Raw genomic sequence first — 120,135 nt, 5'->3', positions numbered from 1 at the left:
TGCACAAGTTGTCATGTAAACGGAGGATTTCCTTTTTGGACCTTGGATTTCCTTCTCTTGTGAAAGCCGCATTTCAACCAAAATGACTCCAAACGTCTCCTTAAAACCAAAATGCAACCTTTCTGTATCTTTTAGCTTGTAGCTCTCCCAGACTTTTTTGCGGGTTTCCACATGATAGACATGCGTACCAAATTTCATGTAGCTCAGTGAAACATCATTTTTTTTTCCCGAGGATGCAGACTTCAGTATACTTTGGTGAGTTTTTAAGTCTGCAAAAGCCCTCAAAATGTCCATTGACTATTCTTGGCTAACGAAGCAATTTTTAGAGGGCCTTCGCAACCCTTAATAAGAATGCTACCATATCTGCAAACCACAGCACTTATTCTCCACTCTCCAATGTGTATCTGTGTGTGTGTGTGTGCGTGTGTGTGTGCTGGCTAAATGCTGGTGAGGTACTTTCACGAAGTTTCAGGGACGCACGGATCGATGTTGGCTTAAATAGGGACTCAAATACCCGCAGAGAGCATTAATCTCAGTAGGTTGCATGCTGTCTAAGAGGAGGACATTTTGCTGATCTGGACAAGTGTGTGTGTGTGTTTGTGTGTATGAGTGTTTTTTTTTGTTTTGAGTTTGTTTGTTTTGTTTTGTTTTTGAGTTTTTCAAAAGCCAAAGTTTTTGTTTGTTTGGGAAAATGAATCAAGGTTTTTGTTCTCAAACTAAAAACAGGCACACAAAACATGCACAGTGAAATACACACTCACGCAATATCACACACACACATACACGTACATGACGCTTACGAACACACGCGTGTAACAGACTAATACACGCATACAGAAACAAACACCTGCAACACGTACAAAGTACACGATACACATACAAAACCAAACACACAGCACACAAAATTAACTTCCTGCACTTGTAAGACAATCATAACAATAAGACAATAAATAAGGTTAAATGCACACTTAATTGAAACTGATGAACTAAATCAATTAATCATTTGTGTGTGTGTGTGTGTTCTTGTACTCACGATATTGTGAGGACCGGCACGAGTTTTTAACCAACAGTGTGTGTGAGAGGGGATTTGCAGCGGCCATGTTTGCAGTTGGACAGCTTGCCGGTTGGATTGGTGATGTGACGTCAGAATGGCGCTACCTGCAGAGTACTTCTGCTGCAGGCCGGGATTAGCGGCAGAGGGACAGCGTCCGATAATCTCGCTTAGTCGTGGAGGTTGTGGAGTGTAGTATTGGTGGGGTGGGGGGGGGGAGACCAGCAGAACCATACCAATGCATCCCCCCACCCCACCCACAATATTCACCCCTCCCTTTAACTCCTCACTCCAGGACTCTGAAGAAGAATGGCATGATGGGAGCATGGAGGTAAGCGTTTCGTGTGCGTGTGTGTGTGTGAAAGCGAGCGAGCATGTGGCGGGAGATTAGTGGCGCTTGTTGACCATGTTGCCGTCAATGCAAAAACAACGAAGCACATTGTTGTGGAAATAGTTTTCGTCCCAGTTTTTAAACGCAGGGCAGCACGGGGGACAGTTGGTTAGCACTGCTGCCTCACACTGTTGTGGTTCACCATTCAAATCTTGCTGTGCATGTTCTCCATATGCTAACATGCAATTGAAAACTAACAATTTGCATCTAGGACCTCGAGGACCTCGAACGTCTCGGTTCTCGACCAATTCGGTTTTCGACCAAAAATTTCGAGTTTTTTTATGCCTCGGATGACGAACACATTTTGGTTCTCGAACAAACTGCGCGCACTTGAATGCACCACTTGACTCCTCTCGCCTTCCTTACAGGAGGAAGTGACGCTTACTCGGGTAGACGAGGAAGAGATGCTTCCTCGTGTCGCTTTCCATTGTGAGCAGACGTGTTCAATAAACTTTTTTTTTTAAAGAGCGTGGTTTCGGTTTTCGAACAATTTCGGTTTTCGAACAGCCTTCTGGAATCGATTATGGACGAAAACCGCGGTTTGACTGCATCTGTGTTATACTGCCCCCAGGTGGCCAAGGTGGATAATGAGCAGCACATCTGAAGGAGAAAGTCTAACAAAAACATTAAATTACTTTTAATTGTACTGAAATACTGTATGTCATTACTGTATTTTTCAAAGTATAATATTGTAGAGTGCTGTTTTCCACGATTTGTTTGGTCTCGGCCGATGAAACGTTATGCTTTTGTGACAAGCCTCATTGTCGCCTCAGACGGAATCAGCAGTCATCCTTGCTCAGTTAGAGAAACCCCAGTTAGAAAGGTTCGGAAATAACCTTCATGAAGCGCCTCAGTACTGTATACTACCGCTTTCTTTTATAATCTTTCAATATGCACTTGCAGCAAAATTAGCTAACCTGTTTTTTTACACACTGCTGGTGTATGGTGGCTATCTTGAGCAAGGCAAAACATTTTCAACAATATGTGCGACCCCACACTGATGTATTGACGAACAAGTGCCACAAGATGGCGGCCAGCCTGACGTATGATCTTCTTTCGATGGCCCGCAGTAAAATATTTCCTTTGGCTTGATTTTGTGTAAAACGCGAAAGTTATCACTCTTAAGCGTCTATCTATCTATCTATCTATCTATCTATCTATCTATCTATCTATCTATCTATCTATCTATCTATCTATCTATCTATCTATCTATCTATCTATCTATCTATCTATCTATCTATCTATCTATCTATCTATCTATCTATCTATCTATCTATCTATCTATCTATCTATCTATCTATCTATCTAACTACATAGCTAGCTAGCTAGATAGCACAAGCTAGCTGATAAAGAGATATAGGTAGAGCGGTAAATAACGCGTATGTGGGGATATGTGAAGGAGAGACGACGGGAGAAGAGAGAAAGTCAGAATCAGAAAGATTTTCAAGATGAGAAATATTTAAAAGACAACACGGCAGAGAGATAGAGAAAGCGACAATGAACTTCCTGGAGAGAGAAAAATCGAAAGAGAGGTTTACATTTAGAGAGGGAGCGCGACAGAATGGTGTGAGTATACAGTACAGAGACCTTCGTGGCGAGAGAGAGAGAGAGAAAGAGAGAGAGAGAGAGAGAGAGAGAGAGAGAGAGAGAGAGAGAGAGAGAGAGAGAGAGAGAGAGAGACACACACATTGAACTTTATGGGGAAATGTGTTCGCGTGTGTGTGTGTGTGTTTGTGTGTGTGAGAGAGCGAGAGAGAGAGAGAGAGAGAGAGAGAGAGAGAGAGAGAGAGAGAGACACACACATTGAACTTTATGGGGAAATGTGTTCGCGTGTGTGTGTGTGTGTGTGTTTGTGTGTGTGAGAGAGCGAGAGAGAGAGAGAGAGAGAGAGAGAGAGAGAGAGAGAGAGAGAGAGAGACATAGAACTTTATGGGGATGGGTGCGTGTGTGAGTGAGTGTGAGAGAGAGAAGCACTTTCGAGCGAGTGAGCCACTGAACTTCAAAGGAGACAGAAATCGAGATAGATGTTTTTTTTACATTCAAAGAGAGAGAGAGAGAGAGAACACGAAAATGACCGTGAGAGATAGAGAGACGTTCATGTCGACATTGAGAGAGAGGGTGAGGAGAAATGAAGCAAGGTAGACGCACACATACACTGTCAGACTCACTCGTAGAGAGGTGACAGTACTACCGTCGTGAAAGCGGTCTACACGATACATCGACAATCTCGTACGGTAGCGTGTTAGTGTACTTTAGTAGTTGTACAGCGTAGGTACGTGTGCGCGCGTGGGTGTCTACGCGCGTATGCGTCCGGGCGGATGTTTGGAGCAGGAACCCGGCTGCGTTTTCTTCACGGACCTTCTTCTTCTTCTTCTTCTTCTTGCGGGACTTCCAGCTCGGTGGTGCGGGGTGACAGCCTCTCGGCGTCGGCACGGCGGCGGAGCGCGATGGGGGGCTCACGGACGAGCGAGGACAACAGCACTTTAGCGGCGTCCTAAGCGCCGCTCACCGGGGGACCGGTGAACGGGGCAAGCGGGGCGACCGCCCGAGGCGAAACGGGGGAGCCAGGTCGGGGCAAAGGCGTTGGAGGAGCCGCTCCTGTCCCGTCCCGTCCTGTCCTGTCCTGTCCTGTCCTGTCCTGTCCCGCCTCTACTCCACTTGCGCTTGTTTGCCGGGAGGGCTTCGTTCGGATGGAGCCAGTCCCGCTTGCGGTGGTCGCCAAGATGCGCTGCTTGACGCTGCTGCTGGCCGGCTTGAGCGTGTGGGCCAAGGTGGGCTTTTGCGTGGACTACGACGACCGCGATTACGAGTACTACGACGACGACAGGCCGGACGCCATCGACTACAAGGACCCCTGCAAAGCTGGTCAGTCGCAATACATTGCAGTATTACTACTCAGTTACTTTATCGTGCACGTGTGTATTTATGCGTGTGTGTGTGTGTGTGTGTGTGTGCGTATGCGCGTTTGACAGCAGCGTGCAAATCAATAGTTTTACATCATTTAGTAACCATTATATGATATCCAAATGGATTACAGCCATCCTTGAGTATCGCCAAATGTAGGTATTTTTTTGTTATTATTTTTAACTAATGATCTATACATTTTTTCCCTTCCTGGTATGTAAAAATTGGTTTGCATTTTTTTTTAAAGAAACCACCGTACCTGACGCATAACAGCCTATCAGGGACAAAAAGTGTCACTTACTTCACCGCTATTTAAACTGTTCCTAATGTTGAGGTGTCTTACAATATATATCTTGATCTTGAGAAATGCAGATATTTTTATGAACACCTTCCCTCTGACCGTTTTTATGTTCAAGTACTACTTTTGAATGCAACTATATTGGTATGAAAAAGGTCCAGGATGCTGCAAAAGTCCATGAAAGTACTTAAAATGTCAAGGCACTGTGTGTGTGTGTGAAATCGTGAATGAGCCATCACAGCAGATGAGGAACATCTGGCGAGCGGACGCGGTGATGCGCTCGCACACATTTAATGACAGACAGAGGCTGAACCGAGAAAACGTCACGTGTGCATGTGTGCACAACCTATAACGAGGGACAAAATTCAGGATTACCTCGCAGATACAACCGAAATGCTCACGTGAGCTCTAATGAACGTGTTTCTATATATTTTAGTGTGTTTCATGGGTAAAAGGATTTCACTTGTGCATGTGAATGAAAAAAAATTGCGGTATGAGCGAGTCTTGATATTTTATTTGTGTTTTTATCATTTTAAAAAACTCAAATGCAAAATGTATATACTGTATACAGAATATATTCATTCATTTTCCGAACCCGCTTAATCCTCACTAGGGTCGCGCGGGGTGCTGGAGCCTTTCCCAGCTGTCTTCGGGCAGTAGGCGGGGGACACCCCGAATTGGTTGCCAGCCTATCGCAGGGCACACAAACACCCACGTCCCCACTCACACCTTGGGACAATTTAGAGTGTTCAATCAGCCTAACATGCATATCTTTAGAATGTGGGAGGAAACCGGAGTACCCGGAGAAAACCCACCTAGGCCCGGGGAGAACATGCAAACTCCACACAGGGAGGCCGGAGCTGGAATCGAACCCGGTACCTCTACACTGTGACGTCGACATGCTAACCACTGGACGACCGGGCCGCCCTGTACAGATTATATATATTTACAATAATATTGTCCTGTATTGGGGATTTTCATGCCACAAAAACGGACCCCCACCCCCTCCCCCATTATTCAAAAACAATGACGATGATTTTAATTAATGCAGTTGGCTCGTCAACAAAACTGTTCCCATCATCATGTTGTACAATCTCCCTGGTGGAGGTGACGTGTACACGGCGCAGATATTAGGGGCGGTGACGGGCTAAATAACAGATGGCTAATAAAGGCTAACCTCAGAGGCGCCATGAGCAAAGTGTGACTTTACAACGCTAACAGCGCAGCCAAAATGTGACGAAGGGCATCCTGTGGGACAGCAAAAATCGGGAGTGGGGCGAAGTGACCGCTAGCTCAGGAACAAGAACCACCAAAAGTGTTAGCTTGGACGCTAACTTAGCGCAGTAGCACGCAAAAGGGCCGGGGGGAGGGGGGTATTCAGTATAAGATTAAAAAAAATCTTCCTTCCACAACCACACCGTCAACAAAAAAATTCAGGGGACATCATATCTTCACGTGCTCGCTTCCGCCGTTCACTATTTTTCGCACGCCACTGACTGCAGTTTATCAATAGCTTGTGTGAAGGTGCCAGATGGGCGCAAAGTGTTTGAAGTTTTTACGTTCTCATTTCTTAATATATTGCTCTTTTTTTAAAATAAAGTATAGTATGATGGAGTAAACACCAATTTGGGGGATTGGGGCTACACAAAAAAAGTTACGAGTGGAATGGAGCTCAATGTAATGGAGTAAAGTACCGGTCGTGTTTTTCCTTAACAAAAAGACTCATGTAAAAGTTCAACCTAAGTTTTATTTGAAGTACTCAGACAAAATGCAATGTATCTCCTCAAGTAATAATAATGGAGTCGATGCATTTTGTTTCTACACACCTCTGTCCACCAGCTGACACACACACACACACACACATTCCTCACATGACAAATACATAAAGCTGACACCCCTTTGACTGTGTGCACCTTACTTTCATGCGTGTGCTTGTATGACTATTCTTGTGAGGACCACTGTGATTATAAGACCAACGTAGTGAGGACATTTTTGACAAGTGAGGACATTTTGTGCGTGTGTGTGTGTGTGTGTGTGTGTGTGTGTTGTACAAGGAGACAGTAAGTCTACATATGTCGGAAGGAACTGAGCTCGTCTTGTAGGTTAAAAAAAGCAAAGGCACGTTGGTATTTTTACACTGTATAAATGTACATAAAATCCTCATTGGCTGAAGGATGTTGACTGCAAATGCGTTTGTGTGCGTATGCGCTTTTTCAAAAGATGTTTTAAAGAACATTTGGGCTTTTCTCCACAATGTCGTTCACGCATTCATGATCAAAAAGGATCCACGATATCATTTGACCGTGCAGGAAATATAACCTTGGAATGCTTGCACATTCCAATGCCTTGATTGTGCTGAGTCATCATTCTTCAATGTCACGCAGCAGCAGATGTACTGACACACAAAGCACACATGCGGGATACATGTGGCTTGTAACCGCATGTACACCGTCAATATGATAACAGATATTGACCGTATATGTATTTTTTTGCTCTCAATCCCCTTTTAAAACAAAATAAAATTTAGTTAAACAATTAACTATTGAATGGCGGCCCGGTAGTCCAGTGGTTAGCACGTCGGCTTCACAGTGCAGAGGTACCGGGTTCGATTCCAGCTCCGGCCTCTCTGTGTGGAGTTTGCATGTTCTCCCCGGGCCTGCGTGGGTTTTCTCCGGGTGCTCCGGTTTCCTCCCACATTCCAAAAACATGCATGGCAGGCTGATTGGACGCTCTAAATTATCCCTAGGTGTGAATGTGAGCGTGGATGGTTGTTCGTCTCTGTGTGCCCTGCGATTGGCTGGCAACCGATCCAGGGTGTCCCCCGCCTACTGCCCGAAGACGGCTGGGATAGGCTCCAGCACCCCCCGCAACCCTAGTGAGGATGAAGCGGTTCGGAAAATGGATGAATGGATGGATTAACTACTGACCTCTGATTCCAAAAGTAGTTACCCATGAATTTGTTGTGTATATATGATGATATAAGGTGATCGTACATTGATGGGTTCACAGTCATACCCTCCTGACTACCGGGGGAAAAAAAATGTTGTCCAATCACAATTATTTTGAAATTCCCCAATCTATGTGAAGTAATTGGACTACTCCAAAAGAAATTTCTGAAATCCCACTACAGGCTCAAATACACTTAAAACAACCTAAACAACACCTTAACGTGTTCATAAGAGTCTTAAAATTAAAATGCCAACAACATTTCAAGACAAAATGTGTTTGATAAAAAGTATTACATTTCCTCTTCCCATAAAAAGTGCTTGCACTGAGGGAAGCCATTTTCTTACTTTTTCGAACCCCTACAAATTTGATATCATCGGAAAGCACTGAATGTCCTCTTTAGAGTCACAAAAGGAGTTAATGAGATTGGATGCACTGGGTGGGAGCTATTTAGGTTCACAAATGTCCTCTACAGAGGACAAATTTGAACTACTGGTAGTCAGGAGGATAAGACGACAAAAAAAAAAAGTTTGACACCCCTGACCTAACACGTGTACTCATGCGCCCATTGTTTGTATTAATAGATGCAGCAGATGTACCGACAGATGCAATACATGATCCAGTATATCCACAGTTCAAGTAGCGAATGTATACTCATACATAAATGCGTGTAGTAGTGATTGCGTGCTGTATAAGTACTAAAAGGTGCAGTATATGTATCAGTATGGGCAGTAGACGTAATAATCCATAAATCATACCACCGATTCATACATTAAAGGCCATGACATGCATGCAGACAATGTCTTGTGCCTTGAGATACAAAGATAGAAAAAAAAAACTGGTTCCCACATCCTGATTTCATGCTTGGCCTCGACTTACTTGTGCTGCTGCGACTGGTGTACCTGTGTTGGCCACAGGGGGCAGTATAACACTGTCATACTGACGATTTAATCGACCAATATTAGTTCTTTTAATTAAACTGACAGATTTTAGTCATTTTTAGTCATTAACACCCGCCCCTATTTGCCCATAAAAAAATGTTATTTCCTGATTTTTCTCTGCTCTAGTTAAACAACTCCGAAAAGATAAAGTAATGTAAACAGGGCAAATGTTCTGCCTGTAATTTTTATCTGAATTTTTTCTACTGCCTTACGTGACCAAAAACACTTCACTCTATAAATTTTAAAATGAATTGACAGTTTGATTGCTTTTCGGAATCGTACGATGCCAAATATTGGAATGGACATGGACCTAAAAAAAAAAATCCTTGCAGGGTCAGGTCCTATGAAGAAAACAGATGAGGTACTTTGTGCTCAGCGCGTTCCCAACATCGCCGCTCATTTGATTGGCCGATGAAGTGGACGGGGGGGGCAACCAACGGGGCCTGCAAGTGAACATTTTCAAAGCGCTTGAGCGCGCTCACAAGACGCGTTTGCGTCCGCTGACCCCTGCGCCGTTGTCGTTAGCGCGTCGCTATTCCGCCTCCTGTTTTCACTGGGAAAACACGAACTTGGTACTAAGCACTCTTTGCCTGTCTGCTTATCTCCTGCGAGGCCCGCAGTGCGAGACAACACGCACACAGATGTGCTCTTCCAACTCTTTGCGATTTCCTTAATGTGGCCACACACACTCACAAGCTGCGCTCCCTCCATTCACCCGCGCTTATCTCTTCCTGGTTGTCTGCATCCTGCTGCTCAGCTGGAGATCACACACACACACACACATACGCGGAGGGCTTCCAAGTCATTCATGCTTCCTTCCATAATCACAGCTCTCAGAAAGAGCTCACTCTCACATACACACACTCACACACTCACACACACACAAAGTCTGACTGGAGCTGCAGGGGTTTCTTCACTTTCTATGCCAGGAACCCAAAAGACAAAGCTTCCTTGTTGTCCTTGTGACACAGGCAAGCATGGCGAATCGTTAATGCATTATTTAGAACAGTAAAATGAAATAAAAAGTATTTATAAATAATTCAGTGCGTGTCACACAAAGGCATCAGAGACCACGTTTGAGCACCTGTAGCTCCAATATGTGATTTTGTTTTTGTCAAAGGTGGAAAGTTGTGTTTGCTGCACATAGCGTAGTTGTATACATGAGATCACAGGTGTCAAAGTCAAGGCCCGTGGGCCAGATCTGGCCCGCTACATCATTTTATGTGACCCGCGATAGCAAATCAAACATGTCCACTTCCATAATGCTTGCTAAAATCTCTACCAACATTTAAAATTCTCGTTTAATAAATTAGAGACATGTTGTAAGCATTTTCTTGTGATCAAATTACAAAAAATTAAACAAGAGTTGAATAAATCGTTATTTTTTTGGTTTCAGTCAAAATGGCCCTCCAAGGGAAACGGTAACTCAAATGTGGCCTGCGACAAAAAATGAGTTTGACGCCCCTGCATTAGATCATAAAAGATACAGCATTATGTTTATTCATTCATTCATTCATTCATTCATTCATCTTCCTAACCGCTTGATCCTCACTAGGGTCGCGGGGGGTGCTGGAGCCTATCCCAGCTGTCTTCGGGCAGTAGGCGGGGGACACCCTGAATCGGTTGCCAGCCAATCGCAGGGCACACAGAGACGAACGACCATTCGCACTCACACTCACACCTAGGGACAATTTAGAGCGTCCAATCAGCCTGCCACGCATGTTTTTGGAATGTGGGAGGAAACCGGAGCACCCGGAGAAAAGCCACGCAGGCCCGGGGAGAACATGCAAACTCCACACAGGGAGGTCGGAGCTGGAATCAAACTCGGTACCTCTGCACTGTGAAGCCGACGTGCTAACCACTGGACTACCGGGCCGCCACCGCATTATGTTTAGTGTTTATGAAAACATACGCCAATTTGGTCGAAGATCGGTTTGTTTTTGTGGTTTGGAAAAAAAATCACAGTAGTATCCAATTATAAATGGTCACTTAGTGTCTTTGATGTTTACAAATATGTATGCTGTTTGGCACCCTTAACAATCAAAGACACATATATTGTCTTTGATGTTTACGAAATCACCAATGCTAGTTTTGTTGACAACCAGTTTGTCTTTGATATTTATGAAAATGTATATATTAGCGGACTCAAAATCGCCTTTGATGTTTTTGAAAATCTGTCCGACAGATTTTGCAAAAGCTTGAAATGTTCGTTGATGTTTATGAAAATCTGTATGTTTGCTCTCGATATCGTCTTACCAAAACAAGTTTGCGAAAGACTAAATTGACGTTGAGGAAAATGTGTACATTATGTTCAGTGACGACGACACTGTCTTTGATGTTTGTGAACGCACGTATATTCCGGACTCGGTGATCTGAAGCAGGTTTCGGTGCTTGAAAGAAGGTCAAGTCAACAGTATTTCAAACAGCCATCGCTGCATACAAAGTGCTGTACATGGAGCGATTTAACATACACAAAAAACAGTAAGACAAATCGGTAATAAAGGCGGTAGAAAGCACCAAGCAGTAAAATCAAGAACGTTGGTAGGGCAGCGAGTCGGCGGCGACCGATTTTTCTCTGTGTGTGTGTGTCAGGAAGGAAACGTCGCTGGTGCTCATGCGGTTTTAAACAGGATTTTCCCTAGCAGAGCGGCGCTGCCACCGAGCTTCCGAAGTCCTCCTTAGGATTCCCGCCTCAGCACAAACACGTTTGCTGTTTTCTTTTGCTCATTGTTTTCCGCGGCGCGGGGTGGGCGAGAGCGGTTGCTCGATTGGGATTAGTGATGAGTCGGCGATTCCGTCGTGCCGCTCACCTGCCATGCGTCCGCTCGATCGTGATCGATCTTCAATGTGTGCTTCTGTGTGCTTTATTTGGAAGGCAAAGTCACCTTCAGTCATGTGGGGGGTGGGGGGGGGTTTGTTGTTTTTTTTTTGTGGATCAACAAGCAGCTTGTACAATGATTCCGTTCAGGGCAAAAATCCTCAAACGGGGCAAAGAGATAATCTCTTTTTAATATTATGCTACGTTCACGGCCAAATACGCTCTAATAATATTATGATGCTGCACATGGAGCCGCACATGCACACATTTTCAGCCAACCTGCGGCGTGACCTCATATTTGAACTCAAATGCTCCACTGCAGTGTGCTCAATATTAAAAATCACCAGATTCATATATTTTTAGAAAGAATGACATTAATAAAATACATTAAATAATTACATTAATTATAAATATTATTTTATAATATAATATGAATATTGGCGGCCCGGTAGTCCAGTGGTTAGCACGTCGGCTTCACAGTGCAGCGGTACCGGGTTCGATTCCAGCTCCGGCCTCCCTGTGTGGAGTTTGCATGTTCTCCCCGGGCCTGCGTGGGTTTTCTCCGGGTGCTCCGGTTTCCTCCCACATTCCAAAAAAAACATGCATGGTAGGCTGATTGGATGCTCTAAATTGTCCCTAGATGTAAGTCCGAGTGCGGATGTTTGTTCGTTTCTGTGTGCCCTGCGATTGGCTGGCAACCGGTTCAGGGTGTCCCCCGCCTACTGCCCAAAGACAGCTGGGATAGGCTCCAGCACCCCCCACGACCCTAGTGAGGATCAAGCGGCTCGGAAGATGAATAATATTAATTATAAATAAATAAATAAAAATAAACGGAAAGATTTTGGGCACTGACTAATACATGGAACATTCCCCAGTTGATCCTATTTGTTAGTTGATATGTCCATACATAGAAGCCAGGAGACTGACTAACAATTGGAAACCATCCCATGTGACCTTGATGATGAAGGTGTTTGATCACTCCAGCAACAAGACACCTCCTTAGCAACAAGTACGGGGAGTGACTACTCGTTGGGAACCATGTTTGTAATAAAGTTGGTTTATATACTCCAGCAAGTAGACTGATACTTTGTCATAAAATCACTTAAAGCAGGTCACCAAACTGAGATGCTTGAAAAGATAACAGGAACTTCCAAATGGAACAACCAATCGAAGTACCATGATTTACTGAACGTCATACGTGTACAGGGTGAAAAAAAAGAAATGAAATCCCAAGCGCTCCAACCGGACTTTGCATTTTACAGTAGAAGCCTTGCGACAGAAGATGGAGGACGCCCGGTGTGTTGAATATTTCAGTGTGTAAAAGTGTAAGCGTGAGCCAGTGTGCGAGTCACAAGAGTTGATACGCGTGGAACATCACGTCAGTTCAGGTCAGGCATCCGATTGGGGATTTTTCACAAGCGGCTTTTGCCTTTTCTTTGGTTTCTTGTGATTCCACCATAAAAGGGTCCGAGATTAGTTTTTCTCAGTTTTGTTCTTGATTTTACCGTTTGGTGCTTTCTACCGCCTTTTATTACCGATTTGTCTTACTGTTTATTGTGCATGTTAAATTGCTCCATGTACAGCACTTTGTATGCAGCGATGGCTCCATCCATCCATCCATCCATCCATCCATCCATCCATTTTCCGAGCCTATCCCAGCCGTCTTCGGGCACCCTGAACCGGTTGCCAGCCAATCGCAGGGCAACCATTCAGTCAGCATGGTCCAAACCCTGAAGTATCTGATTCCATATTTTTTTTGCTGCAGTGCGGCCAAAAAGTCACGCTCATCCATTGCTGCGTGACCGGTGGGTTCAGCGCGTCTTGGTTTTCTTAGCTTCCCTCAATGGTACAGACCGGCCCAATCCAAGAAGAGCGGAGCTGCAGGGGGCGGGCGGGCGGAGACAAGGGGACATCAGGGGCAAAAGGATTAACACATGGCATGATAGCACACGATGGGAAGACCACGGGAGACTGGCTGAGGGGGGAGCGGGACCGCCATGGCGGGCGAGTCTGTCATTGCTTATGCAGGCGGAAGCCAAGTGCAGACTCGCAGAGGAACGGGAAAAGGTTCTCGTCCGCACCGGGATCGGACGGCGTTTTCTGGCATTGCTTTCGCAATCGTTGTACAGTATCATGTAGCAATCATTATAGCGGAACCGCTGACGGCGCTTCTGCCCCCCATCATGTAATAAATAATGCCCGAAATAAAACTGCTTAGTTCCATTTTGTTTGTTTTTCACAATTTGCCATTTTTAATTTTATCGAACGACAGGAAATAGCGAACTAACTTGTTAAATGACTGATTGATCCATCTATCGATCTCGCTGGCTAGTTAACCGACTACTGAACAACCAACAACTGACCGAGCAGTCCTTCATCAACTAATTAATCAACTAACTTACCAACCAACTGACCGATCGAGTCATTGACGCGACTGAGAAGGACGCTGTTGGCGCAAGTTCAATGTGTGGGGTTGAGAGGGAAGAAATTTCATCTGTGCTGTGCGGTATGTTTCACATACATTTGACAATAAAGTTGAATCCAATCCAATCCAAATGATTTGTGGTTCTCGCAGCTGCATTCTGGGGTGACATCGCCTTAGATGAGGAAGACCTTGGCATGTTCCAGATCGACAGGACCGTAGACCTGATGCCCACCCTGCCGGGACACACGTCGGGTGAGTGAGGCGGGGCTTCGAGGAGTCGTGTCCATGCTAAGATTTTGCTCACTCAGAATTCTCCTGCTTGTGTGTGTGTGTGTGTGTCAGGGGGCGTGGAGGAGCACCGAGTAGCGAAAAAGAGAGCCTCGTTGTACCTACTCCTGGAGAGGATACGAAATTTCGGCTTGGGTAAGCTCTCCCCCATGAAGAAAGACACTCAGTGGAGCTCAGGCCGAAGCCAAGGGTAAACAATCTGAGCAATACAATTGTGAAATGGTGTAATTTCACTCCAGTCCGGTAGGTGGCAGTAATCCTCAATTTGAAACTACCCACAAATATAAGCTGTTTTCACCACAGCTCCAAGTGGAATGTAACAAGACGATTTGCACATCAAGCAAAGGTTAGGGTTTCAAATTAGGGTTTCCAGTTGGTGTTTCCAATTAGGGAGCGTTTCAACGACAACAATGATCTCCGCTGATGATGTCTTAATGAGTTGTTTTCCACCTGAAACCTAAACGTGAATGTCGTTTTGTAGACTTTCTCCCGACAAACTCCAGTCACAAGATGCAAAGCGTCAAAAGCCTCAAAAGAGGATACGCCAGCAAGAACCGCTTTCCTCGAGCAGCCACCTCGCGAGCCGAGAGGATCTGGCCCGGGGGGGTCATTCCCTACGTCATTGGCGGGAACTTCACCGGTAAGATTTTGTGTGTGTGTGTCTTATAGTTAACTAAAACGAATGCAACTCCTCACACGCCTGCTCGTTTAATAGTCGTACTCAATAAATCAGCACAAAATTGTTCAAATGTGCCAGCGCCAAAGGGGCAAATACAAAGGCTGGCGAAACTGTTATTTTACTCCGAGGCTTTTATTTTGAAGGCGTGATTTTTGACAGGATATTGAGTCAATATTCCCCCAATTTATCCAAATATTGCCAAACAGACCGGAAGGCTTTTAATTGCCTTGATTTGGATCGAAACACTCCCAATTCACGAAATACCGATCATATTTTGGGGTGTCTGGAACCGATTATTTGGCTTCCCATTATTTCCCTTGGGAAAGGTTGCTTTGGATTTCATACAATTTGGCTGAAGACTTCTTAGAACGGATTCAATCTTGCTATCCGAGCTGATGCTGATTTTGATTTGCAATGCTGCACATATACAGCAATGTCCGATTTATGTCATACATCACAATCATTTCAAAGCTTTTGATTGGCCCAAAGGTGAATACATTGACTTTGCTTGTTTGTTCTATCGGGATGTTGGTCCCATCTTGCGGTAAACGCTCTTTAAAAAAAAACACAAGAGAGCCTAATAATTCTTTGGTAGCTATTTTTCAAAACCCAAAGTTACAGGTCACGGACCCCAGTTTGAAAATCACTGCAAGTGTGTATGTGTGTGTCACAGGGAATCAGAGGGCCATGTTCAAGCAGGCCATGCGTCACTGGGAGAAACAAACCTGTGTGACTTTCATTGAGAAGACCGATGAGGAAAGCTACATCGTGTTCACCTACAGACCATGTGGGTGAGTATGTGGAAGTACACATTGAAAAAAACTCATAATAAGAAGACTGGTAAATGTATTGATTCAGCTCCTTTTACATCAATCATTGATTTACATCAATAATCATGCCCAAAGATCAACATAGCTGGCACTTTCCATAGGCGTACAAAGCAGTAAAACAACTGTTGACGTTCAATAATTTTCAACCAAAACGAGACTGGGCTAAAACACTGACTATTCCGGTCTTCTTCCTTAATATTTACACAAAGTAAGTAAGTGCGTCACCGCCGAGTGGTCAACAATGGAATTGCACCCAATCAAAACAGCAGGACTGAATCTGCAACTTGTGGTGGAGAGAAGTTTACTAATATCAAACTTGACACAGTTCTACTCCTACTAATATCATTATTCATCCGTCTAAATTCATGCTTATTATTTATTGACTTTCCATCGAAAATTAAAGAAAACTTTCCGTAAAATGTTCACACTTTTACAACCTTAGTCGGGAGTCAAAATAAAAAGTCATCAGAAAAATCAATACTGAAGGAAGGATACATAAGATAAAATGCTTACAGTGATAAAGTCTCTTTATAGTTTGTTTTTTTTTTACTTCCCACCATTAGTGTGTTTTTTTTTGTGTGTGTACATCGTTGCATGTGTGTCCCCAATAGTGACCTTGTCACAGCGTGAGACGATACGCTCACTCAACAATGGCTCCGCTTCCCTTCCTGTCCCGCTCCTGTTTCCACATCCCGCCAATCACACTGCGGGCTTCTAAGTGTTTATACGGTCGCCTTGTGTGTGTGTGTGTGCGTGTGTGTTCACGGTGTTGCGGAGCGCATTGTTTGGTGGAACAGCGGGACGTCGGCATCTTAAAGTGCTTGCAACCTTCATTTGTCACCAAGCCAAGAGACCTAAAAGGAGGCCTCTAATGCTTGTTGATGTATTCCAACATATAACACATTAACAGTTTTTTTGGGGGGGTGGGGGGGGTTACACATTACATGCATTGTTGCAAGAACATTCGTGGGATTCCAAGTTATTTCTGCAACCTCGGAGCAATCTGGTCTGACGTTTCTTGAGAAAGTAACGTGAAGACGTCATTTTTGCTGGTCATAATCCGAAACCAGGGACGTGCGCCGCCATTTTGGGGGGCAGGTCATCAAGCCTCCAAAAATCGGGCAGCATTGCCAAAATTACCCCTACAACAGTTGCATGTGTTTAAAGCAAGTCTTTATTTCTGCAAAAAAAAATGACAATTAGGTGAAGGGAAGCTATTTTGTATGAAAAAAAAGGTCGACGCACCCTTGTTCAAATGGCAATTTTTTTTTTTGTGATGGACAAAATTGAGAACAGGCTAAATAATTCAATTGTATTTATTTTTCCTCCACTGTGAGTTAACCTAAAAATATAAAAAAATATTTTAGAGACGTTATTTATTGTGAAAATTATGGATAAATGTGTTGGAGAAATAAAGGGCAAAAGGGCAGGTGCTTGAGCACCACCTAGCGGCTACGCGTGCTCATGCCTGATCTCAACTGACAGCAAGAACCAAAAATTTCAGGATCACAGTAATCCAAGTCAAAGCACACGTCGTGAACAAACAACACATTTTAAATGTGATTTGGTTTAAAATAGAAACAACGATGCTATAGCTCCCCGTTAAAATTGTTTCCTAAAAAAATGCCTGCTTTGAATTTTTGGGGTTTTTTTTTTCAAAAATACATTTTCGTTTTGTTTCGGGATTTTTGTCACTTTTGTCGACAAATTTCTTTGAAATTGATTGTTCAGATTCCACGTTGTTCTTTCGAGATGGCAGCAATGTGACTGGACGCTTTTTTTGGTCTTTTTTACATCAACATCAGCAGTTCCTCGATTATTAATCCTCGCATGGGGATGAAATTCATTCATTTAAAATATATTGGTTTTTTTGTTGTTGTTGTTTTTTTTAAGGGATTAAAAAAACAGCTAATCCCTGCACACATTCAGGCGAGTTAAAGACGTGAATGTGAACCGACGATGATGATCCCGCGTCAGAGATTAGACACTTTTAATCGGCTGGACAAATCCACGTGTGCCATTGGGGGTGCACCGACAGACGGACAAAAAAAAAAAAAAAACGCGTGGCGGGAAAAAAAAGTGAACGGCACGGATCACGCCACCGCACAGATGAATAAATTCAAGAAACAAAGTGCCAGATCCCGATCCGAGCTCGGCACGGATATCTCGGCGAGCCAGAAAAGGAGAACTTTTGTGCAACGTCTTTCACTTATGAACGGTGGCGTGAGCCGAGCGTTGTATGGAAATAAATAAATCCTGCAGCTTTTCCTCAGCTGGATGGAGTACTCGGCAGGAAATCCTGCGAGAGTGTGTGCGCGCGTGTCCGTCGAAATGCGTAACACGTCCCCGCCAACCCGTCACACTTGACCCGTTTTGACATTTCGCAGCAATAAAAATAGCCCGACTCTCATTAATTCGCCGTAAAATTTGAGGACTTTTCTAAACGTGACACAAATATTGCATTAAAATCAAGGTGGAAATGGTGAAAGTGTACGTGCAATAATTAATAGCTCGGATTAAAAAAAAATGGCTCCAGAACCAAGGTAAATAGAGTCACGGAAATCTAGCAAAATAATTCAAACAAAAATGGCGCGAAAAAAAGTTTTTGTGAACAAAATAAAAGAATGCTTTAAAAAAAAAAAGATAAATCTTAAAAAAATTTTAAAAATTTAAAAATAAATAAATTAATAAAAAATTTTCTTTAAAAAAACTAAATCTAAAGCAAAATCTCAACCTGTAGAACATAGTGAACGTGCGTGTTAAATGAAGAGTATGTAAGGGATAATCGCCTGCCAAAAATTGTGCTTAGGTGTTGCTCTTACGTGGGTCGCCGCGGCAACGGGCCCCAGGCCATCTCCATCGGAAAGAACTGCGACAAGTTTGGCATCGTGGTGCACGAGTTGGGCCACGTCATCGGATTCTGGCACGAGCACACTCGCCCCGACCGTGACAACCACGTCACCATCATACGTGACAACATCCAACCAGGTGAGGACCGACCGCGCCACCCAAAAATGGTCCTGGCGAGATCCGAACTAGATCCCCGTTTCAAGGAATCTAGTTCGCTAGGCTAGTAAGCCTGACTCATATGGTCACCTGCTAATTTAACGAAACATTTTTCGACTTTGTGCGTGCGTGTGTGTGTTTGTATGTGTGTGTTTGTGTGTGGGCGGTTCACCCAGGTCAGGAGTACAACTTCCTGAAAATGGAGCCGGGTGAGGTGAACTCTCTGGGCGAGCCGTACGACTTTGACAGCATCATGCACTACGCCAGGAACACCTTTTCACGGTAAACCGCACGATATGATTATTCGGATCGCATACGATGGAGTCATACCTTGTCAGAAGCCCTTTGACCAGGACCTTTTACAGACATGTGATTATTTTCTCAATATAATGCTACTGTCAAAAATATTTTTTGTTTTTTTTAAATTTTTTGTCAAGCTCCATGTGTTTTTTTTTTTGGTCAAGATTTCGTCCGTGTCAAACCAGGACATTCATCACTTGGCAACAAACCACATCGAGTCATACCTCATTTTAAAGCTTTTGATGGCAACAATTGAGATCTGTCATAATTTTGTCAATTTTGCCCCCACCTGCGGACACAGCGACCCAAAACATGTCCGCGTGAAAATCTATGATCATTTCGCTTGCATTCCATTGTCCGGGTCTTCCCGATGTTTCGGCCTTTGCATGACTCGGGCCTTTAATGTTGCCGTTTTGGATTGGAATCCTTTTACAACTGTGCTTGTTTTGTGTGCGTGTGTGTTAAAGGGGGATGTTCCTTGACACCATTCTTCCATCCAGGGATGAAAATGGCATCCGGCCTGCAATTGGCCAGCGGACTCGACTCAGTAAAGGAGACATTGCGCAGGCAAGGAAGCTCTATCGATGTCCAGGTACTTACCGTATTTACGTATGACACTGCTTCATTGTGTGATGTGTGTGTGTGGGTGTGTTTGTGTGTGTAAGATGAGCTCATCAGTGGAACTGACTCCTTTGGGCGATGGCGTGTCTGTTTGCGCGCGTCACACTTTGTGTTCCGGCGGCTTCCTGCGCACGTTCAGGCATCCCTTCGGTCCCCGACTAGGAACGCTGACGTCAATTTCGGTTGTTTTTGTCACTCGGCTTTACGATCTCATCTGTTGAACATACGCACATACACACACACACACACACACACACACAAGTCCCGGCAGATTTTGTCTCATGACCTGAGAGACTGAACTGTGCACATGTCGGCCAAATCATTAAGTACACCTTCACAATTGAATGACATCCAGCACGAGAGCACAAAAACACAAAAAAAATAAATAAAAAATCATCATATTTAAGCGGCGGCCCGGTAGTCCAGTGGTTAGCACGTCGGCTTCACAGTGCAGAGGTACCGGGTTCGATCCCAGCTCCGGCCTCCCTGTGTGGAGTTTGCATGTTCTCCCCGGGCCTGCGTGGGTTTTCTCCGGGTACTCCGGTTTCCTCCCACATTCCAAAAACATGCGTGGCAGGCTGATTGAACACTCTAAATTTGTCCCTAGGTGTGAGTGTGGGCGTGGATGGTTGTTCGTCTCTGTGTGCCCTGCGATTGGCTGGCAACCGATTCAGGGTGTCCCCCGCCTACTGCCCGGAGACAGCTGGGATAGGCTCCAGCACCCCCCGCGACCCTAGTGAGGATCAAGCGGCTCGGAAGATGAATGAATGAATGAATCATATTTAAGATAAGATAAGATAAAATATCCTTTATTTGTCCCACACTGATGTCTTGTCTTGATGAAGACTTTCTTTATTTGTAACTATTGTATCACGATGCTGACAGCTGATGATATCCCCCATCCCTGCTCGCCCCCCCCACCCGCAAAAAAATCCTTAAAATTCCAACATCAATGAGATCAAAAAGAAATTTGCCACAAAAAAAAAACACATCAAGTCAAGCCTCAAATGAACCATTTTGATGATGCATTTGTCGTACTTTGTCAAGGTACATGACATGAAAAAAAAATTATAATAATTTTGGATTAAAAAAGTCACTCATTGCAGCCTCTTCCTTCGTTACCAAATCAAGGACGCAAACGTAAATAAGAATAAGAATAAGATTTTCTGTTCTCTTCCTATTCTTTTCTGTCTGAAAGCGTGCGGAGGGACACTGCAAGACTCCACAGGCAACTTTTCATCTCCCGGTTACCCCAACGGATACCCATCATACACTCACTGCGTGTGGAGAATATCGGTTACACCTGGAGAAAAGGTAGCCACACTTCTGTGACCCGCATTTCCGAAATAAGGTTTTGGCAACGCAAAGAGAAAAGAAAAAAAATTCTCCTCTTCCATTTCACTTGAGCGCAGATCGTGCTCAACTTCACCACCATGGACCTGTACAAGAGCAGCCTGTGTTGGTACGACTACATGGAGGTGCGCGACGGCTACTGGAGGAAAGCTCCTCTGCTGGGTTAGAGCCTTGCAACACACACACACACACTCACACACACGCGCATGAAAAAGAAATAGGATGTGTGTGTGCGTGTGCATGCGCTACAGGCAGGTTCTGCGGAGACAAACTTCCTGACGTCCTGACCTCCTCCGACAGTAGAATATGGATAGAATTCCGGAGCAGCAGCAACTGGGTGGGGAAAGGCTTTGCTGCCATTTATGAAGGTAACAAAATACAAAAACTAGGTTTGTAATTTTCCACTTTTTCAACATAACGGAGGTGCAACAGATCCTCCAAAAAAAAAGTCATGGATTTGAGTTACAGGTTGCATCGTTTTTCACACACCAAAAAAAACACCCAAAGTAAATAAAACTTTGGTTCCGTTTATTTTGCCTCAAACTCAAAATGTTAAATATGTTTAGATTTTATGAACGCAACCTAAAAATATCACAATCGTCACAGGCATATATTTGTATCCCCGAATGGCTAATTTGACATTCATAACATCTGTGAACGCACGAGTATCTTCACTACAGTATTGCGCTGCCACCCAGTGGTCACTGTAGGTAAGGCAGAAGGAGCAGCACAATGAATTCGATTGCAACATGGACTCATGATGCACAATTAATTCCGACCATTCTATTTAATTCGATGATGACTCAATATTTTATCAATTATATTCTTATAGCGCGAACATTTTTTTTGTTTCCAAAACAAATTATTAAGATAAGATAAGATAAGATAAGAAAACCTTTATTAGTCTCGCAATGGCGAAATTGTGAGAAATTGGCATTTCCCTTGATTTCAATGGCCAAAGATGCAAATGTTTTGAGTTGCGAGTGTGGTCTCGGAACTACTTGTATCTCAAGGCACCACTGTAATTCTAGTTTGGAATCGAATTAATTCACATTCCGGATTACACTGTAGACGCGCTCCATGGAATATAATAATCACGTGACTCCGATGCACGACGTGCCGTGCGCTTGTGCAGCTATCTGCGGCGGCGACATCAACAAAGACTCGGGACAGATCCAGTCCCCCAACTACCCCGACGATTACCGGCCATCCAAGGAGTGCGTGTGGAGGATCACCGTGTCGGAGGGATACAACGTGGGCCTCAGCTTCCAAGCCTTCGAGGTGACTTGGCTGCGTCTTGTCTGAGGGTGTCCTCCTCAAACGATGCCGATTGCCCCCAGTAGTCAATACGGATTAAAAAAAAAAAATTTAAAATCCAGGAAAATCTCACGAGTGTGCATGGGAATGTCTCAGGAGCCCCGATGCAGCTATTAAATCACTTCCACCCCCCAGCCCCTCCAAAAAAGACAGCTGATTGACTCTATCTATGTACAGTTTGTTTTCATTCATTCTATACAATCGCATTAATTAAATCATTGACTTTTGTTCTTGACAAATCCAATATTTTAGATTATTATCATACAGTATATCGTTTCTTATATTTTTACAAGTGGTGACATTATTTTTTTTTTCTATTTTGGCTAGATCGAGCGACACGACAGCTGCGCGTACGACTACCTGGAGGTGCGTGACGGCCCCCTGGAAACAAGCCCTCTGATTGGTCGATTCTGCGGCTACGAAAAACCCGAGGACGTGCGCTCCTCCGCGCACACGCTCTGGATGAAGTTTGTATCGGACGGCACGGTCAACAAGGCGGGCTTCGCCGCCAACTTCTTCAAGGGTGCGCTTGTTTTCCTCCGTTTTCCATCACGCGTATAGCACTTCTTTGTATTCATGCTTTGCGTGTTCCAGAGGAGGACGAGTGTTCCAAACCGGACAACGGCGGCTGTGAGCAGAGATGTGTCAATACCCTGGGCAGCTTCAAGTGCGTCTGCGATCCGGGCTACGAACTAGCGCCCGACAAAAAGAGCTGCGAAGGTAACACGCTTGATCGTGGAGCATTGACTTTGACACGGTGGGGTGTCAAGAGAGAGGCTGGCTGAAGGTCAAAAATGCAGATGCTCACCCTCAACTTTGATGATGATGATGATGTTGTAGTGTGTAGGGGAGTGGAGAAGGTATATGCCTGAAGGTGAAGACAAGATGATTCCTAAATGTAATTTGAGTGTAAAAATCAGTTAAGTAATATCAGTCAACTAATAACATTATGAAAATGTAATGATGAACTGTGTGTGTGTGTAGTGTGTAGGGGAGTGGAGATGGTGCATTCCGGAAGGCGAAGACATTTTGTAATATCGTTAGCGGGTTGGAGAAGTGCAAAAGTAGACAAAGTGCTGTATAATTATACTTAAATACATAGCATGGGGCGGCCCGGTAGTCCAGTGGTTAGCACGTCGGCTTCACAGTGCAGAGGTACCGGGTTCGATTCCAGCTCCGGCCTCCCCGTGTGGAGTTTGCATGTTCTCCCCGGGCCTGCGTGGGTTTTCTCCGGGTGCTCCGGTTTCCTCCCACATTCCAAAAACATGCGTGGCAGGCTGATTGAACACTCTAAAAATTGTCCCTAGGTGTGAGTGTGAGTGCGAATGGTTGTTCGTTTCTGTGTGCCCTGCGATTGGCTGGCAACTGATCCAGGGTGTCCCCTGCCTACTGCCCGGAGACAGCTGGGATAGGCTCCAGCACCCCCCGCGACCCTAGTGAGGATTAAGCGGTCCAGAAAATGGATGGATGGATACATAGCATGCTCACTGATTCCAACCTTTGATGACAATGTAGTGCCTACGGGCTTGGAGGATGGATGTAGCGTGTCGGGAGGAAATCTGGCTAAAGGGGTAAAATGTACCCTTACATCCACACAGCGGCGTGCGGGGGTCTGCTGTCCAAGCTGAACGGCACCATAAGCACGCCGGGCTGGCCCAAAGAGTACCCACCCAACAAGAACTGCATATGGCACGTGGTGGCCCCTACGCAGTATCGCATCTCCATGCAGTTTGAGGCTTTTGAGCTGGAGGGTAACGAGGTGAGTGCGGCCACCGCCTTTTCGTGTCGCGGCGCCACTTTGTGGAGGTGTGACGTCAACCGTGTGTTGATCAGGTGTGTAAGTACGACTACGTCGAGGTGCGCAGCGGCCTTTCGCCCGACTCCAAGCTACACGGGAAATACTGCGGCACCGAGGTCCCTGAAGTCATCACGTCGCAGTATAACAACATGAGGATCGAGTTCAAGTCGGATAACACCGTGTCCAAGAAAGGTTTCAAGGCCCATTTCTTCTCAGGTAAGGACACCAAATCGTTTGTGCCTTCCCGCGTGTTGCGTAATATAAAATAGTGAAGCATAACATAGCATGACAAAAGTAGCGCAACATAATGTAACGTAGCGTAATGACACCATGGTATGATGTAATGTAGCATGATGTAATGTAGCTTAGCATAACATGACGTAAAATAACACGCAAAATCGTAACTTATCATGCAGAAAGCATCAACCCCGTGCATTACAAAAATAACACGACATATTAACGCAGCATAAGGTTACATAGCTAAATGTAGCTCGTAATGTGGGATAATGTAACGTAGCGCAACCTAGCATAGCATAATGTGCAATAAATAGTGTAAAGTAACATTTTGTGTGTTATTATCATAGCATGGCAAGCAAGTGACATAGCGTGACACAGCATATAATGTAGAATGTAACGTGGCACAACATAACAACGACATAACGCAATGTAGCATAGCGCAACGGAGCATCACTTGGCATACATTAATGTGGAGGAGCATAACATAGCGTTGCATGCCTATCGTATGTGCAATGATGCAACAAAACGTCACCGTGCGTGGGCGTGTGTGAGAAAAGCTTCAGTGAGGTCCCTTTGCGCCTCTCCAACACACACACGTTTACACGTGTGTGTGTGTGTGTGTGTGTGTGTGTGTGTGTGTACGCGGTGACCTAAGGATTGCTACGATGAATGTGCAGTCTGGCATCAGCGGCAAAGCTCCTTACACCGTGATACAGTGAGACTGGGCCCACAATAGCAACATGTGGGACGAATAAAGGATATCTTATCTTATCTTATCTTATCTCGAGTATACACACACACACGCTCACACACACAAACACACAGGGAAAAAAGGAAGGGACACAATGGGGTGGGGAGACATTAAGAGGAAAATGAATGACATTAATGGACAGCGCGGGACAAAATGGGACATAAAAGTCGACATTCTGTGATAAAATTGGACACCAAAGTGGACGTTATTGTCAACTATGGGGCAAAAAAAAATTTGATATAGTGGGCCACATTTGAGACGCACTGGAGTACATGAGAACATAACGGAACATGATTGACATAAAAGGGAATATAGGGACACAGTGGGACATAAGAGGGGGACAATAACAGACACGGGGAGACAAAATGGGACATATGAGAGGACCCAATGGGACATGAAAAGGGGCGGGGGGGCTAAGTAGGGGGGCACTGTGAAAAAAAATGGGACACAAGCATATCCAAGAGGACATTGTGGGACAAAGTTGGACAAATGGGATAAAAATCGGGATAGCATCAGACACGAGTGAACACAAACGAGGTCAGGGCAGGACAAATAGGACATAAAAATTCACACCTTTGGACAAAATAGAACATGCGGGGACGTGGGGAATAACGGGACATACAGGTGAAACACTGCGTGAAAAAAGTTGGACTTCACAAAGGGGACATCATGGCAAAACTAGGGACTATCTCCTCCAAGGATGCTGATTGGTCCATCCGGCTGCCATTCTGCGACGTTCATTAAGTAAACCGGTTGCTTGTTTTGTTGACCTTCTTTCTCTATTGACTCAACTTTGCCTGCTATTCGGAAAAAAAAAAAAAAAAAACTGGTCGCCCATAAATTTGCAACCTTTGTTTGACTTTGCGGGCGGCCCGGTAGTCCAGTGGTTAGCACGTCGGCTTCACAGTGCAGAGGTACCGGGTTCGATTCCAACTGCGGCCTCCCTGTGTGGAGTTTGCATGTTCTCCCCGGGCCTGCGTGGCTTTTCTCCGGGTGCTCCGGTTTCCTCCCACATTCGAAAAATATGCGTGGCAGGCTGATTGAACACTCTAAATTGTCCCTAGGTGTGAGTGTGAGCGTGGTTGGTTGTTCGTCTCTGTGTGCCCTGCGATTGGCTGGCAACCGATTCAGGGTGTCCCCCGCCTACTGCCCGAAGACGGCTGGGATAGGCTCCAGCACCCCCCGCGACCCTTGTGAGGATCAAGCGGTTCGGAAGATGAATGAATGAATGAATGTTTGACTTTGCGCTCGTTTGTGTCAGACAAGGACGAGTGCAGCAAGGACAACGGCGGCTGCCAGCACGAGTGCGTCAACACGGTGGGCTCGTACGTGTGCCAGTGTCGCCACGGCTTCGTGCTGCACGAGAACAAGCACGACTGCAAGGAAGGTGGGTCGGTCTAAGTTTTGGCGCAGGTCGTCCGACGGGCCGAGTATCTTCCAAGAGTGTACGCTCAAAAAAAGTAGCACGGCACGCTTGCGTTCGCCTTGCTACGCTCCAGTGGTGCCGCTGCCTTAATGGTTTCACACTCAGCTTGTCAGCGTGCCCCCCCCCCCCGACCCCCCAGCCCCAACGCTTGCTGCTTCCCGTTCCCTTTCCATTTCCTCTGACCTCTTCCTGCGCAGCCTTGATTTCAACTTCCTCTCCGTGTGTGCGCAGCCGAGTGCGAGCACAAGATCCACAGCCCCAGCGGCAGCCTGAGCAGCCCCAACTGGCCCGACAAGTACCCCAGCCGCAAGGAGTGCACCTGGGACATCACGGCCACGCCGGGACACCGCGTCAGGATCGTAAGTCGATCCCCCCCACCCCACCCCGCCAATTAGGTAGTTTGGTTTTGTTAACAAAGAGCAGCCAAGAGCAGCATCACCTGGTTTGTCATTTAACTCGGCACTTCACTCGTTTGCAAGGCGCAATTAACTCGAGGGTTAATTAGTTTGCATCATCTTTTTTTTCCATAAACTACAAGGGTACCTTTTTTACAAACAGCGTCCGAGTTCACATCCGTCTTCCCCTCATAAATTAGCAGGTGCAATTGTTTACAAAGAGCACACGACTCCAATGTTGTCTTTTTCCGAAGACGCAAACGATCATTTGTTTACAAAGAGGATCCAAATGCGACTTCATTTTTTTTTCCTCGAAAACTCGAAACTCGTTAATAACAAAGGCTGCCTGTATGACATCATCTTTTTCCATAAAATAGCAGTGCGACATTGTTTTGTTCCATAAATTCAATTCCAAGTTCATCCCATGTTGTTTTTCTAAAAACTAGAAGAGGTTCACTTGTTTACAAAGAGCATTGTCATGTTTTTCCGTGAAGTGGACAAAGCAAAAAAAAAAAAACAAACAAACAAAAAAGTGAGACATGTGATGATACAAACATCGTTTGGTTTAGCAACAGTCTGCTTGCTTTCGGTCTCGGGTTTTCCATGCTCCACTTTAGAATTCAATCAAAGCTGCACATTTGTGTAACGGGGCTAAAACACGTGGAGTGTCTTCATGCGAATGAAAAGGGCCTCGGGTTACTTTCCCCCATCTGTTTCCCTCACACACACACACACACAAATACCGCATCGTGTGCGTGTGTGAGTGTGTGTGTGTGTGCATTAAACCTGCATGTGTGCACACATGCATACATTCATTCATGTAATGAATCATCTTCAAAAGCCTCCTCAAAACTCACTTGTATTCTTTGGCATTCGACTCAGCATGACTTAGATTTGTTCTTGATTTTACTGCTTGGTGCTTTCTACCGCCTTTATTACCGATTCGTCTTACTGTTTATTGTGTATGTTAAATTGCTCCATGATGGCTGTTTGAAAGTGCTCGAGAAATACAGTTGAGTTGAGTACAATTAGCCCATTTCCTTCATGGCTAACAAGTTGTGTGCCTGTGATAATAATAACAATAATAAATATGGATATCTATTTTTCATACTATACGCTAACGTACTTCAGTACTATATCGGTGGGAATGGTAACGGTGAATTTGGCACACATGTTCATGGACACTAAAGATCACTGCACTGAGATGACTCAAAAAGGTGACAGAAGAAACTTTTTTTAAGAAATGAGGATGTAATGGTGGATGGATCAGATTTGTGACAGGCCTTTTCATGAAAGGTCACAAAAATACACATTAGAGCCAGTTTTAACCTCGCTTGCCCTCCACCATTGACGCGTAGCCATTCATATTTAATTCCATAATCTCCTAAAATCGGGACATTATGCCCCAGAGAGAAACTCACACACACTTGTCAGTAACACCCCGCCCCCCAAAAAAATCTAGTAGTAACAATCGACCATCCTCAATGAAAAGTGGTGCCTTGAGATACGTAACATTATTTTAACGTGTAGTTAAATATATGTATATGTAAAATATGTATATTTTTAAAACTTAACTATATTTTTTTCTGCCCTCGGCACGAAGACGTTCAGCGAGTTCGAGATCGAGCAGCACCAAGAGTGCGCCTACGATCACCTGGAGGCCTTCGACGGCGACGACGACGCTGCCGCCATCTTGGGGCGGTTATGCGGCAGTAAGGTTCCCGAGCCGCTGGTGTCCACCGCCAACCGGATGTACCTCAGATTCATCTCCGACGCCTCCGTGCAGCGGAAGGGCTTCCAGGCCAGTCACGCCACCGGTATACCAAACCACAGTTTTTTTTTCTTTTTCGGTTATTCTTAAAAGTACTAACGCAAACTAGAAGACATTTTCCATGCTAAGTCACTCCCATCAACCCACCTGAGTTGGAAAACTTCGGCTGGAGCGATGTCTCCATCTAGTGGCAAACACGAAAAAGCACACCGGGCGTGAAGAGCAGTGGTGGCGATTAATTCTTTTTCGCTCGTAAAATCCATTTCAAGGTAAAAAAAAAAAGTCCACCGAAGAACAACAGTGTTTTAAAGCTGCTAAATTCAGTAAACTTAACCCCAAAGCAACTTCAGTGTCAACATCCTCTTTCCCTATGTCAACTCGATAAATACAGTTGACTTGACTTTCCCTCGTATTGGGCCCCCAGTCGTGAGCAGTGTGCTGCCCAGTACACCTCTTGAACATTCTGCGTTGACATCATCATGAGAATACTAATACTGTAATGTAACACTGCATTTCCTCATTAACTAAATTTCATTACAACAGCATTTAATACTGCTTTAGTACACCACTAAAACAACCCCCCCCCCTCCAAACGTAATGCTGTCCAAACTATTTACATGGAGCACATAAACAACCTCCGCTGTAACAGAATACTGTACAGAAAAGACCCCAGTTAAAATAATAATAGTAATTAAATCTTTTTTTTAACGATAACAAATACATGCAGCGTATATGCGCAAAATATTGTCCATCCCAAATCCTAATCGGGAGCAAAAAGAGTTTTTTAGGGGTGTCCCGATTCAACTGTTTCACCTCCGACACTGCGCAGAGTGCGGCGGTCGTCTGAAGGCGGATGCCCGGCAGAAGAATTTGTACTCGCACGCCCAGTTCGGGGACAACAACTACCCGGGCCACAGCGACTGCGAGTGGCTGCTGACGGCCGAGCAGGGCTACGGCATCGAGCTCAGTTTCATCACCTTCGAGGTGGAGGAGGAGGCCGACTGCGGGTACGACTTCATCGAACTATACAACGGCTACGACGCAGACTCGCACAGGCTCGGACGGTTCTGCGGCTCGGGGGTAAGAAAACACAGAGAAAAGAATGATCCTGATCATTCATAATTTGTATTGTATTTTTATCATGTAAATAATAGCCGCTATTTAGAAACAGTATTCTTCAAGCATGCATTTCAAACACTGGCATTAATGTGGACAATGTCCCATCAGCCCAGGGAAGGAATCTACTCGCCCAGCGACGCCTTGCTGATCCGTTTCCATAGCGATGACACCATCAGCAAGAAGGGCTTCCACCTCCGTTACTCCAGCACTAAGTTCCAGGAGAGCCTTCACGCCAGGAAATAACCTCCCGAAAACCTCCTCGTCCCGTGGACGTGGACAGCGATACCTCTACCAGGAAGAACGCCACGGTGGAATTACCCGGAGAATTCCAAACGTTTGTCGCGGACATCAAAGCTGCTCGTTGGATGCAGGATAACAAACTGCAGATGAACTAAAGAACCTAAAAAAAATCGAAAATGCATTGAGCATTTAAGCATCCTCCATTCTTGAACTGTACAGATTATTGCAAGACTATTGATTTTATTGTTATATTTTTCCCCATTTACCACCTCCAAGATGGCTTCAGATGCCTTGCTCCAGACTCCTGTGTGTGTCTGTGTGTGTCTGTGTGTGTGTGTGTGTACCCATACAGAAAAAAGATACATGAAAAAAAGCAATCGGACCTGAAATCCAGTGCAACTGCCTGACTGGCTTTGCAGTTCCACAACAGTCCTGTAGGTGGTGGTAATGCGCTTAACAAACTGGGTGCTAAGAGTTTTTTTTCACCACAGCTGCATCTAGTAGGTCACTCAGATATTTAGCTTCATTGAAAACAGACTGGTATCTGGTTTGTCATTGGCCCTCCAATGTTAGCAAAAAAAAAAAGAGGGGGGGGGGGTGCCGGAACCCACCACCACCACCAATCAAACCCCCTGCTTCCCTTTGGCTCGACAGTGATGCATGTATATAAGAAGAAGAGTCCAATGGCCAAAATTGTGGAAAAATACATCGAGTGGATATACAAAATCTACTTCCCCCTATTCAAATGCCAGTTTTTTTGTGGTACGCTGGCAAGGTGTGACTTTGAAAATGTCAGGAAAGCCTTCTAGAAACAGCTGGCTTTTGGGGGAGGCAAATCAGAGGCACTTTCAATAGTGGCAGCTGTGTGCCGACTCCCACTTAAAATGAGTTTAAATGTGATTGGTTCATTCAGAACAGCTACATCCCAATTTAGAAGTGGGGTGTGCACACTTGTGCAACCACATAATGTTAGCTATGAATTTTTACTTCCCCTCTGTTACTTTTTGCTTCAAATTTTAAATTGAGTTGCACAGGTCATAGCTCAATTTCAACAAGGGTGTGTATGTAGACTTTTTATATCCACTGGACTGTCCCAATTGGCCCCAATGTAAGCAGACTGTCACGACCCCCCCCCCCAAAAAAAAAAACATACATTTTGGTGGGTTACTGTTTTCACTTGGCCCCAATACAGGCAGTGTAATCCCATGCAGTTCCACTCCAGTCCTGCAGGTGGTAGCACTGTGTATTACCCCCATTTTCTGGATCTGTCAGGTCACTGTTCCACTTGGCAACCATACAAGTACTGTAGTCTCAAAAAACAATTCAACCACACAATAAAATGTAACAGTTTCTGGGTTAGCGTATGTATTTGTACGTAATCGTGTTAACTAACAGACAAAGTGCAATGAAAATGTAGCATGATTCAGATTTTAGAGGTGACAAATGGACAAAAGGAACCGTTTCATTCACTGCCCCCCCTCGTCATTTTTTTTTTGTGGTGGATATAAGGAAGGGAATATCTGTGGGCATGACGGGCAAGGAAACGTTCCCATTGGTGCTACAGGGACTGACAGAATGGACAGCACTAGTCCTGTGGAACTACTTTATTGCCTTAGATGCTGGGACGCTTTGGTGTGTCATGTTTTCATGTTTTAATGCTTTTGAGTATTCCCCCCCCCCAAAAAAAATATGAGAAGTGTAGTATCTAAGGAGTATTGGGGCAACATTGTACAAAAATATGACACGACAAGAATGAAGTCTTGGTGTTTGTTGTTGTTGTTTTTTTAAAGAATAAAGACATTTTTTCCTTCCAAAATTCTAACAATTTAATACATTGGACTTTATTTGTGTAACTTTAATTTATTTCTACGACTCTAAAAAAGTGTTTGAATAGAAAAGACTTGACTTCACATTATATCTGAAAATACAACTTTATTTCCGTTAAAAAAAAAACCACTCTCATATGATAATTTTTTTTTCCCGAAAAGAAATCTCTTCTGATTCTATTTCAGCCTATTTATTGTCATATTGCGACTTTTTTTCTTGAAAAAAACAACTTTTTTTAACAAGGAAGACGTTTTTTCAATATACATAACTTTAATTGTATTACATTTCAACTTTTATTGCAAAAAAATATATACATTTGAAAATTCTCTCATAATAAAGTTCTCTGATCCAACATTTTGATTCGCTGTTCTCGTATTACAATGTTTTTTTCTGAAAATGAAATTACCTTTATTTAAAAAAAATAATTCATACTTGTAAGATTATGAATATGCTCAAATAATTACAGAAAAAAAGAAACTCCAGTGCCACCGGCGTCCAAAATCTGGATAAAATTACAATTTGGTAGTTGTCATTGACTTACCTTTTATTTCCATGAGGTGGTCTTAAATTTCTCGAAAAATACAATTTCACAATTGTCAGATGTGGGCGTTTTTCTTGAAACGTGACTGAATTCACTTTGACATTTTCTTTCAAACAAATACAACTTAATTTCGCATTTTTACATTGTTTTAGTAGTATTTTATATTGTGTGGCCCTAATACTCCTTTGGTGTGTCACTTTGTCGCGGTTCCATTTACCATCCCAAACGCAAATTATTTGCATTTTGTTTTGAAGTGGAATGACGACAAATCGCCACGACCTGCCAAGCTCGAGAGGATACCCTGCTAACGTGGTTTGTTGTTCTAAATATTATTATGCTCATTAAGAGACACTGACATGTCCTACAAGTCCTCGTTGTCCTCCAGTACGTTGAAAATAAAAATGCAAATGTACTACTTACCTTTTTGGGCCCAACGAACCACGTAGAGCCAAAATGGACGTCCAATGACTTGCGGTTTCTCACAGCCGAAAAACCCGGAAGAGGGCCTGAAAACCCTGAAAATATCAATAAAATATGATAAAAGCGCATTAAATTGCTGTCTCAACTATTGCAAGTATACTATACGAAAAGTGGATATAAAAAAATAATCTTCGCTCCACTTTTTAAATGCCAGTTTGTTGTGATATAAAAAAATGAGACCAAGATCTACACAGGCAGTTAAAATGGTGACGGGCTCCCCTTTTACCTAAGTTTGAATTTTATTTCTCTCCGTTCCCCAGCTCTAAGTGGGTGTGCACATTTATGCAATTACCTCAGTTGTTGATTTTCACTTCTGAAAAATAAAATATATTTTTTAAATGCAAATTACCGGTGGAAACAGTTTGAAATGAATTATCTTGGTCTCATTTAAGTAAATAACAAAAACCTGCCATTTGAACTAGGGTGTGTAGAATCTTATATCCATTATACGTAAGCGTATACAATGTGCACATGGAAATACGTTTTACTATATCAACTACTTTTACTATTATATAAATTCCTGAGGACTTCACTAATCACACACATGCACAGTCACACACACGCACACACGCACTCATATATAGAAATTCGATTGTTGTCAGTAGTTGTAGTTTCTAATAATAATAGTAATAGTAATAATAGTAATAATAATAATAGTAGTATCTAATAAACCCCGATCTTTTTTTAGTCAATCATATAGCTATAAAAAGATCATTCAGATCAATGTCGCAGTGGTCATTTCCACAAGTGTATCTATCAAAAATGCAATACGGTCGATTACTAGGTCGAAATATTAAAATGTTAGCCTTTTCTAAGGGATATGTCTTTGGCTCTTTACCGCTACTTGTTGGCCATCTGCAGTACTGCAGAGTCCCCCCCCCCCCCGCCTCCCATTCAAGCACAAAACAAGAGATTATCTAAAAGACAGTAACATACTTTATGCATACATTATTCCTAAGTACAAAAATATTTGATGAAACCATTTTTTTTTTTAATATAAGCCGGCGAGTTCGCCTGACATCACCCGAGACCTCGAGCATTCATTTTCTATACAAGTTAAACTCATTCGGGTCGCAGCGAACTCGATTGTGTCCCAGTTGCGAGTATTTTTTTTTTTTTTTTGCAAAAGGAGCCGGGCTACTTCAAAACAGTTCTTCTGCTAACGAACAAAATATCAAGTGTAAGGATGGAGGCCATTTTGTCCAAACCTGCTTTTTTTTTTTTTTTTTTTTTGGTCACATAGCATCTTTAATACCACCATTATAATAATTAGAATATCAAAAGTATGGAGTATACATTACATCGTTTGCATTGCGCCACACAATTGCGAGCGGACTTAATCTCGTTATAATTTTTCCATTTTCCCTCCTTTTCGTAATTCTTCTTGTGGCGATCTCCTCATTGTGCTGATCCGGCGAGCCTTCGTTCGGGAAGAAGAACACTGAATTGGACATGAGGTGATAGAAAAAGCTTCCGAACGGTACTTGTATTCCTATACTCTACTACTTTCCAATACCGGTAAATCTCCGTTATAAGTCACCCCCCCCAAAAAAGTCTTCGGTGAAGTTTTCTGGCCTTTCCATATTATTATGATTTGACTTTTTGCAGTCAGGTTCCCGTTGAAGCTGGAGGAACAGTCTCTCGAAGCCATGCCTGTTTTGTTTTTGTTTGTAACAGTCCCAGTGAGACTCCCGGGAGTCCCAAGGTGTGTGAATGTGTGTGACAGCAGAAGCGAACGAAAGAAAAGCAAAACTAAAGTGGTCAAAGAAGGGGGGGGGGGGCACTGGCTGACTTGAGGCGGCGTCTACACGCTGGTGATGGAGGCCAGGCAGTTGGCGGGCTTCTGGAGTTTGTCGGGTGGCGGCGCGGCGGGCGGCTCGGGGATGGCGCGGAAGCTGAAGGGCAGCCCCGCGCCCCCCGGCCCAACGTGGTGCCCGGGGCTCAGCGCCGGATTCTGCCGCCTGTTGCTCTCCACGATGCTGGACGTGTTGGACGCCAGGCTCTCGCGCGTCCTGGACCGGGCAGACGAGACGGTTAGTAAACGGGAACGGCCAAACGACAACCGGACGTTTAATAAAACTCAGAGAAAACTAAATCCAAAACAAAGTGCTAACAACCAAAATGAATCCAAAGTATCAAACAAAACCATGACTGAAGCTCAAAAAACGAGAACAGAAACTTGACCGGAACGACAGGAAACGTGACAGTAGCAAAGAGCAACCATGACGCGACGATGAGTCCTCGGGCCGGGAGTCCTTTTAAAGCCCGAATTAAATAATGACCAACAGGTGTGCAGCTGCAGGGACAGCCTTACAGTGCCACAAATGTCTTAAGCCTGCCGTGCATGTTTTTGGAACATGGGAGGAAACCGGAATACCCGGAGAAAACCCACGCGGGTCCGGGAAGAACATGCAAACTCCACACAGGGAGGCCGGAGCCGGGATCGAACCCGGTACCTCTGCACTGTGAGGTCGACGCGCGAACCACTGCGCCGCCGGTGCCGCCTAAACTATTTCATGCAAGCCTAAAAGATCGAGTACGCGGCCGCGGATGCTATTCGGACCCATGCAGGAGAATGGCTGCCCCCTCCAAAATGATCCCCGTTAAGATACCCTCTCAGCCGCTCCCACACACCGTTTTTCCCAGCCCGGGGTCTGAACGAGACTTAACTAGTATGCGTGCCAAAGCATGCCGTAGATAAGGAAAGACACCTCCACAACCCCCACCCCCGCCTCGCCGTACCTCGGTGAGTTGAAGCCACTGTCCACCGTGACACTGCTACTGTCCATGCTGTCCAAGCGAGCCGAGTGAGCTGACTTCTGGCTGCCGGCGTTCTCCGTCTCCTTAGGGCTGAGCAAGGTGAGATTGGTCTCCAGTTTGCGCTGCAGATCGTGCTCCTTCTCCCGCCGCAGTAACCACTTGATGGTTCCCTCCCCGCCGCCGCCGCCCACGACGGCGCCTCCGCCGTCGGTGCCCCCGCCGTTGCCACCAGCCTCTCGACGGTCCTCGCCGTCCTCCGCTGCGACCAAGTCCTTGCGCGAGTCCCCCTCCGCCTCCTCGTCATCCTCGTCGTCTGAGACGTTGTAGTAGTCGAAGGAGGCGGATGGGACGATGGCGGGCTCTAAGCAGCCCTGGAGCAGCGCGGGCGAAGCCGAGGCCGAATTGGAAGGCTGCTGGGACTCGGGATTGTCGAGGGCCTCTGTGGATTTGCCGTTCGAGGCTTTCCGCAGCGTGCCGGACTTGGCGTAGCTGTCGGCGTAGCTTGCGGACAAGGCGTTGTGTGGGGGTTTGAACAAGGTGTCCTTGCTGAAGATCTCCTTCCTCTTGATGGACACGCTTCCGCCGCCACCGCCGCCCCCTCCGGGATCCACGTTGTGCTGGTGCGGCGTCAGGCGGGCACTCTGCGCCGGCTCCGGGGTCTGGCTGGGCGTCAGTCGCACCGAGCCGCCGCCGCCGCCGGCGTTTTGTCCCTTTGCCGCCGCCGAGTCCTCCTTGTACTCCATCTTGTGCGGAGAGGTGAGGCGAGGCGTTTGGCGGTCGGCCGGAGAGCCCTTTCGGCGTCCTCCCGATGAGGTTAACGTGTCATATTCTGATTTTGCCTGAGGCGAGGGGGCAGTTAGGATGGTTTCGTTTGACGTATTACACTGGAAGTACTCGTCCGTGGAGGGCTTGGGCGAAAGTCCCATGAGCTCGTTGTACGTCGGCGGGCCGTCCCCGCTCTGGTTCCTTTCCGCCGTCCCGCGGAGCCGCAACTCGTCCGCGCTACCCTTCCCCAAATCGGGCACGTTGAAATCGGAGTGGAACTTGGCGGCAGAGAAAGCGACCCTGGAGTAGCGGCCCGACTTGTGGGTGGCGCGCAGGGTGCCGTCGTCGGTATAGTAGTGGGCGCGCTCGTCCGGTCCGGCCTCAAAGTCTTCCGGCGGGCAGAGCGAGGGGCCTTTGAGGGAGTTGTCCATGGAGCGCGATCGTTCCTTCGCCCGCTCCGAGCGGTCGTGGCGCGACTTGCGGTCCTGATTGTGACTGTGACTCCTCTGCACCCTGGACTGGCAGGTGCCCCGCGAGGGCTCGGGAAAGGGCATCTCCGTCCGCCTCTTGGCCAGCTCGCCGGACACGTCCCACTCGGGCGTGACGGGGCAGTACGACTCGGCGATGTTGGGGTTGCTGTGGACGAGGTACGTGGCGCCGCCGCTCCGCCGGCGCTCCAGGGTGTACGCGGCCTCCCGAGGGGAGCGCACCAGCGAGTGGCTGAAGAAACGGTAATCCCTTTCCGTGAAAAGAAGATCCCAGTTCGAACCCTCTGACGGTTCCCCCCGGGAGGTCCGCGGCTTGCTGTGCGAGCGAGACTTACCGTGCGGGGCCCGCCGGTGGCCGCGGCCCCGTCGGCCGCGGGCGCCGTGCTGCGCCGACGAGCCCGTCTTGCGTCTCTGCGCGCGTTCCTCCTCCAGCCGCTTCATGGCGGCGGCGTGGCGGGCCACGTTCTCCACCGTCAGGTCGGGATTGATCCGCCGGATGATCTCCATCTCGATCTCGCGGGGCATGGGCGCGGCGGGCGCGTCCTCATCGCGCAGCGGCCACTCCTCCGGCGGGAACTGCGCCGAGAAGGTGGCCAGCTGCCTCATCTTGTCCTTCTTGAAGCTCAGCCGGAAGAGGCGCAGACCGAAGCGCTTGGATTGTTTCTCGCCGCTGGCTCCGCCCTCTTTCTTTTTGGTCAGGGTGTCCGTTTTGTAAGGGAACGATGGGAGGCTTTTGCTCTTGTCTGCCGGATCTTGGGACGCTCGCTGGACAGGGGGGGATGTGAGAGGAGGCGGGTGGGGGTAGGACGGCGGTTCTCCGCGGTGCTCCTTGCTCGCCGGGGGTTCGCCGCCGCCGCAGCGGTCCCTCGGGGTCTTACTCGTTTGGGCTTCGGACTTCCGCTGCTCCTTTGGTGTCTTACTCTGAAGCCTATACGCGTCGTTGTGATTCTTGCGGGGGGGCCACTCCGACAGGCAACCGGGCGTGGACGGCGTGACGTTACCCGATTTGGGCGAGGTACACCGCTGAGGCGGCGGTTGCGGCGGGTGCGCTTGCCGCTCCTGCAGCCGGTCGTCCAGGTGGTACCACTTGTTGTTGCTTCGGATGAGGGACGGCGTGATGAAGTAGGTCTGGGGCGTGACGATGAAGTAGCCCTCTGGAGTCGGGTAGATCTTCCTTTCTCGCACCAGCATGTTCAGGGTGTGTCGCAGAACCTCCAAGCTGGGTGTCGGCACGCCTTCGATGAAAACACATTGTACTTAAAAACTAGACCTTCAAGCCCCAACAAAAAACAAAAACCCTAACAAACAAATTGCATCTCTCAAAGCACCATTCATTCGAGTCATGGGCGTGACTGGAATGGGGTACACCCTGGACCGGTTTCCAGTCCACCGCATTTAAAGCTACTCCAATAGGATAAAATCCATCCTTTTGCGACACAGTCAAGAGGTCTTGAGTTCATATCTCAGTTCCGGCTGGGATCGACTCCAGAGCGCCGTGGCCCAAAAGGGGACGAACGCCGCGGAAAAACCGGCAACCGGTCTCGGGTCTCCGACACGTCCTTTGTTTCGTTCCGCTGTCATTTCACAATTTCCGGGGTTGGATGAATTCATTCCAACCCCAAAAACCAGAACGACGGATCGCGCCTGACCGGCGAGGGTCCGTCGTCGCGGCTCACCTGGGAAGCTGGCGGCGAGGTGCTCCGCCAGAGCCTCCTGGCTGACGGGCTTGTGCGCGGCGTTCATGGCCGAGATGGCCAGACACAGGATCTCGCCCAGCGGGATGAACTGGGACTGGCTGATGGGCGACATGCTGATGGGCGACACGTCACCTGCGAGAAAGCGAGCGAGTGAGAAAAGAAAAGCATGTCTGGGTGAGTAAGAGAAGCTATGACGTAATGGTCAAACGGTTCTGGCTCCACCTCGTCCTCGCTCGTCTTCCCGTTTTTTGTGCGTCGGCTGCTGCTGCGGCAACCTTCCACAATGAGAACTTGACACACACGCGCGCCACGTGCCGTCGCCTTTGTCCAACAGAGCAGGCTCGGCCGTGACATCGCGAGTCGTGACGTCATCCCGCGCGCCGTCACCGTTACCCCCCCCCCCCCCCCCACACTTTAATTAAGACCCGCTGCAGTTATCCCCGCCTCCCACGACACACCGCACCGGACTGTCAGTGGAACGGGCGCCATGACGTCATCTCCTCGTTTCACCCGACATAAATCACGTGCACACTTTGGAGTAAACATTGTAACGGTTGGGATGGGGGGGTTGGGGGGGGGGGAGTTGACACAACGCTCTATTGTTTGGCTCTTTTTTTGTGTGTTTAAGAGAGATAAGAAAATGTTTGTTTTGTCCTGTCAAAGTATTTCTTCTTACTCGGCAAAAAAATAAAAAAATAAAAATCAACCCAAAAAACGTCGGTCATGGTATGCTAGCTGAAATACAGTCGCGTGCTTCCTCGCCAATTGTTTGGTTTACGTTTTTGAAGCAGGGATGATGTCATGTCTTCTATTTCATTCCTGGAAAAAAAAGAAAAAAAAAAGAAGAACGTCTAAGGTGCTTTCTGGGGTGGCTTGATGGGGGCTTTTGAGGCTAGCAAGGGTTGTCAAAACAACATTTCCACGTCTACTGAGAGGATGGCTTTGACTATCGATGATTATTTCAATAATCCATTCGGGTTTTTGGGGGGGGGGGTCGTTGATGCGTTGGAAATCAAAACTCAAAAATGGACAGAAAATGGTTTGGTCTGTAACATGGGAAAATTGGGCAAAAAATGTTGACCGTTGTTTTTCAAAGTAAAAGGAGATGTTTGCAAATGTCTTTTTGTGGGTGGGGGCTGCTTTCATGGAAAACTACAAAAAAATTTCGACTGACACCCAGTTGGTGATCAAAATAATTGTTAATTCATTTGATACATTTTTAGATTTTACTACCCCCCCCCCCCCCCCCACATTTTTCATTCAATGACAAGTTCTTGTTTCTGCGAGCGTGAGGCGAATGTAAACCGATGGGTCCTTTTCAGGGTTTTTCGAGGTGACGCACCACTCACCTGACGCCCGAAAACTCGGCGGGGACGGCGAGAAATGGGGGGGAGGAGGAGGAGGAAGGTGCTGCTTCTGCACACGGACGTCTTTCTCCGAGCCGGCCCAGGCCCGCCGCACGTTGCGGTTCTTCTTCATCGTGACCCCCTTTTTTTTGTGTTTTTTGTTGTTGTTTGGGTGGGCAGTGGGAGGGAGGAGGGGGGTTTGGGTGTAGAAGTGGGGCCAGGGGGGAGGTGGACCAACCTCAGGGGCTCAGCGCCTCCCCCGCATGGGGTACCGAGCGTCCCGCTAGAGCGATGCCACAGCGGCCATGGCAGGAAGAAGCGGCGTGCGTCTCATTGACGAACGGCAGCGCGGTGGCGGTGGTGGCGGCGGCGGCGGCGGCTCGCGGCGGGCTCCCTCCCGGGAGGCATCACCCGGCCACTATTTGCATGCGTGGGGAGGCACATTACGCTCCGATGCAGGGGGTGTTGGTGGGGGGGGGGGGGGTGATGCAGAGGGAAGGTGGGAGGTAAAATAGGGTAAAGATAATAAAAAGAGAAAAGGGTGGAGGTGGGCTGAGGGTGTCGTTTTTTCAGGACCGTTCCTTTCCCATCCAGGCCCGACAATAGCTCAGCATCATCCGGAAAAGCGCACCCCCCTCCGAAAAAATCCCCCCAAAGCGCATCCGAATCAAAGCTCCTGCATTCAGCCCAACGGTAGTACGCCGAGCGGCGGGGACGCCACGTTCACCTCCATCTTTATCCCCGTCGAGCGCCCGCCACACACGCGCGCAGACACCCCCGTCGCCCTTCTTTTTTTTTTCTCCTCTCCACCCCTGACAAACGCCAACAAAGGGCGGGGAGGGAAATAACAAAAACAGGCCAAAATGGGAGAGCATAGGAAGAAGAAAGCAATCAAGTCAGGAATAGAAATCCAGCCTCGACGGCGGCGGCGGCGGCGGTCCGTTAGCCGTAGCATCCATTCATTAACACAGGGGTGGGTGGAGGGTTGGCGGTAAGGGGGGGGGGGGGGCGTGTGTGTGTGTGAGAGAGAGAGAGAGTTGGGGAGGGCGGGTGGTGGTGGTGGGGGGGGGGGGCAAACTCCAGTCAACGGCTCCTCATCCCACCGCTAATGCTGCAGCTGCTCCCAGCACCTCCAGGAAGGGTGTGTGTGTGTGCGGGGGGGGCACCTAAAAATAAATAAATAAATAAAATCCCCCCTCAGATGGAGTCAGCTGACTGCATCCTCACCTTGGTGACTTTTTGTTAAGGTGTGGGGGGTTGGGGGGGGGGGGTACAGAAAATGGCACGTGCGGGGTGGGGTGGGGGGGGGGAGATCTTGTGGTGTCACAACCAATCAGCTCCAGTTCAGTGATACTAAAAGAAGAGAAAAGATGAGGAGGAAAAGAGAAAGGGGGGGGGGGGTGGACTAGGATGCCAGCCATTTTATTCCTCAGTGCTGCAACAGCCTTTGTTGCCATGACGACGCAAGCCGATGAGCTCATTGCTGTTACCTCGGTTGAGACCCCCCCCCCTCCCCCAACCCCCCCAAACACACACACACACACAAACGCACGCCGTCCCTCCTTAAAGTGGCAGTTGCTCACAATTGGAGATGGGGAAGACGTCATACGTCATGTGACCGTTTTATTGATTTGGCTTCATTGGTATGAAGCACAGTGACCAAGTGGTTGGCTGTTTTGCAGCGGCGGTTCTGGGTTCAAATCCGTGTGGTTCGGGAGTGGTGGTGGTGTTGTGATGTTTCCCCCCCAAAAAACAAACAAACAAACAAACAAACAAAAACCTCAACAACAACATCTGTGTGAGGTAACTCGATTACAAAAAGCATGTCGTTTAAATCCGCTCATTTCGCTCCCGTCGGCTGTCATTGAAGCTTTTTCAAAAATACGTACAATAGGCTCAACATTCCTTTGAAGAGTCAAAACTGTCTTTGATGACTACACTTAGTAGTCAAAATTGTTTTTATTTTTTAATTAGTGTTTCCTAATGTGGCTCGATTGCAACCATCAACGTGCATGCTAGCTTTGTTGAGGAGTCAAAAATCGCCAAGGTTGCTGCCGGGCTCATAGGATTGAGATCATCGTGGCGAGTTTTTGTTGTTTTTTTTCCAAAAATATGTACACAAAAAGAATGCCAGGTACGTTTTTTGTTGATGGGTCAAAAATCGTTTCTCAAGTTGAAGTTTTGTTCCTTAGTCTTGAGGTTTTTATCGGGTGTCATATTGAACAAAAACGGGTCGATTGGCCCATTAAAAGAATGTTAATTTTGTCTACGTACATGTTTTTAACAAACCTTTTGCTTTCAATCCGTTGTTTAGGGCGAAATCACCACAACACGGATGCTATTTTAGCATTAGCGTTCAGCTAGCAGGGACTTTCTTTGGCCACTTGTTTGGCTGTTTCTTTTTTACTATGACTTTTAACTTGAAATGGGAAGTGGATAAAACAGGTGGAAACCTTGTTTTGAATTCATTGTTCACTGTTGGGCAATCTGCTCTTATCACAAAGCGCATTGAGTTGAGTTTACTGCCACCACCCCAAAAAAACAAACAAAAAAATCAGTCGAATGACAGCTCGTATTTTGAAAATCTCAACTCAGGTCACTCGTATGTCAACTTGAACTTTTCTGCCCTCTAGCGGAACTTTTACGAAGCCTCGTGTCAACTTCATTTGTGGGAAACAAATTCCTGGCTTGACAAATGTTTCCCGTCATTCTGTGCCCAAACGCTCCTTTTCCTTCCAGGCGGCTAACGCTGGGAATTCACCGGCACTTTTCAGGAAAAAAAAAATACTTTTCCTTCCTGCTGCCCCGATTGTGTATCCAACGGAAACCAAGACCCTCAACTAACAGGATTTCACGGTCACTGCTAAAAACCTTTTTCACAGAAAACACACAACCTTTGTCCGTCGGTTTAAAGAAAGGGTGGGAAACGCATCACATTGTATCACAATAGTGAGCCGATTGTTTTATATGAATCCGACTCGCTTTTCAAAATAAAATTAGCAAGAGTGAGACACAAAAAAAAAAGACTTGTGAGAAAATTGATAAAACGGAACAAACTAAAACTCCAGCTAGCTTTTTCCAAAAGGATTCATCGTCCAAAAAACGATAAACTGCTTGTGAGATCGCCTAAGAAGAATCGCGTTGCAACGTCGATACACGTCGATATCATCTTCCAAGACCGTATCAATGCGATATCACAACTGATAATAATATCATACTTCGGGCGCATCGATTGATTCGAACAAACTAGCGGCTAGCTTTTCAAGCGGAATTCTTTATGCGCGGAAAACGTGTCGTATCGTGACTTGATGAAAAATAAAGACGCCGCTCGTATCGAAACTGATAATGGCGCCAAACTTAATTAACTGTCTCAATATTTTCGTAAGAATCCACGGAAGAAAAAACAAAGGGGTACTGAAAAAAAAATTGATTTAAGCACCCTCATTTTTAACAAATGAAAAACATAAACATCTCCCGTACTTTACTTACTTTCAATCATATTGCACAATTGATACTACACTGTCGTATCAATTTTTGTGCACTTTCAGAGTGATTTATTTATTTTCTGTGTACTGACCGTGTAGTTTGCACGGCTAGTGAGCTATTAGCTCGAAGACAAACATTCCTGTGCTTATCAGTGTTTTGCTTCAGTGTGCTGTCCCTACACGGACAACTATTCAAGCGCAGACTCCCACTTTTTGGACCACACAATTTACTCCAACTACGACAACTACTACAAAAGTACTACTCGAGTAGTCATGCCGCACATTCAACCAACCTACAATGAAGAACACGTCGGTATAAAAATGCTAAATTGTCATTGTCTTTGGGGAGTAGACGGGGTGCACCCTGAACTGGTCGCAAGCCAATCAGAGGGCACGCATAAACAATCAACCATCGCGCTCACAATCACACCTAAGAACAATTTGGAGTGCCCAATCAACCTGCCAATCATGTTTTTGGAATGTTGGAGGAAACTGGAATACCCAGAGAAAACCCACGCACATGGGAAAACATGCAAACTCCACACATGGAGGCTGGAGCCGATTCGAACCCTGCACCACTGCACCGTGAGGTCAACATGGTCATCAATAGTCCACCGTGCCGCCCTCATGTATACATTTTTCCTTTTAAAATGTCATATTTTGTATCATACAATTGTAAATAAAATCACCAATATTATTTCCTTGATACTGCATTGTTTTACAATACAAAATAAATATTAAATTAATAATTTAAAGTGCAAACAATTTTTAATTACAGCACAATAAAACCTGTAACACAATGATTCAATGATGTTTTGATGAATACATATTTAATAATTTTGTTATTTTGAATCATTATCACAATTACGTTATTAAAATTATTCAACTAAAACAACTCATGAACACAATATTAGTTGAAATGACCATTGGGGGGGAAAAAACCTTGACGACGATACAGAAAATCGGAATGATTATGATTTGTGAGTCATAATGAAAATCATGTAAGATTAATGTTTATTGATAACTCGTATTAATGTATATAATCATTAATCAATCACAAAATGGAGGACTGGACCCACCGATGGAGGTGATGTGGAAGCCCGGCGGTGCCTTCAGGGTCCTTCTTGTCCACCCGTTCCTGAGCACTTGCAGGTGGTCTTCGCGGCCCCGGATGAGCAGCACATGCTCGTCGAGCCAGCCCAGGAAGAAGACCTCAGCCAGGGCTCGGGTGAGCGCCTGGTTCCAGAAATGCCCCATGTTGGTGGCCTTGAAGTCCGCAAACACCTGGTACCCCGCCGGCACCGCCGATGGTGCTGGCACCGGGGTGTCGTCTTCACGGTGGCCGCTCAGCCTCGACAGCACCACTGCCAGCGAGTGCGGGGCGATCCCGAGCACTTTCTCCTCCATCAGCGAAGTTCACAGTCACGATCCTGATTCAGAAACAGCTCCATTCTGTCAAAACATGTGTGTAAGTTTCTTCAAAACGAGTTCAAAGTGTTTGGGGAGAATATTTAGGGTGAATATAAAGAAAAAAGGCCAACCGAGGAGAAGTGTATACCGTCGTTTTGTTCATTCTGGGACAACTTTAGAGCAGGCAAGTGCGGTGATTGTGTTGCGTTCAATAATACTCGAAAATCTGTCAACTATAGTGCGAAAAGGCGTCAAAACCATCAATAAAATCGCAATATTTTAGGGTTAAACAATATAAATTCGTCAGTTTTTAGGTTATCACCAAATGTCTAAACAGGGTTGAGAACCGTGTTGAATTAATAGCCTATACTGAGAGATAAGTTAAGGTCACCTTTCAGTTAATGGCTCATTGGTCGAGTTTCAACTTTTAAAGTAAAAATCCGACGGTGACTCAAGCAATGTTCTCAAGAGAATCTATCAATTAATACTTTTAAGCCAATTTTACAGAATCAGCCTCAACATTGTCCAGTGCTTGCCGGTTAGAATGGAGGGTAAGACAAGTTTTTGTTGAGGTCAATTTTATTTTGAAAGACACACGTCACATGACGTCACGATAGAAAAAAGACATCCCGAATTGTATCAGGCTGCAAATCGAGTCCAATGTCACGAAATACCTTTGCCGTTCGAAAAAAATAAGCAGTTGTAATATTTAAATCGAAAGATTCCATGACCTTTTGTGAAAATATTTAAATTTAGGATTTACTTTGACAAACTCACAACAAAGCTGTGCATGAGAACCAACACTAATGACATTTCATTGCCACATCATCAGTCATTTCTTTTTTAAGACACCTTACATCAGGGGTGCCCATTACGTCGATAGTGATCTACCGGTAGATCTAAGACAGGTCCCAAGTAGATCCGAAGTGTGTCGAGGAGAAAAAACAAACAAACTACCAAACATGTTAGTAACATATTTTTTCGTGTTCATGTACGCTGCACCCTAATCAACTTATCAGTCTTATTTTCACCCAAAAATATAAAAAAAAATACAATAAAGCAGGTAAATATTGAATTTACGGTGGCTTGTGATTACGTCACCGGAAGTTGTTAGCGTTCAGCAGTCTGCAATTGCAGCTTGTGATTAGCACCGACTTACAATGGACTAACACTGTCACTTACTCGCCGTGCCAAAAAGTAAAGCCACCAGCGGTCATTTTAAGTTGCCACTAGCTAAGAGGACGCCTACACCCTTTAAAAAAAAAAAAATATGCGGCGTTTTCGAAATATTTTGTTTCTACTGCGAAAATGATACACGTTCTCTCACAAGATACATCTCTGAGTGCTATTCGATTAGTCTGCATCATATTGTCGCAACCATCAAAAATGAATTGAAAGCAAAGCAGGAAAAATGAATAAACAAATCAATGCAAAATATAAACTTACAATAAACCAAAAACAAAACATCTTGTCAGCAACAGTGGCAATATAAGATGGTTGCCGTTCGGCTTCAGTCGCAAGGGGCCAATTATTAGTCCAATCACACTTAAGTCTGTGGCCATCAACAAAGGAGTGGGCGGTCTTTTCCAATCGGTGACCATTTTAGGTCGTCCATCAAGGACCATTAAAAAAAAAAAAAAGACATTCCCAGCATTCTGTGTTTTAACTATATTTGGAACTTTTAAGTTTTGCTTTCAGATGTTCTGCTGGTCCACACATGCACAATGGGGCAAAAGTAGGTTGACACTACTATAAATGTAAACTTACGAAATGGAGAAAGGAAAGCAGTGGGAGAAGGCGAAGGGTTTCTGTTCCTCTTTGGAAACGCAAATTTAATTTTACGAGATTAAACATTCAGAAATGTAATTTGAGTAAGTGTACATTTTTTTGTGTGCGTGTGTATTCCTACTTTTGTCCAAGCTAGCATATACAAGGCATACACTAGTGGCTTCATACCTCCCTGAATTGTATGAACAGCAAACATACATCAAAATTCCCAATGAAGTGGGCATTCATCATGAATTATTTAACACACACAAAAAAAACAACTAAATAATGCCTACAAACTCCATCGAAATGCACATAAACGGAAAAAATCCGAAAAAGAGCTGGTGTGGGTCAGGGTACAAAGTACATCTCCTTGGTCAGCATGGACACGATGCACGGGATCTGCTTCTTGGCATCGAAGCCCGGCGTGGTGGAGACCGACTCAAACTCCAGCGCCACCTTGTGGTTGACGCGGGTGAGGATGTGCTGCAGCTCCAGCGCGTGGCCGTGTGCGCTCAGCATCTCGCAGAGCGACTGGACAAACCACGAGCCCGTCATGGTGTTCCTCCACGAGTAATAGCCTGCACGGATGATTAACGTACAAAAATAGGCAAGGACTTCAAACTTAAACGAACATTTACATTTTTTTCCCCCTTGGGTCATTAAAAGATTGTCTAAATTATGAACATCATGAATGCTGAAAAAAAAAGGCAATGTCTTTCCAACCATCTATTTTTTAAAAAATCATCCTGATTTAGGTCAAAGGTCATGTAGCGTATACAGTATAAGATGAAGCGACCTGGCGCAGTGGAATAGGCGTAGAGGAAGTCTGCTTCGACGGGGATCCTGGCTGCGCCGTCGTCGGCGCTGTCCGTTTCGATGCCGGCATCCAGCTCGGTGCCTCTGCATGCCTTCGCCGTGGAAAAGGAGAGACAAAACAATGTTCTCATAACTAATGATGTTTTGTAACATTAAAAAAAAATCCTATGATGTTAACATATCACAACTATTTTTCTCAATTTGTTTGCTTGGGAAATTATGACTTGTTCTCACAACTTTTCTTCTTTGTCATAATCCCCCAAAAAATGATTAAAAAGACATTTAAAGGAAAAGTGAGGAAATGTTCTCGCAATACTTAAAATGCGCCACAAGGTGGCAGTGTCACTCTGCAAATCCGCACGTCCCGTTTCATGTTCCATTTAGCTTGGCTCAGACGTCGACAAAAGGGGGGACTATTTTGAAATGAGTGCCAGTACCTGTATGAAGAATAGTTTGGGCTTGCCCACCAGCGTCTTGCAGCGATCCCCGCGGAAAAGCGAGGTGAGGTGTTTGAGCTCGATGGAACCGTCGGTGCCGAAGAAAACGCCTTCGTCGCCGTGACTAAGCAACACGCACACCAGCGACGCACAGCCGCCGTGATCCTCCTTGGACACTGGGGAAAAGACAGAGGAAAGACACCGATTTTTTTTTTTTTTTTTTTAAGGCTGACGCCGATCCCATGATGCTGGAACTATGGAATGCTACAGAATGACCAAATTGGTGAAATTATGATCGTCGGAGTAGCTTGATGCCCTCACCTGTAGTTAAAACATGTTTCATTTGCGTCACTGTCTGGTCATTGTAAATTTTGCACCGGTAACCCAACTTGCCGAACACTTTCATGGCGTTGGCCGCATCCACGTCGGTACCGCTGCGTGGATTCATGCCTGCGACAACATAAACAACATTTAAATGGGGGGGGGGGGGTCGGCTACTAACAGAAACGAATGATTTGATTTCATTCAAGGTCCAAAAGTGGAAGAGGAACTGAAAGAGAAACGTGGTTCCTTGTGATCTGACGCACGTCAAACTAACACTTGTGGTTACGTTCGCTTCCTGCCGGACATCTGACAAGATAATTTCCAAAAGGGAACAGCAGACACTGTGAACATAGAAATACTACACACAGGCCCTTAGCTAGGGTTTGAACGGTATGGATTACTTGACAGCTGATGCCGATTTCGATCTTCTCCTTTTGGTTTGTCCCTTTTCATGAATTTCCATCTTTCCCTGTTTTCTGCATCCTCTACTCTTGCTCCAACTACCTGCATGTCTTCCCCTCACGGCATCCATGAATCTCCTCTTTGGCCTTTCCTATCTGGTAGCTCCGTCTCTAACATTCTCCTACCAATGTATCGACTCACTCGATTGTGAACAGGATGGGAGAGGCTCACGAAATGTTCTGAACTCCTGTTGATGATGTTGTAGTATTACAGAACAGATAGATGGATTCAAACCTGTCCCCCTGTCGAAATTCTTGTTGTTGATGATGATACATTGTCCGATGGATGGAAACTGCAGGCTGTATCTGTAACTGTGTGCCGCAGCCTTGCGGGCATCCACGTCCATGGAGCTCTCGGACCTGGCGCCGAGCACACACACACACACACCTTTTAAAATTAATCAATACAAATACTTTCACAACAAACTACACGACTACGGCACAAAGTGTTTCGATTCTTTGTCAATGGCAACCACGAGTGGCTGCTCGCTGACACAAAAAATAATTCAACTCACGCTTGTCCGTCGCCTTTTCTCGCGTCCGTGCAGTCAACTCCAGCGGGCCCGTTAGCCGACATCCTTACCAAACGTTTAATATTAACACCTACTCCGCTTCTAGTGATTACACAATCGCACGTAATTAATTATTTGTAGGTTCACACCCGGTAATGAGCGGTAGACCGGGAGGGAGCTAGTGAGCTGTTGCTGTACTTCACTCGGAAGCAACGTCTAGATCATAAACAAAAGCCAGTGACGTCACGCTTTTTTTGGTACGTTCGTTTTATAACCACGAGCTTGCCGTACGGGCGGTGTCTGAAACAGGAAATGTATGTGGTGGTTGTGGTGGTGGCGGTGGTGGGGGGGATCATAAATATGTAAAATATGCAAAAATATGTAATACCTGTCCATAACAAAATGATGTTTAGAATAGTTACCAAATACAACTGCAAAAACATCTAAAATTTTAAGTTATGAATGAAAACGAAAACTCGATCAAAATAACGATTGAAAAGTCACCATTATAATTGGTAAAGAATACACTGTCAAAATACACTAAAAATTCTCATAAGGTTGATTCAAGTGATTTTTATCCTGTAAATGCTTCTAAATTTCCCATTATGCGAAATTAGAATTACAATTCTATCACAAAACTGCAACGGTTCTTATATTTTTTTTGTTTTAAAACTGTCTTTTTTAAATTGTTTTTTCCCCTTCACATTAACAAAAAATCTAGAACATTTTTTTCTGATTTTAACTTCATTCTTGAAACATGTACGTTTTTCGCCCGTTTCAATCTTCTCTAATACAATTATGACGACATTGGATTTTTTTCATTGTAATGCACAACAAAATTCATTCATTCATTCATCTTCCGTACCGCTTGATCCTCACTAGGGTCGCGGGGGGTGCTGGAGCCCACCCCAGCTGTCTCCGGGCAGTAGGCGGGGGACACCCTGAATCGGTTGCCAGCCAATCGCAGGGCACAACAAAATTATTTTTACTATTTCAAAATATGCAACATTTCTCTCAAACTCAATGTTATTTCATTTAAATGGCTAAAAAATGACTCTATTCTTATTTATATACTTTCATAGAATTGTAGACATTTGACAATCACTAATTTATTGAAACCAGGAACAGTATATTATCAAACATATTAAACTCGTATAGGCACCACCGTTTCCCGGGGGAAGGGAGGAGGATACACGGAGAGATATACTACAGCATGTAAAAATGTCAAATAATATTTGACAACAGAAAGTAAGTACACTTAAATAAGTGGAAAAAAAATAAGGAATCTCGTTCACTGCATAGTCCGAAAGGACCCTTACATTGTACAAAGCTGGACAAAAAAATACAGTTTGCACTCCTAAGTATTTTTCTTTATTTTAATTTTATTAAATACAGTATTTGACTCTTTAGATGAAAATCTTGCCTCTATAGTTTTTTAAGATGGTGACCCTGGAAGTGAAGAAAAATACTTATGGCAACAATTGCATAGTCCAACTTTTTTTTCTTGTAACATTACAACTTTGTGTAAATTAAAATTTGGGTTTTTTGTGGTTCTGGTAAAAAAAAAAATCTTACGAAATTTGCACAAAATTATTCCACAAATTTTGTCTCTTGTTACTTTTATTTAGGATAAAAAATGAGGTGGAGGTGTGGATTTTAACTGAGTAAATGATACCTGTTTTTCTTGTAAAATTACAATTTACATATTACATTTTCCTTTAGGTTTAACATGACTTTTAACTTGATTTTTGCACAATCACATTTTTCTTGTAACATACCATTACTTTATTCTCATCACGTTCTCAAAATATTAAATATTTCTTACAAATTGTAACTCTTATCCCATATTACAACCCTTTCTTGCAGTAATATTTCTCCTCATAAAATTCTAACTTATTTCGCATATTACAACTTTTTTTTGGAAGGTTACCTATTTTATTTACAAAATTGTAACTTTATTCTATTTTAAAAAATGCCTCAAAAGATTTGTTTTCTGAAAACTCTTCTCCTTTTCTCAAATTGATTTTCTCCCCCGTTGTAACATACATATTTTTGAAATTCATCAAACATGACATTTTCATAAAAAGAGGACTACAGTACAGCATTTTTCAATAACATTTTTGTTCATTGTTGTGAAGCAACTTTTTTTTTCCGTGTGTGATATCCTTTCCACCGTTGGCTTTCATTTGATAGCTTGTGGTCAGAATATGTCAGGGCAAACATCCCAACCGCCACCGCTGTCCTTGGTCTCCCAGTAGCCTCCCTTGTAGACATGCATGCTCTCTCCCAACGTGGGTTCGTCAATCTTCTCAAACCACAGCGCCTGGTAGCTGTCTGGATGGACAGCTGGAAGACATAAAAAGAAAAACGCAATCAACACTCAACACCCAAACGCTACACCGCCATGTAAAATAGTCATTTTTAACTTACGATCGCAAAATCAATTGCAATAGAAACATAATTGCAATTTTTTTAATTTTGGCATATATTGTCAATCAACCAGGTCATTTTGCATAGTTTGAATCGAGGCGAGTGGACTGGTTTTGCAATACCCGTCTGCCCTTTTGAATTGTGTGTTAGCATTACGCTAGTGGGCTTTTCTATCAGGCAAAGTGGTTGTTTCAAATACCCGATATGTAATTCTATTTTTCTATCTATCTATTTATCTGTCTGTCTAATTACTTGCTTTTGCCTATAGCTCCGCATAAACTTTCATTGTCTCGGGCTTAAAAGAGCGTAAAAACATGAGGAGTGCTAACGTGTAAGGAGTAGAAGAACGATGGGAGGCTACTTGCATGTGACAGGAGGCGGAAAAGAAGGAGCAGCAGCAGCGTGAAGGTTAAGAGAGTCCTCTGTGTCAGCTGAATGTCAGTGCACAAAAACACCCTTTGTCACATCATTAGCAGTCACTCAACTCTACTACACTACGTGCTACACAATGCTAATATACCCTTCAAACGTGCCGTGCAGCATTTTGCGACACAGGTGGGGGAAATTAGTGTTGTGTTTTGCAGACTTCAAACCCTAGCTTGGAAACCCACACTCTCCCTTGGAATCCCAACTCGAAACCCCTTATCCTGGATTCATAGCCCATCAACTGTCTTAAAAACCCAAGTTTGAATCGCCAACCGAGGCTTGAAACTGTAGTCCACATTTGGCAACCTAACTTGGAACTCCATCCTGGCTTGAAACCTGGAATTTAAATGTTCACTCCTAACCCTTGTTTGTGTGGTAAACATCCCGCTTAAGATTGTTCAGAAGTCAGACCACAAAACATCACAAGTGGGAGATCTACATAGGATGGTGTGCTAAAATGTTAAACAACACAGCCCTAACAATACGAATGAATGACTGTACACTACGAGGCTACGTGGTGATACTTGCTTTCATCTGAAATCTCACTCGCGTCCGTTCCAATCTCATCCGCGTTGGCTAAAAAACACACACACAAACATATTTTTTGCTAAACCAGTGGTTGTCAATTTGTTTTAAACAAAGTACCTCATTCAAAAATACGTAACTCTCAAAGTTCCACCATAATGGCCAACAGAACACGTAGAGCACAATGGCTAGAAAGCTACATAATATATCAAGCTATCACTAGCAAGCTATAACGTTATATTATACGAAAGACACGCAGCTATCTCAATTTATTATTCGCTCAGACTATCTTAATTAGCCAGTAAAACAGTGACTCGGAAAGATATATTAATTAACTAAAAGTTATCTAGCCTTATTGTTAAGCTATTTACATATTTAGCCAGCGTGGTGATACTTGCTTTCGCCTGAAACCAAATTAGCGTGCTCTTTTTATTGTATTTGAGAAATACAATAAAGAGTGCGCACTACTTGGCATTATTATAAGCTAGCAAGCTCATTTGCCAACAAAGTGGGTCATCACAAAGCTATCTTGTATCAACATTAACTATTTAGTTAGCTAAGCATATGGCTATTTAGAAAGGCAGCCAACTCGCTAGCGATATTATTAGCTTACTGGATATTTAAGCTATCGCTATCGTTACTTAAAAAGAGTGCAAATTGGCATTATTGCTAGCTCCCTTGACAGTTGAGCTACCTGGAAAGCTACTTCCTCGCATCAATATTAGACATTTAAGCTAGTTAGCCCGCATTTAAGATTAGACAGGATAGATTGCTACATACAGAGGCATTAGCAATATCTGGAAAGTCAAATGACACACTGGAGGGAGCCCTCGTACCACACTAAGAGAATCTCTGGCCAAAAAGAAGTACAGTACTTGCTTTTCAAAGGCGAGTCACTGTTTGGATCCTGGGCGCATGCTTAGTGTTGGGACACAGAAGAGAGGTAGACAATAGTATACACAGACACATCACACACACGCATGCATGTCGCTACATCGTCCTCCTTTCTCGCTGACGTATCAGACCCTCGGTGTAGAATCGAAGATGGCTTGCTTCGCGATGGCGCCTCTTTCTTACCATCCTCGGGCGTGACGGCCGCCTTGACGATCTCCCACTCCCTTTCCCGGCGAGCCATCCGCTGCTTTTCCTCCAACCTCTGCTTCTCTGCATTGGCCTCGTCCCAGTAACCCTTCTCCATGAGGCGCTGGTCAGGCCGCCGCCGGCTGTCCGTGGGCGCCACGCCTTCCTCGGGTTCGTTGAGCGTCAATGCCAGTGAGGAGAAGTAGTACATGTTTTCCGCTCCCTCTCTATGGAAAGAGAAGACCTCATTCGGATTCACGTCATCGGTAATTATTTGCGGGGGGTTGCGGCAGAACGTACGGCAAGGGGTTCTTCCGCCATATTTCCTTAGCTTTGAGAGTCTGGTAGACAGTCCTCTGTTTGCCCTCAGCGCCGTTTTCGCTTTTGCTGCTTTGCATGATCCTGGAGAACTCCATCTTCTCATCCCACGTGCCGGACAGCACGTAATGCGCCTTTCCATCTTTGTCCGTCACCACGCCTGTCACCTTTCGGAAGGGAAACGCAGCGTGGTTGAAAACAAGAGTGGGCCTGAAACATTGCTCTGGGAATTCATGAAAACATTTTAAATTGAATCTGAATCAAATTAGAAAAGCTTCTGTCGCTGCAAATAAATCGCAAATTTTCCATTTTAGCAGCTGAATAATTTATTTAAATCATCGGTTTCTCTTATTACAAATCATGGGGATGTTTCAATTTAATCAGATTTTCTAGATCTATAGTTGAAATTAAGTAAATAAAATTTACATTTATTAAACAATCTAATGTAATTCTTTAAAATTTAATTTGTATTAAATGTAATCTTGCGGCCCGGTAGTCCAGTGGTTAGCACGTCGGCTTCACAGTGCAGAAGCACCGGGTTCGATTCCAGCTCCGGCCTCTCTGTGTGGAGTTTGCATGTTCTCCCCGGGCCTGCGTGGGTTTTCTCCGGGTGCTCCGGTTTCCTCCCACATTCCAAAAAAAAAAACATGCATGGTAGGCTGATTGGATGCTCTAAATTGTCCCTAGGTGTGAGTGTGAGTGCGAATGGTTGTTCGTCTCTGTGTGCCCTGCGATTGGCTGGCAACCGATTCAGGGTGTCCCCCGCCTGCTGCCCGAAGACAGCTGGGATAGGCTCCGGCACCCCCCGCGACCCTAGTGATGATCGAGCGGCTCGGAAGATGAATGAATGAATGAATGAATGAATGAATGAATGTAATCTTGACATTGAATTTAAACCAATTGAATTACACTGTGACATCATATAATTTAAGATGATTTTCAATTAAGATTTTAATTTCTTTGAATAACATTTTAAATGTAATTTTATAGATAATGTTTCATGAAATTCAAATTTCAAACGAAAATCAATTCAACTTCACTTTGTAATTTAGATTCCCTAAATTTTCATTTGAAAAACTTCCCGATTCATTGCATTTTCCACTACATCCGATCAGTTAATCAGATTTTTCAAAATTGAAATTACAATCAAATTTCATCACATTCTTTTTTTTTTTTTAGTTTCATTGTTTACAAGCGCTTCCACGGGCCTAGGAGAAAAAGTCACCTTTCTCGGCACGTCTCTGGAGAAGTAACTGTAAGGAGTGAACTTGAGGTGGCAGCGATCGCCCGTCTTGTGGTTGACCACATCGATCTCCCCAGACTGGAACAAAAAAAAAAAAAAAACGTTGCTGTTCAAAAAAAAAAGTCACGACGGGCATGATGACATTACCGCGGAGTCACGTCGTCACCCTACCTGATCGATCCATAACTTGCCCACGATAATGTTGTGCACAGTGGTGGTCACTTTCTTCCAAGTGTAATGGTTGGCGCTCTTATCAAATATGCAATGGATGGAACCTGAGGAAGACAAACGGGCTGCATGATATGGATCAGGAATGTCAATGGCAGACTTGCGTCCACCTCAAGGCGCACTCACCGAAAGGGAGGATGGACAAATATTTTCCTCGGAACTTGCTGGCTAAGGTGATTTCCTGTCTGAGCGTCCAGCCTTTTTCGGAGATGGCGTGGTGGGCTGCTGCAGGTGGGTGGTGGCTCACCTGAGACAACAGGCGGCCGGGGAAGAAACATTTGGAGATATTTCATGGGAATCTTGTAAAAAAAGGGAATGAAGTAAGAATTATAAAGGCAGACGTCTGGGAATAAGCAGGAGGTTGGCATCTATTATAGTTTTTTTTTTTGGTTTGGGTTTTTGGGGGTCTGCACGCAACTGAAGGCCATTCAAATGGATTCCCACTTTCCACCAAATTCGATCATTCAAGATAAACACGTCTGGGGGTGGGGCGATCACTATTATTCATCAAATATGAATAAAATATGCGTGTTATCGAAATGTGTTCAATCAGTATTAGGTCCAGATCGAGATCCTTTTGGTTCTACAAATAAGCAAATACGTTTTCCTGCATTTTTGGTGAACAACAACAAAATAAATCGATGGAAATATGAATCTGCACATGTTTTATATGTCACATCGCATTCCTTTTTTGATAATTTCGTATTTTATTCGCGCTCTGTACTTTTTATATTTATTCTATTCTATTTTTATTGTATATTCAATACGTGGAACATTGTTAATCTATTTTCCATTCTGACATTCAACCTAAAGATTTTAACTTGTGTATAATTAACTGTGAATGTAATCTATGTTTCATGTCACAATTTACTTTATACTATACAGTAGATCATTTTATTGTATATTCGTTGTTTGCTTATTCATTCATTCATCTTCCGAGCCGCTCGATCCTCACTAGAGTCGCGGGGGGTGCTGGAGTAGGCTCCAACTGTCTTCGGGCAGTAGGCGGGGGACACCCTGAATCGGTTGCCAGCCAATCGCAGGGCACACAGAAACAAACAACCATTCGCACTCACACTCACACCGAGGGACAATTTAGAGCGTCCAATCAGCCTGCCATGCATGTTTTTGGAATGTGGGAGGAAACCGGAGCACCCGGAGAAAACCCACGCAGGCCCGGCGAGAACATGCAAACTCCACACAGGGAGGCCGGAGCTGGAATCGAACCCGGTACCTCTGCACTGTGAAGCCGACGTGCTAACCACTAGACTACCGGGCCACCATACATGTACGTTAAAAAGTGCTGGGCTCGTTGTAGCTACCTGTTCGCAAAGAGAGCGGTAGCCGCACTCTCGCAGGCGATCCAGCTCGAAGGTTTCCCCCAACAGAGGGTTGAAGGGCTTGCTGGTGCGGTGGACGGTCGTGGAGTAGGACGAGACGGTGAAGGCGGCCACGTAGCACATCTGCTCCAGGGAGCTCGGACACTTGGACGCCTTGTCCAGCAGCTCGTAGTACTCCAGGTCCTCCGACAGCCGTTGCAGCATGGAGAGAGGCTCGTTAAAGTTCACCTGGATGTGAGGGAGACGAGGGGGGCGTGGCCGTTACTGCCTTCGGGGTGGCTCGTGGAACCTTTTTGCGCGGCAGCGGTCTCACGGGCATCGGTATCTTGGAAAGCTCCTTGCCGATGCAGTTCTTCATGATGCTCCACAGGTTGAGGTAGTAGTTGGGCTTTTCTGGGATGCGCGTCCGTCGTCGCCTGACGGGCTGCGGCTCATGGTGCTGCGGGGACTCCGGGCCGGACGCCAGCGACAGCTCGTCGAACTGAACCGGGAGCAGGAGGAGTGGGAGGATGAGGAGGAAAACTTGGGAGAGGAGGTTTACAGAATTTGCTTCTCAAGCGACTCGTGCGCTAGCTTGGAGATGAATTCTCGCTTGAGCGAGTGAAAACCTTCCTCTTCCCACAAGGAGCCGCTTGCCTAGTCGCAACACCCTACCTCTGATCCCAGCATCGTGATAACAAGAGCGTGACATGGATATTATCCGCTGTCAAAAAAAAATTGTGTATATCGATGTAAGAATGTCACAAACCTTTTTTTTTTAATGTTAACCTCGTAGTCCAATTATGTCTTTGAATCAAAGGCATTCGGAAAAACACGAGAGAGCTGAAACGTATGGGGGGGTTCTAAAATGGCCTACATTTCATGACATCACCGACTGATAATTCTCAGGCATTGCAGCAATAATAAAAAAGGTTTTGATTGCGTAATCTTCACAATTGACATATTTTGCATCATAGAGACCCATTATAATTCATATTTTTGAATGCATCGTAAACCTAATGTGTAAACATGCATTTCACGCGATTTTTACGTCAATCGCTTTGTTTTCGCTTGGACAGACGTAAGCATGCCACATTTTTGGGTTGAGGTCATTCCAATTGTGCAACTTTTAGGTGGCGTCAGAGGATCGCAAATGAGTTTGCCTTTTTGCAGGAGGCTTCAAACCAATGCATTTTACACGAACACGTCCGGTCGGGATTGTTCGTAGGGCTTGGTTGGGACCTCCAGACACAAATTTTTTTTTCCTTTTGCAAAAAATAAAGAATAAAAAATCCCAAAGAACTAATAAAAACTATATATGTATGGATAGCACAGATGCCTCTGAACATTTTGAGTGTTTGAAAAAAAAATATACATCATTACAAAAATTGTAAAATGCGTAACTTAGGGGTTTTTTTTCCATTTGAAGGACCCAAGGGTTAAACCTGACAACTGTCTCAAATTGTGACAAAAACGCACACAGTGTCTCCTTTTAACACAAAGTAAATGAACACGCATTTACCGACAGATCGTCCATGCCGGTCTCATTGCTCTGCCTGCTTACGTTGCTGCTAGATCTCCTGTAGGCCAAAAAAAAGAAAAAAAAAAGGGGGGGTTCATCCATATTGTTCACTAACAAAATAACCAGCGCTGAAGTCTTGGCAGCGATTTGTGCCCGTGTACGAGCGACCTGTGATATTTCGGGTCGGCGGGAATCGTGATGAACTCCGCCGGCTCCTCCATGGCGTCAAAGAACTCGTTGTCATCATCCTCGTCGCTGGCATCCCCCTTTCCCGAGATTGCGCCTGCAACAAAATCTGGAGGATTACACGTCGCAACGGCCTTTTATTTGTACAAATAGTAGTACGGTGAACATTTTATGGCCAAAGCCTTACTTGCAAAGGATATCATCATGTAAAATCGTGAAATGCACACGGCAAGGATGGGGAAGCGCACCTTTGCTAGCCAAGTCCATGTTGCTGCGCGACGGCAGGAGGACGGTGGCCCCCCTGAAAGCTCTCTCCAGGTGGTTGTGCTGCTTGGCCAGCTGCTCCAGCGTCTCCTCCAAGCGGATCCTCTGCGCCCGCTCCAGCTGCAAGGCCTTCTGCCAGCGCTTGCTGTGGTGCTGAGCTACGGACAGGAAGTCTCGGCACGCCTGGGCGCGGCAAAAGCCATCAGCCGGTTTCGACGACGTCGCAGACTCTCCCGGCGCTGGGGGGGGGGGGGGGGGGGCGGGAGACTTACGTTGATCATTGCGTTGGAGGTGATTCGGAAGAGCGTGGCCCTCTCGGTGACTTGTCGGATCTTCTCGCTCATGTCCGCCGCCTCGTGAATGCCCTCGAGTTCTGACAAAGATCTGTTTGGGGAGTAAAGTCAACTCAATCGTCACAAGTTGAAGAATGGTCCAACTTGATTGTAATTATGCTTACACCGACGCTTCCACAGCACGGGTTAACTACTACTGTAAAACACCAAAAGAGTTGGTCAAAAATGACCTATGACCTATGACCTATGACCTATGTATAAAGGCCCGTTGGGGACTTGGGGTCCCCGTACCTTTGCAGGGCTGATCCGTGCTTGACGATCAGATCATTGCACGTGCCGAGGTCTTCCACTTTGCTGCCGAGCGTGCGCAGCGTAGACTGGATTTCCACATTGCGGCCTCCGCCCCCCTGTCCCGAGGCGTTGGGCGCTTCGGACGCTTCGTCCGACGACTCATCTGCGGACGACGGCGATTGAAGATGACGGAGGAAGTGCAAAACATGAAAAAGGGGGAACTTTTTCCCCACTCACCCGACAGATCCTGCATGTGGAAGGCCTTTGCCTTGGCCAGTTCCAAGGCGGTGATCCAGCGCTGGCGCTCCACCTCGCAGCTGGCCTTCAGGTGGTACGTCTGCGCGCCGCCGTTGGAGATGACGAAGTTGCACGAGTCCTCCACGACGATGTTGGCCGTGGCCAGGTTGATTGTGCCGCGGCACGTGTGGCCCATCTCGGCCTGGGTCCTGTGGACAAGATTATTGTCCGGTAAAAAAACGTTGTTTTTTTTCCTTCACAATGCTACAACATTCTTTGTGGCTTGCTTTTTTTTTTTCCTTCTTCTTTACACTTTGTCACAACTCCCAGAGCGCCGCTTCCGATCATTATGTTCACAAAAGTCATTATGTGGGGCGGCCCGGTAGCCCAGTGGTTAGCACGTCGGCTTCGCAGTGCAGAGGTACCGGGTTCGATTCCAGCTCCGGCCTCCCTGTGTGGAGTTTGCATGTTCTCCCCGGGCCTGCGTGGGTTTTCTCCGGGTGCTCCGGTTTCCTCCCACATTCCAAAAACATGTGTGGCAGGCTGATTGAACACTCCGAAGTGTCCCTAGGTGTGAGTGTGAGCGTGAATGGTTGTTTGTCTCTGTGTGCCCTGTGATTGGGTGGCAACCAATTCAGGGTGTCCCCCGCCTGCTGCCCGAAGACAGCTGGGATGGGCTCCAGCACCCCCCGCGAACCTAGTGACGATCAAGCGGCTCGGAAGATGAATGAATGAATGAAAGTCATTATGTTAACATTAAGTGCTTGCCGATTAATTATTTTAATGATCAAATCATCTTTTGGTCACATTGATTTTTTTTTCTTCAATGTTGATTTTAAACCCCAAAAAGATTAAACAACGATCCAAGACAATCACAAATATATGGACTTTAAAAAAAAAAAAGGCACAAAATTTCAAGTCTCTTCTTGTACTCTTGCATTTCCCCGTAACTGCAACGGTTTCTTATAACCGTTGGCGCAACACTACAATTTAGAAGAAAAAAAAAACTATCGTATTGTATTGTATTATGATTATCCTTGTCACGTTTTTTTTTTATTCTTATTACGATGCAACTCCTGTCTTCCTGTTTTTCCTCTTTTCACTTCACAAATGTATTCTTGTAACACATGTTTTCTCAGAAGATCAGGACCTTACTCTTGCAAAAAACGATTTAACTAATGCACACCAGAAGGTAAGAAGAGCGCTTCAGTTTTGCTGACAGTAAGCAACAATTCGGTTTCCTGTTAAAAAGTCACATGACTTTAATCTCAAGGGAAGGGCAAAGGCCACGTTGATTCTTACCGGTAATACGAAAGCAGCCCATTACTGAGGACAAACCAGCGTCTCTGGTAACCTTTGATGTAGTTGGTCCACTTGAAGAGCCAGCCCTTGTATGTGTCTGCTGGGGTGGGCGTGGGAGGCTTGGACTCTGATGACATCACAGCAGACTGGTGGGGCGTCATGGCACATTTTATTGACACGGAATATACACGGTGGGCCAAAAGTAGGTCAGCCAAAAAGTACCGGTAGGTAAATTCGATGCCACTTTTTTTTTTTCAGGCCGATACCCGTATGGGAAATTCATTCTTTGAGTATGCATGTTATATGGCAACAAACGCTGGTGAAGAGGAGTTTTTTTTTTTTTGCCTTACATAGCAATGGCTGGTATCAGCAGGCTCCACGAGTATAACGATACCTTATAAATAAGGCAGGAATCCCTCATTTAAAGTTCATTGAATTTAAAATTACAAAAACAAAGAAAGGGGAAAAGAAAGAACGGATATTTCAAGGAAATATTAATAGGTTTAGGGAAGTAAGGATACAAGAATTATATGAAAGGAAGGTGGGAAGGAAATACGGTAACACCAGATTAAAGGAAAAGAAACATGAGGTATAGAGGGAAACAAAGGGGTCGCAAAGATGGTGGGCTACATATATGGACGTACATGAAGGAAAGATGGAAGGCAAAATGGAAGGTAGGAAAGAAGAATGGGAGGAACAACAGATTAAAAAACGTTTGTAAAAGGTTGAAATGAACCAAGGATGTAGGAAAGGAAGGGAAGAGAGATGACAGTGAGTAGCGAGGAATGACAGGAAGAATTGATATGAGTAGAGGGGTGTAATGAAGGAAAGAAGGAAGTGAGGAATGAGGAAAGAGTAGAAGGATGTAGCAAATGTATGAAGGAAGGACAAAGGGGAGCGTGGAGGGATGAAAGGAAGGAAAGATTGGATGAAAGCAAAGGAAAGGAGGGGGAGTAGAAGGAAGATAGAAGACAATCAAGGAAGGGGCTCACCATCACGTTTAGGGTCTCCATCAAATCAACATACTGGTTAAAAAAAAGAAGAAGTCCAAACTTTAAACCCTGCTTGGAACTCCTCATTTGAAACCTTAACCCCTGGCTCGAAACCCAAATCTAAATTGATGGGATTTCATTATATAAGAAATGATTTTTTGGTGACTATTTTACATACGTGACTTATGAATTCGACACACAAAAGGAGTACCTTTGCCTTGGCCCGATGCGCGTCATCATTATGACATGCCCGGATAAAATGGCTGGACAATCTGTCATTTAAAGCCAAATTAATCAGATTATTTTTTTCACGCTTATGGAAAAAAAAATCAAGTACTTAAATCATAACACGCAGCTTCGTGTATGTGCGTGTATCGGGTGCCTAGTGATGACAGCGACTTGCCGGTGGTGGGCTAACGTCTTCTTCCCGGAAACTTTTCTTTATTACATTTAAATTAATAAAAATACCTTGAGTGGCAGCACAATCATAGAATGTCACCCAAGCGGTTATATGCTATCATAGTGCTGTCGAGCAAATAATTGAAACGATTTACCTGGAAAGAGCAGGAAACCAATTCAAGACATGGAAAATCTCCTTAAACTCTGGCCGCCACTAAGCTTGCTAGCCAGACCGGAAGTTGTCATCCATTTTGGTCGGACGCGTCACACTTGCTGTCGACAAATTAATAACAATCCACCTTATATACAACTTCTAGTTTTGTGACGTCGCCACCCAAAAATCCCCGAATGTTACGACGCTTTGACATTTTTCTCACTGAAAGTTCTCGTTGACCGTCAACCTTGATTGCCACTTGAGGACAGCACTTTGAAAGCCACCTTTAACCACCCCCCCGGGCCCCCAAGCAACTTCATTATATTTTAAATAAGTTAAGTGTAATTTAAATGTACTGTTATCATGCCAACTATTTTGTGTCAACATTTTTAATGATGGTGTTTTGGCGTCATCAAGCAAATCATTTGCTGCAAATGTCAGATGTCCAATTTTTGGTCCGCCACGCGAAAAAAAAAGGGGGGCGGGGTTAACAACAGATGAGCCTGCACGTCACGTAGCACGTAGAATATCCGGACGTAGATTATTTCATTTTTGAAATAATGAAGCGTTAATTTGTGAGTTAATTCGGCTGTATAATTATTAAAATCTAATCTAATAGCATGCATCTAGACGTCATCATCCTGGTGAAACGAATCTTTGGTCCAGCAGAGAAGGTACATTAAGTATAAATATCAGGTTTTACATGTGTCACGAGTTATTTTAAAGGCCTATTAAGATGCATCTGCAAACTCAGGCTTCATTGCGTTCGTTTCAAATATTCACCGTGCTTTTTGGTCACCCAAATATTTTTTCGGGACCCACCCTAACCCCATTTTTAAAATTGGAAACCAGATGCAGAATGTTTATCAGCATTAAAAAAAAGGGGGGGTCCCTAAGGGTGAAAAAACACCCCCAATGCATCTCAACTGGGGGGGGGGGGGGGTTATTTCAGTAAACAATGTCAATTTTGACTCTTTTAATTACGTTACTTAGGGTGACAATTCTAACAACCACGAGTGCTCTACTATTTCAAATACCATAACATCCATTTTCTTTCACCATCATCCAAGTCAACATGAAAATGATCACTAAAGCTGCAAATAATTATTTTAGTAATAGATTTTAATCCGTTGACTAGATGACATTTACGTAGCATGGCATCACCGCGCTTAAATCCTCAAAATAAGCAAAGGAAAAACAAATCTTTGTCTGCATTTTATTGTGTCATTTGTAACGACTACACCTACAAGCATTTTGGATTTGTAGCAATCACTCTAAAACACAAATGCGGTATATATGCGTGTTTGGAGGGGGGGGGGGGGGACTCTTGTCACTAAGTATTTATTTGGTGATGGTGTTGGCGTTCATGCTCTTGCCGCTTCCGCTGAGCACGATGTAGGGCGTTTTCTGCGACTTCTGCTTCTCCTGAAGAAGCGCCACCGTCCCCAGCGGCGTGTCGCTGCTGCTCATCTTCTTCAGCAGCGCCTCCTCCTCCAGCTTCTTCATCCGGCGCTCCGTCTTCATCTTGCCCGAGCCCTTGCCGTGGAATCTGTGCGACAGCTGCCGGAAGGCCTCCTTGGGGGTCAGCTTGCGCCCCGACTCGTCCACGTACTCGATCTTGACGTCGGGTTTGTAGCCGTCCTTGTCCTTGAAGTCCTGCGTGAAGCCGCGGTACTCCTCGCGGCGGCTGTACTTGTCGTCGAAGCCCATCTTGTCCTCGATGCAGTAGTTGTCATTGGGCAGGGCGCCTTTGGTGGCTTTGACTCGCGCCACTTTCTGCACCTCCGTCTCCAGCAGTCCTTTGTTCTTGCACAGGTGCAAGGCGGCGGCCAGGCCCGAGTTGACGATGGGCTCCTCGTCCAGAATGGTGGCGGAGGCCGTGGCGAAGTCGGGGTGCTTCTGCTCCTCGTCCAGGTTGACGCTGCTCCAGCCCACTTTGTCCTCGCCGTCCGAGTTGGAGTCGTCGGCGCCTTCCCTCTCCTCCTCCTGCTCAAAGTCCATCATGTCCTCCTGGTCCTCGCGGTTGCCCGACAGGCCGTAGGTGGGAATGTCGCCCAGCGTCCGGCAAAACTCGGAGGTGGCGTTGAAGACGATGTTGTTGCGCTTCTCCGCGTCGTTGTCGGCGTCGTCTTTGGAGAGTCGCTTCACCCGCTCGGCGATCTTCTCACCGGAGTCTTTGAGGAGCCGCTTCTGCCGCAGCTTTCTCTGCTTCTCCAGTTGCTTCTGCAGCTCCTGCTCGGCCTCGTCCTCCTCGATGACGCTGGGCTCGGGCGGCGTGAAGTCCTCGTCGTCGCTGATGTCCATATCCGCCGTCCGGATGTCGTCTGACATTTGCGGCTCCGCTGTTGTCGGCGCCACTTCGTGTGGCCACTTGGTGTCGTTCTCGTCGTCGGCCTCGTCGACGTATTCCCCCTTTCGTCCCCGCCCGCGCGTCCTGGAGCCAAAGTCTGTCTTGCGCGAGTCGTCCAGGAGCAACAAGTCCGCCACTGTCGTCTTCTCCTTCTTGCGGATTTTCTTCACGCGCCGTTTGGTCTTTTTGAAGCCCACCATCTCCTGAGGTGAGTAGTACTCGGACGCAATCGCGAGCGAGGGCATCTCCAAGGATTGCGCCTGGCTGCGGAGTGTCTCCCGCATGACCTGCAGCTCCCGCTCCCGCTCGCCGTCGACCACGCCGCCCGTCTTCAAGCGGAAGCTTTTCTTCTTTTCGCCGTCGATCTCCTCATCATACTTGGACAGCACCGAGCGCGACTTGAACGTCACCATGTCGTCCACGCTTTCCTCCTCCTCGTACGGCTTGTAGTCGGGCTTCTTCTTCTTCAGCTCCACATTCTTGTCCGCCTTCTCCTTGTCCACCAGCCCCACGTTCTCCAGCACATCCTCCTCCTCCTCCAGCACGCCTTTGTCCTGCAGCGTGAGGATGACCGTCTGGCCCTCGCCGAAGGAGTCCACTTTGTGCTGCACTTTAAGACCCTTCAGGTCCCGCGCCGTGTACGCGCTGTTTTTCCGCCTTTGCCCGAATTCCTCCTCCACCAGGGTGCTCACGCCAAACTCCTGGTCCATCTCCTCCAGGAGTTTGGCTCTCTTTTCCGCCATCTCTTTCTCCTTTGCCGCCGTCCGGCTCTTCTCCACCCAAGCGGCGGTGTCCTCCAGCCAGTCCTCCTCAGCCAGCGTCTTGACTTTGCCAAGCTTCTGGTTCAGCAGGCGCTTCTCCTTCATGGCAGCCAGCTTCTCCTTGATGTCTTTCTGCTTCTGCATGAGAGCAGGGTTGATGGTCTCTGCCACCAGCGGCTCTTCCTTAGTGCCAAGTTCCTTCTTGTTGTCATTTAAGTCCAGCGGTTTTAGACCCAGCTTGGCTCGGAGCTTGTTGGTCTCCTCGATGCTGAGTGATGCATCTCCACTCGCTGACTGAGCTTGCGCCTCACCGTTTCCCTCCTCGTAAGCCTTATCAAGTTTCTCCTTCTTGATGCGTGGCTCCCCTCCGGAACTCCTCTCGCCTTTGTTGCGACTATCGCGCCCACTCCTGTCCCTGGACGGGGACCGCTTTCGTCTCTCCTTCTCCCGAGTACCATCTCGGTCCGATGCGTCTCTGTCGCGCTCCTTGCGACGGTGTTTCTTGTGCTCGCGACGGCGGTCCTCGGCTTCTCTATCGCGAGCCTTTTCCTTATGTTTCTTGGACGAACCCATTGTTGTTTCCTCCGCGCTGGCAAGTTAGGAGCAAATATTCGCCCGCCAAGCAATGAGCGAGTGATAGCAAAATGTGGTAGCTTTGAATTGCTAACGCGCTAGCATAGATGATTCGCTCCAATGAAAGACTTTAACTCATCCAGCAAGCGGTCAAAAACAAATCGCCGTCTCTTTGGTCGACACTTTGCAAAGCCGCGTCAAGATAAATGAGCTAATGAATCATTAATCGTCAATTTTGAGTTTTCGTCCAAGCTCCTACCACTCCGGCGATGAAATGCAGACGACACAACACAACTACGTTGGATAAGTCATTTCCGGTTGTTTAAAATTGAGTGACTGCCATCTACAGGTCAGGTTGATTGTTGCATCAAGAAAGCGTTGCCACCGATTCCAAAATACTGTACTCAAAAACAAAAAGACGCGGCCTTTTTGTTGCGAGTCATTTATCAGTCTGATCTGGGAAACGTTATAATTGTTAAATTGTGTAAATGTAGATTTGTGATTGCCATGCTTACATCTTTTTTTTTAACCGGTGCTGGACTGTAACTTTAAAGCTTGTCGTGCGGTCCTTGTCGCGGCTTAGTGACGACACATTGATTTCCGGACACCTGCTGGTCAAGTTTGGCTCAGCGACACTAGTGGATTTTACCTAAATACTGTATTGCCTTTCTTTTCACAAAATAAACGCTAAAGAGGAAGAAGCGGCGTAATTGACTGTACAAGAATTTCTCACATGGATTCCACGCGGCAGACGAATTAAATATTGTCCACCACAAAGCCTAAAGCTACGGTGATTATTCCATTTCACTTTGAAGTTTTTAACTTGCTGTGAATCAAGTTGGTTAGCTACCGGTTTACCTCGAAGCTAAGTACTTGAAAGCAAGGCTAACTCGTTTGCTAACCTGGGTTTGTAGAGTACACTGTGTGGTGGGTTTTAGCTTGACTATTTGCGTGCTCGCTAATGTGTTTGTGTGTGTGTGTGTGCGGGGGGTGATAGTTAGCATCAGATGCGATACCAGACGTTAACAGGTAACATTAGCCAGTTTAACCCCCGCCCCACCCCTTCCACACACACACATGTACGCACGCACCATAATATTGTGTATTGCGTTTGTTTAAAACTTTTTAGGCGGTGAGGACAATGCTCACTGCTGAGAAGCAACATAACACCACACACTGGAGGGTGGTGGGGACGTTCGGAGGTTGCCATGGTGATTCCCGGGGCTCGGAGCCACTCATGTCCGCATTTGCACTAGTAGTTGTGCGGGCTTTCAACGTTCGTAGCCGCTCGCTTTGACGAGCCTTTGTGTTTAAGGTGCGCTCTCCTCGCGTATCTGTCTGTGACGCACAAGTGACGGTTATCAGAGCGTTTTTTAAATGCACGGGGTCAACTTTGAGGAGAAAGCTAGCCATGTAGCTCGGCCCGTGTGGAATCGGCGCCGAGGGCTCGTAGTTGAGACACAGAAAATAGTTATATGTAGTCCAGAGCGGGTTAAGAAACAAAACGTACCCGGATGCCCCCTCCCCCCATTTCAATGTCCATCCTGAACATTTTTGTTGTTTTGGGCTTTCAGCTTAGCGGGCAGTAACATGGCAACCGGAGGTGCACCTTTAGACGACAGCGCGGACGAGCTGCACAACTGGAGCGTCACCAACGCCAGCCTGGAGGACAGACTTAACAACATGGTAAACGACGCTAAATAGACACCCAAGTACTTAATTTTCCTGAGACAATAAAAAAGCTTATGACAGACTTTCTACTCAACCTCTGAATAGAAAGACAACAGAGGTTGAAAGTTGTAGGTGTATAATAATGATATACAAATTAGCTTAACATAAAAGCCATTAAAATGGTCACAGACCAAACTGTAGAGTCATGTAGCTTGGTGTGTGGCTGGCGCGTTTAAGGCAATTGCAAAAAAATGTAGATTTGTATTCATCTATCCTGTGAGGGAAATTGGATTGAAGTGAGGCCTATATCTTATGCCTCCTTGAATAGAGTCTGTAAAATTGGCGCATGGGAGTGAAGATGCAGCATTTACTCGCTTTTGCCTTTTACGCAGAACACAAGGAAGGTGAGATGTAGCCACAACTTAAATTGGCACATGAGCATCACAGAAGTACAGACATGTGTGCCTTTCAGCCAAGAACTCACCCAAGCGGGATATTGTGGTGTCCAAAGTGCATTTTCACCAGATAAACGTTAATATTTACAGATGTGTAATGAGCGAAAGAGTCTTGATTCCCTCTTAAACAATTTTTTTATTTGTACAAATCTATAAAATATATATTTGAAGGTGCTCTATAAATACTGTTGACTTAACTGTCACTGGCCCATGCCCCCCCCATTCACAATTTTTTTCGAACACAATACTGAAGAACAAAGTGTAACTTGGCTGAAATCTGAGTGTCACAAGTACAACTCCCCAACCCGCAATTTTTTATCAGACAAAGTAAATATTGGTAATCACTCATAACTTCTGTGATGGTTCAGGACTGGAGTGGCGCCCAGCAGAAAAAGGCAAACCGCTCGTCGGACAAAAACAAAAAAAAGCTGTCGGCTGCTTTGGTGGCGGAAGGCCGCCTGACCAACGACATTTCGCCCAGTTCTACCCCCTGGAGCGGCCGACGTAGGCCAGCGCACATGAAATACACCAGTCAGCTCTCGGTTCCGGACCAGGCGGAGCTGGACAAGATCCAGCAAAGGATCCACTTCTCCGATTTGGATGAGGTGAACATGAACTCTTTTGTTTCACATTTGTCTCGTAACGATGCACGTGACGTGAATGGAATTTCTCCAGAATTGCGAACGACATAGTTTCCGAAAACCTGCCGATTGAGAACAATAATCAAACATGAACTAATATTTGAGTCCAGTTTAGAGGGACCTTTAACTTCTTTTTATCCTCTCTCACAGAGCATCGGTAGTGATTCCCAGGGCCGCGTGACGGCCGCCAACAACCAGCGGCAGATCGCGGTGGAGAACAAGAAACCTTTCAACTTTGTCCCGCTGCACATCAACACCAACAAGAACAAGGAGCTGCTGCTGCTCCCGCCCGCCACCTCTACCCCTGCCACGCCCGTCGCCGTCAAGGAAACCAAGAAGCAGAGCGCGGCAGCGAGAGACGCCTTCACTCCCGGAGCTCCCACCAAGGAAGCGGCCGCGAGGCCAATACGTGGCAGCGCCGAAAGAGGGGCGGGTGCGGCGGCAAACACAGACTACGAGGAAGGACAAGACAGCGTTGTCAGCAGCCTGGTAAGACGTTGTTCTTGAATTCCAGGCAAATTTGCCCAAATATTAGCGACGCACTGGTACTGTGACGCCATACCCCAAAAATATGTATCGATACTTCACACCGATACCACTTTAGCAGCGTGACTGCTAACTTGCGGGCAATTGGTGTCGGGAGCCATGGCAGTTAGGCGACGGAGTGGCTCGCAAGCAAAACCCAATTGTTACGAGTGTTAAAAATTTGCACCATTTATTGTTTGAATGTTCAATTTAATCGGCCGTGTGTCTTGAATATTTTGGTCCAATTGTAAGTTGCACAACTGTTTTGGACATTGATGGTCTCACTGCATTAATGCAGTCGATGGCTGCGAACAGCTATAGGCGTAATGATTAATAGAGTCAATCAACAAGTTATTGATTAGTCTGGTTAAACGTTTATTTTATTTTATTTTTGTAAGCACAATGTTTTTAATCAGCGCTGCAATTCAACTTTGTAGATGAATCTTTTGCGTTGATTCCAAATCGGCCCTCGTTTGTTCTCTAGGATGTCAGGTTTTCATCATAATAAACGCAAAATAACAATATTGGAAGATGAAATGTAGTGTTATCAAATTAATCAGTAATAGTTTTGATCATCGATTCATACGTTTCGGGACCTTGTTTGATTTCAAATTTCCCAAGTCTTCCCAGTTTTCAACCTCACTTGAAAAGATTCTCACATTCCACAAAGGCGGACGTCTTTTGCCTGTTTTTGAATATGTTACAGACCAAACCGGTGACTGAATCCTAATTTTTGTTTGCACCCCCCCCACTTACTTGTAACTTAAAGTTAGATCCTGTTTTTTGTGTGAAAGAATGGCAATGAAAGCATGTTTAAAATGCGATTCATAAATAAAATAGTCAACGGCCTTAAATGCACCCCTAGTGATGGCGTCTATTTGATAAGATAAGATAAGATAAGATAAGATATCCTTTATTCGTCCCACACTGGGGAAATTTACAGCCTCCAGCAGCAAGAATGTATGTAGAAAGAGAAAAAAAACAACAAACATATTACTATATAGTACTATTTACAATTTTCCTTCACATCATTTAATTATTATTATTATTATTATTATGATATTTTTTATTCATCATTTGAGAATATAGCCAATTACCACTTTGTTCTTGACTACTGAGAAAGAGAAGTAGGGTGAAAGTGAGGCAGTCTGTATTTAGGGCAACTTATAAATACGCCGCTCTGGGTGCCCGCTGCAGTTTTGTGCCTCTCCTTGTGACTGCTGCCATTCCCTGCCCCCCCCTCTGGCTCTTTCATCCCGTTGCACTTTTTAACAGCACCGACTCCATTGGTTTTGCAGTTGGTCAGCAAGCTGGTGCAGATCCGCGAGTACATCGGCAAGGCCAGCTCCATGCGCGACGACCTGGTGGAGAAGAACGATGTGCCGGCCAACGTGGAGCGCCTCTCTCATCTCATCGAGCACCTCAAAGAGCAGGAGAAGTCCTACCTGCGGTTCCTGCAGAAAATGCTGGTGGGTCTTTTTTTTTTGGTGTCTGCTGTCTCTCTGCTTCTTTGTCTTAAATCCTACCCTCAAGGCAAGTCTCTGCGTTTATTAATTTGTCACCCGTGCTGATGGGACAGGCTCGGAAGAACGAGGAGGACGACGGCAGGACGCAAGATTCCGCCGTGGGTTCCGGCTCCTTGGTCGAGAGCACCTCGCTGAACGTCGACGCGAGACCTCCGGACGCATCGAACGCGCCGGTATGCCTCGCTTGAATGTCACCATCAAGTACTCCCGACGATCAAAGTGTTTGAGTTGTTGGGTAAACGCAACGCCATGTGCTTGCAGGGCGACTGGCCAAACGCATCCATGCGAGAGCAGAATGAGGAACTGGAGAACTTCCGGAAGCAGCACCTGCTGCTGAAGAAAATGCTGGAGCAGCAGGATCAGCTTCGGGCCCTGCAGGGCCGCCAAGAGGCCCTGCTGGCCATGCAGCAAAGCGCCGAGCAAGCGCTCGCAGTCATAGAGGACGCGGCGGGTGAGAGACCAACGAAACGCAAGACCCTCGGTGGCTCAGTCCCTGAAACTGAGTAATTGGCCGCTGCGCCCCCCAAAAAGGTTTCTAATTGCACAACATTTGGATTTTTGTCGTGTATTCCAGTTGTCACAGAAACCACGGGCAGCGTCTCCGGGCTGAGCATCACATCGGAGCTCAACGACGAGCTCAATGATTTGATCCAGCGCTTCCACAACCAACTGCGGGACTCTCGGGTATGTCAGATCTTAAGGGCACGCCAAAAAAAAAAAAAAAATGCTCCTCCTCCTTCAAATATGCTGTGCACAAACAGCAAAATCATAGAACTGAACAGATCTTCGAGCCCTGATTTGCGTCCCCACTCGTCTAAACTTGGAATTCTGATTAATATTTCTTGCCGCCTTTGATTGCTTGACATTGACGTCAAACTTTACCCTCTGGCTCACATTGTGAATGTCGAGACCAAACGTAGTAAACAGGCGAGCTATGTCATTTCACTTCAAAATTTTGGAGTCAACATCTCGGCCCATTGCAGTGTCGAATTGACACGTGGATTAACTTTAGCGATTAAGTCGGGCATCTACGTTGTGAGGAAAGGGGGGGAAAAAAACACTCTGAGCGCATCACAGCAGAATTTTTCTGCTCAGCGTTGGGCCGATGCCGACTTTTGACAGCAGGGGGAGAATTTCGTCGGCTTATAACTATTGACCACATTCATCAAACTCCAAATCGTCCCACCGTAGAGCAAGTCCGTGCCGGACAACCGTCGTCAAGCAGAGAGCCTCTCCCTCTCCAGAGAAGTGAGCTGGTCCCGTGCTCCCGGGGCGCTCGGCCCGCCTCAGCACAGGCCCGTACTGCACTCGGCCTCCGGGCCCCACGGCGGCCTCGATGGCGGGGGGGCGACGGCCGCAAGCGCCAAGCTCACCAAGCTCCAGGAGCTCCAAGACAAGAAAGAGACCATGGACAAAATCTTAGACGAACTGCACTCGCTCCGAGACCAGACGCTCAACAACAACTACTGTGAGCATTGAGGAAAAAAACAAAAAAAAACAACAACAAGAAAATAAATTTCGGATTAAGCTGCGTCACCGACGTGCCTTCTCTTTCAGGCGGCGCGTTGTCAACGCAGCGCAGCTTGAGCACGGGCGACTCTTCGGATTGTCCGTCTGCCAGCTGCTCAACCGGAGCCGCGGCTGCCGCGTCCTTTCATCCATTGCTCCCGCAACACGCGGACGCCGACAACTCCAACGACAAACTCAGGTCAACATACACCAAATAATCTGGACCTTTGTCTTTACGCTTTCTGTTAGGTCGCAGGGCAAAAACAAACAAAAAAAAAAGTATATGTTGTATAATTGGATAATATGAATGACTTTATTTTAAATGCGTTCATGCCGTACAGACTATTCTGAAAAAGTTGTATCGAAATAATTTTGTTGAATCTATTTTGTATTTTTGGTGAGGAGAGTTCTTTTCCAAAAGGACCCAAAAGCCCAATTTAAAACTTGGCGTCACCTGCTATGTCATTCGTTGTGCAACCCGTATAAATTTTGCCCAATATATTCAGACGGAACCAAAAAATTGTTTTCACTAGTTAACTGACGTGAGGGTGGGGCATTGTTTTTGATTTATTTTATTTGGTTGATTTTTATTTATTTTTTTTTGTCCGTTATGCACCATACAATGAAATGCAAAGTGTGAAATTTTATTTCTAAATAAATCAAATGAAATATTTGTCATCAAATGTACTTTAAATGTAGATGATATTTTTAAGTGATTTATAATTTTTGAATATCTTACTTTATTTCACTGGCCATTTGTTTAATTTAGACACAAAGGTCATGTAAAAAAAAAAAAACAGCATCCTTTCTACATAAAATCTGTCATGAAGCGTTAATATTCCAAACAAAAAAAATATTTGGACAATAGCAGACATTTTAATTATAACGGTACTTGTCACGAAACATGTATTTCCATTTGATGTGGCCCCCCCCCCCCCAATTAATTTTTTTATTTTTATTTTGCCCACTATCAGAAAGCTGAAGGAGGTTCACAAGCGCCTGAACGAGCTTCGGGAATTAGTGCAGTACTTTCAGCAGACGTCAGACATGATGGTGGACGCGGTTAATGAAAATGTGAAGGAGGACGAGGAGGAGGAGGATGACGAGGAGGAGGAGGCGGCGACGGAGGACAGCTCCATGCTGGAGGCCATGTTTGATTATGAGCAAGAGCGGCAGTCACCCACGAACATCAGGTGTGTGCCTAATTGCAGATCATCTAATTAAGTACACGGGTTCCATACTTTCTTTGTGTGTCACAAGACATTTTGTACTCGTCGGACTTGAATGTCACACGAGAGAACGGTGTGAAATTACACGGCTCTCCGTCCTTCGGTTTGCGTGCGCAGGAACCCGCAGCGCAGTGCAAACTGGGGCGACTCGAGCAGCCTCGCGAACCGCTGCAGCGTCTCAAGTAGCGCCACAACCAACGCCAACAATCGCGACAGTCGACTCAACAGTGAGATCAACAACCAGTCAGCGGTCAACCTCCGCAGCTTTCATATGCCCTCAGCCATTGGTACGCTCGCTCGCTCGCTCACTCGCACGCACGTAGCAACCTCCGTCTAACCTCGACGCCGCACTCGATCCCTTTCTGGCTCCTCCACCCCCTGCAGAGTGCCAGTACAACAGGGACACGGCCTACAATTGGGCGAAGGATGAGGACGGGCTCAATAATGACGGCGGAGGCGCCGGTGCCCAACCCGGTTGCCCGGGCGACGGGGCGTCGGGCTCCGGGTCGGGCAGCAGCCTGGCCAGTGAAGCTGGCTTCTCCCAGGAGCTTCGCCAGCAGAAATCCGAGCAGAAGCTACGCCGGCTGCAGGAGCTGGTTGCCATGGTCCAGGTGGGGGAATATTACAAACTTCCACTGTCTTCCTCCTTCCCAGCTGACATCCATCGCGTGGAGCATAAAAAGCAAAAAAAAAATAAGTCTGTTCCAAAACAGTGATGAGGATTTGTGCATGCGGTGCATGCAGCAGACACATTGCCAAAACCCAAATATCCCGCAATCCGAGCATCAGCTATTTATTAGTCAAATTTATTAGTTAAATTTGTTTTAAGGGAATTGTGTTTTACAAAAATGTGTCCAGAGCGACGACACGGACACAACAGCCAACGAGGACGAAACTTTGCACCAACAACAGCAGAATAACACTCGAGTTACTATGGGGGGCCCACCGCCAGCCGCCAGACCCCAACAGGATCCCCGGGGACCAGACGCCGCTCTGTACAGCAAGGCCAGGTATGCGTTTTGAAGGATTTGAAATCCCAGCGCCACCTGGGCTTTGATCGAACTCCTTTCTCTTTGATGCGACTTGACGACAGGGAAAAGATCTACAAAGAGAAGCTTCGTCAGCAGAAGCAGGCACTCAAGCAGCTCCACGAGGAGCGTCAGATGCTCGGTGAGATCCAGGGCAAGATCCAGGACCTCCAGTTGACGTGTCCTGACCTGCAGGTACACTGGACAAAAAGGGACACATTTTTTGTGGTACATCTAGATCAGGGGTGTCCAAACTTTTTCCTAGGGGGCCAGATTTTATGTGGTAAAATGTCGGGGGGGGCCGACCTTGGCTGACATTCTTTACATTGAACAACAATATTGTTCAACAAATTTTAGTAAGCCAGTCTGTTTCACATTTCCATTTTTATTTTAATTTCAACAATCTTAAGAATTTCTTTTGGTTCATTTGAAACAGGTATATCACATGCAACTGCTTATTCACTTGACTTTTTCTTAAACGGAAGTCTCCTGAGTGCAAATTGATTGATTTGAAACATAAAATGTATCACCATGACTTTTCAATAGTCACAAAACCTTTGACTCGAACAACAGGGAAATGAACAAGCAATACACATATCCACAACTGCAAGGATCAATTGAAATATGACATATCAGTCAATATAAACACGCGAGTGATGCCCTCTAGTGTCTAAATGCTATTACTCATTTAGCCACTAGAGGGAAGCAGTACTCTATGAAACATCACTCACCAGTCTACGAGACCTCAGTCAATGCAACACGTGTTCCATTGCGCCCAACCTGCGGGCCAGACGGCACTGATTTTATGACAGGGGCCAAGGGCCGGATGAAATTCGACCGCGGGCCGAATTTGGCCCCCGGGCCGGACTTTGGACATGCCTGATCTAGATAAAGCATTTATTGCAGAACCTCCAGCTCTATCATGGAATTAATTTTTTTTTCCTTTTAATAATAATAATACATTTTATTTATAAGCGCCTTTCAAGACACCCAAGGACTTTTAGTCACTGTCCACCTCTCTATCTGGTTTTAGAGCCAGGAAATAACCAGCCAATCGTGAGTTCTCATAAGCTAATTTAGTGTCGCTCAACAGCCTCAAGGGCCTGCCTCTTATCAAGGCATTCACAAGTCTGAGATAATCCATGGAAGGACCCCCGAATAATTCCCGTACTTCACACCCATATAGCGTATTGCTTGTTGATGATCAAATATGAACGAAAGTCATATATGGAAATGATTCCATACATACGTGGTTGCTACTGTACTTTGGGCATATCTGGAGCATCCACCTCCGTGATAAGCGAGTGATTACTATGAGCAGAGCGCTGATGAAATGGACTTGACACCGCTGCCTTACAGAAATCATCTTTTCCCACCGAAACTCTTTTCCGAATGCTACATTTTAAATTTTTTTTTACTCCTCCAGTCCTCACTGTCCAGCCAAGCGAGCGAGCAGGGTTTAATCTGGAATCTTCCGGCAGCGGCGTCGACTCCAGCTGTCGCGCAGCCTTCCTCCTCCTCGTCGGCGGCAAAAGGCAGCCCGACCGTGCTCAATCCCACCGCTCCCGAAGCCGCCGCGACTTCGGTCCCCGACAACGAGGTGGCCACACATAAACACACAAACCCAGAAGCCCGCCCCGGGTGAAAAGATGCGCGTTTTCCAACCGGAGTTTGCTCTTTGTCGTCGCGTCGCCAGCAGCTGTGGTCGGAGATGCGTCGCCACCAGGTGGCGCGGGAGGAGCTGCGGCAGCGGCGGAAGCACTTGGAGTCCCTGATGGCCGAACATCAGAGGCGCCGCGGCCTCGTCGGCTCACTCTGTGGCGCTGACGAGCAAGCGGCTCCCTCGCAGCTCGCCGCTAGTCGGGACGAAAGGTATCAAGCCGTTCTCGGGCCGGGGGGGATTTCGTCCGTAAATGTAACGACATTAATAGAGAGGTACAAGTGTTGCCTTCTTAGGAATCCTGTCATGATCTTTCGAGACATTTCATGCTGTTGCATTGTTGTTTGCATACATGTTTTCACTCCATCCATCCATCCATCCATCCATCCATCCATCATCTACCGCTTATCCGGGGCCGGGTCGCGGGGGCAACAGCTTTAGCAGGGAAGCCCGGACTTCCCTCTCCCTAGCTACTTCTTCCAGCTCTCCCCGGGGGATCCCGAGTCGTTCTCAGGCAAGCTGGGTGACGTAGTCTCTCCAGCGTGTCCTGGGTCTTCCTCGGGGTCTCCTCCCGGTGGGACATGACCGGAACACCTCACCAGGGAGGCGCTCAGGAGGCATCCGAATCAGATGCCCAAGCCACCTCATCTGGCTCCTCTCGAGGCAGAAAAAAAAAAACGGGAATGTTTGTGATTTTTATTGCCATTTCCCAGCCTTAAGCCACCTATTATTTGCCTTTTGCTGATGTAATCAGGACAATGGCCACCTGGGGCTCCACCCCCTGCAACCTGGACGAGGAGGAAGATGGCGACTATCGCTCTGAGCGCAGCGTGGAGGAAGAGGACCGCTCGGAGAGCAGCTCTGCGGACGACGGCAGCATCTTCCCCACCGGCATGACTCAGCCCCTCTACAAGAAGAAGAACCAAGAATGGTCAGTCTGAAGACCATCGTGTATTACATTTTTTTGGGGGGGGGGGGCGAGTAGGGAGAAGGCTAAAACGACATTTATTTCCCGTTACGTTTTATCTCAAAAGACTTGGACTTTGACAACATTTGCTCTTTCTCACGTCTACGTCGTCAGTAGCCCCAAGCCTCCACCAGCCGTTTCCTCCGTGCACGAGTCCCCTTATGTCAAACCGAAGACCAAGCAGCCACAGCCGCAGCCGCCACCCCCCAGAAGTTGGAACCCGTCCGCGAGTCAGCCCGCGAACGGCAGACGTCAGGAGAACCTCTGCTGGGCCTCCGAGGTCTCGGTGGCCGAGGGCTCCACCCACTGGCAGGAGCAGATCGGCCAGCTGCAGAGGCAGCTGGACTTCAGCACCAACATGTGTCAGACTCTGCTGCAGGATCAACAGGTGGCCGATTTGGATTACGCTTGTCGGCGAACGCCGCGCCTGGGAAAATAAATGACGACTCGGTCTGCCCTTTCCCCACCCCACCCCCAAGATGCTTTCATACATGCTGCAAAGCGTGATGGCGGGCTCGTACGGCGCCTTGCCCAGCAACCTGACGTCCCCGCAGGTCCACCTGGTCATGCACCAGCTCAACCAGTGTTACACGCAGCTGGCTTGGCAGCAAACCAACGTGCAAAGGTGAAAAGCATTCAGCTTTAGATCCGGTCAGGATGGAGCGTCTTTTTTTACACTGTTGCGCTGGTTCTAGACTGAAGCAGGTCCTGAATGAGCTCCTGCAGCAGCAGCATCAGGAGGCACAACAGCAAAAACAGCAACACCCCCACCAGCCGTCGCCTTCAGCTGCAGGTTAGCACACGGCTTAGCAAGTGCCTTTTCCTCCATCTTGACAATACGGTAGTAGCCAAGGCCGCTTCTCCTTCGCTTACTGGCCGGTTGGAAAATGCTTCTAGATGAACACAATCATGATAAATGTATTTGTTTCTGCAATCTTTAAAAAAAGAGACATTAAATCGGTGTTTCACATCCAAAGACACAAAAATCTGTCAATGTTCTCACTGAAAATGAGGTGTTGAGTTGAAGTGAGACTTTTGATAAATAATTAGTCCCGGATTTACAGTGGTTCCTCGACTTGCGAACGTGTCTTCATATGACATTTTCAAGTTACGAAACGCCTCAACAGGAAAATATTGCCATTTCGAGACATTGAGACATTTCGAAATATTAAAAAAGGTAAAAAAAAAATACAGCATGGGCTGCTACTCGCAGCTCCCGAGTTTCCTGAACGCAACATACTTCTAGCTGCGTTGCCATTGGCTACTACCGAGCATCTTCCTGGCATCCCATTGGCTAAGAGGGACCATCTATGTGTGTAGATAATGTGTGTCCAAAACGCAAGTCATAAATCACTTCTGAAACAGAACGTGGACTCTGTTTGACTCTTTTATTTACATTATGCACAACTTTCATTTATTGTGCGATAATCTTAACTCTAAACGCATATTTTTTTATGCATTTTTATGCTTCATAGAACATTTGTGTCTGAATTTTGGGGGGGCTTGGAATGGATTAGGGCATTTACATTGGAAAACACGTCTACTTGGAAAATTTTCTAGTTAAGAAATTTCTTCCAGTGGTTGATTGGGGATTAGAGCAGATGCCACGACGGCATTTCTTAGTTGGTGATGGCACCGTCAAATGCTGTTTGGAGCTTTGAGATGGCGCACGGTCAAGTAGCTTGCCACGACACACGAGAACCCGTATTGTTTTGTGTTTTGTGTTATTGTAAAGTGTCCTTGGGTGTCTTGAAAGGCGCTTATAAATAAAATGTATTATTATTATTATAAGAAGGCACGCTCAGTCGGCTAGTTGATAGCCGTCCTATTTACAAACGTGCGCAATAGCCGCCGAAGGAACGGAACTTTTTTTTTCATCGACAGATGTGAGGAAAATCGGCACTTGGTTTCCGAAAACTCCTCACCAAAGTGATTTTTTTGTCTTTCCCCTCTGACGACTTGGCAGGATTTAGCCTGTTTCCTCTCTTCCCTGCCGCCATGAGCCACTTCCCTCAGGGCGCGGCGAGTGCTCATCACGCGAGTCCGGAGCAGCAGAAGCGGCCCTCGGACCCCAACGCCTCCATCAAAACGGAGTCCATGACTTCACCTCCTCCGCTCCAGCGCTCACCTCTTAACGTCATGGCTGACAGACGGTGGGTCTCCCCCTTTTTTTCGGCGTGGCCACGTTGCAGGGCGTTGTTCATTGTTTTGCGTTGACTTCCTTTTCAGACCCGCGGGCCGCTCCAACAATTCCTTCCCAAACAACAGCGTCCCGCACCATCCGCCTCCGACGGGGGAGCGCCGCCCGTCCTTCTCCCCTCCCTCGTTCACCCCGCCGCAGCGGCGCCGCAGCCCTCGGAACGAGTGCGAGCGGGCGTCGGAGGCCAGTTTTAGCAGCTTGCCCGACCGCGCCGATCCCACCACCGTCACCAAGACCTTCAAAACGGGGCGCAAGGCCTCCGCCCAGGCCAACCTGGCCTCCCGCAGCAAAAGCCGACGCAGGCGGGGCAAAGGGCACAACAAGAACAACGAAGGTACACAAGATGTTCCTTTTTTTTTTCTTTGCATATCGCCAGAGGTGGCAAAAGTCCCTTCAAAGTCAACATGAAATGTAAAAAATCATGATTGACTCGGAAATGTTCTGAATTAATATTAAAAAAAAATGCTAGTCATTAAAAGTGTCACACTCAAAATGTTGCCCTTTTAAAAAAAAAATTCCATCGTTATTTTTCTGTGGATAAGAAAAAAAATATGTTGCGTCCTTTAATTTTTTTTTTTTTTAATTAATCATGAGGTGGCTGTCATTGGCTTTTCTGATATTAACATGTGTACTCATAGGCTTGCGCAATCTGAGTAAGAGAAAATATTCGGTGAATGATCCAATTCCGGGAATTGCTTTTTTTTTCAGATTGGATCAATTCAAAAATTTTCCGCGCCACAAGCGTTATGAAGTGCAGTCCGTGGACCGGTGGTTGCAAACCGCTGCTATTTGTCCTTTTGTTAAAAAAAAATAAAAAACTACAAATTCAAAAATAACTGAACAGCCGTAAGAAAATGGAAAGCAGATAAGCAGAAAAATCTCCCCAGGCGCAGTCATACTTGGCCATACTTAGTTGCCGCCCCTCCTCAGGTCTGGAGAGCGACAGCCTGAGCAGCACGGCGGACTTTGACCAAGAGAGGCCCGAGTCTTCTCGCCACCACGACCAGCACCTGCTGGACAAACTCACGCAGGAGAAACTGGACAGCAAAAGCAAACCGGGCAACAGACGGGACGACATCTCCTCCGGTACGCCCTCAAACCACCCACTTCTGCACCCGCCAACTCTGCTTTTTGCTTGCTAGTCGAGTGCTTTCATCATAACGGCTTTTAACGGCTTCCGTTTTCCTTTTTTTTTTTTTGTCACCGCCGCCTTTTTGATTTTTGAGTTGACTGTTAATCTATCCTACTGTGACAGCCTATGCTTGGAGAACACCCTTCCTCTCTAACAGAATTGCATGCACAGAAGCAGCAGGTAAACTCACCACGCAAGCCCCCCCACCCCCACCCCACCCTGATTTTACTTTCTCCATCCTCACCGCACCCACCAACACCTTCACGGATGCGCACATGCCGCACGCGGTGTCTGCACTGTTTGATGTTCTCGGTCGAAATACGCAGACAAATGTGTCAAATGTCTCCCCCGGGGGGGGGGGGAAATAAATAAATAAACCCCCGCAGACGCGAGCAGCGACTTCTCGTTGTTCGAGGCGCTCAGGGAGACCATCTACTCGGAGGTGGCCACGCTGATCTCCCAGAATGAGTCGCGGCCTCACTTTCTCATCGAGCTCTTCCACGAGCTGCAGCTGCTCAACACGGACTACCTGAGGCAGAGGGCGCTCTATTCCCTGCAGGTTGGTATCCGATGCACAATGATTTCTCTCCCAACGGGGGGCGGGGGGGGTCTCTCTCAAGCAAAGTACCCGCTCGGTCAACTTTGGCCCCCCGTGTCGTCCGTCGTGCCTCCCCCGCAGGACTTGGTGAGCAGACACCTGGCGGAGAAGAGCGCCTCCCAGGAGATGCCTCCGCTGGGCGCCGCCGCGTCCTGGGCCGCCGGGGGCTCGCAATCTGAGCTGACGCCCAGCGAGAGCTCCACCGCCAGCGATGTGGTAAAAAGACACGCCCTTTCGCCCTTTTCCGTCCGCCTAAGGCAGGGGCTCGGCAACCCAAAATGTTGAAGGAGCCATATTGGACAGAAAAAAAACAAACAAAAGCCTTGTCATGAAGGCAACGCGCGCCAGATGTATTTATATTCACCTACGATCAAAATACAATACAATACATGCTGATTTATAATCAATAATTTATCTCATCTCATCTTCCGTACCGCTTGATCCTCACTAGGGTCGCGGGGGGTGCTGGAGCCTATCCCAGCCGTCTCCGGGCAGTAGGCGGGGGGGACACCCTGAATCGGTTGCCAGCCAATCGCAGGGCACACAGAAACGAACAACCATTCGCACTCACACTCACACCTAGGGACAATTTAGAGCGTCCAATCAGCCTGCATGTTTTTGGAATGTGGGAGGAAACCGGAGCACCCGGAGAAAACCCACGCAGGCCCGGGGAGAACATGCAAACTCCACACAGGGAGGCCGGAGCTGGAATCGAACCCGGTACCTCTGCACTGTGAAGCCAACGTGCTAACCACTGGACTACCGGGCCGCTTCAATAATTTCTATTAAATAATTTATATTAATGACCAAGTTGGCTACAAATAGGATATTTTTCCCTGCACTGCGTCCCGCCGAGCAACATTTTTTTGACCAAAGAAATACTTTTCTACACATTTTTTACAGCATTTGAAAAAAAATTAAGAATGTTGGTGTCATGCTTTTCCTCCCACGTAAACCAGATGAAAACGACAAATATATTTCCCTCTCCCATCTTTTCCCATTTTCAAATATTTTTGAAAATGCTTCGGAGAGCCACTAGGGTGGCGCTATGGAGCCGCGGGTTGCCGACTTTCGTTTGTTGTTCTGTTGGTGTTCTGCTAATTGGGAGCCAGGCCGATGGTGTACAAATAATTCCTAGGTTTCGGAAAATGATAGATGAAGCGCCTCGGTTTCTATTTGAAGAACAGTCGGCGCTTGGAATGCTGAATGTATTTGGTATTTTTTTTTAGGAATTGGTGGGGAAGAAGAGAGATGACATTGAGTCCGTGGGGAATGACAGCACCTTGTCGTCGACCACCCTGGATCCGTTTTCCAAGGACGATCTGGGTATGTCGAGAGCAAACGGTCCAGATCATACACACAAAGAACAAAAATTGACCCCCCCCCAACCACGTACTTGAAAAACATTCATATATGGGGGGATAAAAATAATCTTGTGACACATTGCGCATGTATTTAAACACGGAAATGTGTGCAAATACAAACTTTACCGTTGCTATCTTGATATCCAAGTTTGATTCGTCCCATGAACTTATTTTGGTCGCCGAACGATGGCTCGGGTTTCTCAAACGCAACAACGGTCGCCTCTCAAGGCACCGCTGTACAAAAAAATCAACCGTCGGTGCAAACGCTTTGAAACGGCTGTCCATAAAATGACATGAGGAAGTGTGAGAAATGGAGAAATTCCCCCCCCCCAAAAAAAGATACATTCAAAATTGAAAGATGACACGCGATGTAATCGTAAATAAAAGGAACAAAAAAAGTGAAATACAGCTGAACTGAATTTTGGCACCACTTTGTCATCACCACTTTGAGAATCACGGTTTTCAATTATTTACATCATCAGGAGCTGTTTAAAAAAAAAAAAGATAATAATTATAATAATCACAACCCCAGTGAATATGATCTGAAAATTCCTCTGACAACTAAAACGCATTTCACAGAAAGAAAAAAAAACTGCGTTAAAGTAATGGCGCCGTAGGTGTTTACTGGTTATAAAAATGTTTTTTAAAAACGTGTCATGTTTGACTGCCAAGGCAACACGGTGATCCACTTGGACAAAGCTTTAACCCGGATGCGGCAATACGAGCGCGTGAAGCACAAAGTGGACGCGAGCGCCGCCGCCGCCGCCGCCGACTCGGACCTCCGCGATGCCGAAGCCGCCGCTGCCGCAGCCTCGGCCGCTGCCCCTCCAGAAGCCGCGGACGGTATGCAACCACGTCGTCGTCGCCGCCCTCCTGTCAGGATTTCCGTTTTCCGAATGATTCCACTCTTGTTTGTGAGCAGGCGGCGGCGGCGGCGGTGGCGGCGCCTCTGGTGACGTGCGCTCCCCTCAGATCGACACCTCGCAGCTCAACCGGCAAATCAAGGAGATCATGAGCCAAGTTATTCCTTTCCTCAAGGTAGCACCGCAATGATGTATTTGCGCTTTCCACATCAACGTCGTGCGGGTGCCCGCAAGTGTTATCGCGCTTCATTCTTTACGTTATCAAAGGAGGCGCCGTAATTCTGTCACTTGGGTCACATGATCATTTAAACAGTCGCGATTATCCTTATAGAATCATCCATCCATTCATCTATTTTCTGAACCACTTTATCCTCACAACGGAGGATGCTGCAGCCTATCCCGGCTGTCTTCGGGCATAAGGGGGCGGGGCCAACACCCTGAACCGGTTGCCAGCCAATCGCAGGGCACACAGAGACGAACAACCAATCCGCCCTCACACTCGCACCGAGGACCAATTTAGAGTGTTCAATCAGCCTGCCATGCACGTTTTTGGAATGTGGGAGGGAACCGGAATACCCGGAGAAAAGCCACGCGGGCCCGGGAAGAACATGCTACGAAGAACGTGCTAACCACCGGATCACCGGCTCCGCCCCCTTTTTTGGATAACTGAGGGGGGAAAAAAAAAAGATACTCCAATAAATGTTGGTAACTTGACAGAAATACGCGCAAAGCGGTTTGACGTCAAAACCAAGCGCGACTTTGAAATCCCATCGAGAAACCCCCCCCCAAAAAAGTGAATCTCTCGTGGCTCTCTTTTTGCGTAGGAGAAGATGCACGAGGCGTGCACGCCGCAGCTGCTGAGCAGTTTGCGCCGCCAAGTCCTGGCGCTCACTCGGCAGAACGACGACAGCAAAGAGTTTGTGCGCTTCTTCCACCGGCAGCTCGGCGCCATCCTGCAGGTAACGGCGGAGTCATTTCCGGGGAGGGACGCCCCCCCCTCCCCCATTAAAACAAGGACTCGATTCGGCAACTTTCACGTCACCTCAAAAAAAAAATGACTGAGCAACAAATAGTGATTTTATTTTGCTCCTCTCTCTCCTGAGGAAAGAAATTTAATCTGCGCTGTATGTTGCACATTTGACAATAAAGTTTCCTAGAACTCAGCATTGCATAATCGTCAAGTCATCAGCTGTCCGAGAAAGCAAATTCTCCAAACTTAAGCAATGAAAAAAAAAACAAAACGGTTGTTTAATTTCAACCCGATCAAAGACGGTCTCTCTTGATTTCCAAATCCCGCCTTTGCGATATGCGCCCTTGACAACAAAGCGCGCGACCTTTTTTGCTAGGATTCCCTGGGCCGCTTCGTTGGCCAAACCCTGAAGGACTGCGGCGAAGACCTGCTGGTGGAGGTCTCGGACATCCTCTTCAACGAGCTGGCCTTTTTCCGACTCATGCAGGATTTGGACCACGGCATCGCCGCCTCCCCGGAAGCGGGACGCATCGCGGAGAAGGCCCAACGTCCTCCTGATGCCGAGCAAACTTTGAAGGTGATGGGTTTTTTTTTTTTTTTTTGTCCTCCAAAAAATTGGCGGCCATTTTCATTCACGGAATTTCATTGACTCCAAATTAGGGCGGCGCAGCACTCGAAGTGAATGCCTCAGCATCCCCCGACGAAGACACGGTTTGTCCTTTTTGATTGTCTCGCCCCCTTTTTTTTTTTTTTTTCGCCCCCACTGTGCCTCATTTTCCCCCTTTACAGGATCGAGACGAAACCAAGCAGGAGGTTCCTTCTCTCTTGCCGACTGACACCAAAAGCGAAGATGAAGATGGCGAAGAGGCTGATGGGCAGGCGATGCCGCCATCCATCAGTAAGTGAAACGCGAGTGTTCAACTCTCGGGTTTTCCCGAGGGAGGAGACCCAAATAAAAACGGGACGTGCGTAATTCCTCCAACCCGCTGTACCTCTCCGACGTGTCTTCCGTGAAGGGCTCTCCGAAGCAGAGAGCCGGGCGCTCAACAACTACGGCAGCGGCGAGGACGAGAACGATGACGACGGCGGGCGGGAGCCGGACGAGTTTGAGGCGGCCCCCGTGGACGTGCTGACGTCACTGCAGGTCACGGCGGAGCCGCAGGTGGCTTTGCGACACCCCCCCCCCACCCCTCTTGAGTCGGCTTCCTAGCAGGCGGTGTGTAACCTCTCCTTGCATCCTTCCGCAGGCTCAATCGGCCGAGGAAACAAAAGAAAGTGACTTGGAGCCGGCCAACGATGACGACGGCGACGACGGTGGGTGCTCCTCCTTTTAACACCATCAGTCAAACACGACTTTACTAATAGAATTTTGTTTGCAATAAAAATACACATAGCCCTGATAACGACAACGAAAGCCGTGTCGTGAATATTGGCTCGCAAACACCATTTTCATCATCATAATTTGCTTCTGTTTTCATCCCAACCGACTGCCGAAGATGTAGACACACTTTTGTTTTATTGACTCGGATCGGTCGGAATGTTTTTAATTTTAATTTTTTTTGGGGGGGGGGCACTCCGACATTATCCTAATATGACAAACGATTTCTGTTTTCAATCGCAAAACAAAAAAAAAAAAACGAAACGGTTTCTTTTATAACTGCCTATTGCATTGTACTAATATTCTAAAAATAAATTGCGTGGCTATAGACTTGACACTCAATATGTTGTTTTTTTTTTAATCACTACGCTGCTCTTTAGGATAGGAAAAAAAAACTTTATTAGTCTCGCAATGGAGAAATTCCCAATTCACAGCAGCGAATTTTGGAAAGGAAGGACGACAAAATATAGGAGCTGCTGGACAGACTCTTGTCACGTTACTCAACATTATTGACTGTCACGGACGTTTATATTCGGCATGTGGTCATGAGCACGTCTGCATGTCAGACATTGAGGAAGAAGTTGCCCCCCCCCTCCCCTGTTTCATCATCTCCCCATTTTCCATCTCTTTCCCCACCAAACAGTCGAGAGCAGCAAGTTGCCAGTTCCGGCTTCGATTGAAGATGAACCCGCCGAGACGGCGAGTTACCACTCCAATGAAGACGAGGACCCGGACGACGTCACGGCCGCCGCTCCAGAGGAGAACATCAAAAGCGCCGAAGTTCACGCGCCTCTTAAAGACTCAAACGCCGCCAGCACCCCCGACACGGAATCCCCCGTCATGATCAGCGTGGAAGTAAGTACAAAGAAATGTGATGTGGTGTAAAATTACTTGAGTTTTAAAAAAAAATTGTGCTTTTTGGGTGCAATTTGACTGCTTGTTATCAAGTTCTCGTAGGCTGAAATGTGGACGTTTTCCAGCACGCACAGATGACGGCACGACGAGAGCCAATCAACTGTTGTGTCATTGGATTGCAGGAAGCCGCCTCGGGCAACAGTAGCCAGAGGACGTCGGACGAGGACGATTTTGTCCGGGTGGACGATCTCCCGTTGCAGCTGCCCGTCGCCAGCCAGGTAAAAGCAGCAAAATGTGATTTGAAATCCACCCGATTTAATCGACGGCCTGACCGACAGGAGGCGCTGCAGAAAAGGATCGTGGATGAGCAGCAGACCAACGACCTGCGCGTGGAAATCCTCAGTGGCAACGCAGAAACACCGCCGGGGCTTGTGGGAAACGGCGGCCACCTGAAGGAACCAGGTTGGATTTCGGCTCTTTCGTTCCCTTTTGCACGTAACCCGCAATCGAAATTCAGATGGAACCCAAATCATCGCTCCCCATTGAAATAAATGGATCGCTGTGAAATCGGTGATTTTTTTTTTTTTCTCGTTTCAGAATCTTCCGAATGAGCCGTGACGTGAACAGTCGCCCAATGAGCTTGTGTGTCGGGTTTTGCACCGTCTTCCGTTTGAGGTCATTTTAACGATAATGTTAGTCGTACCTTTAAGTTGTATTGCACACGCATAAGTTTGTAGTTTTTCCTTCCATAGTGTGTTGGGTTGTGGGTCGGAGTTTAATGTCAACAAGTTCGAAACCCATCTGAACATTTTTCAGTCATTAGTTTGGAGCGTGAATTGGAAGGGTTCCTGCTCTCTCTTTATGCAACTCAGAAACACTTGATTGGCTTTCTTTTTGTGTTCAACTGTAAACTGATTTTCCATGTTCACGTCAATGTCAGGACTGTTAGTTTTCAATAAATGGGGGTGTTTTAACCAAAGAAGCGGACTTGCAAATTTTCACTTATTTTCCGTGCACTTGTGAACTATATTATGCAAAAAAAAAAAATTAGTAAAAAAAATCACAGGAGGAAAAAAACTTGGAATTTTACAAGAGTTGTCATATTTGAGGACAAACATTTTTTCTTTAGTGTAAGCAAGTCACTTTAACAAAAACTATTGCAGAAAATATTTCCTTTCAATAACACCAAAAACAACCCAAACATTTAAAATTTAAACGCTAGTAAATTTGCAAACGGTAGCAAAATCGAATATTCTAATAAAACTTCCAAGCAAAATCTTTTTTTTCCTACATGCCAATATGTTGTCAAATACCTTGATCGAGATGAACCTTCCATCAAATTCTTTGGGTGCAATTTTAATCAGTGATTTGTCCAACGACCGGCAACCCGAGGCCAAGGACTTGACTCCGAGGCCAAGGCAAAGGACCGCCCTTCGGCCTCGCGGAACACATCACTGATTTTAATCAAGCATTTCCTAACTTGTCCAAGTACGAATTAAAATCTGTTACATTCTGGTATTTTTTAAAAGTGGAAAGAAAAACAAAGTACAGTCACCATTGCTGGCAGTGTTTGATTTAATAATAGTCAGTATCAAGCTGAGAGTAGTAGATCAGTAGAAAATTATCTGTAAAAGGCCCAATTAATTTTAAATTCTGATGGGCCATCTCGTGCTTCAAGTGGAAACAAAACAATTGTCAGGATTACTTCCCTGCACTTGTAACTAAGCAGACCTGTTAAAACATTTAAAAACATTGAGGAGCACTAATTGACACACTGTACACACATTAGAATTGATCAAGGCTAATAATAGTCAAAACGACCACGCTTGGGCAAATACTTGCATTCACTTCCGTGTACGGTTACATTTGTCAAACCGTTCGCTGCCACCAACAAATCTAAAGACATTGGGGGGTGAACTGTGCTCTGAGCGCGCGGTGATTCAAACCGTTCAGAAACTCCAGAGTGTTGTTCAAAATGTGCCGTTGGGTTATTCGAAATGCAGTAGTGAGCTCATTCTAGGTTCAGTACTTATACAGTCACGGAAGATAAAATTCTGCGGGATGTGAAATTGGAGTCGCCCTCTCAAACGGCTGGCAGTGAATGAATGAAATACCAGTTTCCATTGGCTGGGACGTTCGGGGGGGCGGGGCGTAGCCGGACGCCAGTGTGGCGGCGTCTTCACCAGGGCATGCAGGGGTTGGGGCAGTCGCGGACGTACGACTCCAGCGTGCCCGACGACACTTCCATCAGCGCGGTATACGTCGTCAACTGTTTGTGCGTCAAAAACGGGAGAAAAATGAGCAGGGCGGCGGATTGGTGAGACACGCTCCAAAATGAAAAGTTGTCACCCCTCACCTTGTTGAGGACGGGCTTCGTGGAGAGCACGTCGTATAGCGTTTTCAGCGACACGTTCTGTCAAACGGCAAGAGTCACATGACTGTCACGTAACCATGACAACAGAAATACGACATTGTAAAAAATTGGGTCAACCCGAGGTCAAAGGTCCAAATTCATGATTGTGTAAGATTTTTTTTTTTTAAAAAAAGGCAAATTTGTGTGACGCTTTTGTCCTCACGGCGCGTGTCGTTCGGTTCATGCACTCGATGGCGGGTGTGCGGCGGTCGTCCAGGAAGAGCGGCTCCTTCCAGTGGTCGTAGTTTGTCTCCAGCACAAACCAGCGGCCCAGCTTCAGATCGATCCTCCAAAGAGAGAGAGAGAGGGAGGGAAAAAGAAGAAGAAGAAGAAAAAAAGGCTTGACACAAGGCTTAAGTTGTTTTTTTGGGCTAATCAGGTGACAAACGCAATTGTCCAGTCATGTGCTTTGTGCAGTTATTCGTTGAGCAATAAAACATTTCACAAGAGCCAAAAGGACTAAAGAGCAATTTGCTTCTCCTTTCGGCTTCGAGCTCAAGTTGTGCGTTGACCTCCACCAAGCACATTCGACGAGCTGACCGGACCTTTGGTTGAAATCAAAAGAAAATATTGCTGAAAAATAAAATCAAAGTAAAAACAAAATCAAGATGAGATCAAGATGAGAACGGCATCAGTTTGTAGGAATAAAAGTGGCTTCTGTTCAAGAAATGAGTTCGGGGGATTTTTTTTCCAGAAAAACAAAAAAAATCTAAAGCAAATTAAAAGTTCATACTTTTGTGTGAATAAAGAATTTCTTCAATCATTTGGTTCAATTTTTTTTCCTTTTAGAAAATAAAAATAGCATTTCTTCAAAAATTAAGGAACCCCCCCCCAAGAATGAATATCTATTGAAATAAAAATACAAAACTAAACAAAATATTAAGACCAAAAAAAGTTGTCTTTTTCACAAATAGTGGCATAACTGAGTCCCGATAAAATAAAATAAATATCATGTAAAAATATTATAATTATATTAATAAAATATAAATATTATTATAATATTAAAGAAACTCAATATTATAAATATTAAGTTTCTTTTTTTTTAATTCTTGTTTTTAAATGAATATAGTAGCATTTATTGAAGAAGCTGATTGGAATTTTTCCGAGACAAAAACAAAATAAATTCAAAATCTCCAAAGTGCGAGTCATTTCGAAAAGGAGAAGGGGGGGGCGACTTACTCGAGGATATCCAGACTGGTGAGTCTGGATCTGGTGATGATGCAACCTTGCCCCGTGCTGTTTCCTCCCAGGATGAAGTAGGCGGGCGCCAGAAGCTTCGTCTGAGCCAAACGAAACTTTGCCTCATCGTAGCTACGTCGCAAGTCGGAGAGAACGACACGCAACAGTCGTCTTAGGAAATGGCTACAACGGTCGGCAAAATTGTGCGCTTCAAACCAAACCAGCAGATTAATTACATTAATTACAATTAATCAAAACGATTAAATTAATTAATTGATTCAAAAAAACCTGGTTGCATTTTCCAGTACGGAGCGAGTGAGGAAGCTCATCCAGACACCATCCCGCTTTCCAAAGATCCACTCCAGGATGCCTACACGCGTTTCAGAGTCAAAAAGTCGGAGTTTCAACAAACAACACGAGTCGGAATCCTTCGCCCAAAAAAGCGACTGACCGATGTAGCCTCCGTCCAGACTGAAGCGTTCGTTCATGGTGAGGCTGAACCTGTTCTGAGAAAGGAGACGACATGAAATCATTTACAGGTTATATGAAAAGTCTGCACACCCCTGCTCAGATGTCAGTTTTGTGTGTATGTGTGTGTGTGTGTGTGTGTGTGTGTGTGTGTGCAGGCATGTTGAGTAAAGCTTACCGGCTTGAGTCCGGTCAGCATGCCGACGTAACCGGCAAAGCTGCTGGACTTGAAGACGGTGCGGTTGTTCCTCTTGAAGTTCACATTGATCACTAAAGACCTCAGCTGCTCACTCATGACCCAAGACTTGTTCTTCACATCCCATCTGACACACACACACACACACACACACACACACACACACACACACACGCACACACACACACGAATTTTGACACGAGCTGCAGTAGAGAGCAAAAAGTGTGAAGTTGGTGCAGTACCGAATTTCGACAGAAGCTGCAGTAGGGAGCAAAAAGGAGTGTGAATTGCCGGCGAAAAATTGTCAACATGGACACATTCTGGGGACTTTTGGGGAAAAGCACAGGGTACCCGTTTTGGACACTTTGGAGTTGATTTAGAGGGCGTCAAAGTGAGGACCGGGCAAAATGTCCTCACTTCGTCAAAATTCGTCCCCACTCTGTTGGTTAAAAACTCATGCCGGTCCTCACAATGTCATGAGTACAAGAACACACACACACACACACACAGATTTGACTCACGTCTAAACGCCACAGGAGACATTTTGGCTCGAGCATCGCGTGCAAATGATCCCCCCCCCCCCCCCCCCCCCCCCCACAGTCACAGGTTGCTAGGCATATTTTGTTGGGCACAATTATTGACACTCAATATGAATATTTTTTAACATTTCTGTTAACGCAAAGTGCCATTCATGAACTCTTTACTGCTACTTAGCCAACAGCAGAGAACTACAGGGGGGGTGGGGGGGAGTCTGAACCCTAGCAGAGGAAAAAGTAACACCGGGAGTACCCCCCCCACCCCCCCCACACACACCCATTGGAAAACAGGCAGCGCTCTTACCCCATGAACAAACCAAAGTCCAAGTTGCGACCATGCAGGAGGTTTCCTGTTAACACACAAAAAAAAAGTATTTGGCTCAAATTTGGTGACACAATTGTTTGACATATGCATTTTTTTAAAAAAAATATCGAAACTGACCTTTCGTGTCCTCCGCAACCACCGAAGTGCACACCGTAAACACCTCGTAGAAGATGTTAAAGAGGACCACCTCACCTACAAAAATGAACAGGAAAGGAAATCTGCGGTACATGAGATGCTTAAAGAGGGGGGGCGGGGGGTGGTGCTACATCTAATAATGACATAATACAAAAACCCTATGAGGAAAAAGGTCATAAAGCGACGAGAATTTGTTTTTAATTATCCTGCAGGGAGAAAAAAAAAAGTCATACATATCCTTACATTGTACAAGAAAAAGGTCCCCCAAAAATTATTGCAATCCTACAGGGGAAAAAAAAAAAAGAATGCTATGAGGAAAAAAAAAATGGAATAATTTCCCCCCAAATTGTCAATAAAAAATTATTGCATTTTTTGTAAACAGACGTGACCGCTTACCGAGAGGAACTCCCGAGGCGGCCGCGATTCCTTTCATTTCGTCACCAAACGGATACGGGAGCGAGTTGACCATCAGCGGCTGCCCGCGCAAACATCAAAACAGATTAAGATTAAAAACGACATGCACAGAATTTCATTTATTGGGGGGGGGGGGGGGGGGGGCAAAGGGGAGTTCCTCACCAGAGTGACATCCACCAGCATGACAAGCTTCCCGCCGGGAACAAAAGCGTTGGCCAAGTCTCGCACGGCTTGGATCATGTTCACCAACTTGGATGCAAACATCACATTGACACACAGGTGGAAGTCCACAATAATCCTCAAAATATTTCAATAATAAAAAAATGATGGTGATCGTCGAGGAAAAAGATTGCACCTCTGCCCTTTTGTCAGTGATGACGGCTGTCCACCGGTCCTTGGGCGGCAAGTCCAGGTCCACCGTGTACCAGCTCACGGCGCCTTTAAACCTGAATTTCAATTGGGCATTCATGTAACATGTAAAAAAATGTAACATGTAACAAAACACATGTGAATAATGGCACACTTGAAATTCTTAAATCCACTGTAGTTCAATGACACATTTTTCTTAGATGTAGCTTCTTGTTATAATACATCTGAAAAGGAAAAAAACCCCTCATACGTCAATGTCAGATTTTATTTTCTTATTTTCTTTGTGGTAGTTTTATTTCCAAAAGGTGTGCTGCCTTCAGGTGCAGTCTGGAAATAATATTAGCTTCATTGTTCTCTCCCATTCTGTGTATGCGTCGACGCGACACCAGAACGTTGAATTTTCGCAACCTTAGAATATTGTGGTTTAAAAAAACATTTAAACTACGTTTTTCTTGTCTAATTTGCACAAACGGGGGGCAATCTTGAAGCGTTGTGCTGAACGAGGTGCACGTGAAAGCACGACAGCCCAACCATAACAAAACACAAGCACGGCACGGCAATGTGACTTACGTGGGCCCGCTCGGAGGATACATCCCCGTCCGACAGTCTTCTGTATACTGTAAATAAATACATTACAGAGGAAATCGAATTATTCCAAGAGTTAGGTTTCAAGTGACACCGTTTCTTCACACTTCGTCAACGAGACAGGGAATGTTACTTACCGGCGGTACAAACTGTGACGACGTAGCCGCGCACAAAGCAGTCAAAATAAAAAGAAAGCGGGCCATCTTGTTGATACCTGCCAACTGAAGACAAATGTTTTAAAATGACTCCAGAGTGGGGCTGCTTCTGTTGATCGTGACACGGAAAGCCGACTTACGTTCCACCGGGGGGGGGGGGGGGGGGGGGAGCGCTCCCATGTCAATAAATGTGAATTAACGTTTTCTTGCGCAATATGACGGGAAAAAGACGAGTGCAGTTGCTCTTAATAATTATCCAAACAAGTTAAATTCTGTCGATTTAAATATTAAACTGTCATTTTCGTTAAGAAATATTTTGGATGTTACATAACCCCCTATCAATGGTTTCTTCCACGCGGAAGAGTGTCGGGGTTGCTTTGGTTTATTTTGCGGTTGCGACACCCACAGGGGTAACCAATGTCAATAAATGTGATTAAATACTACTAAATTAGTAAAACGGAAATACTTGTAATGTTTTTTTTATGGATAAACACACGCCTAAATTATATTTCGGCCACATGCGCGGATACGTCTGGTTAACATTGTGTCGATATAAAATCTGGCACCCCTCTAACGGTCATTGGTGCTTTCCTATGCGGAAGTGGCTCACGAGGGCTGTTTTGTCGTATCATAGCACATGACCTGGGTTTTGCTCCACAACTTTTCATTTCCTTTCATGATCTCCTCAATGCATTGCGGGACATGTGCACAACCCGTACCAAGATTATGTCAGCGTTCCAAAAGTGCAATGTTGATGCGAATATGTGAAATGGCCCAGAATAGTCGCTGAGGTGCTTGACATTGAATCCACCTACTTTGTTTGACCCACCACGAACCATACACTCACGCGAAGTTACAAAATATTTCCCCATCATATGTTTGTGGGATATACTTTTTAATCTTTGATTTCTAAATAGAAATTATGCATAATACACGAACGGGCACAACATGTTTATTAATTCCCCCCTCTAAAAAAACAACAACCCCCCCCCACCTCCCCAAACAGTTCACTTGCAGTATCGATCAGCTTTCATTTTGCTCCTCCTGTAATGACAAAAAATATGACATCATCATAACATGCATCACAAAAAAAAGTCAATGGACACTGAAGTGGCTTTCATCTGTGCACATTTGAAAACAAAGTTGGACTTGACTTGCGTGCGCCATGGCGGAAACATTTGTTTGGGGCAGTACCTGTCGAGCAAAGCCTCGTGAAATTTTCCGTCGAGTCTGGCTTTCTTCAGCATCGACGGCTCGTCCTCGTTCACCCTCAGGCGACGGTCCTGGAAACTCTGAAACTTCTTCCTATCAAGTCACAATTTCATGAAAGAAAAAAAATAAAAAATTAGGCTCAAACGTTCGCACGCATGGCGACTTGGTGCTTGGCAGAATTCACGACATGTAAAATGTATACGTTATGTTTTTATATGAAACACGAGAAGAAAACTAAAGTTTCTTTATGCATACGTTTCTCATTGACACACACACACAAAAAAAATAAAAATACTGAGGAATTATTTGACTTTCTTGATGACTAACTTTTATAATGCAAAGCTATCTGCGTGAAATGAAATCTCCTCCCCGGCGAGGTGTACTCTGACAAGTGTTTGCGTGGACTGAACAGGGAAGCAAAATGAATGAGCTGCAACGAGAAAAGTGCTGAGCGGCACGAAAACGAATCCTAGTCTATTCGCCGGACGCAAATCAAGTGCGGTGTGCAACGGAGGCCGCGCCGACTTTGTTAAAGAAAAAAACTCAACTATAAAAGCATGAGAATATGTCGTAAAAGTAAAGATGTGCGCCGCACTTACACGTAATTGACCTCGCAGGACTTGACGTTGCCTCGGTCCTCGTCGGCGATGTCGTCTTTGGGCTTGGCGTCTCGCTCGGCGCACGAGCGGATCTGCAACGGCGCGGTCGCTCGCCGTTAAAAGCCGGCAGGTCACGCGAGAAAAAGTCGCGGCGGAATGCGCCGCGAGCACACCTCACCTTCACCATCTCGCCGTCGCCCGCCGTCTTGCTGGTGGCCTCGATGTCGCCGCTCTCGCTGTACGAGATGAAGCAGTTGTTGGCGGCCAGGAGCGCCATCTTGCCCTGGGTCCGCGAGGAAAGGACAATTGTTTTATCTCGAGGTCAGCTCAAACATGCTTAGCCGCGTTAAAACTACAACAACCAAAGACACCCGACTGTCATAAAAACCACAAACATTCCCGAGACACTTAGATACTTATTCACCTAAAATAGCCCCCCCCCAAAAAAAAAAAATCAAAGATGGAGTCACAGCCATCTCGTTACCTCTGCGTCCCGCCCCCTAGAGGCAGAATTTTCCCACAGTGCCAAATAATGTGCGTTTTTGGGACGCAAGGAAATTTCTCAGTCCCCCCCCCCCCCCCCTAAAAAACTACGGTAAATCTTTTTTTCCAGTACGATCGCAGTTTGACAATCGCCGCCATTGTTGTTTTGATCTCGCGTGACGAGATTTGGCGGCCTTCACCGCGTGCAAAGCAGACGATTGCCAAGTGGCGTAACGTTAAAACGAGCGTTGTGAAAGTTGATGGCGGAGATATCGCAGCGGAAGCAAGCTAAAGGTGGATCGTTTTTTTTTTTGCCATAATCATCTTGTATGCCTGAATTCTTTTAATTTTTGCAGCATTTGTTTATAAGAACCAATTTTTTTTCTTCTGTCTTCTTTCTACCTACATTCTTGCTGCTGGAGGCTGTAAATTTTCCCAATGTGGGACAAATAAAGGATATCTTATCTTATCTTATCTTAAAGCTATTATCAATGTATATTGTTGTTGTTTGTGTTCTTATCATTCATTCATTCATCTTCCGAGCCGCTTGATCCTCACTAGGGTCGCGGGGGGTGCTGGAGCCCATCCCAGCCGTCTCCGGGCAGCAGGCGGGGGACACCCCGAATCGGTTGCCAGCCAATCACAGGGCACACAGAGACGAACAACCATCCATGCTCACACTCACACCTAGGGACAATTTTAGAGTGTTCAACCAGCCTGCCACGCATGTTTTTGGAATGTGGGAGGAAACCGGAACACCCGGAGAAAACCCACGCAGGCCCGGGGAGAACATGCAAACTCCACACAGGGAGGCCGGAGCTGGAATCGAACCCGGTACCTCTGCACTGTGAAGCCCACGTGCTAACCACTGGACTACCGGGCCGCCTGTTCTTATCATATGCAATTGAATAAGTAGACCATTTCACAATTCAAAATTTGGGACTCTAAAATGCCTAATGGGACTCACTTTTCTGATCGGCGAGTCGCCAGGACTCGCAGGGTATCAAACTGTCAAATTATCACCGGAGTCACCTATTGACACGCTTCTCGTGAAGCTTTCAGCACTCAAAGGCGCCGAGCGGCCTTAAACCCGAAGAGGGGAGTGAGCTACCTCTTGAAAAACGGGTTCCCACTGTTCTCTGGATCCAATGGCATCGGAGCGGCCCACCACCAAGTTGTCTGCGTTGAGGCCCAGGTACTTCCCGTAGCCTGACTTCAAAGCTATTCTGGAAAACGGGGGCGGTGGGGTTCATACCCCAGAGTCATAGACTGTCAGTGAGTTTGTCATCACCTGCTATCAGAGAGCTTGACTGCGGTGAACTGTTCAGGGGGGTCTGGTCCTTCGTCCTCTAACACAAAAAAAAAAAAAAACAATAAAAAAAATTATACAGTGCAGTTAATAATGAAGAAACTTGTGCATATGTGCAGGGGAGTGATTAAGTTATGTTACGGTTAAAAGGTAAAAATGATGTTGTGTTGCGGTAATTTTTTTTTAAATGTGCATAATTTCTCCGCACCTGCCTCGTAGTGTCATTAATAATGCAAAAGGCTCCTCGAGGCCCACGAGGGTCACCATTATGGAAAACGAAAGATTGCCGCTGCTTTTTGTGAGTTTTACGATGGCTGAACGCCTCAACGCCAAAGGCACTCAAAGGCAACGGTTGACTTACAAACTCAAATTCAGCCAAAGGCTCGCGGCCTCCTTAAAACTTAAAACACTGGCACTGAGAGCGGCTCGAAACAACAACAACAAAAAAATCTAAAATCAATGCCGAAATACCCACACACTCAGACGCCAAGTGTCCTCAAAGACTCGAAGCTACGTTTACGTAAACAGCAACGGTTGATTTAAAGTGCCCTAAAAATACAGGTGAGTGAAAAAAAAAACAATACAAAAAGTAGCCTTCGATTTTTTTTTAATACTTCTGTTAGCAGCTTATTTCATTCGTGCGCAGCATAACGGCTAAATGCTACGTCACCGTGTTTGCTTTGAAATCGGGCTCCACGAACTGACCGGGGTCTGCTGACCTCCGCGACCTTTTCGGTTGATATGTTCATTTCTTTCACGTCGCTCAGGACCTTAACGATTCAGAACTTGAAAGTCTTTTCCACAGCTGACTCAAGACATTCCAAAATGTTAAGATGCACTCAAAAGACATGCGGTCCATTTTAAAAACTTTTGGAATGAACCGCATTGGAAATCCAAAATTCCACCGGCAGTTGGGGAGCAGTGGAACAAAGCAGGCGGCCACGTCAACACCTTCCTGATTCGCGGGGTGCCTGCCGATTATGTGCAGGAGTTATGTAATCGTTTTTTGGGAAAAAGCGTCCTCTTTTCTCCTTGTGAATTCCAGCTGGTGTCCTTTTTGATCTCCTGGCAATGGGGAGGATGTGAGGAAGGAGACACTTGGGGGAATTGAGGGAGTCTGCAGTTTCTCTGCACTTTTCCAGCGCCTTTGATTAAACGCGTGCTGAATTAATCTGCGGAGCTGCGAGAGAGGGGAAAAAAAAACACGCTGTGTGCCCTGCGGCAAACTCCGCCCGTCCCACTCTCATCCTTGCCCTGGACTCGACCCCCTCTTCGGCCGCTCCATCTCACGCTTGTGTTTTGACATCGCAAAGCTGAATTTTGTGCACAACGTCTTAGAAGTTAGAACACAGAAAAACAGCCCATTTTAAGTGAGATTTCTACAGGTGTTGTTGACTTATAAGCACCTATTTCCTCAAATGGAGGACACCCCCCCCCCTCTCATGGTGTGTCGTGTGGTGCGTTATCCACTTGGGAAATCAAAACCTGCCCGCGGCCTCACCTTGGTGCGGCGCACCAACTGTGAAAAGCCCCGTGTCCAGGGCGTGGATGTAGGAATTGTTGTGCATCTCAATAGCGACCGTGCCCATGATCTCGCCAAAATGTCGGACGGCCCACCAACCGCCTGGAGACGAAAGAAGAAGAAATTTCATTTACTAAATCACTACTTTTTGCAAAACATGAAGACAGGGAGATGATTACTATTAAAAAGGAGGAGGGGCACATACCGACAACATCCAATTTGGATTGGCTATCTGCTTCCTTTCTCTTCTTGTTTTTGTCTTTCTTCTTTTTCCTGTCAATAAGAGAATGGAGTGGAAACATTGGAAATGGCAACTCTCACATATTTTTCCTTCTTTTTACTATTTTATTTATTCACGGATACAAATACGTGAAACCAAATTTACCACTCAAAGACGTTGAGTCTTAAAAAAAAGAACAGAATTAAGACTCAGTCGATTTGAATTATGTTCATTATGCTGTCCCGGATATCAATAATTGCTGCCTTATTTCGTTCATCACTTGACCGAATTCAACCCCCCCCATCAGCGTCGCGCGGTGGCACGATATCGCCAGCAACACGCTTCTTGTTGCGCTGACCAATATTTAGGAGACGTCAATTGAGACCAACGCAAAATAAGACACATGCTATAAAAAAAAAGAAAATTTCAGTTTAACGGTGGGCTGCCTTGTCGTTCATTATCTCAATCACGTCAACTTTCGCATGTGAGCATTTATCTTGAATCGCTAAAGCTCCAACTGAAATGACACCGGAACTTTAAAACACCCCACAATGTACACCCCCACAAGACATGTCCCATTCTTACCCTTTATTCTGTCCCTTCAGAACCAATTTGGTCGATTTAACGCTGGAATATTCCGCCATTGTGTTTGCGCGGCGACGAAAGGGAAGCGGAAGTCGGAAAAAACAACTACGGCGGCCGCAGAGGCACACTCCATTGCGACTTCGACTTTCTCGCAAAAAAAAAAAAAAATCTTGCGGTTTGAAACAAAGTCTTCGTTTAACGCCCCAATCTGAAGATTGCTGTAATATCCTACATGTGTGTTCCTAATTTAGCTATTATTAGCTGAAGGATGCTGTATATTCAACTATATATTATTTTTTAAATACGTCAAATATCACTTTAGGATTTGAAAATTCAGCAGCCACGCGTCACAGGTGTAAAATCCTCTCCTCTGAGCCTCTTTCTCCAAATATCCAGCAGGGCAACTTGCCCTCCACAGTGACATCCATCTGCAGAGTCAAAGCTCCGTGAAGCAGAGCAATGGGGCCCTCCGGTCCGACGTGAAAACCGTTCACTCCACTCTCATCACGTTAGAATAAAAGAGCTCATCTTTACTTAAAAGAGAGAAAAAAAAGTAAAATAAGAACGTTTTTAATGTGGCGGAGAGCAATGAAAACGGCAGAAATCCCCGCAGGGGGTGTTTACGAATTAAATTCCTACATCGCTCATTAAAGGAATAAGCTCTCACGTAGAAGCAGAGGTGAGACCGGTTAATAACCATATGAATAATGTGTAATAATGTTAGCAACTAATAAGGAAGGCTAATGAATGTCTTTCCTCAGAGCTGGATCCTATTCCATGGTGAATTTTGGTGAGAGAAGCGGGAAACATCCAAATGATGCCTGAACAGCTTGTAGTTGCGCATGACGCCAGTAGGTGGCAGTACACACGCATACACACGCTGACCCATTGCATTTGCCAAGGTGGCTTTTTTTCAGAGCAATGCATGAAGAAGACTACTTTCTTTTTCCTTCTTTTTTTTTGGAGTGGGAGGGGGGGGCGGTGGAGTCCAATAACTAATTTAAAATTCGATACACAGAGTGCCCATATTAAGACACACTCATGGTCTAAAGGTGACAAAAAGTTACTTTTGAATTCCTTGGGTACACATTGTTTTAATCTCTGGAGTCCCCGAGTAATTAGGGGTTTGGTGAGGAAGTGCTGCCTTTATCGGTGAAAATACAATGCTTTTAAAATGTAGGCGGAACCTCATTTTGTTGACGAGCTGGCGTCGAAAAAGCCTCGGTGGTTTGCCAGGGGAAATGGTGTGAATAATTGAAAAAGGCGTGGGTGTATTTTTAATCCGCTTTTTCCATTCATAATGCAGACACTTGAATCCCAGTGACACTGACACACTGCTGTTCATCATCATCATCATCATCATCTGGTTATAAAAACCGACATCACTGCATTGACGCAGACGACCGACCGCCTGGTGCTCAGAGCCATCAGTCAAAAACTGAAAATCAGCCAGATGATCGGCCAGAAAAGCGACGCGGTCGTCCACGTCATTTCGAAAACCTTGCATGTGCTCATTTAAATTTGTGAACGAGCCAGCAAAACTCTTCCACTTTGTGTGGAAAAACCAATGACATGCCTCCCACAGCGTGTCACAAATTAAGTTTGCGCGTCACAATGTTACAAATAATTAAATCGCTGAGTTATTTGGACCTCGGGTCAAGTATTTGAGCTAGCGCGTTGGGTGAAGATCCAACGAGGCGTCGAAAATACAGTGAAGGAGAAATATGTTACCTGGTTCTCTGAACAACCGGCGCGACTTTTATAATCAACGATTTTGAAGAAGAAGAAACAACTTTGGTGGCCAACTTTCCAACTTTCGGACACAACTCTTGAAAATGGCAAACGGCTCTTCAACCCAATTTGCCGGCTCAAAATAATGAACCCAAACTTGGGAAAGAGTGACCCAATGTGCTGCAAATCGGCAAATGAGCGGGTTCGGAAAAACAACCCGGGGAATATTTTGCTGCTCTGTGCACGTTTGAATGTTTCCTCATTGCCGATTCTATGCAATTATGTTGAAATCTTAAAATCGGCTTTTTGGCCCGCTCGCGAATCACCGCTGGCAAACCAATGCCCGCGATCATGCCAAAAAGTCAGCGGTGTGGCGCTCGGCAGAACCGAGATGAACAACCGGTCCAGCCCCCCGCTCCTCCCCCCGCCCAGGTTTAGCATTCAACACGGTTGGCGGCGTCTCGTTAAAATAAAAAAAAATAAAAATCAAGCTTTTGAGGATTCCAAGTGCGCCCGCTAATTGACTCGGCACCAAGGACAATGGGGAAAGAATTAGACGCTAATTAAATGCCAAAGCTGAGCCAATTATTTTGTTGGGACAAACAGAAATCCAGTCCAGGTGGTTGGGAAATGATACGAGAACACCCAACTGGGACGGAAAGGGAGAGATTGAGCCCAAAAGTTGGCCAAACCAATCAATGAATTGATGTTGGGACGTCCCCCACCGAGATCTGTCAAAACAAATCGCCGATGCACGTGGTCAGCTGAGTACATTTGTGAACATGTTATATACATCTTTTAAAAGCTGAGTTTCTGGACATTCGAATGGTACCCGGCAATTTCCAATTGTCAAATTTACTTTGGGTGCGCCTTTTTTTCCGGGAATTTTGGGCAAAGTTGCCCTCAGCCTGAGGGGTTAAAATGGCTTTTTATGACCTTTATGTCCTCATAAAGGTAATTTTGAGGACCTTTATGTCCTTATAAAGGTAATTTTGAGGACCTTTATGTCCTCAAAAGAAGGACCTTTTTAAGGTCCTTTTGACTCGTGCTTGAAAAACTCGGATGCGTTTCCCCTTGGACTCGGCGTTTGCGTGTTAAACGAAGGGCGGATTGAGAAGAACAACTTTGCAGGCAGGCAGGCTCACGGTCGTTTGAGACGCGCATTCGTCCCGCGTTATCCCGGACAAATCAATGGAAGGCCGCGGGTGTCACTGGTGAATATTCCCAACACGTCTGGGTCTGCGGCGGCCTGTCGGGACCTCGCCTCGACGGCGCACGCGGGGGCCACCGAGGGCCTAATCAAACCCCGTCCCCCCCCACCCCCAACCCCTGCGCCAGGGTCGCCGGTAATTAGTTGATCCAGAACCGCCACTGGACACCCGTCACTTTCCTGCTTTTTGTACACACCGGCCTGTTGCCTTTGAAATATGACCTACGCGGCGAATCGTTGCGATCGAGTCAAGCGCTTCAGGGCGATGTGGTTTCAATCTGATACGTGCTTTGGAGTTGAGGGAGAGTTGGAGCACTTGGCCTGCTTTTAACGAACATCTCTTTATCTCTATATCCTTTTTATTCTGGAAATATTTGTTTAAAAAAATTAAAAAATAGGATTATAAAAAGACACGTGGCCCGGTGGACCAGTGGTTAGCGGGTCGACCTCACAGTGCAGAGGCGCCGGGTTCGATTCCGGCGCCGGCCTCCCTGTGTGGAGTTGGCATTGTTCTTCCCGGGCCTATGTGGGTTTTCTCCGGGTGCTCCGGTTTCCTCCCACGTTCCAAAAACACGCATGGCGAAAGGCGCAAATCGTGGAAAGCGCAGCACGCTGGCGCATGAAAGTGGCAAGCGAGTCTCATCCCGGAGGCGGGAGTGATTAAAACAGATGGGCGACATGATTGGCGGCGCGGTGTTAATTAATGTCACAGGCATCGGCGTCGGCCGCACTGCGCCGCCGCCTCTCCTTAAGATTGACTCACGCCGTGTTTATTTATTGATTTATTTTCAAACCCGGGTTGCTTGTTTACCCGGCAGTTTTTTTTTTGGACTATGCCATAACTCTTCCTCCATTAGCATATACACAGCGTCTGTAAAATGTGTGTCGGTGGAGTGATGACGATGATGGGATTCGCTCACGGTTCCACGTCCTGCCGCACTGCAAATCTCCCCAGAAATCTGAACTATGCTTAATATTGTTGACCTAAAGGATGCACCCCCCCCCAACCCCCACCCCATATTCATCAGTAACATTCATTCATTCATTCATCTTCCGAGCCGCTTGATCCTCACTAGGGTCGCGGGGGGTGCTGGAGCCTATCCCAGCTGTCTTCGGGCAGTAGGCGGGGGACACCCTGAACCGGTTGCCAGCCAATCGCAGGGCACACAGAAACAAACAACCATTCGCACTCACACTCACACCTAGGGACAATTTAGAGTGTTCAATCAGCCTGCCATGCATATTTTTGGAATGTGGGAGGAAACCGGAGCACCCGGAGAAAACCCACGCAACCCCGGGTAGAACATGTAAACTACACACAGGGAGGCCAGAGCTGGAATCGAACCCGGTACCTCTGCACTGTGAAGCCGACGCGCTAACCACTGGACTACCGGGCCGCCCTCATCAGTAACATTTGCTATTTATTATTCTTCAGTACTATAAATAACCAAGCGGCAAAGATTTGAGCGAGCTGACCGAACGAGTAATTAGCTAAATGACCCACTGACTTATTTGTGGATGACCAACAATTAGCTTGATTGAGAGATTAACTGATTGACTCACTTTTATTATTATTATTATTATTTTTTTTTTTTTTGTGGCTGTCTGACAAATAACTTGACTGACAAACTATCTGGTTGACTAACTAAACCAGCGAATGACAGACTTACTGATGACCATCCTAACGGATTCCCGATTCTCTACCCGCCAACCTTGAGGCGAACTAGCTAGCTAGCTAGCTCGTCTAAGAAATTGGGAGTAAGAGCAAGAGAAAGTAGTTTGGCTTCATCAACTCGAGTGCGGTCGTGAGACTTTGGGTATGAATGTTGAGAATTCGACCGCTTTTAAAGCACACTTGCGCGTTTTCTTTTTTCCCCCTTTTCTTCGGCGCTTGAGCTGCAACGTGATCATCAGCACTTTGGAGGAAAGTAAGTCTGACATTTTGTGAAGTAAGCCTCTCGATGGAGCACTCATAAAGCCGCCTGCCGAGGGATTTAAGACGACTCCGACTAATGCTCTGCCTTCCCCACATATCCTTACGTAACACACACACACACACAAAAACCTAACGACCCCTTGTTTTGTCATTCCTGTTCTCACCTGACATTGAGCATTTTTATACCTCGGATGACAAGACCCATCTCATGGTAAGTTTGTCGCTCAGTCAAGTTGATTTCCCTCGAGGAGGGGAAGCGAGGGGTTGAGGTGAAAATCCACTCAGCGAGATAAAAGCAAAACATGGCTGACAAATTCAAGTCGTTGGATGCTTGCTCAGGAATGAGAAACACGTGAAAAGGCGCGACAAAGAATCAACTTTGGGATGGTATAGCCACAACTAGGAGGCGTCTGTCGCCGAGTGCGGCAAATGAAGGAATCCCTTTTTCTAATGGCATCAACACGAATGAGGCGCATGGGAAACTACAAGTCGACACTTCAAAGGGGCGCGAGAAACAGCGCCGTGGCTCACAACCGACTGTATCCGGGCTTCCTCCACCCTCCCGAATTTTGCCATCCTCTGGTCATATAATATTATGATGAGTCGACTTTAAGAATTTAGCCCACTCAACATTTGGCAGATTGATGAACTGACTGAATGAACCGACCAGCGACCGTATAACCGACCATATAACTGGCTAACTACCTACTCGACCGAATAAATGAATAAGGGGCTGTCTACCATTTTTCTGGCAGGATCGATGAAGGTAGGACAGATATTTCGTGAACAACATCCATCGTTGTTCGTTAGCCGGTCGAAGGGGCTAGCGCATATATTTGCGGCTGGAATCTCCGATGTGGGTGGTATTTGGGGGACCCCTCTGTTCTAACAAAGTGACGGGGCTGACAACCTAACTCACGGACTTGCTACGTGATTCATTTTCTGCTGATTTGCTGACTTTATGATCGTATAGCTTTACATTTGACTCGCTGACTGACTGACTAACAATAATCTAACACTGTTATTTGAATATCAACCTTCCTAGAAAAACGAATTAACACACAAACTTCCTGACTGACTTGCAGAACAACTAACTCACTGGCTAAATAAGAGCTGACTGTCTAAACGACCAACATAACCGACTTCCTATTTAGCTAGCTACTTATCCACCTAGCGAGCTACCTTGCGAGCTACCGACCTACTGTAATTAAAAAAAAAGAACTTCCTATCTAGCTAGCTACTTATCCACCTAGCGAGCTACCTTGCGAGCTACCGACCTACTGTACTTAAAAAAAAAAAAAACTTCCTATCTAGCTAGCTACTTATCCACCTAGCGAACTACCTTACGAGCTACCGACCTACTGTACTTAAAAAAAAAACTTCCTATCTAGCTAGCTACTTATCCACCTAGCGAGCTACCGACCTACTGTACTTTAAAAAAAACAAAAAACTTCCTATCTAGCTAGCTACTTATCCACCTAGCGAGCTACCTTGCGAGCTACCGATCTACAGTACTTAAAAAAAAACAAAAAACTTCCTATCTAGCTAGCTACTTATCCACCTAGCGAGCTACCTTGCGAGCTACCGACCTACTGTACTTAAAAAAAAAAACTAAAAAAAAACTCGGTGATTCTGCTGGCACCTTCAAAGATAAAAATAAGCAAAAAGCTTGACATTAAGGCAGACAAAAAAAGTCACACGTTTTTTTTGTGTTTTTTTTTTCCCCTGGAGGAATTTTAATTACTCTCTGGAGAGGGGCAGTGTGTGTGTGTGTGTTTCCTTATCATCCGTGTGGTTATTCATACAACAGTGAGATAAAGAAGTCGCAGCACGTTCACATGCAGGATGGAGCATTGCTGAATTGTTACTTTTGACTCGACGAGACAAATTGACGCTCGAGTCGTGGGGGAACTTGTAAATGGGCACCAAAGTAGGCGACTCCAAATAAATAAATCCGTGAATGAAACAGATAAAGAGAGAACTAAAAACAGCTCCATATCTATTGATGTGAAAAAAAAAAGCTGTTGTGATTGCAATTGGTTTTGATGCATGCAAACAGCTTTACGAGGATGAAGGCTTGCCAAGCCAACTTCCACATCCTGCACGTCAACATTTGACAAGTTTGCGCAATGACCGTTGGACACTTTTAAAGCTTACAACAAGATCTGGTCCCCCCCCCCCCCCCCCTGTGTAACTTTCTCACGTCTTCGGCGAAAGACGTGTCCTTCATTTTGCTATACTGCTTCCCGGAGACTTTGCGGTGACGCGCAGGACATCGCAAGGCAATGCCACGAAGTCTCTGCTGAGTGGATTTAACATCAAGGTGTGCACCAGGGTGTTCACCTTCACTCCTCATCTTCACTAAATCGACACTCTCTCCAGCCACGTGTGATGGATGGTTGGGCCCAAGGCACAAATTACGCCGATCGTTCATCTCGTCCGACAACGCAGTGGCACACTGCGGCGTAATTGAGAGTGTGTCAACCAGCTGTTGATTGGAGAAGGGGCGTTAGTGAAGGGTAAAGGGACGAGCCTCACTGAGCATGTCGCGCTATCGCGTCCATTAAGACGTCGTCGTTACCAGAAAAGAAAATGTCAAGATGATTCATCGAAACTAAAATGACGATACATTATAAAACAAAGTCGGTGCCATACAGAATTGAAAAAAATGCTCCCAAACCCGGTCTGTTGCGAAACAGAATTCATGTGCGGTGATAAGAACGATGTATTTTTCTGAGGCAAAAAAAAAAAAGTTTGCCTCGAAACAGAAGGAAAAAGGACATAAAAGAGCACGTGCAGGAGCAAATCTAGTGAATTAAAAATCAAAAAATAAATAAATAAAATGATAATAATAATTTTTAAAAAATCATCTTATACTAACACAGTCAGAATAACAAAAGTTGTCAGTCAAATTAAAAAAGAAAATTCAATCTCCCAAGAATAAAATCCTATTTTGAGCATCAAGAAAAAAAAAACAAAAACAAAAGTCACCCAGCTCAAAAAAATTGAAATCAAGAACACTTAGCATAACTAGGAGCAGCACAAAAATGTGCAATTCCGATGTCGGAAGAACAAATCCACTAATAAATTCATTCATTTAAAAAGACGGCCAAAAAAAAAAAAGCTGCAATATTCCACTCATAAAGTTGCGGGACAAAAGGCGGAATTGTATTTATTATTATTATTTTATATTCTATTATTATTAATATATATTATTATAATATATAATAATATTTATTATTATATATAACAATAATATAATATATATTATATCATATTATGCATATTATTATTATTATATAATAATATTATTATTATTTTAAACCACGTTTTTCTCAAGTAAAATTGTCCCCCCCACCACACACACAGCAAAGGAGTAATCTTACATAATTTTGATGAAAAAAAGTGAGAATCTCAACAGAATAAATGTTTAAAATGTGTGTGTGTGTAGGGGGGGGGGTGTTTTGTCTTTTTTGGGATCATTTGCAACATTTTTATGACTGGCCGATGGACTGATGACTGAGGCGGCGTCTGCATTTTCTTGGGGGAGGAGGCCCATTGTACTGTCACACCCCTGGTAGCATTGTCCAAAAAAAGGCGAGGCTAACGGGGGGGGGGGGGGGGGTAGCTTATTAGCGACTAGCATTTACTGGGAGTAGAGCAAAAAGCAAATAAATGAGCCCTCGCTCCTCCGCTGGGAAATCCGAGCGAGTCGAGCGCCAAAGCGTTATGCTGATGAGAGCGCACGCGGAGTGAAGCGAAGTCGCGGCCCCGGAAAATGAAAAACAATGAGCTCAAAGGAGCTGAAAATCTCTTTGGGGAATGGCAGACGCGCGAGTGCGAGCCAGTCGGTTCCCCCCGAAGAAACAGCAAAATGAAAACAATCATTAGGGGAAAGTTTTAATCAAAAGAGGACAGACTCATATTGGCAATAGCCACGCAAATATTAACTTGACGTCCCCGCTCGTTCGTCACGAGCCAACTCTTCTCCGTGAGAACGTTTCTGCAGGCTTTTCGATTTTCGAAAAGTACATCTCATGTACAGGCTCATCAGACTCCAAAATGCGATGCCGAAACATTTCATTTCAAATCAGCATCTTCTTTGTAGAATAAAGTCATTCGTTCATTTTCCCATCCGTTTATCCTCACAAGGGTCGCGGGGGCTGCTGGAGCCTATCCCAGCTGTCTTCGGGAAGTGGGCGGGGGACACCCTGAACTCGTTGCCAGCCAATCGCAGGGCACACAGAGACAAACAACCAACCATTTGCACTCACACTCACACCACGGGACAATTTAGAGCGCTCCGTTAGCCTGCCATACATGTTTTTGGAATGTGGGAGGAAACCAGAGTACCCGGAGAAAAGCCACGCGGGCCCCGGGAGAACATGCAAACTTCACACGAAATGGTATGGATACTTGCCCATCCCTAATTATTCATTCATTCATCTTCCGAGCCGCTTGATCCTCACTAGGGTCGCGGGGGGTGCTGGAGCCTATCCCAGCCGACTTCGGGCAGTAGGCGGGGGACACCCTGAATCGGTTGCCAGCCAATCACAGGGCACACAGAGACAAACAACCATCCACGCTCACATTCACACCCAGGGACAATTTAGAGCGTTCAATCAGCCTGCCACGCATGTTTTTTTTTTGGAATGTGGGAGGAAACCGGAGCACCCGGAGAAAACCCACGCAAGGCTGGGGGGAGAACATGCAAACTCCACATAGGGAGGCCGGAGCTGGAATCGAACCCGGTACCTCTGCACTGTGAAGCCGACGTGCTAACCACTGGACTACCGGGCCGCCCTTCCCTAATTATTTCTACTATTATTTCATCATTTTGCACACATTTATGAAAATTAAATAAAGCTTGAGTTTATTTTTCATGAATAGAGAATTAAAAAAAATAAAAACACCACCAACGATAAATGTTAAAGTTTTGTCAAATAATTTTTTTTAGGGCAGTGACTCAAAAAGGTCTTCCAACAATAAGCACATCTCAGCAGGTTCATTATCTTTCTCCTCAGTTTCCACACTGTGACTTCAACCCAACATTTTGCTCCCCCCCCCCCCCTTTATTCTTTTTCATTTGGCAAGTGATTCCCATCTCCGACTTGCTCGCATGCGCTCCCAGCACGTAAACACAATTTCCAAGCAATTCCTTTCCTTATCAAGGGTGACCTCTTTGGCAATCAGTGTAATTCCGCCTTGTAAACTTTTCCCGGCGAGACTTCTTGTGTGTGTGTGTGTGTGTGCATGAATGTGTGTGGGCGTGTGTGTTTGCGGGCGTGCGTTCCGATAACATGAGATTTAAGGGGAAGAAATCTGCTCACTTGTTCAGCGTCCACCTGCAGAGCTCAGATTAAAGTTAAATTATTGCTTGTCTGGGCGCTTCCCGCCGCTGCTTCCTCCCCCCTTCCGTCATCCAGCTTCAGGGACTGTTTAGGGACACGTCTGCATTATTTTCCATCTGGAAGTCAAACCGGAGACGTGGCGCAGCGTGTAAACGTTCTATGCAAAATGTAGGATTTTTCGGCTAAGGAATATTAGAGCCATGCTTAAAAAAAATTAATTAATTAAAAGATGTATACTCTGAGGCTGAAGCTGAAAAAAATTACAGTGAGTGTCCAGTATTTGTAGTTTTTTTTTTTAAACTAAAGGCGTGCATTTCTCCAATAAAATACAACTGGATATATAAGCGGAATGATTTGACATGGTTTGATTCAACACACTCTGATTCAAATTGTTTTGTGTTATACCCCTAGCATAAACACATGGCAAGTAAAGAAGTATTTTTAATTATTTTTAAAAAAATTATTAGAAAAGTGGAAACACATTTTCACATTTTCGAGGCAAAAAGAAAATGTTCCCAAAATAAAAATAACATTTTTTTCCCCCCAGGGCGGCCTGGTAGCCCAGTGGTTAGCACGTCGGCTTCACAGTGCAGAGGTACCGGGTTTGATTCCAGCTCCGGCCTCCCTGTGTGGAGTTTGCATGTTCTCCCCGGGCTTGCGTGGGTTTTCTCCGGGTGCGCCGGTTTCCTCCCACATTCCAAAAATATGCATGGCAGGCTGATTGGACGCTCTAAATTGTCCCTAGGTGTGAGTGTGAGTGCGAATGGTTGTTCGTTTCTGTGTGCCCTGCGATTGGCTGGCAACCGATTCAGGGTGTCCCCCGCCTACTGCCCGGAGACAGCTGGGATAGGCTCCAGCACCCCCCGCGACCCTAGTGAGGATCAAGCGGTTAGGAAGAAGAAGAAGATTTTTTTCCCAAAGAATTCCCTCCAAAAAGCTGGATAAAAAAAATTCTCCCAGTTTTTTTTTTTTTTTTAAAAGAAGAAAAGCCCAATATTGCAAAGTGGCACCGGGGCAAATAAACAATTAATATTTATAATGCCACTCCCCGTTTCATTTTACTGTCCAACTAAACATAAAAATACGAGAATTACGCAGAGTGCATAAAAACAATCACACAGATTAGCCCCGCATTCCACTAAGCTAATGCTCATTTCACCATTTCAGCAGCGCGACAGCTGCAGCTTTGCCTCGGGAGAGTCCGCTTAGCTCACGTTTACTGTCAAACTAAACATTAAACTAAGAGATTTACACTAAGTAGCATCTATGTTGTATCCGTTTAGATTCATGCCAACAAACAATGCCCATTCTGATGCTAATGATTAGCATCGGTAGTTGTGGTTTTAGCAGCAATGGCTATCTGAACAGAAATGGTGGCGCAGCACAGATTAGATGACAATCTAACAATACTCGGAGATTTTATCCTCTATAAAAGAAATGGCAAATATGACAGCGTCTTCCTGAGTCACGCGGAGTTCGGATTGTCACATTACATCACAATCTTTGGTTCTTGCTATGCCCTTGTCTCGCTGTTCCCTCTGAGGCTTTTCGGAACGGCTGCAAATCGGAATCTCCTGGCCCGGTTGAGCGGGACCCCACTCGGGCGCATTTCATCTCATAAACAACATGAGTATCACGCATAAAACGTTCAAGTGTGTCCACTCGCAAGAGAGAGCGCCGCGTTGTTTTTCTCTTGATTGAAAGTGTAAGGGCGCATGCATAGGGGATAAGGACTACGTGCCCTTGCGCTGCTTTCACGGGCCATTACGTGCAGCCGCGGGCCGTGGGCGGCATTGCCCGCGTGACTGACAACGAGCGAGACATCCGTAATTAGATCGCGGACAATTTGGAGCGCGCCACTCGACGCCCTTGAGTGACGCGCACAACAAGGCGTCACAAGCCTGGTGGCTCGTACGCTAACGTGTAACGCTAACGCTAACGTGCCTCATGTGTATTTATCTGCAAATAAATCTGAGATTGTTTATTGCGACCCAGATTCAATTCTTGCCTTTCTTTGCAACGGTATCTCGATGGAGCCTGCGGGTGGTTGACGGTTGACGGTCTGAAAGGACAGACTAGCTTTTAGCGTGCTAGCTGCCGCCAAGCTAAACTTATCGCTATTTATCACACACTGTGAGGGTTTATCAGCCGGCTGGCAGATGTTTTCTTTAGCGATGATAAAGAGGACAATGTGAATGCATTTATTGTCATTTCCAATCCAATTATATGAGACTTTGCGATACAAGATGGCGTTTGGTGATATGGTGATTTTTATTTTTTTATTGTGGGACGCTGTGAATTATTTATGGGAGCACACCGAGTTGTAAGACATGTAGATGCTTTTACACTGACAAAGATGCAGAGGTGCTATTCACAAGTGACTCGGAAGTGCTGTTAAATGAGAGATTGAGTAGTGTTGAGCAGATTCCATATGTAGAAATGGTAAACTTGGAGACGATTTATTTATTTTTTTGTAAAACGATGCAATGTAAGGAAAACATTATTGGTTTTTTTCATGCGTTGAGCTTGTGTCGGGAACTTCTGCTGCCCCCTGGAGGGAGTTTTCACTTTCAGGTAAGAAGACTTTGGTCATCCCACGCTATGTGCAGAGTTTAGGGACTAAACCTGACTGGTTTTAGCAAAAAAAAAAAATCCCCGTTGAATGAAAACGAACAAGTTCTGACTTTGAGAGACGCCACAGACAATCATGTTAAAAGGCACTTTAAAATTTGAGTTATAAATAAAATGACATGTCTTTGTATATCCTTCTGGGGTCTAGTTTAAGCCCCTTGTCATTTACCTTGTTGAAATGCTTCCCAAGGGCAAATCCTGTGGCGTTTTGTTTAGAATTCCACTTATACGTGATTTTTCTTGGCAACAAAGGCTGATGCCTAAATCTGCGCGTAACGGGTGACCAATATATATCATTTAAGAATTAAATATACCCAAAGCTACGTTCCCAAGGCTGTTAGCATCTGTTCACTTTCATCACCGCCAATAGTGATGTGGAAAAGATATCAATAGTTTGCAGAGCTGAAGATGTCTCAAATAATTTGTTGTAAACCATTTTTTTTGTTTTTTTGGGGGGCGGGGGGGAATCTTGTCATTGGATAGCGACGACAAACTGTCTATCAATTTGAAGAGTTACACTTAAACCCAAACTCGAACCCTCCATGTCCTGGAGTCCCTCGAAAAGCACTTCTAAGTGGCAGATGGACACCCACCCCTAGACAGCGGTCTATTTTTATTATTTTTTCCACCCCCCTACAAAATAATTTTGACACACTTCTGTCAGAAACGTTTTGCTAGCTTGACGTGAAAAGGGCCTTGAGGCATGAATAACATCCACGGTATCGGCTAGATCTGCTTCTGAAGCATTTTGTGATTGGAAAGTGTTGTCATAATTTCAGATAAATAATTCAATAAAAACTTGGAGAAAAAAAAAAGTCATTTTGATCATACTTTTGATTGGTTTTGACTCTTTTTGAGTTCACTTCTCAGTGACCGTTCCAACAAGCAACAAGCGCTGAGATATTGTCGGTTAGCCCAGTGGAGGGAATTTGGTTGCTAAACTTGTGGGATTTAAAAAAAAATAAAATAAAAAAAAACAGCTGAGGTGCAACATCAGCATTAAGCTAGTTCTCCACACACACGCACACACACACACAATTTAACGAGCATCTCTTAAAAACCGGCGTGGATTAATGGAGCTTGACACAAAGCCTTTTCACTCGCTTTATCTGACTCTCACAAGCCTGCGAGGTGTGTGTGTGTGTGTGTGGGGGGGGGGCACGGGGGGTGCGGGGGGGTTCAGGGTATTTCCCAGCGTGTCTTATTTACAGCGCTTCTCTTTACGTTTCATATTCAAGCAACTTTGGCGTAATAAGTATGGTGTTAAATCACATGGAGACATACGTGATGGCTTTGATGTTTCAGCAAAAAAAAAAAAAACTCCACCTGAAGATGGACCTAAACCTCAATTCATAAATATTACGAAATATATTACATATTGGATTATTATTAGTCGAATAATTATGAAAAAAAAAAAAACGAGGGCAGGTTAGGAATCAGCGTCAATAATTGATCTGTACAAGTGTGCTTGCGTCTCTGATTAAAATGTTTTGCTAAAATTGTGTTGACCAGTGAAATTTTTTGTTGCCCCAACAAACTCGACATCAACGCACAACAAGCAAGTGCCAAGGAAAAGTGTCAGTTTGTGAGTGTTCGCGGACCACGTACGCAAAAACACGCACACACACACACACACACACACCAGCGGGATGAGAGAACATCAATCTCCGCCCAAATGATTTGCTGACTGCATGAAAGCACTCTCATCCGTCTTGCGCTGTTTATCGAAGGGTGGCGGTCGGTTTTAGCGCGGCCGCGCGCCCGAGTCCACGCCCGAGGCGAAAAAAAAAACAATTGCAGGCTAAGCCATATCTGCGATAAATGAATAAAAGGAAGAATTTCGCTTTAAACACGACTTTCCCCGCGTAGCATGTGAGAGCACGGAGAGGCTCTGAATTGCGTTAGTTGGGTGGCTTTTACATTAAAAACGTGAGGCTCCCGAAATGCTGACCCAGGGAAGCCCCGCGAAATTGCGGTCCAGCCTTTGTGCCGTTGCTATTGTGCGGATTTTGAAATGGGAGTTGTGTTTAAAAAAAAATGTAATTGTGTTTTTTTACAGTACAGTGCCACCACTATTCAGTCCGCCATTTTGGATTGACGCCCATTACAAATACATCCATTTTCCGATCCGCTTTATCCTCACAAGGGTCTTTTTGAGTGTTCAATCAGAAATTTACAATCATCCAATACATCCAGACAAAGAATCCAGATCATAAAAGAATCGAGAAGTAACGCAATATTGAACAATTCAATGTGAAAAGAGCCTCCATGTCAGTGGATGATGCTAGCTTGCTAATGTTGTGATGCTAGCTTGCTAATGTTGTGACTACGCGCGCGCGTGTGTGTGTGTGTGTGCGCACGCACGCACGTATTTAAATACATCTTTCAACTACATGCCTCAAATTAGCAGCGTAATTGAGGGTGGGGGTGGGGGGGGTAATGCTTTTCTTTGGCGCACGTCGACCGGTCCGGCAGCCGGCCGCATCCTGCGAGGCGTCCTTCCAAGTCGTTTCACGGGCGAGTATCGCCCGCGTTCCGTTTAACCGCGTTCCGTGTTCACTCTCCCCGGCGAAGCGGTAGGATTATAATCCCCGCGGGCGTCATTTAACGCGTCGCTTCGAGGATAAGTGCGGCCCGCGATGACGGCATGACTTTTTACAGCTTTGCCGAATGCGTGGCGAGCATCGGCGTTGGCTGTTGAGTTGAAAAGAGGAAGAGATGTCGTAAAAAGAAGAAAAAAAAGAAGATGGAGGATGGCTGGCAAAAAACAAACAAACAAACAAACAAACAAACAAACAAGTTGACACTTTCATTGATGGGAGGAATTCCAAAACACATTTTAAGGTTAATGTACAAGCCAGATTGAATCTTTAGTGTTTTTTAAATGATGCGCCCTGTGATGAGCTAAAAGAAATCCTTTTTGCTTTTTCTTGGTTTAGAGGTAGAAAAACCATTTCGACTTTGTTCTTGGACGAAACGGGGATTGCTTTAGGTCGTAGGACAGTGTGGGTTTTTGTACTCGGCCTGCGACTGATTTTTTTTTTTAAACAAACAATTCATCTGTCAATCTGTCGGTTCAGAAAATGGATGAATGGTTTTCAAAACCATTCATCCATTTTCTGAACCGCTTTATCCTCGCAAGTGTCGCGGGGGCTACTGGAGCCTATGTTAGCTGACTTCGGGCAATTGATGGGGGGACACCCTGAACCGGTTGCCAGCCAATCACAGGACACATCGAGACCAACAACCATCTGCGCTCACACACAGCCAGGGACAATTGAGAGTGTTCAATCAGCCTGCCACGCATGTTTTTGGAAGAAACCAGAGTACCCGGAGAAAAGCCACACAGGCAGGGGCAAAACATGAAAAGTCCACATCAGAAGGCTGCAGCCGGGAATCGAACCCCGATCCTCTGCACCGTGAGGTTGAAGCGCGACACCGGGCCGCCTGTCAATTTATGCATCCATCCATCCATTTACTGATCCGCGTTATCCTCGCGAGTTTCGCGGGTATGCTGGAGCCTATCCCAGCTGTCTTCGGGCAGTAGGCGGGGGTGGGGTCACCCTGAACCGGTTGCCAGCCAATCGCAGGGCACACAGAAAACGAACAACCATCCACGCTCACACTGTGTCATGCGTGTTTTTGGAATGCGGGAGGAAACCGGAGTACCCGGAGAAAAGCCACCTGGCAAATGCGCCGCCATCCCTTCTGTTGGAAAACAGTTCATTGGTACGAATTGACTTTGCAGCTCATGCAAACAACAAAACATTATCACAAAACAATTCATCAATTCATCGTGGTTGATGAATCGAGGAATATATTAGCGGGCAGTCGACCGTTGTTAGCCATTAGCGGGTCTTTGTTGCCCTCCTCAGTTCACATCTGCATTCACGGAGCAAAATTACCGTGAGCGGCCGACTTGATTTCTCGTTGGCTCGCACGGTGTTCAATCTGCTCCATGTCCGTGCATTCATTTCCATAACTGCGGGCGGCGAACCCCTCTCAAAACAACATCACACGCGTTTCATGCTCCTGCATAATCGTTTGCGGTAATCCCCCGAGGAGGCGGTGTTAAAAAAAAACAAAAAAACAAATAAATAAAGGCAAGTTTTTCATGGTTGGGTGGCCGTCGGCGAAAGGATCACTGGGCCAATATGTCATTTTACGTACTGCTTGTAAAAAAAAAAAAAAGAAAAAAAAAGAAGAGGATTCATAGAGGATGAAAGAAGAAGAATTCATATCATGTCCGATAGATGAATGATGAATCAGGTCTGGGAGCAATGGAGTTAAAAATGCGAACGTCCGACAGTACTCGCCTCCAGCCAACAGAGGTGCTGTTGAGTTAATTGGGAACTCGATTCACATGAGATTCTTGTAAAACAAAATCAAACAAACGTATTCATTTTCACTAATTCATCGCGTTGAGATTTTTTTCCCATCACAATCCCCTCTACAGAAAAACTAATCGTTTGGATGTCAACGTTGCAAAAAGACGGCGGCGGCGATGACACGCGGAAAAACACCCTTAAAAGACAGGACGGCGAATGCAAACGCACGAGTTATTTCAATTGCAAAACATTTTTGGATGCAAATAATTCCATCTGTAACACCCTTCTCGAGAATTGCATGCACTTTTTATCAGCTTCCATTTTTTCTCCCGTCTCCGCGGGTTGAGGTGTCAGCATTTATGGCGAGCCGAGCGTCAGAGGAATTCTAACTCGAATTCTAACTCGAGAGATTTAGCTCACTTAGTGTGTGTGTGTGTGTGTGTGTTTATTTTTGTTGTTGTTTTTTTTTCCATTCCATTTCCATCATGCCATTGCAATCGCCTCGATATCAACTGGCGGGACATTGGGTATGCCCTCACGTATGCCCCCCCCCCCCAAAAAAAAAATAATAGCAAGACTTTACTGTACCGAGAACTGTTACAAGTAGAAGACAAAAATACAGGGAGCAGAGACTTAAAATAGCAAAGAGACGTTTGGGAAAATAATGTCCCCGTGCGCTCCACGACACAAACCGCACGATTGGTATAAGCTCGAGGAGAATCGAAAAGAAGCAAGGCAAGAGTAACAGGTTTAGTCAGACCCCAAATTGCCGAATTCAGCATGTCGGGAACTGTTTATGAGCGAGAGCTTTAAAAATAAATGAGCGTGTCGCCCCGAGAGTGTAATGATGAGTCGTGCGAAGAAAAAACACTTTCATAATTCATTCATTCATTCATAATCGCGCAAAGTGGCACGGTTGCGTCCTGCCTCGAGCTCAAATTGGATTCCTGTGGTCATTCTTTGCGGAGGATGAAGAATACGGTCTGACTGTGAGCACTTTTTAGATTGTCGTTATATTCGATGTTATTCATGTAAAATTCTGCAACCCATGCCACATGCCTGGAAGCGCTAACCATTTTCCGATGCTATCGTTAGCCTCAAGCTAACAGACTAAGGCACATGTTTGAGTTTGTTTGAGTTGTTTGTTTGTTTATTGAACATAAGACATATACAGTAATAATTTGACAGATAATAAGGTAGATAAAAAAAGTAAAAAGAAAGAAATCAGTCTTCATTCAACACAGTTATTATGTTCAAGGGAGTAGGATGAAGTAAAAAAACTTATCTAGTCCTACCCCGTTATGTGTTTATATCTACTAAATCATTTTTATATCAATCAGAAAAAGTAAGAAGTCTCCATTAAGGCTCATACTTTACCCTTAACCGTGATATTTTTTTATTTTATTTTTTAAAATATTTTTATTTTTATTATATTTTTCCATGTCATCATGGAAAGTGTCCAAGAAATTTCCACACTGCATTAGCTCAACCAAAGTGGATGAAAAAATGAATGTTTTGCGCCAACAAAAACGATAAAAAAAAAACTGTACCAGAAACTCTCCACATGGATTAAGATTGATGTTAAAAGTGTGCTCTCTGTGATCTTGGATGATCAATCGGTTATCTGACCTATTGGATTAAAACTATATTATTATTATTATTATAAATTATTAAATACATAAAAAAAGCTGCAAAACGATTTCACGACAAGCGGTGGAAATGGGATCCTGTAAAAAATGGGAAAATCCAAAATATGAACAAATATTGGGCCAAAAAATAATATTTTTTTTAAAAAGCATGGTCTAATAAGTATGCAAAACCACAAATATGCAGGGTTGGACTGTAGTGTTTTTTTTTAACTTTTTTTAATTCTAATTTTCTTTATGTTTTAGAAAAGATACTTCCACCTTCCAGTGGGAAAAAAGAAACTGTTTGAGCACATGAGAGGACAAGATGAACTTTTGACATCCAGAAGTGCTGATTGTCTGAAGAAAAAAAAAAATCTAATATAGTTGTAATATTCACGACAAAATGGCAGATTTGTCTTGTTCAGTAGATTTGTGCCGTAAAGACCCCTCCGTAGTTCGCACTGGAATTTTTAATTTTATTTTTATTTTTTATAGTGTTTGGCTATTTTGTTGTTTGATTCAAATCTTGTTAGGATAATGGATATTTTCTCCATGCAGTGAAAAATGTCCAAAGAAAACTGAAATATACTGTATTAAGCATTTGATGCATTTTGCACGTGTGCCCGTCGATTCCAATTGCATTTTTTTTTTTTTTGTCATTGGTTAGGAAAATGCATGGTGCTTGGTACCCCCCACCCCCCATCCCAGCCCCCATGTTCTACGTTAGTAGTCTGCGACATTTGTTTTAGGGTTTTGAACTCCCAGTTAACTCTGCAACACACGTTCCCCTCCACTTTTTCCTCCATGCCGTCCGCTCGGAGACGCCTGAAAAGCGAGCGTCCGTCTCCCGAGTGCTAGTCTGTCATTTCCTTCGGAGTCAGCCTGTCTGCTCCCGAAATAGCGGGCGACCTCAGCGCAGACTCCATTTACATGACCGTGCGGTTTGGGCGCGAGTGCGGACGGGCCGCGTTCCTTCTCCCTCACTACGGAGTAGCTCAATGTTTCATTTGGAATCATTGCTCACACGTACACACGGCGCCTGTTTTTTTTTTCACACAATAGAGCTCGATGCCCCGCGACCACCGTACCGCAAAAACGGCTCAAATTAAATCATGCATAATGGATACGGAAGAATAATGAGGCAGGCGTGAATAATACTGGCAATAATGCAAATGCGAGTGAATGGAAATGGAGTGAGCCTCTCCCAGCGGTGCCTCGCGATACAACTGTAACTCGATTGAAAATGAATGGAAAACGCCATGAATCTCAAGAACAATTCCACCTAAATTTATTCTTATTTGTTATTGTAAAGTGTCCTTGGGTGTCTTGAAAGGCGCTTATAAATAAAATTTATTATTATTATTATTATTATTATTATTATTATTATTGGCGGCCCGGTAGTCCAGTGGTTAGCATGTCGGCTTCACAGTGCAGGGGTACCGGGTTCGATTCCAGCTCCGGCCTCCCTGTATGGAGTTTGCATGTTCTCCCCGGGCCTGCGTGGGTTTTCTCCGGGTGCTCCGGTTTCCTCCCACATTCCAAAAACATGCGTGGCAGGCTGATTGGACGCTCTAAATTGTCCCTAGGTGTGATTGTGAGCGTGGATGGTTGTTTGTCTCTGTGTGCCCTGCGATTGGCTGGCAACCGATTCAGGGTGGCCCCCGCCGACTGCCCGGAGACGGCTGGGATAGGCTCCAGCACCCCCCGCGACCCTAGTGAGGATTAAGCGGTTCAGAAAATGGATTGATGGATTATTATTATTATTGGCGGCCCGGTAGTCCAGTGGTTAGCACGTCGGCTTCACAGTGCAGGGGTACCGGGTTCGATTCCAGCTCCGGCCTCCCTGTGTGGAGTTTGCATGTTCTCCCCGGGCCTGCGTGGGTTTTCTCCGGGTGCTCCGGTTTCCTCCCACATTCCAAAAACATGCGTGGCAGGCTGATTGGACGGTGTAAATTGTCCCTAGGTGTGAGTGTGAGTGCGAATGGTTGTTCGTCTCTGTGTGCCCTGCGATTGGCTGGCAACCAATTCAGGGTGTCCCCCGCCTACTGCCTGGAGACAGCTGGGATGGGCTCCAGCACCCCCCGCGACCCTAGTGAGGATCAAGCGGCTCGGAAGATGAATGAATGA

At 45.7% G+C, this 120,135-nt stretch overlaps 8 protein-coding genes and 1 long non-coding RNA gene across 20 annotated transcripts; 3 read left to right on the top strand and 6 right to left on the bottom strand.

Annotated features, from left to right (window-relative positions):
- The first annotated feature begins 1,182 nt into the window (after window positions 1–1,182).
- Window positions 1,183–31,581, top strand: LOC127612683 (dorsal-ventral patterning tolloid-like protein 1). 4 transcript variants are annotated; one of them, XM_052083432.1, is made up of 22 exons: window positions 1,183–1,382; window positions 3,838–4,307; window positions 13,925–14,026; window positions 14,117–14,197; window positions 14,544–14,702; window positions 15,415–15,532; window positions 18,381–18,559; window positions 18,754–18,859; window positions 19,345–19,469; window positions 20,697–20,812; window positions 20,911–21,013; window positions 21,103–21,219; window positions 21,987–22,132; window positions 22,496–22,691; window positions 22,763–22,888; window positions 23,767–23,927; window positions 24,002–24,182; window positions 26,216–26,341; window positions 26,612–26,739; window positions 28,379–28,592; window positions 29,376–29,626; window positions 29,774–31,581. In XM_052083432.1, the coding sequence occupies exons 2-22, from the start codon at window positions 4,133–4,135 to the stop codon at window positions 29,906–29,908; spliced, it is 3,045 nt and encodes a 1,014-aa protein (XP_051939392.1). In that variant the 5' UTR covers window positions 1,183–1,382; window positions 3,838–4,132; the 3' UTR covers window positions 29,909–31,581. The 4 variants fall into 4 exon arrangements, with proteins under 4 accessions (XP_051939392.1, XP_051939393.1, XP_051939391.1 ...); XM_052083433.1 differs by lacking the exon at window positions 1,183–1,382 and adding an exon at window positions 3,385–3,580; XM_052083431.1 differs by lacking the exon at window positions 1,183–1,382 and having other exon boundaries at window positions 3,385–4,307.
- Window positions 31,582–33,316: 1,735 nt separating this feature from the next.
- Window positions 33,317–34,297, top strand: LOC127612697 (uncharacterized). Its single transcript, XR_007965912.1, has 2 exons — window positions 33,317–33,360; window positions 33,414–34,297. It is a non-coding gene; the product is annotated as an uncharacterized LOC127612697 (long non-coding RNA).
- Window positions 33,640–44,912, bottom strand: stox2a (storkhead box 2a). 2 transcript variants are annotated; one of them, XM_052083451.1, is made up of 4 exons: window positions 44,374–44,912; window positions 38,443–38,595; window positions 35,496–38,001; window positions 33,640–34,765 (listed from the first exon to the last, which is right to left on the bottom strand). In XM_052083451.1, the coding sequence occupies exons 1-4, from the start codon at window positions 44,699–44,701 to the stop codon at window positions 34,558–34,560; spliced, it is 3,195 nt and encodes a 1,064-aa protein (XP_051939411.1). In that variant the 5' UTR covers window positions 44,702–44,912; the 3' UTR covers window positions 33,640–34,557. The 2 variants fall into 2 exon arrangements, with proteins under 2 accessions (XP_051939411.1, XP_051939412.1); XM_052083452.1 differs by lacking the exon at window positions 44,374–44,912 and adding an exon at window positions 39,813–40,819.
- Window positions 44,913–46,599: 1,687 nt separating this feature from the next.
- Window positions 46,600–49,270, bottom strand: casp3a (caspase 3, apoptosis-related cysteine peptidase a). Its single transcript, XM_052083469.1, has 6 exons — window positions 49,028–49,270; window positions 48,748–48,872; window positions 48,049–48,177; window positions 47,728–47,903; window positions 47,271–47,382; window positions 46,600–47,052 (listed from the first exon to the last, which is right to left on the bottom strand). Exons 1-6 carry the CDS (start codon window positions 49,087–49,089, stop codon window positions 46,823–46,825), a joined length of 834 nt encoding a protein of 277 aa, XP_051939429.1. The 5' UTR covers window positions 49,090–49,270; the 3' UTR covers window positions 46,600–46,822.
- Window positions 49,271–50,117: 847 nt separating this feature from the next.
- On the bottom strand, window positions 50,118–62,501 carry LOC127612695 (oxysterol-binding protein 1-like). 6 transcript variants are annotated; one of them, XM_052083449.1, is made up of 17 exons: window positions 62,235–62,501; window positions 61,892–61,952; window positions 60,689–60,834; window positions 59,387–59,595; window positions 59,150–59,312; window positions 58,838–58,949; window positions 58,550–58,748; window positions 58,281–58,398; window positions 58,116–58,173; window positions 56,928–57,095; window positions 56,597–56,842; window positions 55,401–55,521; window positions 55,218–55,321; window positions 55,029–55,124; window positions 53,786–53,970; window positions 53,483–53,712; window positions 50,118–51,370 (listed from the first exon to the last, which is right to left on the bottom strand). In XM_052083449.1, the coding sequence occupies exons 3-17, from the start codon at window positions 60,823–60,825 to the stop codon at window positions 51,225–51,227; spliced, it is 2,292 nt and encodes a 763-aa protein (XP_051939409.1). In that variant the 5' UTR covers window positions 60,826–60,834; window positions 61,892–61,952; window positions 62,235–62,501; the 3' UTR covers window positions 50,118–51,224. The 6 variants fall into 6 exon arrangements, with proteins under 6 accessions (XP_051939409.1, XP_051939408.1, XP_051939405.1 ...); XM_052083447.1 differs by lacking the exons at window positions 50,118–51,370; window positions 61,892–61,952; window positions 62,235–62,501 and adding exons at window positions 51,389–52,456; window positions 53,285–53,323; window positions 61,681–61,846; XM_052083448.1 differs by lacking the exon at window positions 61,892–61,952 and having other exon boundaries at window positions 62,235–62,500.
- A 934-nt stretch (window positions 62,502–63,435) lies between these two features.
- Window positions 63,436–66,230, bottom strand: sart1 (spliceosome associated factor 1, recruiter of U4/U6.U5 tri-snRNP). Its single transcript, XM_052085179.1, has one exon. It carries the CDS (start codon window positions 65,915–65,917, stop codon window positions 63,575–63,577), a length of 2,343 nt encoding a protein of 780 aa, XP_051941139.1. The 5' UTR covers window positions 65,918–66,230; the 3' UTR covers window positions 63,436–63,574.
- A 255-nt stretch (window positions 66,231–66,485) lies between these two features.
- Window positions 66,486–87,444, top strand: pcm1 (pericentriolar material 1). 3 transcript variants are annotated; one of them, XM_052085178.1, is made up of 40 exons: window positions 66,488–66,707; window positions 67,492–67,603; window positions 68,412–68,648; window positions 68,835–69,173; window positions 70,508–70,678; window positions 70,789–70,908; window positions 70,997–71,186; window positions 71,310–71,419; window positions 71,927–72,203; window positions 72,293–72,443; window positions 73,219–73,437; window positions 73,591–73,760; window positions 73,858–74,084; window positions 74,332–74,483; window positions 74,567–74,696; window positions 75,928–76,101; window positions 76,198–76,373; window positions 76,916–77,092; window positions 77,243–77,516; window positions 77,608–77,753; window positions 77,824–77,921; window positions 79,095–79,281; window positions 79,358–79,662; window positions 80,259–80,414; window positions 80,584–80,640; window positions 80,847–81,019; window positions 81,140–81,274; window positions 82,288–82,384; window positions 83,095–83,265; window positions 83,345–83,460; window positions 84,110–84,244; window positions 84,632–84,832; window positions 84,916–84,966; window positions 85,045–85,153; window positions 85,272–85,417; window positions 85,503–85,569; window positions 86,277–86,488; window positions 86,671–86,766; window positions 86,827–86,950; window positions 87,086–87,444. In XM_052085178.1, the coding sequence occupies exons 2-40, from the start codon at window positions 67,508–67,510 to the stop codon at window positions 87,097–87,099; spliced, it is 6,186 nt and encodes a 2,061-aa protein (XP_051941138.1). In that variant the 5' UTR covers window positions 66,488–66,707; window positions 67,492–67,507; the 3' UTR covers window positions 87,100–87,444. The 3 variants fall into 3 exon arrangements, 1 of the variants encoding a protein (XP_051941138.1); XR_007966357.1 differs by lacking the exons at window positions 84,632–84,832; window positions 84,916–84,966; window positions 85,045–85,153; ... (4 more) ...; window positions 86,827–86,950; window positions 87,086–87,444 and having other exon boundaries at window positions 66,486–66,707; window positions 76,201–76,373; window positions 83,095–83,460; XR_007966358.1 differs by lacking the exons at window positions 80,584–80,640; window positions 84,632–84,832; window positions 84,916–84,966; ... (5 more) ...; window positions 86,827–86,950; window positions 87,086–87,444 and having other exon boundaries at window positions 66,486–66,707; window positions 83,095–83,460.
- Window positions 87,445–88,045: 601 nt separating this feature from the next.
- Window positions 88,046–93,501, bottom strand: asah1b (N-acylsphingosine amidohydrolase (acid ceramidase) 1b). The gene is made up of 14 exons (XM_052085180.1): window positions 93,246–93,501; window positions 93,094–93,140; window positions 92,510–92,600; window positions 92,317–92,403; window positions 92,137–92,215; window positions 91,723–91,797; window positions 91,585–91,630; window positions 90,727–90,871; window positions 90,532–90,586; window positions 90,369–90,450; window positions 90,081–90,212; window positions 89,065–89,188; window positions 88,845–88,901; window positions 88,046–88,757 (listed from the first exon to the last, which is right to left on the bottom strand). Exons 1-14 carry the CDS (start codon window positions 93,309–93,311, stop codon window positions 88,668–88,670), a joined length of 1,176 nt encoding a protein of 391 aa, XP_051941140.1. The 5' UTR covers window positions 93,312–93,501; the 3' UTR covers window positions 88,046–88,667.
- A 638-nt stretch (window positions 93,502–94,139) lies between these two features.
- On the bottom strand, window positions 94,140–99,349 carry frg1 (FSHD region gene 1). Its single transcript, XM_052085181.1, has 9 exons — window positions 99,194–99,349; window positions 98,594–98,661; window positions 98,368–98,490; window positions 96,849–96,906; window positions 96,669–96,783; window positions 95,253–95,357; window positions 95,075–95,166; window positions 94,458–94,568; window positions 94,140–94,307 (listed from the first exon to the last, which is right to left on the bottom strand). The coding sequence occupies exons 1-9, from the start codon at window positions 99,250–99,252 to the stop codon at window positions 94,271–94,273; spliced, it is 768 nt and encodes a 255-aa protein (XP_051941141.1). The 5' UTR covers window positions 99,253–99,349; the 3' UTR covers window positions 94,140–94,270.
- Window positions 99,350–120,135: the final 20,786 nt, after the last annotated feature.

This window comes from Hippocampus zosterae, chromosome 13 (assembly GCF_025434085.1).
Source record: "Hippocampus zosterae strain Florida chromosome 13, ASM2543408v3, whole genome shotgun sequence".
Taxonomy (NCBI): Eukaryota; Metazoa; Chordata; class Actinopteri; order Syngnathiformes; family Syngnathidae; genus Hippocampus; species Hippocampus zosterae.
Note: the sequence above shows the minus strand (reverse complement) of the source record. Positions and strands in the feature narration are given on the sequence as shown.

Coding starts and splice junctions, on each gene's coding strand:
- LOC127612683 (XM_052083432.1), top strand. CDS start 4,133: ATGGAGCCAGTCCCGCTTGCGGTGGTCGCCAAGATGCGCTGCTTGACG. Junction 18,560..18,753: donor ACGTGACAACATCCAACCAG/GTGAGGACCGAC, acceptor CGGTTCACCCAG/GTCAGGAGTACAACTTCCTG. Junction 21,014..21,102: donor GAGGAAAGCTCCTCTGCTGG/GTTAGAGCCTTG, acceptor CATGCGCTACAG/GCAGGTTCTGCGGAGACAAA.
- stox2a (XM_052083451.1), bottom strand. CDS start 44,701: ATGGAGGAGAAAGTGCTCGGGATCGCCCCGCACTCGCTGGCAGTGGTG. Junction 38,596..44,373: donor CTTCCACATCACCTCCATCG/GTGGGTCCAGTC, acceptor GCTTTCTCGCAG/GTGACGTGTCGCCCATCAGC. Junction 38,002..38,442: donor CCTCGCCGCCAGCTTCCCAG/GTGAGCCGCGAC, acceptor TTTTCATCGAAG/GCGTGCCGACACCCAGCTTG.
- casp3a (XM_052083469.1), bottom strand. CDS start 49,089: ATGTCGGCTAACGGGCCCGCTGGAGTTGACTGCACGGACGCGAGAAAA. Junction 48,873..49,027: donor AGAAAAGGCGACGGACAAGC/GTGAGTTGAATT, acceptor GCTCGGCGCCAG/GTCCGAGAGCTCCATGGACG. Junction 48,178..48,747: donor GAATTTCGACAGGGGGACAG/GTTTGAATCCAT, acceptor ATGTTGTCGCAG/GCATGAATCCACGCAGCGGT.
- LOC127612695 (XM_052083445.1), bottom strand. CDS start 61,767: ATGAGGAGTTCCAAGCAGGGTTTAAAGTTTGGACTTCTTCTTTTTTTT. Junction 59,596..60,688: donor GGGCTGCTTTCGTATTACCG/GTAAGAATCAAC, acceptor TCTTGTCCACAG/GACCCAGGCCGAGATGGGCC. Junction 58,174..58,280: donor GACCCGAAATATCACAGGTC/GCTCGTACACGG, acceptor TTTGGCCTACAG/GAGATCTAGCAGCAACGTAA.
- sart1 (XM_052085179.1), bottom strand. CDS start 65,917: ATGGGTTCGTCCAAGAAACATAAGGAAAAGGCTCGCGATAGAGAAGCC.
- pcm1 (XM_052085178.1), top strand. CDS start 67,508: ATGGCAACCGGAGGTGCACCTTTAGACGACAGCGCGGACGAGCTGCAC. Junction 79,663..80,258: donor GCACAACAAGAACAACGAAG/GTACACAAGATG, acceptor GCCCCTCCTCAG/GTCTGGAGAGCGACAGCCTG. Junction 86,489..86,670: donor CCGTCATGATCAGCGTGGAA/GTAAGTACAAAG, acceptor ATTGGATTGCAG/GAAGCCGCCTCGGGCAACAG.
- asah1b (XM_052085180.1), bottom strand. CDS start 93,311: ATGGCCCGCTTTCTTTTTATTTTGACTGCTTTGTGCGCGGCTACGTCG. Junction 92,601..93,093: donor TATCCTCCGAGCGGGCCCAC/GTAAGTCACATT, acceptor ATTGAAATTCAG/GTTTAAAGGCGCCGTGAGCT. Junction 91,798..92,136: donor CGCCTCGGGAGTTCCTCTCG/GTAAGCGGTCAC, acceptor TCATTTTTGTAG/GTGAGGTGGTCCTCTTTAAC.
- frg1 (XM_052085181.1), bottom strand. CDS start 99,252: ATGGCGGAATATTCCAGCGTTAAATCGACCAAATTGGTTCTGAAGGGA. Junction 98,491..98,593: donor ATCCAAATTGGATGTTGTCG/GTATGTGCCCCT, acceptor TTTCGTCTCCAG/GCGGTTGGTGGGCCGTCCGA. Junction 96,907..98,367: donor AGTTGGTGCGCCGCACCAAG/GTGAGGCCGCGG, acceptor TTTTTGTGTTAG/AGGACGAAGGACCAGACCCC.